The sequence below is a fragment of the Tachypleus tridentatus genome, chromosome 2 (genome assembly GCF_004210375.1).
Source record: "Tachypleus tridentatus isolate NWPU-2018 chromosome 2, ASM421037v1, whole genome shotgun sequence".
Lineage (NCBI taxonomy): Eukaryota > Metazoa > Arthropoda > Merostomata > Xiphosura > Limulidae > Tachypleus > Tachypleus tridentatus.
In genome coordinates, this window is record NC_134826.1 from 58,720,471 (window position 1) to 58,864,649 (window position 144,179).

Sequence of the window (144,179 nt, forward strand, 5' to 3'; positions counted from 1 at the left end):
GCGCAGATAGCTCCAGAGTAGCTTTGCGCGAAATTCAAAACAAACAAACCTTTGTATTCATACTCGAATAAAGGAAATCATATTAACTGAGCAAAAAAACGATGCTTAAAGTGGAGATAGAAGAGTAACTAGAAGGACTAGCGGCCTGAAATATAATTATATTACAAAAGTGTATGATATTGATTCTGGAGAAGATGGAGACGCGGAAGCCTCTAAAGCCATTACTGTTATATACAGATGTATCTTTCTTTCTTACTTAATGGATTTCAAATATGAAAAAAAACATTCTGAATAGTAAAGTCAATTAGATTATTTCTTCCAATCAACGCCTTCTGAGACATGTTTCATAATAGAAGAATCTTTTTTTTTTTTGACCGGGGGTCTTAATAATTGTTCAGACCATTTGCTATGACATAAAAAGGTGTGTAACCTGAGAGGTGTAGTAATAACACCAGAAAAGGAGAATGAAAATAACAAGAAAAAGAAGACATAAATCATTAAACGTTCATTGAAGGGCAATATATCAGCAGACATAGTCCTATACTTTGGAACGGACAAATTAATTCTTAAAAAATAACTAAACGCCTTGTTTACAGACAAAACTCTTGGAAGTTGTACAAAAATGAAAAATATAATTTAATTTCAGTTTTTCCTTTCAAATAATAAATAGGTTTTACATAATGACAAAATATCAAACTGGTAAAATTAAAATATTTACTTATTTTTTAAATTATACTCATGCGTGTATTGGACACTGAAAGAGGCTCTGTGATCTAGACAGAACTAAAACATGTCATAGATTAAAAACTAAAATTTAAAAGCAAAACCAAATACTGAGATATTAATTTGTTCTCATAGTCTAAACAAACTAGTTTCTAGTGTTAACACTGATAATGGTGATAAAGGACAATTAGACGAGTCAATAACTCTTGATTTTGTAGAATTAGGTCGGTTTCTTCTTTGCCTTGATCTTTCCGTCAAGATATATTCCCTGTAATAGCAGACTGTGCTAAATGATGAATACATTTTCATGACTTGTTTGGTCTCCAGTGTGATAGGAAGTCCAGAAAAACCGTGATCTTGGTTTGTTTCTTTTCTACTAATGGTTTAATTTTTATTTTGCTATAGAAATGTTATATACATCTTTATCTGTTTTTCAATATTTGTGTGGCTCTCTTTGAAGTTGCTTTTATGGTTACTCTTCAAACAGAGATTATTGAGTTATTCTTGAATACCACGTTCCTTGGAAAGCAGTTTATAGAATGGTTGGAACAAATTCATCTAACATGTCGAGTATGTATTTATTTTACTCTACGAAACATTTATTTTACAATACAAGTTTTTAATTAATTTTATAACACTACCTTCTGTGGTGTTTACATTGCGTTTATGTCTTTTAACATTCCATAACCAAAATAATAGTGTTGTATTGAGTCTCATTGATCCATTTGTTTATTGAGAAGATATACCCTACATTTATTATCGTCATTGAGTTTAAATGAGTTTTGACTTATTTAAATACATTTCTGTGGAATAAAATACGTTTGTACAGATCAGAATTACATTATTCTTATCCATTACACGATGTTTGAGCTTCACTTAGTTAAGATGATTAAATCTACTGGTTTAACCAGTGTTAAAATTCAAATTTCAATGAATATACTTAGTTTATTTTCGGAACATTTTAAAGTTGGCTTCATTTTTTTTCTCATTATTCACTTTAGTAATATTTTTATAGGAAACTGTTTACAAAGTTGAAATACTTATTACATAAGGAAGTAAGTAACCAAAAGTAACTTCAGTTAGTGGCTAGTTTTCTGGTTAAGTGAACATTACAGGTAAAGATTTCCGTAAAGAAAGGTCTCGTTGAGGCTTGTTTGTTTTCAGCTGTTGTTGTTATGAGGTCTTGCAAACATTTCCAGCACAAGATTATTTGTAATTCTATCAAAAATATCTCTCTACAACAAAAGGTATGGATAACTTTGGTTAGTTTTATTAAAAACTTTTGATTAGGTAGAGTTTACTGTAGGTCAGAATTCAAGAAATTTGAAACAAAATACAAGATAAATGAGAACTTAACGTTGTAATAAACCAATTACGAGTATTAGAATTATTAAATGTTTCAAATCAATAAACTAAATGCCTAAAGCTACACTGGGTTACATTCGCTGTTAAAGATCATCTCAAGAGTTTCTCATACTAAGCCCCCTCCCCAGTGGCATAGCGGTATGTCTGCGAACTTATAACGCTATAAACCGATTTTCTATACTCGTGGTGGACAGAGCACAGTTACCAGTTGAGTAGATTTGTGCTTAATTAAAAAAAACTCATTGTAAGTACTTACACTAGCTAATAATGCTCTAGAAATGTGTAATCAACATATTTAAACATTGACTTTGTCTTTTTTGTTTAAAGTAACTTTACAGCAGCGTAAAACGAATACTTTCAGAATGCAAATATAAATTGTGAATTACTGTTGTTAATAAGAATCAGTTTATAAAGAATAAATTGTTTATACTTTTATATGGAAGATATTTAAATAATAGGAAAAAGCTATATGGAATAATTTCTATATTATGCATTGCATTTAACGAAATACTTGTGTAATAAATAATAAATGTTCTGGTAATGTAAATTTGGCCTTAAAATATTTAATAAGTTTAGTAATCTGGATATGAGAGCTATATTTAGTGGTAAAGTTTAATACCCTAACCTCGTAGCTGATTCAGTTATTTTGAGATTTTCTAAGACCATCTTATAAATCTGTATCCCGCTGAGATAGCAGTAAGTCTTCGGATTTACAATGCTAAAATCAGGGACTTGATTTTCATAGGTGGACACAGAAGCTAGCCTGATGGGCTTTACTATAAGAAAAACACACACGATTCTAAATGCATAAAATTTGATTCAACAAGTCCTTTGGGAGGTTAGGAAGATAAATAGCAAGAAAGATAAACACTACATTTGGTTGTGTTATGTTTCACTGTTTTGGATTTTTGTTTCACATGTTTCAGTGTACAGGGTTTTGGTTTCACATGATTTAATTTTCTTGTATACAAAATGCATAATCTGTTATTTGTTGTCTTCTTGTTTTAACGTTACACTTAATGTAAGTTATGATTTGCAATTATAAATATAGACACGTAAAACAGCTTATAAAAGGGTTGTGGGGCAGTTCCAAAAATATCAGGTCAGGGGTTAGAATTTTAGGTTATACTTGAACAATTTTACTTGAATTTGTATTAACATATAAACTGGCCGTCCAAAACAAAACTTTATTTGAATATTTTGCAAATGTTCATATTTGAGCCCACATATTGAATCAAATGGGTTTCGTTCGTGGGGAGAGGGCTATTTAGGAATGAACCCATGAATTCAAAAACAATTTGGTATTAAAATGTTAGTGATTATTTGAAATAGGTTTATCGATGTTCGTGCTTTCAAAATTTCCATATCGGGCCCACAGTTGAATGAAACAAGAAAGATTTGTAACTGTCAAGATCGGTTCATGTAATACGAACCAAACCTAGCCATTTAAAACAAGTTGTGGAATTTTTTTGCACGGTTTCCATTTCCCGGAAATGTTCATGGGTAGTATAGTGTTTACTCTCTATAATATTGACTGTTATGATATCACATGACATACTTTTGGTGCATACTAATAATATTAGGATACACCTATATGTTTAAAAATTATACCTACACATTTAAACATTCATCACTATGTTAAACACAGTTATACTTGTTTGTTTTTCAAATTACTGAATTATTGATTTCAAGGTTCATATTGTCATTATTCACATCACCTGGTTTTGTTCCTTTTTTAAGTTTTCGACTTGGTTTTCAGAAGATATGATCTATTTTCATCTGTATTATTTTGGTTTTAAAAAATCTTTTAAGCAACAAACTTGTTATCAGTTTAAAACCCAAAAGTCGTTGTTTGTACGCACTTCGAATAATCATGAGTTTGTAAAAGTTAAAAAAATATTTCTTGATATTTAGATATTATTTTCTCGCTTTTTAGATTTTAATGAAGAATTGGTTCAATTACTTCTGGAAAGAGACGACCTCTATTTGGAACAAGATTCGATTATGGTGCATATCGAGAAGCTATAACGGTATATATAAGTTCTAGTTGAACTATGTTTTAGCATATCATTGTAATTCCTGATTATTTGTTTATTAATACTGTCAACCATACATAAACCAATACTTTCGTTATTTAACAAATTACGCTTTAATTTGTATTGTGTTATAGGTGTGTTTTATCAAAGTTACTGTTGATTATACCCTCGGTAGACTCAGCAGATAGCCCGATGTGCCTTTGCTATAAGAAAACACACATACACTATTGATTATAGAGGAAAGTGAACAACAAACATTATATAATGTAACTCGACAAACAGAGATCGCTGTCTAGATAGTGCAAAATTTCGCTGATTGTGTCACATTAGAAACACTACGAGTAAGTTAAAAAGTGTTTTACTTAATTTCCCCAACTGTTTCATTTCAAACAAAAGAATATCTTGATGAACATGATGACAAAGAAACATGCCCCAAAAACATAGCATTAAATAACTGATTAAAAACAATTAAATCAATTTTCTTATTAATACATCACTAACATGTAATTACACTTACTAATGTACAGCCAATACATAATTACCAAAATGTAGCATAGAATTCCATATAGTGTTCGTGCAGAAAGCCAATATGAAGTGTCATATGGTATTATTTTGAGTTTTGCACATTATTGTTAAAACTGATCGTAGTTTATAAAATACCAAATGACTGAATGGATTTGAAAACGAAATATATTTGTGAAATTGATGTTTTACCAGCTATTAATATAAATAGTGTTTCTGTTTTTGTCTTAAATATGTTAGGAATGATTGAAAGTACGTAGGATTTATGTATACACAGTGTAATAAAAGAGGAAACTGGGGGATTATTTGTTTGTTTTTGAATTTCGCACAAAGCTACACGAGGACTATCTGGGCTAGCCGTCCCTAATTTAGCAGTATAAGACTAGAGGGAAGGCAGCTAATCATCACCACCCACCGCCAACTCTTGGGCTACTCTTTTACCAACGAATAGTGCGATTGAACGTCACATTATAACCCCCACGGCTGAAAGGGCAAGCATGTTTGGTGCGACAGGGACGCGAATCCGCGACCCTCAGATTACGGAAACTGGAGGAATCCCATTAGTACTGCTAATTGCCACCCCCGTTAACTGATCAATATTTAGCTACAGTTTATGTATTTTCAAAGCAAAATAGCTTCTTGACATATTCAGAATCATTTCTAGTTAATTAAGGTAAAAAAAAGTAGGAGGAGTGAGAGGAAAACAACCATATAAAATCTTTCTCTCAAATTATAGTTCTGGTTTGTTTTGAATTTTTTGCAAAGCTACTTGAGGGCTATCTGTGCTAGCCGTCCCTAATTTAGCAGTGTAAGACTATAGGGAAGGCAGCTAGTCATTACCACCCAACGCCAACTCTTGAGTTACTGTTTTATCAAAGAATAGTGAGATTCACCGTCATATTATAACGCCCCTACGGCTGAAAGGGCAAAAATGTTTAGTGCGACAGGGATGTGAACTCGGTACCCTCAGATTACGAGTCGAGTGCCTTAACTACCTGGCCATGCTGAGCATCTCAAATTATAACATAATGTTTCACATCATTGTTAAACACTGATGATAATTTGCAAAATAACATATTTGGAATTTATATTGTAAATCAGAAATAAAAAAAACTTGTATTTATAAATCATTAATAAAACTACAACAGCAAAAAATTCTTCAATTTGTGTTTATACGCGTTGAGCTACTCAAGAAACTGGATACATATAATTGAATTCCTTTCTAAAACGCCAGGTTTCATTAAAGCAAATATCATACAAATTGATACGGAAACTCCATGAACTATTTCGATTTACTGAAAATAGTTTGTTTTTTTTCGTAATTTTCCTGTACGCCTTCTCATTTAAATATCTTTTCACACAGACATGGTACTAGTAAATGATGTGATATGTTGTTGTAGCACTAGCAAAAGAAAATGCAATAAAAATAGTGCCCTTTTTGAAAAATTGTTGTTATTTTTGTATGATTCCTATAGGTACTAACACATCAGGTCTTGAACGTATAGCCCACTAGTGGTACAACAGTATATCTGCGGACTTACAACGTTTGAAACCTGATATCCCATTGTGTAGTTTTGTTTTAAACCACAAACAATCAGAAACATAAATACTCATTGGTTTCTAACTCTAAGTAGGAGCCCTTGTAGCAGAGAATCAACAAATATATCACATTTGTTTTAAACAGAATGTTACACAGTGAAATATCATTACTCTATTAATCACGGGTGCCTAACCCCAATTTTAATGTTATAAACCTGAAGACTCACTACTAAGATATCAGAAGATATAGTAGATCTAGATAATCAAGTGTCTATGAAATTAAACAAATAATTACTTTATACTTCAGTAAGTAAGTTATAAGAAAGTTAATATTTACTTATTATATTGTAAGTAAGGGTCAATATAATTAAAGAATCTCAATATATATATATGTGTGTGTGTGGATGTACAGTATTGTGGAAAGGTGTCAGGACAAAGTAATAAATTAGATTTCAGGTTTCTTGTAAAGAACAATGGAAGGTAAGTCATGAAAATTGTAATAATATCCATATTTAGTACAACAGGCACTCAATGGAAGTGCTTGAGTTCAGCAAACAGTGTGTGTCCCTCTTTTGCTTTAATAACTGCAGACGATTTTTCGGTATTGTTACAACACATTTAATCAAAGTGTCTTTTGAGATTTTACTCCAAATGTCTCTAGTACACTTTCATAGGGTTTCTTGAAAGTAACTTTTGATTTGTCAAGTTTTTGATCTATCGGATCCCAGATCTGCTCAATTGGGTTGAGATCAGGGCTCTATGTGGCCATTGCATAATTTGAATGACTCCGGCAGTTTTTTTTCTTAGATTAATAACTTCTGCACTGGTTGGATGAATGTTTGGGGTCATTATATTCTTGGTAGTAGAACCTTTATCAATAATACACAAACCACAGATTATGCCATGACATTATCTGATGGTGCTTGCAATGGTCCATTATTCCACCTATTTTGCAAATATTTGCTGTCGACTCAACAGAAAAACACCCCCAAATCACCACACTGCCTCTCTCATGTTTCACACTAAGTATTATGTAGAGAGGTAAATATCTTTCACGTTTCTTCTTCCGCCGGACGTGCAACCTATGCTTTGAACCAGATATTTCAAATTTCGACTCATCTGTCCAGAACACGCTTTTCCAATCACACGTTTTGTGGTTTTAGCAAATTTCAGTCTCTTGGCCATATCCAGAGATCGATGTTTTTAACTGATACAAAATATCCTATTCTTGACTTTCCTGTATTTGGTACAAGGTCGTTGATCTCAAGCTTGACATCAGTGTCAGTCTTCCTATTGTCCTGAAGACCACGTGCACTAAGATACTTAGCATCAGTATTATTGAGTTAAGGTGTTCTGCCTATTCCTTTCCTGTTTTCAAATCTGCTTGCCTCAGTCTCACAATCTAAAATGTGGTTGACCTTGTTTGGGGAGCATTTCAACTGTGCAGTTGGTTGTCAGAAAACCGAACCATCATTACGTAAAAAGTGTCATGTGAACTATGTCTGCTATACAAAACATTCTCTATGATTTTGGACCGTTGCATGACAACAAAAATTACCACACTATTAAATTAATTTTTTCTAGCACATACCATTATTATATGTTAGCTTCTTTCTATATGGTTAAAACACTACACGGGGTACAATGGCAGTTATATCAAACCCTAAATTTGATCAGTACGTTCATTCAAGCAGAACCGTTGTGGCATATCATTGATACACACGTATATAGGAAGTCTAAAGCATATGTGTAGGTATATTTGTATACATGTTGGAGCATGGTGCTAACTAACACTAACTGTTGTTTTTTTTACTTTTGTTATAATTGTAAAAGTAATACACTTTTTCTAAAAACATTTTATTGAGGTAACTAAGAAAAACGTTAACGTTAGCAACTTAATTATAATTAAAAACATTACAACTACTTTACTTTTCTTGCTTCTACCATACATATATAGAAATTTCAGTAACTTTTTTTTAAACAAACATTTAACTTTTAGTTTCAAACAGACCAGTGAGTGAGGCTTACTTAACACAGGAAACAGCAGAACATTAAAATGTGTTTTAGAATTACTAAAGTTTTTGATGAAGTACTAATATTTTTATAGAACTAGATACAATTAAGGGATTTTTAATTCACACGAACTTTTTGTTTATAATATGTTAACAAAACTTTAAGTTGTATACAACAGTAACAATGATCTTATTGAAAGAAACACATTTTCTTTTAACATTTTCTCATTACATTATTTTAACCGAAAAATTTAGTTGGAATCAGTAGCAATTAGATTTGAAATAATAATTAATGTCAACAGTTTTCAAAATAAAATTACTAATCTATCACCAGCACCAGTGTCCTTGCATTCTCCAGAAGTGACAGATGAAATACTTGAGAGTCAACAAACCACGTGACAGTCGAGCAGGATGAAAATTATAATAAAATGATTGAATTTTCTCATATGGCATCTTCTTCTACCAAAGTATTTCCAAATGGTTCTAAGGGCTTTGTCTTCTAACACTACTATCAGAATTATATAACTTGGTATTTAAAAAGCAATTTATCCACAATAATATTTACGTAGAGTTCACAAGATGAAAAATTTGTTTCTGTATATTCTAAAACTCATTTTATGCTCTATGAAGCCTAGAATATTTGCTCATTATTAAGAAAGTATTTGTGCAAGTTATCAATGTTTCAAAACGACTGTTTTCAGCGGTAAAGAATAACATGAGTACAAGTGAGAATAGGCTATCTGCTATCCTAAGCGAATAAATCAAAATATATCATGACCATTTACAATAGTATATAACAAACTTGGATAAAAGATTTTTTTCAAAAGCGGGCAAGAACTATTTTAGAATTGTACGTTTTGTTTGTTAATACCTCATAATAATTGATCAGTAATGGTTTTATTTGGTATTGAACATCACAATGTTGCTTTTTGGTCAAACTATATTTCTGACACAAACTTCATATTGTTTCACTTCAGGAATGTTAAGAAAAATCGATTAAAAACTTAAGGAGTAGTAGAATGTAAAACCTGTTTTGTAACATAAATAACATAAAACTACCATACGAATGAGAGATTTGTTAATTTAAACTTTCTTAACCCGCATATAATGTATAAAATGTATTCTTTGATAAACTAAGATCATGTATGATTCAAACTCAGTAAACTTATAAAAAGCGAGTCAGCATAATTACATAAAATAAACATTGAAGTATTGCATAAATTTCTTTTAAAAAATGGAAAGCACATTTTTTTAAATTCTTTTATTTCATGTTTAAAAACTTGTTCAACAAAAATCAAATTTCTCTTCAATCAGTGACAAACATATGGTTTACTTTTGTGGATGTAGGCTTACTTAAAATGAACAAGAATGGAGGTACACATAAAAAACAATTCACATTTCACAAAATATAAACATCACCAGGTATATAAGACATATCGTAAAATATAGTACCATGTTTGTTTTCAAACACTCAGTGCTTGTTATATATATATATTTGGCGATAGGTTATTTTCATTTGAGGTATGCAGGATATGTGTATTTTGAAGAAAGACTCTGCCCCATAAACACCTTTAATGTTTCGTGTAGTTTCTGCTGCATTGTTGCCTTCTTTAAATTCATAAAGCACATCCATCTTCATAGACCCCGCATGGCCATGTGGATAAGGCACTCGACTCGTAATCTGAGGATCGCGAGTTCGAGTCCCCGTCACACCAAACATGCTTGCCCTTTCAACCCATGGGGCGTTATAATGTGACGGTCAATCCCACTATTTGTTGGTAGAAGAGTAGCCCAAGAGTTGGCGGTGGGTGGTGATGACTAGCTGTCTTCCCTCTAGTCTTAAACTGCTAAATTAGGGACGGCTAGCGCAGATAGCCCTCGTGAAGCTTTGCGCGAAATTCAAAACAAAGCAAAATCATCTTCATAAGTGTTTATTTGATTAATGATCTGAAAAAGTGGAGTTGGATTAGTGTCTGTTATTTGAACATTGTTATACACGTCCTACTACATATTTTGGTCATTAAAGTATTCTACAAAAAAAGAAACGATGATGCATGTTCTGTATTAAAATGTCGGACATTACTTATGGGATGACCTGATATTTACCTACATCAGATAGCTTATCCAATAAACAATAACAGTTTATTTCAGAATGAATTTTCATTTAATATGTTAGAGTTGCTATTGGAAAAAGAAAAGTACTATCTATAAAGCTTCGATTCATATTCGTATAACTTTTAAGTACTTCACGTGTTTAACATCTTAATTACCAAACAGTTCAATAATATACTACCTTTAACAATCCGATGTATCGTAAAAACTATTACGTTAAGAAATCTAAACAAACTGATTAGTTTTAAAATAAATATTATATAAGTTTAATTATTTGTTGTTGATATTATGTTAACCTTATATACCATATAAAATGTTCTGGATAATCCATTGTTTTGACAAATTCTAGCATTTTTCTCTTTTACATGCAGTAGATTATAATACAATCAAATGAGAAATGTGATTTTTATCTACATTACTTCTCATTTTACCCTTATGATATGAACATCTTATAACTGCAGTTTGGAAACAATCTAATCTCACATTAACTCAACTGGTTTAAGTCTGCACTTCCCTGTTGTTGTTTTTATTTAATGAAAACTAACGTGTTTTCTAAAAAATTATTATTATTTCTATCACCAACGTATTTTAAAATTTATATCACTGACCAATACTATATTTTACAATAAACCCCTTGTAAGAGAGCATTCTAATACTTCAAAATATATTTATTTTAACCATAATGTTTGTAACCATCACCAACTTGTGTTATTAAAACATCTTACAAAAGAAATATAGAATAGAAGAATCAATTTGTTAAAGTAACTTCAACAAGTAGTTATATACAGTTTAAAGTAACTTCAACAAGTGGTTATATACAGTTTAAAGTAATTTCAACAAGTGGTTATACACAGTTTAAAGTAACTTCAACAAGTGGTTATACACAGTTTGAAGTAACTTCAACAAGTGGTTATACACAGTTTAAAGTAACTTCAACAAGTAGTTATACACAGTTTAAAGTAACTTCAACAAGTGGTTATATACAGTTTGAAGTAACTTCAACAAGTGGTTATATACAGTTTGAAGTAATTTCAACAAGTGGTTATATACAGTTTAAAGTAACTTCAACAAGTGGTTATATACAGTTTGAAGTAATTTCAACAAGTGGTTATACACAGTTTAAAGTAACTTCAACAAGTGGTTATACACAGTTTGAAGTAACTTCAACAAGTGGTTATACACAGTTTGAAGTAACTTCAACAAGTGGTTTTATACAGTTTAAAGTAACTTCAACAAGTGGTTATATACAGTTTAAAGTAACTTCAACAAGTGGTTATATACAGTTTGAAGTAATTTCAACAAGTGGTTATATACAGTTTAAAGTAACTTCAACAAGTGGTTATATACAGTTTGAAGTAATTTCAACAAGTGGTTATATACAGTTTAAAGTAACTTCAACAAGTGGTTATATACAGTTTAAAGTAACTTCAACAAGTGGTTATATACAGTTTAAAGTAACTTCAACAAGTGGTTATATACAGTTTGAAGTAATTTCAACAAGTGGTTATATACAGTTTAAAGTAACTTCAACAAGTGGTTATACACAGTTTGAAGTAACTTCAACAAGTGGTTATATACAGTTTAAAGTAACTTCAACAAGTGGTTATATGCAGTTTGAAGTAACTTCAACAAGTGGTTATATACAGTTTGAAGTAATTTCAACAAGTGGTTATATACAGTTTAAAGTAACTTCAACAAGTGGTTATATACAGTTTGAAGTAATTTCAACAAGTGGTTATACACAGTTTAAAGTAACTTCAACAAGTGGTTATACACAGTTTGAAGTAACTTCAACAAGTGGTTATACACACTTTGAAGTAACTTCAACAAGTGGTTTTATACAGTTTAAAGTAACTTCAACAAGTGGTTATATACAGTTTAAAGTAACTTCAACAAGTAGTTATATACAGTTTAAAGTAACTTCAACAAGTGGTTATATACAGTTTAAAGTAACTTCAACAAGTGGTTATATACAGTTTAAAGTAACTTCAACAAGTAGTTATATACAGTTGTTTTTACTCTTTACAAACTGATTAGGTCTTGTTTCATTCGGTTTTGTAATTAAGCTAAAACATTATTTGAAAATAAACATTTGTTTTTAACCTTACGAATCCTTGTTTATTCTGTAGGAATTCATGTTATTTCGTGCTTGTGCTGTTCAACATAAATAAGAATAAAGCTATTTATCTGAGCTATATGTAAAGAATATTAAAACCCTTGTGTCACTTGATGTGTAAGGATCAGAGGGTAAATAATTTCGACTTGTTGTTTAATTGTGTTTTACACAATAGTACTAAAAGTATCTTATGTTTAATTAGTACTTTAAATACTCACTATGAAATTCCTGTGGATTTTTTGTGAAAAAGTATGTTTTTCTCTGTTACTATATTAAACTAAACTCAAACGTGTGTATTAAAAACACTTTTGAGCCCTCCGCTATTACAGAGGTAAGTCTACGGATTTACAACGCTAAAATCATGGGTTCGATTCCCCTCGGTGGGCTCAGCAGATAGCCCAATGTGGCTTTGCTATAAGAAAATACAGACGCACATAAAACACTTTTGCTGAAAATGTAACATATGTAATATGTATAATATTATCTTCTAACTATTATTTTAAATTAAAAAAAACAGTTTAAAATCAGTAATAGTTTTCATATATGTCCGCACATTATCATATCTCTTGAACAATATTTCTTACGAAATTATTTTTAGAATCCATTTGACTATATATATAAGACCATTCGTAATAAGCTGTATGTAATGAACAAGCAAATAACGACAACTTTGGATAGCAAATAAATTTAATACACTACAAGTCATAAGCTTTATACATCAAGTGTTGTCAAAATTATGTTGTTGTACTATTATCACTGTCTTGCTAATAGTATTTCTCTCACATGGCTGGGGGCCCGGCATGGCCTAGCGCGTAAGGCGTGCGACTCGTAATCCGAGGGTCGCGGGTTCGCGCTAAACATGCTCGCCCTCCCAGCCGTGGGGGTGTATAATGTGACGGTCAATCCCACTATTCGTTGGTAAAGAGTTGGCGGTGGGTGGTGATGACTAGCTGCCTTCCCTCTAGTCTTACACTGCTAAATTAGGGACGGTTAGCACAGATAGCCCTCGAGTAGCTTTGTGCGAAATTCCAAAAAACAAACAAACTCACATGGCTGGAAACTAATTATTACTGTACTTACACAGTAAAAAACCGTCCTGGGCCTCCATAACGACTGGAAGATTGAGAGCTAATGTTTCGTATTAAATCTTCTAGCTGGCTGAAAGACGTATCAGATAAATGCTGAGATCCCCTGAAAAATCTCGGTAATGACCCATTCAAAATGTTTTTTATAATATGTAGATAATGACCCATTCAAAATGTTTTTATAATATGTCGGTAATGACCCATTCAAAATGTTTTTATAATATGTAGGTAATGACCCATTCAAAATGCTTTTATAATACGTCGGTAATGGCCCATTCAAAATGTTTTTAAAATATGTCGGTAATGGCTCATTCAAAATGTTTTTATAATACATAGGTAATGACCCAGTCAATATGTTTTTATAATATGTAGGTAATGGCCCATTCAAAATGTTTTTATAATATGTCGGTAATGGCTCATTCAAGATGTTTTTATAATACATAGGTAATGACCCAGTCAATATGTTTTTATAATACGTAATATAAACAAGAGTAGCTGGAATTCTAGACACTACACACATAAGCCACATTCCCGAAGCAGAAATTGCAAGCGACAACACATCTTCCACGTTCGTAGAGAGAATCGTACCAGCAGCCTCGTTGTTCACTTTTAGGTGTTAAGGCTCATTTTAAATCCATTAGTTTTGAAACTAAGTGAAGTAATACCCAACAACTTTTTGAAGGAAGAGGAAGAGAACTGTATGAATTCATATCTTAGCCTTTCAAACTATTCACGTCCAAGGAACGTAAACTGTACAAATACAACGGTTGGTTTACTTTCACAGTAAGTTTAAAATGTTCCGTTTTAATGTAATTCAGAGTCAATTATTGTAGTTTAAACTTAATAAACTAATTTCCTTTAATTACAACTTTTGTCACGTAAAAACTTGAGTTGCAACAGTTTTCTTAATAAATTATATTTGTATTAATTTAAAATATATGAGATATTTACTTAGTGTTAAATTAAGGAATCGTTTCTCGAAGTTGGGTCGTTTGTTTTATCATAAATAATAACATTCCATTCTTGTTATGATGATGGTAACGTAAATAGATTGATAATAACAATAAGTAATCAGCGATTAATGATTTGTGAAAACCAACACAGCATGGTGTACTTTTACTTCTGTCTCCCTCTCATAGTCAATTTTGATAGTTATAACCTGATGTAATATGTATCGATGCACCAGGACTGGTCTTCAGTAAACAGTAAACTTTCTTTACTGATTAATAGATGGAAACACATGGTAGAAAAAAATTAATTTTTTTATACTATTTTCAGAAAACATGAGTTCATTCTAATATTCTGAAAATACAAGAGTTCATGCCACTCCTTTCAAATTTTGAACTGGCAAAGTTAAGTGAAAAAAATAATTATATACAAATATATTAATTATTTTTATACAAACAATTGTTAATATAATGACAATTATGAAAAAAAAACACCATAAAAATTTTACTCGGTGAGTGACACTTGAGCGGTTAGAAATTAGCTGTAGTTTTGTTTTTTATAAACTGTTTTCTTCTCTTCACAATTCGTGGATTTTAAAACTAACATATTAAAATAACGTAGCATAACTTAGGATGAACGGCAATTAGGAGTTCAACTACTTGATGACTGTATTTATTATAAAGGTAGATTAAATTATTATTTTCAGTTACACTTTGCAAGCTGTTAGATTCTGATGTACAGAGGGCCCGGCATGGCCAAGCGTGTTAAGGCGTGCGACTCGTAATCTGAGGGTCGTGGGTTCGCATTCCCGTCGCGCCAAACATGCTCGCCCTTTCAGCCGCGGGGGCGTTATAATGTTTCGGTCAATCCCACTATTCGGTGGTAAAAGAGTAGCCCAAGAGTTGGCGGTGGGTGGTGATGACTAGTTGCCTTCCCTCTAGTCTTACACTACTAAATTAGGGACGCTTAGCACAGATAGCCCACGAGTAGCTTTGTGCGAAATTCAAAAACAAACAAACAAATCTCATGTACAGTTGTTGTTAGTCAATTATAATCGCTGGAAAAAAAAGCCTGACTTTATTCGTTCCCTTGTTTAGCTTTGTGCCTGATAACAAACAACAACACAGGTAACACTGAAACAAACATTGAAACTATCAATACATGTAGGGACATTGAATTTCGTAATAATTAAAAAGTTAAAAACTGATAATTTTCCAGGTGCTTGTTTGATATTAGCTTTTATGATAAAAATATCTATATAAGTATAATAGCACTGTCTGTCGTTTTTTCTATGTCCATATAACTATTTAGCAGGGTGTGGATGAACATTAATCAAATTAGTATGAAGGCTTATTAGGTCCTTATGAAGATACATGCAAACTGTCAGTTTTACGTTTTGTAGTTTTTATGAGCGTTTTTTAAAATTTGTTTTTCAATTACTTCACCACTTATACACTAAATTTGGTGTTGAGCTTTGTTGGGTTCAAAGTAGGTCAATTTGTTTCTTTTGATATAATCGTGAAGTCATTTTAATGTATTTATAGATTAGTAGTTTTGAAGTGATTTTCAGTTTCTTTAAGCAATGTTAGGTACTGTATAAAGTAAAATTGAAAATGTCAAAAAATGTTCATAACTTTGGTCAAGGATTTTCTTTTTTTAAGCTATGTATTTCTTACTAATAAAGCAGAGAACAACGTTTTGACCTTCTTAAGTCATCTTCAGGTTAACAGAAAGGTTAATACTCATACCAGCCGTCCTGAGATACAATTTTGTCTTATTTCTCTTGTATTACTTAGTCCATTGAAGTTTTCCAACCTATAAGAAATACTCCACTTGTTTTTTTTATAGTTTGTCATCAAATTAACCGCTTATAGTTCAACAGAAAAACTGCATCTCCGCTTCCCTCTCCTTAAAAATTTCGATTCAGTCGAAATTTACTTCAAAACTTTACTTCCTAAAAATTGTGTTTGAAAATACGTCATAAACGAAGAAAGAGATGAAATGCAGCGAAAAGAAAAAAAAGATACTAAAAGAAAGATATTTTTGTAATTAAACGTAAAGCTGCACAGGGGCTATCAGTGATTTGCTTATCACAGGTATCGAAACTGTATTAAGTCCAGAAATGTACTATTTTGCAGAAATGAAAGATAATCTAGGTTGGAAAGTAACAGAGAAAGAAATGAAAACGCCAACAGTTATTAAAAGATAACCAAAAATCGTCAAAAGTATAACCAAAGACAATAATAAAACATCGAAAATACTTAATAAATGATTTCCATGCCCTATCAAATTTCGCTCCAAGTCAGAATTTTAAAAACATCCACTTTCAACGATATGATTTATCTTATAGTGCCCACAATATTTCGTGTTAAACAAGAAAAATATGTTTTTTATCATTGTCTTAATTAATATTTTTTCAGTTATCTTGTACATAGCTAAAACTACTTCTAAATCGTTTAAGATGACATCTATTAACACAGCTACATATTTATTACCATACTATGTTTTAATTATTTTTATTTCGGAAATAGATTATTTATCAGTATAAGAGTTTCAATATTGTACTGAAGTGTACCAATACCATTAAATCTATTTAACACTTCCTTTTACTTCTCCCCTGGTGGGAGATCGGTAAGTTTTGGGACTAATAACGCTAAAATCAGTAGTTTGATTCCTCTAGGTGAAAACAGCATCTACCACGAAATGGCTTCATTGTAAACAAAACATCCGTACATTTACTTTAATACTTTTTTAATGATATAAGCATAACTTTCATAAAATTAAATGTATTTTAATTTTTGTGTACGATGAAAATATCAATATATGATTTTCCCGATCTAATGGCATAATCTTAAAGTATTAATACCATATAGTAATATATATCTTTTATCATCATTCTAGCTTAATACTTTCTTATTAAATTTCAACATATTTCAATCTTTTTCACTCCTTATTAGATTAATAGTTTTATATATTTAGCGAATATAATTGGAGTTTTAGCAACACATTTCTTTACACCTTTATACTTCTTACAAATTTTATCATCTTTTAATTTTAAAGCATACATTTTAGATCTAAGCCCTATCCATTTATTCAATTCTTTTCCATTATTTTGTTTTTTTATTTTATTCCAAACGTAAAAAAATTCACAGTTTGGATAGTCTGGAATATCAAGTAAATTAATACTTTCTTTTATATCTTTATACCAGTCATCTGTTTTTATTTCATGAATATAAGAAACACTATCTTGGTATAATAATTTTAACACATCACCATATATTCACAATGTAAATCATACATCCATATTTTTGAAAGATGTAGAATGCTCATAAACAACATAAATTGGTTTGTTAAAATATTATTTTTGTTTTATTCACATTTATAACAGAAAACATTTTATCATTGCTCTTCTCTTGAAGCTTGGTGTAATCATTAATTTTTCATTTTTTTTAAAATTAGAACAGAATTTCGTAAAAGTTGCTCTTTAATAATTTTCGTAATCTTTCTGAATACGGAAATATTTACAAAAAACTTTTTTTCAAAATCATTAGTAAATCCAGTTCTTATTTCTGTATTTAGATCAATATATTTCTTACCAATCAGATTTCTAGAACTCTAATAAGCTATGAATTATCTTTAATTTCATTTCTAATAATGAGTATAGTTTCAGGTTTCCATAGTGAAGCACGTAATTATTCTTATCATATAAAGTTATCATAAATTTTGTTTCTGTAGTCGCTATTCTATTTTCTGATGCTAGGGGTATTTCCGAATGATAGTCACGTAGTTCTTTTGGATATTCTAAATCTACTTCTAAAATATAAGCTATTTCAGAGTCAATATTTGAATTACTGCATTTAAATACTCCATAGGGTAGGTACTGACTTATTGCACATCCATACAAATTATTAGCATCTACATGAGCTAAATAAATATATTATTTTTTATGATCATAATATTTCAACTACCGTATTTTCCGGTTAATAAGCCGAATCGCCGAATAAGCCGAGGCCAATTTTCAGCTCTGAAAATGAGGGTTTTTGCTTATTGCCGCCCAATAAGCCGAAGCCATTTTTAAGAAATGACAAGTTTCTTCAAAATTATTTCTTAGTCTCGTTTCAGCGTCAGCATGCATGTTGTGTGTGATCATTGGCGTTCTGTAGTAAAGCAGAACGTGTCGTATTGAGACAGAGATGGAATCAATATGTCATTCGTTATTGGCTCCACTCACTGTAATTAGGTAACCAATGAAATTCCAGAAACGTTTCACTGTAGTCTTAACGTGCTTTGCTGATGGGACAAAATTACCGCCTATGGTAATTTTCAAAAGAAAAACATTTCCTAAGAAGAAGAAATTTCAGAAAGGAGTGATCGGCCAATAAGCCGACCCCCAAAAATCAGGTCCAAAATTTAGGGCCAGAAATTCGGCTTATTAGGCGGAAAATACGGTATTTGTAATTTGCTCTGCAAAACCTACTACTGCACTACAATATACCTTCACGAATACATTAAGATCATATGATGTTCAGTTACTAAAACTGCATGCAGTAACAAACCAGGTTCTGTTTAATACCAAATGGGGTCTAATTTATACGTTTTTTAAGTAAAAATATCTGAAGTAATCGAGAATATCTGTTAATAAAACAACAGTGTTTGCATAAAGATGAAAATATTCTCCCATCTTTTATATATTAAACTCTCTTCAATAGTTTTGTACATATTTCTAATCTCCACTTGAAATATCACATTTGTCCAATATGCTTTTAAATTTTAATTTTTTGGCATTTGTGTTTCGTTACATTTATCAAACGAATCCACATAAAGGGGGATAAATTTTTATATTGCAAGATTGTGCTTATCTTCTGGAAAATACTGTTTTGCGTTTTTGAGCTACTTACTTTTGATAATAATTTGAAAGTCTCTTTCAACTAATATCCCTGAACTTAAACAAATAGGGGAATCTTAATCTCACTTTGTAATTATTTTTTTACTTTTCTTCTTTGTTTGAAATTATATCAATTTACTCATCATCGAAGCCTAATTATTGGATAAATAGCCACTATATTTTATACAATATGACATGTTAGAACTTTTTCATCACCTGTTGGTTTATTACAAGTATGACAAATATCATTATTTATAAATTCTTCTTCAGTTAAATCATCTATTTTCTTCTTATTGTTATATCTCTTCTTTTTTTGTCTTAAAATTCTTCTTTAAAATCTCCATCAATTTAATTTGTACATTTTCTTCTATAAACTTTCTAATGTCCATGAACATAACTGATGTAATAACAAAAACTCATGAGTGCATATTTTTTATAAACATTTGTAAAATTCTAAGAGGGAATGGGTAACAGGAATAAATCTTTCTATATAATCATTCAAGATTAATATATATAAAAAGGAACACTGAATTAATTATTAATATTTTTATATTCTGTAACTGAATCTTTAAAGGCATTACAATTTTCACATCGTCTTTTGTCTTACAATATTCATTATGTTTCTTTAAACTGTCTTCTGAATGAAATAGTGAAGACATCTATCACACAGATACTTTTGCATGCTTTGTTATATTACTTTTAATAAATCGAGATAGATTTTTCATAATACAGTAATTTGCATTAGTTTTATTTTTCATATATAAAAGGTTAACTTGCCGCCCTCATTTATTTTCAGTTATATTTAATGAATAAATAAATGTTATTCTTCATCACAACTGTAAACATTTACAGATATACTGATATTCTTTTAAAATTTATACATATATATTGGAACACGGCCATTGAGTGTTTCTTTAATGACTTTCAATTGTTCTGATTTATTTCTGGGTTGTGACTTTTTTTCTATCAACTGAATTCAAGTATGGTTATATAGAATACATAAAACATTTTTGATCTTCATTCTTAATACTCAACACAGATTGTTTACTTTGAATTTTTATTAGGATATTCAAGATATTATTAACCGCATAATGCTTTATGTGCATTGATTCTAAACTTCTTCAAACTGTCTACATTTTCTTAGATCCATTGAGATGCTTTCGTTAAAAACTCAGTAATTTCTTCTGAAAGGTTGTTATAGAAAATTCAACAAATATTTTAATTTAGTGTAACAACGTGGCGCCATATATTAATGTGGTTAATGATAATTCGTGCCAACTTCATATCAAGTTTCCTATAACAGTAATATTTGGGACTGAATGATTGGGGTTTTTAACGCTCAATAACATGCCACTAGTTCCAAATTATTATCCTACAAACTTTGGTTGAAATTGACCAAGATAACTAGGAATAGTTAGATAATATATAAACAAATTAAAAAAGACAAACACTTGTTAGTGTTTTATAAATATATATATATAATATCTTCCCTATTTATAATGAGTATTTGTATTAAAACTTAAGGCTTCTTTTGATTACAACCGTTCTCAATGTTGCAAAGAGCATAGGTAGCTGTTGTGTTGCATTTCACTAACAACAACAAACAAAATAAATTAGGAGATGTAAAGTGATATAGGGTTGCAATAAAACTAGGAGAATCTTAAACATAGTAATGAGATGGAAAACTATCGATTCCACGTAAATTTTCCTTTAATATAAATCGAATATCAACAAATGAGAAGCGAATATAATAAGTTGGTACGCAAACAACAATTTACAAGCACAAGAAAAAATATTATTGATGATGAAACATAGTTTACGTATCAACGGAGCATTAGTCTGTCTTCTACATTTTTACTGCACAAAGAGACTGTACGCTTATGAAATAACCTGGTATTATTTGATATCGGTACAAAATGCTTTTATATGGCCGAGTATAAATTTCAAATATTTGGTTCCGATCAATGTTTATACATTCGCCAGAGTCAGTAAAAGATTCATGAAAGATTGTATTGTGTCAATAGACAAGAATACAAGAGGTTTTATGGCTGTTTGGAGTACAATATCTGTCAGTTCTCTAGGCAGTCATTACGACCATCATACTGCATTAGTCCATCATAACGTACCATCTTAGAATAAGCTGACTGGGACGAAATTTCTATTTAAAGACAACAATGAACCGAAAGAAACATTCAACAATTGCCAAACATGTTTGGTGGCAAAGAAAGAAAGCCCAGAAGATCTTCAAAGAATTGAATAGCTACGTTAAAGTCCATATCTTATCCTAATAGAATAAATCTGGTATTTGCTGAAATACACGTTGAAGAGAGATATCAAACACACAAAATAAAGCCTAAGGACCCAGTTTCAAAAAAAAAAAAAGATAAAATTACGATATACAGTTTGAACATATATATGTAAGTAATGCTCAAAGACTAAAAGTGTTGATATCTATAGAATAACAATTGGTGGCATGTTATAACAAAGACGTAACTAATACTGTATGTTCAATTACTACAGCATTTATCGATATTTCGTATTTTGAATACTATCAAATAGAAATGAAATGCGATTTTTTACTCAGATTGGCAAAAGTGCTGTTATATAAACTGAATTCATCGTCTCTGTGTACAATAAACACTTCCCACGTGGTCTAGTTCTCAGAATACCTACATCACACCCAGCAGGAGAAGTTTCCAATTTACTAATAACCGTGTTTATTTGAGTTGTGGCTTATAGAGTGCAAAACTGTGCTCAGTGTTAATGACCTACAAACTTGAAAAGCAAAAAATACCTTAACTTGAGTTTCATTAACTCTTGAAACAGAACACTTTCAGGGGTAATGCGGATGTAATAGTATATTGGTAAATTAAAGACACCTAACTCAATAGGTAGCAAGTCCTAATCTCTTTTAAAAAAACAGTTTTACAGAAGATTACTAACAGTAAAAACAAAATGCCAAACTAGAGACTGATTATTTTTTTATTATTTTTCTCTCTACATGGTAGAAAATATGAACATATCACCGCAAGAAGTCAAAACACATTTCATACAAATGACACTAATTCGATGAACAACCAAAGCTTAAATAATTGTCACTTGAAACAAACGTTCACTCTAATTAGAATGTCACAACTATGACGAAAATAGTTATTATGATCATCTATTTTGTTTTTTGTCATTGTTACTCCTATAGCAAACTTATAAATCATATATGTTTGGTTTTTAGTATCATGCTTCTTTAACTTCTTGATGTATGAAATGCGAGGCTAAGAAGTCAGGCTAAAGTCTTCTCTATTACCAACTGAAAATTTAGTAAAAATAATGAACAGTTGGGAATCCAAAGGTTTATTCATTTATTTAAAACTAAGCACAAAACTACATAATGGACTCTCTCTGCTGTGTCCGCCACGGGTATCGAAATCCGGTTTTTAGCGATGGGAGTCTATAGACATACCTCTGTGCCACTTGGAAACAAAGCCAAAGGAAATGAGTTATTCGTTTACTTACTTTATTTATAAATTTACATCCATTAAAGAAAAATACTCAAATATAAACAGGTTTTATGTAGTGACTAATTCAAATTAAAAAATGTTTAAAATCATAATTAGAAACCTTTAATTTAAACGAACTGAAATTAGGAGTGATTCAAAAATATAGTTTGAATTGATTTAAAATAACGAGAGCCAAATAGTAAAGACACTTAGAACACATAGGTAGAACAGAAACACTTGTGATGAAAATAATAAAAACTTCAGAACATGCTTTTGCAATAGCCAGATGTGTCCAAAAGCACGAAATGTGAGCCCCAAACATTTAATTAATAAGTCATTTAACTACAGTAAATGCTACGATAGATATAACAAGGCACCAGAAGAGGAAAATCTTCCTTCGTGATATAAATCACACTCACAAATTTATCAGAAATCATTACAGTGTGTCCATCCCAAATAAGATCTTTTTTAATAATCACCCCAGAATCTTTAATGAATCAACCTTAGGTGGTGGCATACAATTAAAAATCAAATCTTCATTTATAAGTTCTCGAAATCTAATCACTTATTAAGAATTAATAATATTCATAGCCAGAAAGTTGGCAATAAACCAAGCTCCAATACATATCGACGCTTTGTTCACAATTCTAAAACAATAATCAAGTGTATAAGTCTCAAGAATACGAGTTGTATCTTCAGCATGCGGTTAACAAGTGTCACCTGGGCATACTGAAAGTAAATTGTTCACATAAATAACGATAGGGGGCCAAGGATTGTTTGTTTGTTTTTGAATTTTGCGCAAAGCTACACGAGGACTATCTGCGCTAGCCATCTTTAACTTAGCAGTGTAAGGCTAGAGGGAAGGCAGCTAGTCATCATCCACCGCCAACTCTTGGACTACTCTTTTACCAACGAATAGTGGGATTGACCGTCACATTATAACGCCCCCACGGCTGAAAGGGTGAGAATGTTTGGTGAGACGGGGATTTGAACTCGCGACCCTTAGAATACGAGTCGAATGTCTTAGCCCACCTGGCCATGCCGGGCCTAGGCACAAACATAGAGCTTTAGAAACTACCCAGTACAGTCTTTTAAAACGGATTCCTTTCGTTAATTGAGGCATAGCACTCCCTGTTATTTAAATACGTTTTTCAAATATTATATATATTGCCACGTTAGCCATAATGAGTACATTTATTAAACTATATTGTGTGCCTTACACTGCTAAATCCTATAACAATATCTAGTCCACAAACCAAAAGATATTTCATAGTCTCGTAAGCGTTAATAAGCTTTGTAATGACCGCCAATGGACAGTTTTCAGTGAACTTATGTTGATTCAAATGAGATCCAAGAAAAAATAACTATACAATCTCTACGTCTGGAAGTCATACCAAAAACATCGATATTATAATTTCAAAATTGGGATGGATATTGCACACAACACCATAATTTAATAAATATTAAGATATCAATATCTATATATATTAAGAAATTAAATCACGAAGATTGAGTTAACACTTCATCAGTCTTATACCTAGATCTTCTGTATTTAAATTAAGCTTGATAGTTATTATTAACTTTATTGACTGACTCCTTTTTATTCTGCTACTCAGGTGAAAAACATTTTGATAAAGTCTAATCAAGCTCCACTCAAAAGAACGTCAATCTATTCCTTTCCAAACTAATCTTTTTATATACTTTTTTAATATTTAAGTCGCTTTTTGGTAAAAAAAAACTTTCAATGTAGTGCTCACGATTCTAATAATGGGTATTATCTTTAACAGTAATTGTATTAAGTTTCTCATTGAGTAAATTATTCAATTTAAATAACAGTTTTATCTTTTAATGTAACAGCAGCAACATAAGCCCTTGAACATTGAGCTGTCAAGCAACAGACTTCATAAACATGATTATTTACTGGCACCAAAATGAAACCAATGGAAAAGAACACCTTTACACCTATACCAAATAACAACCTATCACTTAACTGGATCCCCACCCCCTACAGTCCTGTACCAGTTTACACTCTCATACCTGAAACATGTGCCCGGCAACGGTCAGTTGCAAACTCTCTTTATTAACCTGAAAATAACCCAAGAAGGTTCAAAAGTTGTTCTGTGCTTTATTTTAATTAAGGTTTTAATACCAGCTGTCTTCAGAATGCATTTTGGGTTATTATTGTTTGTTTAGAAACACTGAAAAATATCATAATTACATCATTACATATACCTCTCACTCACACTACTGAAAACAGGTTCCTTTGTTTCCTCACATTGATACCAAGTGAATCCTGAATCAAATTTGTTTATCTTTTCTGTTTTTGTATATTAACATAAAAATGTTTATCTATTCAGTGCAAAAAAATGTTTTTAAATAAAACAACTAACAATCGAAACTTACAACCCTTCATTTTATTTTGTACTATCTCGTTTTTCTTCAGTAGAGTTAGTTATTCAGTTGGAAAACTGAGTCATGATTAGTAAATTGACATACGGTCATGTGGAGTGTATTTTATAATCAGAAATTAACATGAAATCGACTATCTAACAAACTTATGCGAACAATTATAAATTTAAAAAAGTACAACAGTGAGGCATGTAGACAAGGAATTGAACAAAGTTTATATATTAATACAATATATATATATACGTGTACAAATATATACACAAGGTAAGAACATTCATGCGTTATCAATAAACACATTCAAACATAACAGCATCTGTACAAAAATTTAGGATAAATAAAAATGTATTTAATGAAAACATCAAACACAGAGGTCTTAGGAAAAACACTACCGGTATCTCAGTCCTTTTTATCAATGAAGACAAAATAACTTTTCTCTGGTTTAAATGAGCCATATAATTCGATTACGTTCACCCAGTAGAAATTGAATCTGGCCACAAATAGGTCGAGAAATGTTTTGTAAAAGTTTTAATTTTCAAATAATAACGAAATAAGCATTAAAACACTATAAAAATGTTACTGAAGCCTGAACACTTTGTAAAACAGGAGCAGTTGTGATAGTTTCAGCACTTTATTTCGACACTATAACGGATTTAATATTATATATTTATTTTAATGTCTACGTTTTTTTTACAGTTTAATACATATTTGTAAATGCAAGAAACTTGTATTGCTAAATGTGTACTGCAAAAGTCCCGCCTGTTCTATAAATAAATATGTAGAGGATTCTCGAGTGTAAGAATCAACAATATAAGTTTTAATTTGTTGCCCACTGAAGTTTCGAGAGCTTCGGGAAAAAAAACTCCCGTCAAATGAACAATTAGTTGCAAACCAGATAGAAGATTCATTATTGTTTGTAAGTTTATACAACTTTTGTATATAAATTATTATTTATAACAACTGTTATTAAAAATCGTATTGTTGTTTATATATTAAAATATGTTTGTGTTAAGAAAGAAACTTGTGTGTATCGATCTTGTCGGCAAATATCATAAATTTGATACATCTCTGTATTCAATTAATTTCTAAACCCAAATTATAGTTTAACTCAGTTCAGTCTGTTTAAAATCGTAATACATAATATAATAAAGTAAAAACTCGTCTGAGATAAATTATAATATAGTAACGCACACTTTATATACATAAGTAGCTAATACTGGTACAGTTCCCTAACTGATTCATCTGAACAACAACGACCATTTTTGGTAACGATAAAATTTAAATTGGCAAGAAAAAATTCAAAACAAACGAAATAATTTTTAAAATGCTGTATTAAAATTGTATAGTGAAAACTAGAGCATTTACAAAGAACGTGTACTAAGATACCCTTCAGTGATTAGATTTGTTAAATACGTGTCTTACATGTTGCTAGCTATATATTAACTCAAAGATTTTTCATTTTTTTCTGCGGTCACGACTTCTCTAAGTTAATCACATGAAAATAGCTAGCGGTTTTTCTTAGATATTCGTACACAAACATCAGGTTGAGCGTTTAAAACCCCATAACATTTGAACACAAATAGCATAGTGTTCTTTTTACCAACAAAAACCTTGATGACAGTTGCATAAACGCAAACCCAATTTATCCTATATGCGACTTGCTCAAGTACTATTCTTACGAGGCATATTTATAAACTATTTAAAGTCGTTTTTTTTGTGTTTTTTTACAGAATAGACGGGCTATATTCTTATTACGAATCATCCTTTCCTGTAAGTTATGTTACTTTTCGAAAAGAGATTAGAATTTTCAACCACAATAAACCTAATGTATATATCGACTAAAATATAAAACAACAAGGAAAATAGCTGTTAATAACTTTGAACTACTAACTGGAAGGAAAACCAAATACCAACATCTGCCCATATAACAGATTTAATGACCAAATAACCTATTAAAAGGATTTATTTTCAAAATTATTATGTGCCTTTAGCTGAAAATGTGAAGCAAGGTCAACCACATCGTTTATGGAATCTTGGAGCCTTTGATCTGTAGCCCAACAAATTAGACACTTAGTCAAGTAGGTCTTGTGAATCAATGACAATATTTAAAAATTACCATTCTTTGCTATCTCAAAATATGTTGAAACTATAAAAAATGCTTGGGTTCCAAATAGGGCTAGGAACATTTACATGTATGCAACATAACAGCAAAATAATCTGAGTACACTATGTATTAAACAAACTTAAATTCAAAACTGCAATAACAGCCATTTTAGGAAAGAAATTTTGTTCTGATTTTAATAATTATTGAAAATCAGGCTTTGTTTGCTGCAAAAGTTTCTATTTATTTTGTAGTTTTCAATTAATTCATTATTTGAGTAAGTTCCTCACTAAACATAAATGCAAATCTAGACAAATACTTACAAAGTTTACAAAATCACATCCAACTACACTAAGAGAAGTAAGAGAACATATTTGAGAAAGTACAGTAGCAGAATATATTTAGTTTGGTACATAGAATGAGCACATGAAAAGTACATAATCATTCAACAGTCAATATTTATTATAAGATAAATTCATCATATTATTAAGCTCATTAATAAAGTGCAATAAAACTAATGAATCTCTCCTGTAATGTATTATTTAAACTTCACAAATAAACTAAAACCATCCTGGGAAAAATATATTCATTCTGTACAATTTTTCTGTTTCCCCAATAAATAATTAAGTAAAGTATGAGAAAAAATGTCATATTGATTTAAATATCTTATTATTCCTTTATTTTACCACTGTTTTTAAAGTCAAATTAAAAGAAAAACTATAATATTATATTCACTAATAATACATGTAAAATTATTTGATGTTTAGATTTCTTACAAGACAATTAATGATAAAATAACTTTCAAAACGTGATCAAAACAAACTGATACACAGGTCAGCTATAATAAATATATAACAATTGTAGCTAATTTGATATCAATCTAACTTGGAGTATATACTGTTACAAAACAAATCAAAAGAAAACAAAACCTAATAATGTTTAAAATAAACACAGATTCATCATTTGAGTACCTACAGTATTATAGATACTTTTGGTCATAATTCCAAGCCAAGGTCAGACTTGAATAATGGTGCAAGTGATATTTTAACTACATAAAGGAAATATTAACATGCTTTGGCTACAGTAGACTAATTGTTGTTTTCTTTAAAACCCAAAACACAGGTAAAGTAATATGTAAAAATATATAAACTGTTTTCCAAGTTAAACCTTTTTAGTTTTATGGCGCATTTTCAGCTTTCTCAAAGGACCCTTCAATGGGTAACAATGTAGTAAAGAGATGTAAAATTTAAGCTTTCTTTTCTCAAACATGTTCACCATAATACATGATTAGTGTTATTTACCACATTATATTCTTAATCACAATATTCTTTGTGAATGCTTCAAGTTCTCTTTGGTTTTACAGCTTAGCTGTACCAGGGCTGTTTGAGATGTTATTTCGTTTATTAAAGTTTGAAAATGCCAAAACTAGTAAAGCATTAGGAATCAATACATCTAACATTTGTAATACATATGCAGTTTACGTGAGGTTTGTTACAAATGTTAGGTATACATGTTGTTCTCATTTTAGATCAATACATTCCTGTTTGGTTAATCATTCTTAAGAATAATGATTTTGTAAAGTTATCAGCTTTAGGCATGAGGTAGAAACAGTTATTTGTGTGCTTAATGCACTATGTGTATCAGGTTATATCACTGATTTAAAGATTTCAAACAAACATTGAGTCAGCTATTATGCTGATAACTACATTAGTACAGTGTAGTATATTATTATATAGTGGAGTTCTCTCCTCTGTACTACTGAGTAAGTGCATGCTTGGAGGCATTCATCATGCTATACCATATGCAGCCAAGGTGTATGGCACATTAAACACAGTCTTGTGAGAGATGCTTTTTTGAATATCCAATACGCATACTTGAGAATATTTGGCAGAAGAGAAACCTGATTAATCAGATGTAGCAGCCCAAAGCAGTGTAGAAGTCCTGAAGATAGCCTAGTAGTTGACCGAAGGTAGGACGCTCTTCTGGCACAGCTGTCCAGCAAAAGGCCATCAACTTGTACCTATGGCAAAAAACAAATAATATAAATATTGCCTATCAAGTTGCTCTAACAGAAGATTTTATAATGAATATTTTTTCAGATTACTGGCAGTATTAAAAAACTAATCTTCTGCGTGAATCTGACAAAATAATTATCTACATTTTTATTCATATTATATATTTATCATCAACAATTGATTAATTCTAAATAACCAGTGTATATAATATGCATGATTTAATTTAATACATAATTATCATGAGAAGTTAGTTTGATCTTACATGCCATTAATGTAATTCATCTAAATATATATATATATATTGTATTCAAACTCAATACTTAAACAGAAATTATTTTATTGTTTTTTACACTGCATTCTAGTAAGTTAATGTGACAAATATTAATAAAGTTACATTAACTCACAGTTTATCTGGACAGTTGACTGGTTGAGACAGTCTGTAGCCATCTCGGAGAGACGCTAACATTTCAAAAGGATCTATTTCAGCATAAGGTTGCTGACCTAGTGTCATTAACTCCCAAAGAGTAACTCCAAATGACCACTGTAAAAACAACAGAGAAACCAATTTAATAATTCAATTTGTGAAATCACAGCTACTGGACATCATTAAATTTGGAACTTGTAAATATAATTACTTATATAAATCCTCCTTTTTTGACAAGGCAACTAATAAAAGTTCACCAGGAAAGTGGAAAGGAAAGGGGAGAAAATGTACAAAGATGAGTATTGGTCAAAAATACATTTTCATGTAGGGAAAATGTAAACTTCTGATATGATTATTCAACTCAGAACACAGAATAGCTAAAATGTGACATTGAGATGGTGGAGATACTAGTAGAAAGTTTATCTAAATAAGCCTCCTTTGAGACTGCCAAAAGGAAGCCCATAGAGTGTGACACCCAATGACAGTAAATCCAAGGGGAACATACATAAGAGACCAAGTCTTATTTTCTTAAGGGTGTACACTTCACCCTGAAAGGTGTCACAAGTATGAGTGGAATAGATGCATGACCATTTCAGAACTTTCACACAAGCTATCAGATGACCAATATGTATAATAAGGTTAGGAAATATTTAAACTGTACCATGAGCTTACCTTCTTGACCATTAGTCTCTACAGACAAGTATCAACTACAATCATGTGAAAAAGTTAGGGCACCCTATGAAAGCCTGTGTATTTTTGTAACATTTTTGGATATATAGCTATTTAATCTCAATTTTAACAATACTGAGATATTATAGGAATATAACTAAAAAATTAAAACTGAAGAAAAGACTTTTCAAGATCTTCTGTAAATGTAATTCTACAAAAATGCATATTCTAACTGAGGAAAAAGTTAGGACACCCCCACATTTATTCCCACTTAAAATGGCTCAACTCACACACAGGTGTATCACACCAGATGCACATGATTAGAAGATCGTTACTCAGCATTTTGAATGAGGCTTGCCCTATTTAAACCTTAGACATTTAGTTTGGTGTGCTCCTGACTGTTGAAGTGAGAGTGAGCACCATGGTGAGAGCAAAAGAGCTGTCTGAGGCCTTCAGAAAGAAAATTATAGCAGCTTATGAGTCTGGTAAGGGATTTAAAAAGATCCCAAAAGATTTTGAAATCAGCTATTTCACTGTCTGGAAAATAGTCAACAAGTGGAGGGCTTTTAAAACAACTCCCAACATGCCCAGGTCTGGTGGTCCAAGCAACTTCACCCCGAAAGCAGACCACAAAAGCTAAAAGAGGTCTCCAAACACCCTAACATGTCGTCATGGGACTTACAGCAGGCTCTGGCTACTGTTGGTGTGAAAGTGCATGCCTCTAAAATCAGAAAGAGACTGCACCAGTTTAACTTGCATGGGAGGTGTGCAAGAAGGAAACCTTTGCTCTCTAAGAGAAACATCAAGGCCAGACTGAAGTTTGCCAGAGAGAATGTAGACAAAGATCAGGACTTCTGGAATAATGTTCTTTGGACAGATGAGTCCAAAATTGAATTATTTGGATACCAGAACAGAGGATATGTTTGGCATAAACCATATACAGCATTCTAGGAAAAGAACCTCATACCAACTGTGAAGCATGGAATTGGAAGTGTCATGGTTTGGGGCTGCTTTGCTGCAGCAGGACCTGGACAGCTCACAATCACAGAATCCACTATGAATTCTACTGTGTATCAGAGAGTGCTTGATGTGAGACCATCTGTGTGAAAATTATAACTGAAGCAGAACTGGACCCTGCAACACGACAATGACCCAAAACATACCAGTAAATCTACCAAGGACTGGCCGAAAACTAAGAAATGGAGAGTCCTGGAATGGCTGAGTCAAAGCCCAGCACTTATTCCCATTGAGATGCTGTGAAGTGACTTGAAACGGGCTGTACATGCAAGAAACCCCTCAAGCATCTCACAGCTGAAAGAATTCTGCATTGAGGAGTGGGGCAAACTTTCTTCAGACCAATGTCAGAGACTGGTAGATGGCTACAAGAAGTGTCTCACTGCAGTTATTTCAGCCAACACTAGCTATTAGGGGATAGGGTGTCCTAACTTTTTTCTCAGTTAGAATACGCATTTTTGTAAAATTACATTTACAGAAGATCTTGAAAAATCTTTTCTTCAGTTTTAATTGTTTAGTTATATTCCTATAATCTCACAGTATTGTTAAAATTGAGATTAAATATCTATATATCCAAAAATGTTACAAAAATACACAGGCTTTCATAGGGTGTCCTAACGTTTTCGCATGACTGTATGAAAGAACGGCATATGCAAAAAATGTCCATCCACAGGCCCTTGATTATCATACACTAAGGGCCTATGCCACTAGTGGGAGGAGAGCATGACAGTGAATGCAAATAAAGATACTTTTGAAACCACCATTCAACCATCAGTTGTAGGAGAAGGGTCAATGGTGATGAAGGTAAATATTATGATATGTGAAATATCACAAGATTGACTAGATTTATGTTTTTGCAAGAATAAGTAATGGAAAAAAAAAAGAGTATGTGAGCTACGTGTCAAAATTCCAATCACAGATTGTGATTATCAAGGCAAGGCTGAGGTGATCTGTTCTTCACTCAGTAAATACCCTTGCTCCATTTCTCAGCATAGAAGATCTCCTTGTTTTAGTGCCAGCTGTAAGGTTCCAATTTGTGAGGATTCCCCATGGTCCATTACCCAGTGATTGGAACTAGTAAGTGACAAGAGTCTTCTGTACATCACTCAAATAAGGTTGAAAATTTGCATAGAGGCAATCTGAAGAATGTTCCTGGAACCCCACCATTCATCAGTCCAGAGAGATCTTTTACTGAAAACCATGCATTGGGTAACTTTGAAACCCTATTTTTAAAAACCTGCACGTGCTAGCCAGAAAAGTGGGCACATGCACATCTCAGGTGCTGCTTTGTTCATGACATTCCACAAAATAAGTAAAATCTGGATTGGACTAAAAAACTGTTTATAAATACCATAAGTATAGCTTCAATGGTCTTGCAATTGGCAGTGATTGGGCTAGGGAGGATAGCTGAACACTTTCCATTATCCTGGCCCAATACCAAATTTTGGATAAACTGAGGGCATTGACAGACATGGCTTGGAAATCAAGAATGGGAAGGCAGAACAGAAGAAGGTTAGCAATGAGAGGTGTGGAAAGGCAACAAAAAGAAGATGAACTATTTGAAAGCTGAACAATAAATGACTACTGAGTGAAAAATCAGTCCATGAGTAAGAAGCAGTTATGTCAAAAAGAAGCCTATGATGATGTTCAGTGCTTACAGAACATTACAGGTTTTGAAACTGACTAGGTCTGGAACTAGGTCTGGAGATTATTTTTCTGGGAATTATTAAGGAGTAAGAAAAGAAGATTAATGTTTATCTACTATAGTACTTTCTATGGAGTAAGTAGCCACATCCAAATAATGAATATATGTGACGTGGTAAAAAAAGTAATTGAAAGATATATGAAGGAGTTATTAACCAGATCTGATCATGACAGTTTATATGAATATATGAATGAAGATAAAACGTTATTCACTACGCGTACACGTGAAGAAGTAATGAACTGTAACAAAATATCACTGTTGTGTGACTTGTCAAGGAATAATGGATGTTGTCTTTCCTGTCTACATGATAAGAAAAAAACAGTTATGACAAACGGTAATCATTGAGGGAATATTGTAAGAAGTAATGAACAAGGTCTGTACATCATTGTGATGGTGCTGCCAGTTAAGGAAAACTAAATTATATCAAAATATTATTTCCTATGCGTATATAATATGGAGTAATGAAATTTATTTGTTTTGTTATAATATACAAAACTACACAAAGGGCTGTCTGTGCTCTGCCCACCACAGGTATCAAAACCAAATTTCTAGCAGTATAAGTCCTAGACATACCACTGTGCCACTGGGGAGCAAGAGTAATGAAACTGAGACAAACACAAACGTCTGCATATATGTGCTAAAGATGGAAGAACTAGACTGAAGTATTATCCATCTGTAAATAATTATTGCTAAACATTACCTTTTAAGTGGTAAAAGAAGTAAAGAACTATAACTAAACAGCATATTCTGTGTGTTATATATGAAAGAGTAATGAAGGAGAACAACACATTAACATTTAAGCATACATGTTAAATAGTAAGTAACTAATTCCTCACATCAAGTGTTAGGTTTATACAGAAAAGAGCAATGAACTATGACCAAACATTATATTCAAAGTGATATGTGATAAGGAGAAATGAATTGTGTCTAATATAATCTCCTATGTTTACACATAAAGTAATAATTATCCTGCATATTATCCCCTATGTGTACATGTAAAGGAGTAACTAATATGAAGAATTTTCAATGTCAATATAGAGGGAGAATTTGTGCAAAGAGTTGTGTTGCACTCAAATCAGTGTAGGATCTTGCTGTATACGTCATCATGAAGTAGAACAATTTCACTTATTTTTCATATGAATTTTAGGTGAGAATTTCACAAAGTTGATAGCATACAAGTTCTCAAGTAGTAAACTGCAACTTCAAAATGAAAATAGCTAACTATGTATCTTATCAGAATTAACCATTTTACTATTTAATTACCTAAGTTTAACTTTTATTCATTGTTTCAGTAATGTATGTATGATATGAAAATGTATTTAGTTGTTGTTTTTTTGCTTTGTTTACAGAAAGCCAACATAAGTTTTAATTACAAAAACCAAAAACTAGTATATTGAACAATATAAATTATGCTTTAACTAATGTAAAAACTAAAAGGAATGAAAACTTTAATAAGTAACCCTGAGTAACAAAATTATTGATTGCATATTATTTTTCACTTTTATATATAATAAGCTCAATTGTATTATTTAATTTAAAAACTAAAACTTCCAGAAACTCTATTACATTTGATTTGATTATTTTTAATGATCATTTTATTAAAATCTTACATCAGTTTCAGCTTTTAATTTATTGGCCCCCATGAAAATTTTCTGGCACCCTTCCTTCCTGATTGTAAAACCTGACTAACTAACAACACCACTACAAAAATGATTGTTTACATTTGCACAATTAACATAAAATTGTGGAAATTAACAAATTTTCTTGTTTATGTTTACATTCAGGCTAACCTTCCTTAAAAGAATGAAGAGTTAATAACTTATAGTACTGAAAAGCAGCCACACAGATTAATTAACAACTAAACCAGCCTGATGAATCACATTGATACACACCAAGTTTTTATGGTTTGCTGTTTTGCAGTGAGATAAGTTATTTTCAAAATGTTCTTAGTAGATGCTATCTGTTTACGTTTTAGAATTCTATTACTACTTTTGCTACTAATCTGATTAGCATAGATCTATCAGGCTTCCATACCTGCTTTAAAGCAGCTTCAAGTGAATTGATATTTTACATCAATCCATTTCTATCTCTTAAATATAATCTTAATATTATATTCCAAAAAGGTTCATTTGAATTTAGTTAAAATGAACTGATCAAAGTAAAAACTGTATGTTGTCTCACATCTTGCAAGCAGTCTGACATTTAGAAGCATTTTCTACACAATTCTATCAATGCAGGTAGAGATAATACAGAATTGTTCATAATAATATCAAGTACTCAGGACTTCTCTAGCACTTCCCAGGACCAAAGTTACAATAAAGTAAAATAGGATAACAGCAAGATATTATTCTCTCACTTTAAGTCACAAAACCAAAGTGTTCCTAAGATGAGCACCACATTCTAAGCAAAGCATTCATAGCAAACAACGAGCAGTCAGATGGATCACACATTGTAAATGGTTTATTTCATTGTTCTTTGGCCTGGTTTCAATCCTTCAGATACCATGACAGTCAAGAGTTTACATTGATGGTTGTGATCAGCAGCATATAGGCTGTACTCATCTATAAAATCAAGCAGTAAAGAAAGCACAGTGCAAAGTAAATCTGCTTTTATGCAGTACTGAATGTTTTTCAATGTTCATATAGACTGAGGCATGAATACATTTGTGGAACTGCACCAATTTTCCACATTAGCACATCTATTGATTTTCCATTTCTCCAGAAATATGCAGTAGATTTGGATAAATATGGGTAGATTGAAACATCACAGCTCATATCCATCAATGCCTCGCTCAAAAATTGTTCCTCAATAATGGTAATGACATCACTTTTCCATGGCAACCTTAATCCATCTGGGTTCTTGTATCAGCTACTAACCTTCCTAAGCTCATCAATATGGTCACCATATCAGATTCACTTGTAAATTTACTCTGGGTAAGACCAGGTCATTACTAGTTGGAAGCAACTTGCTCCAATTACTTTGGTAAAACAAAGACAGTAAATATCAGTCATTAGCTTAGGATCTATCAGATGTGATGTTGAAGCAGGAGTGGACAGTTTTTACATTTGTAGGACTAATGATGAAATTAAATCAAGGATAAAATTAGAATTTTGAGATTGCTAATCTGAAGGTATTCTTAATTCAAATTAATTCACTTTACCTCTATTTCCCCAAATTATACAATTGAATTGAGTTATTTTAGCTACAAGTATCATAAATTATATTGAAAGATGTGCAATTTGAGCAACAAAACTTTCAGTACTTTCTTGTTATTTATTAATGAAGATCAATTTTTGTTTAGTAAATTTGCATGATAAATTATAATACGATGCTAGGCTTTGGTGCACTTGGAGTCCATGGCTTTAACACATTCAAGAGTAAATTTAATAGTATATGCATACTAAAAACAAAAGCAACCATACAAAAAAAGGTAGAGCAGTAGTAGTGCTACAGCAGGAATAAAAACCTTTTGTCAAATGAACTTATGGATCAGTATAGCTAATTATGAGTTTTTGTTTAATGAATTAGTTAAAATGTGAATGAAATTTACAGTTAATAAGTTGCTCTATATCTCAATGGTCACAAACTAAACCATTATTAACCTGACAAGCCAGAGATATAAGCCTTTTATATCACTTTTTAAAAGTCCTAAAGTGGAATAAGTTATTAATGGTCTAAAAGTACTATAATTTCTTCTTTATTCCCCATGTTACTTTGTTATAACACTAATTGATAAATTATCATTGCTATCCTTACATATCAAAATTATTTACACATAACCATTGTATTTTCTATCTTAAGATCAAGTTGGTATAATATTAAGATTCACTTTTATCCTCACACTAAAATAAACCAGACCAAGATAAATAATGGCCATTTTTATGGCTTGTGAAAATAAGTAAAATAAATAAAGAAATCTTCTGAAATAATAATCATTTTTTGATATTAGGAATTTATCTAAAAGTTATGGTGAGTATAATATATGGTAATAAATATAAATTATTGTTTTCACAGTCAATCCCACTGGACATGTTGTGCTCAGATGGTATGCATTATTAACTGTCACTATTTATAAGGATAAAATTTGTGTCCTATTTTCATTTATTTTCAGTATCTTTAAACATGAGTTTGGAAATAGAATGACAAAGAAGCTTAGATGAAATACTGAAATCAAAAATTCTGATTTTGTATTGTTGTTGTTGTCTTGAATTAAGCACAAAGCTACACAATGGGCTATCTGTGCTTTGCCCACCAGGGTATCGAAACCCGGTTTTTAGTGCTGTAAGTCTGCAGTCATACTGCTGAGCCACTGGAGAAGCCTGATTTTGTGTATCCATGACCAGTGATTTTTACTTAAAGCTTGAAAAATTTCTTGAAAATATACAAAGTATATTAAAAGCTATAGTATGGAAAATATGAAGGAAGATTTGGAGTCACATGATCAGTCTAATTGACCTGATCTGTTATGAGTTGAGAAGATTTTAAATTTGATCTTACAAAATCAGAACAGTTCTGTCTTCTTTTGAGCAATGGACTAAGTGTCAGTATGTAAGTGTTAACAGCCAATGCTGCTTTATTGTGTTAGGCTTACAGAACCAAAACTGCTATTTTTATGCAAGTGCAAAAACCTATATATAGCTAGTATTCATTAGTCATAGCCCTCTACAACAACTTTGTACAATGTGATACGTATATTTTTTTTCTGAAACATTTGACTAATGAATACCAGCTATATATAGGTTTTTGAGAATGTTTATTTGAAACATAGCAAGTGCTAAAGCAAATTCACAAATAGAAATTATCTAGGCAGTCTTTTGCATTCCTGTCATCAAAGAATTACTTCAATTGCAGTATTGTAAAATCTCGGGACTTATAATTTATGGTTGTAAGAAAAATAGGACTCTTTGTTCATGAAGATTAGAGAGCATATTATATTTAGAGGTTTTTATATTAGGAAAATTACAGGTATTTTTCTTTTATGTATGTAACAAAATTTTAATTAACTCCACACAATTGAATTAATTGCATAAATAATCTAAAAACAATAATTATTGTTATCCTAACAGTAAAACGTTTTAATATGAATGTGAATAAATGGAAACAAAAAGGATTATTTTATTAAATAAATAAGCTTTAATCTTTCTCATAAGTCAGAGGGTTTATATTCTAAGATGCATTGAGTAGTATTTTTAACCACTCAAATCTGATACAATCAGTTCTACATTTTGACTGTTGTCCTTCACTGCAATTTTAATTCATATGGGTTCAAATAAAAATTAATTACAAAGTCCATACTTTTACACTTATTCCAGGTTTTGCAAAATAGAGTTCTTTATGTGAAAATATAAACTCGCATAAACTCAATTCATAGAATTACACTAGTGCATCACTACGAAAGTTATCAGGGACAAAAAGGTTAACTTATCACATGGCTTGTTACTATTGTATTGATCCTGGTGACAAATAAGTATGGACCATTGTCATTTCTGCTTTATGAGAATTATAAAACTGCAAAAAACACGTTTGCAATTATTGTAGCAATTAATCTGGAATATATCCCAAATGTATATGATTTTAACTATGACAGTTATGATTTCCAAGCAATTGGATTCTCTGTAACTATAGATAAAATATTCTATTAGAATAAATTTTGAACATTAATAAAAATTATGGAATAAACTGAAAAAAATTTAGACTTTTTCAACATTACTGAAGGAAGAGGGTCATATGTGTAATAATAGTTATTTAGTTATACACAAAGCTATTACAGTCTGCTACACACATATATGATAATTGTCATATTATAATTAAAGTCTGTGATATATATATGCATGTGTTTGTGTATATTTAATTATAAAATATTAAATGCTGTTAATAGATTAAGACCTACAGTTTCTAAAAATATACTAAATGAAATCTAAGTGAATGAATGAAATGTATTCACTATATTATAAACACACTTAAACAAAAACTTTTATTGTAAAGAGAAAAAATCCTTCTTTAGACACTTTACCACAGGACTGTATTTAATTTCATCACTTGAAATTCCACAGTAAAGGAAAGAGACATCATAGTATTCCGCTGTTTTCAGTAAAATTAAAAGCCCATTCAGACACAATCTATGATTTATAACCCATAGTTGATTAAAATAATAAAATTTGTTTTATCTTTTGCACAAGCTGCAAACTAGTTCCTTGATGCCCATATAGAAACTAAGAAATATTAATGCAAATGTACAGAAAATACTGAATACTTAAACTTAGTAATGTAATTTTTTTTAGGATTTCTTACCACATCACTGGCTGTGGAAAATTCCTTTCTTAGTAAGCTTTCCATAGCTAGCCATCTAACTGGTCGGTTTTCATTATCACCAAGGCAATGATAGTCATTTGGAAAGAGATCACGAGATAGAGCATTATCTGTCACCTTAACTTGTAACTGGTCATCTACACTGCAAAAGAATAAAATTTACTCAGAATATACACTCCCTCTTTTTTTTAAATATGTTTAGATTTAACTTATTTTAGCAATAGTAATCAACAACAATAAGTTATAGAAAAACATTCAAAGGTGATGTTTCACTTTAGGACTTTATTTATGTGGATAATTTCCAAGTTTTAATGTCAAACTAGCTCGAAAAGTAAGCTTTTTAATGTATTGGAAAAGTTAACATTTCATGCAGTTGATTGGTGACAGTAAGAATTTTCAAAGTGATTAAAATATAACAGAGAAAATACTTGAATTGTTAAATAAAATAATATACAATGATTATCTGAAACATATATATATATATATCTTACATATATTGTAATGGATATTAATAAGCCTGGACTTAGATTAATGATAACGTAAAGTTATAGAGATTCCAACCACTGACTCATTCACTTTAAGTTTTACATACATTTTTGTTTAAAATGACAGTGGATTCTTTGTTTTTCTAAATACAGTTTCTTATTCTAAAAAGAGCTGATGTATTCAATGTACAGAATATTGAGAAATAGTGTTTTGCAAGGAATTGTTGAAATAGTACACACTTTTTGATTTATAATTTGTCAACACTACCTTACTGGTTATGGTTCTTCTCAAGACACATCATCACATATTGTGTCACCATACTGAGTGATGAACTCACAACTCTAATTTTGTGTCTTTGGTTATACAAGTAGATTTAAAATATTAAATGTGAACTTGTTAACTTTTTAAACTGAATTTTCTTCAAATCTAATCAGGTGTATATAAATAAAATCTCTATTTGTTTCTTGGTTCTATTTATAATTTATTTCTGTCTGTCAATGTTTATGTATACCAAACTAAAACTGATTTACCTAGTTCTTTTTGAGTGTCACTGGTATCAGATTATTTAAAATTTTTGAGTTTTTCAAGATTCTCAAAAGAGAGCATCACACATATAAGATATTAGTGATGCAGAGTTCTGATAAAAGAGGATCATAGGCATTAGAGATACATCTTTTATGTTAAATAAGGTATAATGACTCATGAAGTTTAGAGATCTTTCAAGGGCTGAGAAATCCCAGTTAGATTACAATCTACCTCCAGTGCCCAGCCTGAATCCTTGTTGATAAAAGAACCATTGGGACCTCAACAAACCTGCTACAAATCAACACTGATGCTAGCTGTGTATCTACCAATAAAAATGGAAAATGAACAGATATCTTGATACTTGGAGTGTCCCATCAAAGGTTTTGACAACCATTAAGCGTGAGCACCGATATATTTTCTCTTCTCAGAGGATAACTATATTCCAAGTCTCAAGATCACCTTTTAGTAGAGGTAACTTTTAAGAATGACTGAATGTTGAGACAAAAGAAACAAGGCAACCATTGACACTCAAGTGGCTAACATCATAATAACAGGAGGACAGACCAGTAGCCACAAAAACAGGACATCAGTCACACAAGACCAACTACAAGAACTTCCATGACTAGCCCACAAATGTTACTGCCTCATGTACCAGTGCAGAGACAAAGAAAGAAGTCTTATCATTAATTAAAGTTCAGTCACTACCATCCAAGTTGAAATGGGAGACTGAATAACAACACTGCCTTGTGCCAAAAGCAGCCAATTCATGCTATAGCAGGTCCACATCCTCAAGTTGCATCAGCAGGAGATGGACACACACACTGGATTGAGGCATAAGTTCTCCATTAGAGGGAAGTGGAGAGCTCTTTGTTAGTTGCAGCTAAAAGTAGAAGTATGCTGCTTGCAATCCAAGCTGGTAGATACAAAATGGGCCCTGATCAAAGCATGATGTACATCAGAGCACAAATTATACTTAAGCATCAGACAACTGTGACATTGAAGGATCTGACCACAAGATTGAAGTAATGGCAAGGAAGCTAAACTTTGTACTTCCTGTTCACTAAGTTAATGTATGTTATATATACTGCTCAAAAATACCAGACAAACAAGTATGCTTTCTTATATAATTTATCTCAGTGTTCCAAATGTAATATTTTTATTTTTTCAGTAATTGCCTCATTTCAGTTTCATTTGTATCCGTTTCTTTTATGTGTGATGAATGGCAAAAGATGGAGAAACAGAATTTTTAAAAACAGTATCACCAAAACTGATATCCAATATGAAACAATACTTTAAACAGTTCACATGCATTTATTCAAGAAATGTTTGAAACATTCAATATCTAGTGTGATCTCCATAGGCTGTGACACACTCCTGACACTGATTTGACACACTTTGAATCAGTCTATCAATGTTACCTTGGGGTATGGCAGCCCACTCGCCTACCAGGGTTTGTCAGAGTTCCTATACATTCTGACGCCTCAACAACGTATCCCAACAATGTTCAATTGGAGATTTGGTGGGCCACTCAAAAGTCTATTCCTTCCTCGTCAAAGAACTCCACACATAGTCTAGCGACATGGGCTCGTGCGTTAACCTGCATGAGAATGAACCCATCGCTGACAGCACCAGCAAAAGACCTTACAATGGGTTCCAGAATTTTGTCTCTATATTGTCGTGTGACCACCCAAGCATATGCCTGCCCAGATCATTACAGAACCTCCTCCATAAACGCCAACTTGCACAATGTTACAGGCGATAAATCGCTCTCCTCAGTATCTCCACACTCTCGCATGTCCATCATCACAGAACATAGTGAATTACTCTCGTCTGTCCACAGCACAGTAGCCCATTGACAAAGTTCTCAGTCCAGGTGCTGACAAGTAAACTCCAATTTAGCCTCTTGCAGGCTGTCTGGCCCTTAGGCGTCCTTCGCGCAGACGATTGCAAACTCTTTGGGTTGACACATGGGTTCCAATGAAATGCAGAAAGTCCCTGGCTAATCTGTCCCACAAAGCTGTAGTCACGATGTAGAGGTCCTCTCTGGCTGTTATGCAGCGATGACAGCCATGACCCGGTCTCCTGCCATAAATTTGTCTCCTGGTAGCATTGCCAAAGTCAAATGATGACACTTGGTGACATACCGACGCACTGTGCCACCCTCCTTTGGTTCTAGCCATCCTCCAGCATCTGGATCACCCTGGCCACCTTGTTCTCTGTCAGATGGTACCTGACTGCTTGGGTACACAAGATGAAGGTACACACTGACAAAACAAGCCGCATAAGATCCCTTTTGGTGTTTGTTTTGAGAATTAACGAGGAATGCATAGTTTCACGTAACAGCCTTATATAGGGTACCTTGAGTTGTATTCTCCTTGAGTGAGGTGAGTTTCATTTGAATTTCTTCAAACTTCACTCACAAGCTTAAAAAGTACAACTGTAGATGAATGGATATGTTTTTCATGCATAAATTTAGTTATGACAAAATTATACTGAAATATGTTTTTATTCCTTTAATTTTTTTGAGCAGTATACTTTCCATTAAAGGGTGGAAGTGTTCTGTTTCCTTTTTACTTTATTGTGGTTTTTAGCAGTTTTATATCTTTACTTCATAAGTTTAACTGGAAACTTTATTCTATTTTATTTGTACACTATGATAATACTTAGTATATTTATGTACTAAAAGCTTTTAAAGATTTATTACTTTGTACTTTTATGAGTTTCAAGTGCTTTAAACTAATTTTACATTAATGTCTGACAATCTGTAATTTGTATTGTGTGGTAAATATGTTGTGTATTGTACATGGATTTCAGTATGTTTAAAGTATTTGTTAATATTTTGATTTAAAATCAGAAAGTCCATTTTATAAATTTTACTTGTATATTATGTTAACTTGTAGTTGTGGTTCAGGTATTTATTTTGTAACAAATGTTAGCAAGTATTTTATGTCACTGCAATGTCTTATCAATGTTAAAGATTATTTTTGGCATGAAACTGGAATATAAATTTTTTGTTGCATGGTACTTCTGTAATATATCCAGTAAAAAGGATTTTATTGTTAAACAATTTATTATGACTCATATTTGTCTATGTTAAAGGGTTTGCATTTTGATATTGTTGTAAGTTGGAATTTTTTATTTCGTCTCTATTGTGTAAAATTTTGGTTGGAATGCACATTGTTGATGGATGTTATTTTCCCCATAATATCAACATCCACACTCAGAAAAGCAGTGACATTATATTTGATTGAAATTTTGATAAAGTGGAATATGATCATTTCTATGAAGCAAACTGGAAGATGGAAGGCAACCAAGGATTGGTACTGAGTCAAGCAAAAACTAAAAGAAAACAGAACAGAATTCTCATAAATAAAAATATGCTAGATAAATTTTATTGTGAGAAATTAATTAATATACAGAAGAGAACAAAGTACCCCCCAAAAATGTTAGTTTGTTATATTTTTTATTTAATAACAGAAAATGTGTAAAATTATATGTTTTTAGAACACATGCAACAAGATCTGTTCAATGATTTCAAATCTTAGTTTGAGTTTCATTTTTAAATTTGGTTATTGCAGAGAAACTTGTTTGATCATTTTATAGGTTAATTGTAATAAGATCTAACAAATTATAGCAGGTGCACAACAAGTTTTATGAGAAAATGTAACTAAAATCATGAAAATATCAAGTATTTATGAAAGCCAATGTTGAAATTAGGAATTCAGATCATATTTAAACAGATCTTGTTGAGTGCATTCTAAGAACATACAATCTTAGGTATTGTTCTGTTATCTAATAAAAGATATAAAAATTAAACAACATTTTTAAGAGGAACCACTATTTTTGCCCACCCCTTGTATATATATAACTATAATTTTTAAGCCAAAACAAAACACATTAAAATTAAACAAAATATGCTGCATGTTTTAAAAAAAAGATCCTAGAATACAAGCTGCAACATGGGATTATAAAATTATTTTAACTTGGGAGAGCAGTTGCCTTCCCACAAATGTCTTCAGGCAGTGAAGGGTGATATAAATGTGGGATATTGTGGGTTTCAGCACCCACATCTCATCTCACTCTCCTGATTTCTAGTATAATTTTGTCTATTTCTTATGTGAGATTAGCAAATTGGAGGTTAGGACTAAAGGATGGGGTATCCCCACTGCAATGTGAGTCTTACTTCAAAAGTCACTTCCAAAACCTAGAATACATTCTATAATTGTAGCTTGTACCCTAGGATCTTGTTTGAAAAATGCAGTGTATTTTCTCAAAGTGTTTGGCCTCATCATTCTCAGAATAGGTTAAGCAGTGGGAATATTCAAATTATTACAGAAAGTGATAAAAAAACAGTATTTTTACCAGTTTCAAACAGAAAAGATCAAAGTGAAAAAAATATTGCTTTACTACAATACATAATGCTGATGAGTAAACGTGGTGACTGTAACAGCAGGCAACATTTATGTAAGAATGCTTTAAATTTCTGTTCATCTTCTCTAAACAAACAAAAAGTATAATAATGCTAAAAACTAAATAATAGTAATCTATACTGTAATTCAGAAATGCTGCACAAAACATTTAAGTCAATAAACATCTGTTGGACAATATTTAGCATAAAAAACCAGAAAAGACAAGACAGAGTTTTAAGTAAATGTTTTACTTGATGGATTTATACAAATAGAAAGTTTTTGTTTTTTTAAGAGACAGAACTGTAGCTGTCAAGAAGTTTTGAAAATGAGATTTTGTGAGATGTTACTAAATAATTTAATGGAGATAGCAACAGGAAGACTTAAGACTGAAGGAATAATGATTTTTATCCACCAAGAGACACTGATGTAAAATACTTGGAAGTTTGAAACTTTTCTACAGGACAGCAAGTAGATCCATTGCCTGTTAGTCATGCAGATTTACTGATATAAAGTGAGGTAATTGTCACTTACTATGTTACTATATTATCATGCTGATCTATATTAAGAAAATTTTACTATTAAATGAGAAATATAACCCATCAAATATAACTTACACACAATTTCTTCCTGCTATATCTCCATGGATTACTTTTTTCTTGTGAAGATACATAATTCCTTGCACTATCTGTATTGCCATTGCTACAAGATCCTGTGTAACCAAAGTCTATAAAATTAAAAAAAAAAAAACAGGCATGTCAAATACACAAATTGTTCAGTATAAATACTTTAAGATAATAATGTGATCAATACGTGGTGTAACCACTTATGTACTTAACAATAATGGACGAGTGAAAAGATACATATATATATATATACATTTAAGTGTTCATTATAATATAAATATATACTTCAGTTTCTTTATTTAGTGTACTAAAAAGAAAAATCCATTAACTTAGATTAATGTTTTTCAAAGAAGAGTTGCTAGACAATTAATTTTGATCAGTAACTCATTACTTACAGAAGCAGAAAAGTGTACTGTAGAATAAATAAGCAAATAATTCTGTGACATCTATTATCAAAATTCCCTGTAGTTTACAAAAAAAATATTTCACTTATTCACTGATCTTTCACCAAAAAAATAGTGTCTTATATTGCTCAATTACAAGTCTAGTTTACACCATATCTTTAAATGTGCATATTAAATTGATCTTCAAACATATTAAAATCATAAGAATACATAAAAACTACCTCAAAATTATCAAATACTTTCATAGTTACTAATTGTAACCATAAGATACTCAAGAACATGTGGAATTAGCAACATAGAAAAATCACACTCCAAAAAAGGTTATAATAAACAACGTTTGTATTATTTGAAGACTGAAAAAGAAACATTTTATTGAACAAAAATGAGATGTTTATAAAAGTGACTCCAAAATATATTAAACGTAGATCACATCATGAATATAAACATTAAAGTAATAGAATAATATCTAGCTTCAACAAACACTAAATTGACTGAAATACATGTAGCTGTAAAATGTATAATTTTTCTATACTGAAAATGTATTTCCAATAACTACTCACCTCATCTCACACAAATAACTATTCTCATTCAGTGGTGTCCTCTGTATGCAAAATAATAATTTAATATGCCACAAGCTTTTTATCTGCTCTCAACTTTCTACCAATAAAAGTGTGAACTACTTTTATGATGCATGTGAATATTCAATTCTAATGAACTATCATTTCAAGTTTTGACAGAAGATGGAAGCATTGGCTTTCAGTGAGGATGAAGAAAGGAAAGTCTGAGAGACTGTAAAAATCTATCAGAAATGCTTTTTCATTGTAAGAAAATTATAACTTCTAATACAGTACAGTTCCCCCCCCCCCCCATCACATACACAGCTAAAATTCTGCATAGAATAAGTGTAGAAACTTTGACGACGAGAAATCCACTTAAAATCAAAATGTATCTCATAATGGCTGATATGGGTAGTAACACTTTTACTGATAAGGAGAGAACAATGAATGTTTCGACCTTTTCAGGTTAGGGGAATGACTTGGGAAATTCCAAGAGTTGTTCTCTTCTTATCAATAAAATTGTTATTACCCATACCAGCCATTCTGAGATACAAGTGTAGAAACTGCTGTGATGTAAAGAAAAGTATCCTTTGGAAGGTCCAAAGAACACTCCTTAAGAGGAGACAGTCAGAGTCTAAGATCTCATGTGAAAGACCACACCACCTATTAACCAGGTATACTTTTCATCCATCATAAAAATATTTCACACATTTGGGTGTAAAGCAGAATAGAACATCCATGTTGGAGAGTGATATTTATATGATCTTTATGAAACTCAATAAAAGGCCCCCCCATCTCTCCAGTGGTATATCTTACAACATTAGAAACTGAGTTTTGATACCCATAGTGTGCAGAGCACACATGTCCCTTTGTGTAGCTTTGTGCTAAACTACTAACAATCCCAAAAGTTATAAAAGTAGGTGAAAAGATGTACCCAAGGGGTAAAGTAGCAAGGGTGCAATGGGCTGTACATGGCAAGTCAGTAACATCCAAAACCTTCTTCTGTTAGAAACTAACATCCATGTATGGGTAGGATGAGAATCATACTGTCAGTAAGTCAACTACAACTGTGGGGGTAGGAAAAAACATCATGCCAGTGACAAGTCAAATACAATCCAAAATCCAGCTTTTGGGTACCAACATCCATCCATATAGGGGTAGGAAAAAAAGAATCATACTACTGGCAAGTCAACTTGTGAGAGTAGGCAAGAAGATCATACTGTTTTCTTCTCAAGTTCATGAAAACAGAGGGAATCAAAAACCCCAAAATGGGACACACATTAATATAAGAAATTGACAGATTGACCTGGAAACCTGACTTCAAGTATCAAAAGACATATGTATAATGTAAACCATCTCCCAGAATCACCAATAACCACAATGACATCCTTAGAATAATGTGCACCAAGGAGTTGAGGAAGGGGAGGATCTGTAATAATTTGCAAGTACCTCTACCATGACCAACAACATAGATCAAGTAACAAGAGTGTAATTGTGAGAGGAATACTGACACCTTTAATACATGCATGAGAACTTAAGTTGATTGGTCCAACTCTAATTACAAAATCAACATCCTCATCAAGGTATCCCATATAAAGTGGTGAATTGTAATTTTGATGACTCACTCTCATTTATGTATATATCATAACAAAGGATCTCCTGTCATTTATACCAACAGAATACCAACATAATACTCCCAACTAAATGCTTATATAATAATTTCTATATTTTGCTTGTATTTTTATTTCATTAACCCATTCAAGAGGATGCTCCCATGGTCCACCACCACAGTGGAACATAGTATGAACACTCAAATTCCACAAGAAGAAAAGGGGGAAAATGCAGTGAAAAGTCTGGAGGAATGACAACACCTGAAATGGGTGATCACAAGATTATTTTTAAAAGCAGACCATACCAATTTATTCAATACAAGGAATGAGCAGCTACCTTTTCTGTCTTATCCATGAGACAGGTAATTTTTTTTCAAAACTCCATTGCTATGATAAACCCACAAGTGATCTTGTGGAAGACGCTATCTCTGCCATGTGTGATGCGTAAAGATACTATGTACAGTAAGTCAACATGGCCTTGCAGTGCAAATTTGATCTTGTAAAGAATACCTGATCAGGTACCGTTCACCATAGAGTGGGATCCAAAGGGAGCAATAATAAAATGGAAACGAACCCCTGAAAAGGAAAAAAAAAAATAAGAAAAATAGCTTACACAGTCAAAGTCTCTTTGAATTCTGAATAATGGTTAGAGGCAGAAGATGATAATCTGAAGAAAACGAAAATCATGATCCAAAGCGACTAGTGAGAGATGAATACATCATGGGTAGTACACATACCTGATTGAAGAAGTACCTTCAAAGGATGATGAAGATGAAATGCCAGTGGAAAGATAAAGTGTCAACTTTGATGAAAAGACACTTGGAACAAAGTATGGGAGGAAAGTGATGAAGAGAAATAAGTCAATCAAATTAAGAACCCAACTGGCAAAGGTGAAGAAAAAAAGATCATAAACAGTGGACAGATGCCAAGGAAGAGAAAAGCAGGAACGTAAACTGTAGAAAGAAGCTGTGTGAGCAGTATAACTGAAAAGAGCACATACAGGACACAGAAGTCTATCCAGATCAGGCTGAGGATAAAGGTGTAAAGTGGAAGGAATGGAAAATGGCTAAATATAGGAGTTATGTTCATGAGCCACCGAAGAGTTTGATAAGAAAAATTATCTGGAGAAAGGAGAAGGGATGTAGAAAGATAAAAATATGCAAAATATTGATGGCAAATAAATGGACTACCAATGTTCACATACAAATAGAAGGAAGGTAGACACAAAGTAAGGTAAAACAAGGAGCACTGGAAGAGTAGTTCAAATGTAAGCAAAGTGAGGTAGTGCAGGACTAAACACAGAGTGCAAAGGACGATTTCAATCACCTGAAAAAAAAGAATAGGAAGACATACAAGTGTGCTGGTACAGTCACAGCTGAAAACCTCAATACCTAAAGCAAGAAAATGAGGGATCAGGCACCAAAACCAAGGCAATTTGTCAAACAAAAGCATTTAATGTAAAATATATTTGTGAGAAAGAATAAAACTGAGAAATTAAGTTAAATATTTCTTCAACAAATAGAAAACTAAATTAAGAAGAAATTCTACTTCAGAAATTAAACTATTAAAAGCACAAAACGATTCACACAAAGAGTACCAACAGAAAAAAACAACAACAAACGTCTGAACATAAGTAATACCAAGCGAGAAGTTATAGTTCAGTTGAGAATTTATAGTGCAGCAGTAGGCTATCATATTGAATACATTATATGGAATAATCATGAGGGTATTGGTTAAAGATTGAAACATGATGATTTATGTGGGAGACACATTAGAATAAGTCAATTCCGATGGAGTGGAGATAAAAGTCTTGTAGTACGCATAAAAAAAATTTGGATATAGAGGGCGATACTGAACAAGAATAGTTATTTATAGGAGAAGAGGTAATGTATCATATTTGTAAAATAGAACTAGAAGAGAGAATATATTAGAAAACTCCTCATGAGAAACATCTGATAAACTCTAAGCAAATTTAAAATTTGGAAACAGCTTGAATGGGTAATGAAAAAATTTATTACAAGTTTAACAAACATACAATGTTTTTACAAGGTTTTGTTGAATTAAATAATTGATAGTTTAGATATTAGAAGTTTGTGGATTCAACTAATCAACAGCACACCACTCCAAAGTCATTTCTCTAGACCAAAGTAAAACTCATTTTCAAAACAGCTGGCTCAACTAGTTATTTATCTCAATAAAAGACAAATCTATTGTTCTTCTGAAATCTGGTGGTCTTAGGGAAGCTGCAGATGGAGCAATTAAATTTGCTTGAGCTATATTATACCATACCTTTTTATAGATACAGTACACTCAGTTAATCTAACTTTTAGAAAAAGGGCATGTAAGTACAAATTGTAATAAATTGTAACATGGCACATAATCCCTTTGTGTGTCTATAGTGCAGCAGTAGGCTATTTCGTCAAATATCTTCATCAGAACGTAAGTAATACCTGTACTTTTTATTTTCAATATTATATGTTTGTTGGATATTAGTTAGCAAATCCTTTCCATGTATTTATAAAAATATATATATTTGTAGAATTGTACACAGACTTTTCTCTATATTACAACACTCAGTCCCACAATGGCACAGTGATATAACTTCAGACTTACAGTGCTAGAAACTGAATTTCAATACCTGTAGTGGGCATAGCTCAGATAGCTTATTGAGTAGCTTTGTGCTTAACTTCAAACAAACAAACAAAATTAAAATAGTTTTATTTGCAAGTTTCTGGAACTCTTATCAGGCAATGTAAAAAATCATCTAACTGTGAAACATTGCTTCAAAAATAGGTATCTAGGTAACAATCATAACAAAAACTGGCATGTGGTATTTTCGTTATTAAACATATAGAATTATAATGAGAAAAATCAGTTGCTTCTATACAATAAACATGTCAGAACCTTCTGAGCAAATTACAGCACAGTAAAATATTTATTGCATGAATCAGCAGCTGAAATGATGTCAGATAGAGATTAGTTAAAGTGTGTTATGGAATGTTTTACGTGTCTGTTCTTTGTATTGATAATTTAAAATTGATTACATGTTGGTGTCTCAGCGAGACCGATTCTGTTCTTTTCAAACATAGTTTCTTTTCCCATATCCAAAAATATTAGCTTGGCATAAAGAAATATAAGATTCATCCTATTATTGGATTCACCCTGGATAATTGCAAACAAAAGAACTGGACCAAATTTATTGTATTGTTGAATGTAGGTTATTTATATCGAGCAATAGCATTTCTAATGTACACCTTACAAACATGTTGTTTTTGGGTTGTATCCAAATACTTGATATTCAGTTTTGAAGATAAAATGACCTGTGAGACTGGCAAATCAAATCTTTACACTCTGAGTTGGTATTACTTCATTTTTGTGTTAAAATTCATTAGGTTTATAATTTGCATACCTTTTCTTCATTGTTTAGCGAAGCTGTCTTTTCTTTGTTTATGCATACAGCCAGCCACCTTACACCTCATTAGAATTAATGATAACATTATTCTAATAATGAGACAAAATGTCAGACACTAAGTGACACTGAGGTCTTTATCACAGTAACTTATATGTAAGTGTAAGCATGCCACTGTATTTAAATAACATGATCAAATTTTTATCAATAGCTAATAACTGTTTTGTGTTGAAATGTAATTGATAATTGTAATGAAAAACTAATAACCCAACTCAAGAATGTGGTGTTTAAATCAACTATTATTAAAAACTTGATTAGTTATTGAATTATTAAGTAGATTTTGTGATAATTTACAAATGGTTTAGCTTTTTTATTTCTGATTATTTTTCTAATTTCTAATGTCAAAGTTATATTGTACAAGTCAGTCAATATTTTTACATGTTAGATACATTACATTTAATTTGTGAAAGTTCTAATAACTACTCTGTTTTTTTAAGAATTCTGTTCCCAATGTTTTGATCATTCTTAGTGCAGACTTGTTTAATGTTTGACTTTAAATGATACATCTTATGTGTTTTTAGTTTAATCATTTTACAGCATAGATATTCAAAGTTTCAGTACCTCACATGTTTTCAATAACAAGCATTTCTGGCCAGTAATTTGTACATTTATATAAAAGGTACAGTTTATTAAATCCTCACTATGAATAACTGTATGTTCAAATATACTCTTGACTTACTATAAAAGATTTATATATATACATAGCATATATACAGAAACTCAACAATACTAAAGTTATTTCACATAAAATATAAACCCAGTTCTATAGCAAAAATTCTGAAGTTGAATCTGTGATTAAACTTTAAGGCCATATAAACACATCAGTCTGACCAACTGAATCATTAAGAAGATGGTAGGAGGTATATAGAAATTATATAATTATTATTTATCTCCAAATTTCATAAAATATTATTTTTGGTAAAATGTTATTTGTTATTTATCTTTCATAATAATGGTTACAGTTTTCATAACTTAAAAAACACACAGTATTGTAATGTTTTTAAATTTCCTGGATCACATATTGTAATAATTATTTATATATATATATTTTGTCACAATAATAAACTTACATGACAATGCCCCTCAACTGAAAACTGACATTTATGAAGAAAACGTTTCAGATTGCCTTGATTCATGTAAGGATAAATCAGTAGAGGGCGTTGAGGGTTATCCATACATACACCAATTACAGGTAGAATATTGTTATGAATAAAAGAAAACATCTTCATTCCTTCTCCAAGTAGGATTGAAATTTGAACCTGAGAAGCTTGATCTGTAAACCAAAAATGCATTCATACTGATATTTAAAATATCTCTAAAATCTGTAAAGCAGTTTATCACTGAAATGAATAGCTGCAAATTTAAAAGAACACTTTAATAGACTTTACCAAATCGTTGCTAATTTTATTAAACTTCTGAACATAATGGTAAAGAAAAAAAAACATACAAATATTTTGAAATGTCAGTAACCTCTTTTTGAGTTTGAACATTATTTCACACAGTTTTGTTACAAATGTTACTTTTTACAAGAATGGTTGCTTTTAATGTGGCTGTTCACAACAGCTGTATAATCTAGCTAGTAACATAATCTGTTAAAATTTTTTATTCTTGATGATGAGAAACCCACTTGAAACAAAAATTTATCTCAGGACGACTGGTATGGGTATTAACTCTTATACTGATAAAGCAGAGAGCAACATTTTGACTTTCTTAGGTAAAAAAAAAAAAAGGTTAACCTGAAGATGACCTAGGAAGGTCTAAATGTTTTTCTCTATTTTATTAGTAAAAGTGTTAATACCCATACCAGTTTTTCTGCAATACAGCTACTGAAATTATAATTTATTTCAAAAACTAAGGTCTAATTAGCTGAGAAAAGTGCAGAAAATGTAATACTCTATGAATTAAAATGCAAAGTAGAATATGCAAATCACATTTATATGCTATTAATAAAATAATAATAAAAGAGACATAAAAAATGTCACCTTGAAGTTACCAGTGGTGTCAATATGGATGGTTTTTTAAAACACGTTTTTCTGAACTATTTGTTCATTAAATTGTTTGTGTTATAGAAAATCTAAAATGCCATGAGTCACATAAAAATATTAAACAGAAATACCATAAATGTTCCAAGTAATTAAACTGCTGGGGACCTCTTTGTATTTATAGAAAAAAAAATGAGTGATTCCACCCAATTTATTTGGTCAGGATGTTCTTTAGAGTGAGTTGTAATTGTAGTAAGCAAAAATATAGCATTATTAAATACAGTATTTGGATTCAATAGTGAGTTTTATATATAATAAAATGGTTATTTGAGAGTTAATGTTTATCAAAAAGATATTGACAAAAACTGGAAAAGCTTTCATATAGTACAAAATAACACATGAACTGACATTTTAATGACATATATTATTAAGTTATTACTGGGTTTCTCCAGCTGTTGTTAGATCTGTATTTCGAGTATCCTCTTAAGAAGAAGCCACATTATTATTATAATTCATGAAATATATCCAAAATAAGGATGAAGAACTGGTCATAGTAATGGTTAGATCACACATAATCAAGGAAAGTTAAATAAACACTTATTTTAGAAAAATGAAAACTAAAACATTGTGTGGTAATTTCAAAACTAAAGCTACCAGTTATATCTGAAAGCATCAAAACTGCTTTCACAACACACATTCTCTTTATTACTAACCCATCAGCAATGGGTACTACAATTCTGAACTATCTCTGTTTCATGTGACAGTTATAACGTAAAGTACAATGTGATGCAGTAAAATAACATACAAGTTCATTGACTGGAGAGTTTTTAAAAAATTAGTACATCAGGCAACATCTAACACATTACCTCAACCTGATTTCATATGTTCTAAATTAGACCTTATAAAACTTTAAGAATTGTATACATACAATATATAATCTCCATATAAAAGATCAAAATATCCAATGTGTACATGCTACTGTTCCACAGTTCAGTAACACGAAACACATCTTCTCATACAGTTCATTTTGTTTAATATCTAGCAACCTTTTAACTTAAAATCAGATTAATTTCTTATAAGGTATACAAAACTAATTATTTGACAAATGGGACTTGAGACCAGGATAGAAAGAGAAAGTAAATCACTGGAGTAACCCAATGACAATGTTACACCTCTGTGGGCAAAAAAGAGCATTATTTCTTATATTACAGTTTATTATTCAGTTATTCAAGTAAAATACATACAATGGACTCTTCACATAATTCATTTCAAGGACCAGCCATAACACTTCATTATATCCAGAAATCAGTAAATAAAAATGCTTGACTTGAATTTTTTGACATTTTTCTAATGTCATACATATCAAAACATTTTCAGTTAAAATCATTTTTCTCTGCTTCTAATATTCCAAATTTGCTATTAATTTACTTCCATGTACCTAATAATAACTTTTGTATGATGGATGGTTAAATGAATTAATTGAGAGCTTGAGGGAATGAATGGAGCACAGTAAGTTGTAAATCACAAAGATCAACAAAGCAGTACAAAAAATTAAATAGTACATGTGTTTGCAGCTTCAAAGTAAGATGCTCTGGGCATGATTAACTTATGGCCAGAGTGCAATCTTTTTCAATTAAGTGTCAAAATTAAATTTGATCCATTCTATTTTTTATACCCTTAATGCTGTTCCATTTGAAATATTATAATTATCTTCCTATTTTCTAAATTTCCATGTAAGTAATGAACATTAACCTTATTGTAAGCAAAATAAAGGATGATCATAAATTCTCACTAGTCATCAACTATGTTACATAAAGGCTACTCTCGTATGCTCTTAAAGTGATCATACTCATATTAGTTTATATGGAAAAAAATGGATGAATTGAGGATTTTTATCTAATGTGAATGTGATGATTGTTGATGTGTGACTAAGAATTCGAGGATACTGGATTAAAAATTTGACTTCAATGTAGGTAATATACATAATTTTTTATCTCTTTTGGTTCCCATCTTCATCTTATACAAACATGAGAAATTCTGCTCTCCTTCTCCAGAAGCCATAAAGTGCCAGCTAATAAACTGAAACGTACATTATATGAATAAAAATTCTGTTTCAGTTTTACACTTGTTCATTTTTATTTTCTATACTTTCTGCATAATCTTTTTGGAACTTACATGTCATGGGTCTTTTCATAATCCTGCTAGTGTACAAGAAAGTTTCCAGGTAACCATTTGAAAAGCCTGACAACACAAACATTCACTGATGCTTAGTACACTGATTTTACTGGTATGTGTCTTCAAATAGAAATATTGTGAATGTCCATTTCATTCTCCAGTTGTTTGAGGTATGTTACAGCTGAATAAGAGGAGTAACTGTAAACTTTATCTAGATGAACCATATCTTATTGGTATTGTTTTAGAAAGAGATCCTTCTTGATTATACTGCATACTGTTGCCTAGAATATATGAAAAAACCTTTGCATGAACTTTGTGTTTGCAGATATTCTCATATTACAAGATACCACACTCACTTTACTGTGGTTGGAGAATGATTGTTGCAGGTCTCGTTCTTCATGGTCCTTGTGCTCCAAAATGATATGACTTTTTTTGTTTTCTTAGTATCACTTAATATAGGGATAACCCTAATTTTAAAATTATTAATCCCTCATCTGAATACATCTTTATAATCATAGTGTATGTGTATTTTGCATTAGAAATATGCACAATTATCCAATGCATTCTGTTTCCAAAAGCAATCAGTATAAATTGATCTCTCACTGCTTATAAAATGTCAAAATGTAATTCTGATACCTATCATCTCACCATGACTTTATATGAGCTATGTTTGTTACATGAATTGCTTAGTTACAGAATCAAAATAATTTTAGTATAATTTACTTAAACCTGTAACAATTAATAGTTTGTACCTCAAAAATGATTAAAATATTAAAAAAAGGCTTTTAAAAGTACTAAACATTTACCACTGAATTGAATGTATGCTCTTGAAAGTGTTAAAATGCTGATATAATTTTAGTCACTTGCACATAGTGTAAATGTATACCTGACACTGTCTTAATAAAGACATCCTGAATACTGCTGACATCATTGTATACCTGACACTCTCTTAATAAAGACATCCCATATACCACTGACATCATTATATACCTGACACTGTCTTAATAAAGACATCCCGTATACCGCTGACATTATAGCATACTTGACACTGTCTTAATAAAGACATCCAGTATACTGCTGACATCATTGCATACCTGACACTGTCTTAATAAAGACATCCTGTATACTGCTGACATCATTTTCATCCTCTTGGAACATCCCATGATATATTTGACCAAAAGTACCTACAACCAAAACAAAAATAAAGGATTTGTTAATTACATTTATCTAGTTATAAACAACTGTTGATAATTTAAAAATGATAACAGTACCAGTATATTTTTTAAACATAACTGTTATTTTTGATGAAAATAATTTTTTTCTATATTAGGTCATTACATGCAAATGTTCCACTGCAGGCTTTATTTACACCATTGTTTTAGAAACATTAACTCACTTGATGAATAAAATTATTTTTCCCTTTGAACCAGTTATTCTTATTCATTTTAGTTAGATAAATTACATTAAAACAGTAATACTCAAAATGTACATCTGTCAAAAAGTTATGTTTGTGATATCAGATGTGTGTCAATTTAAAATAAAAATGAGCAAAGATTGAACTAACATGAAAATAATTGTTATAAAAATGAAATAGACACAATCCAACAACTATACTTGTTATTATTATTATTGTTTTGAGTCTCTTTTTTTTTTTTGTAACATGCAAGACTTGTTCATTAGCATTCTAGTAAAAAACTCCATAGCCATTAACCAACAGAAACATAAATTAGAAATATGGATCTTTGGTTTCCCACATCATGTCTTCCACTGAGTATACTTTGCACCAACTAATAATATTTCTTTCTAAGTACAAGATTAATTTTTTGAAAAATCAAACTGAAGGGTCTTTTCATGGATTAACTTATCTCTTCTATTTTTTGTAAAATCTAACTGGGGTATATTTTAAATGTGTGGTTAATAACCCTATGTAACGAGAGACACAAAAATCCAACTGGATGAAAAGTTTATGTGAGGATAAGTGTAGGAAAGAAACAAACAATTTTCACAAACACAAATGAGCACATTGATAAATTATCTTGTATATCTTCAAAATCAACATATCTAAATTAAATTAAAATAAAACTAATGAACTGAGTGATAAAACTAAAATAAGCTTTGAATAAACACAAATTAAAACATGACAACACATGACTTCAATATACTATGCAAGACCACATTTTACAGCATGTCTCAGCTCTTTCAATGCAGGAGCTAATCTTCATGAATATTCCAAAATATATTATCTCACAACTTGCATTTTTTCTGTAAATAACCAATCATGAATAGAACTCCAAGAACCTGGAAATACTTTTATAGTAGTCTCACACACACAAAATAAACAGTGGAGAGTTCCCATAATGAGATCCAATAAAGATAGTTATACAAAGGCTAGAATTAATTAGCACATAACCTTGAACAGATTTAGTGTGTTCGAAACTCATACACCACAAAAATCTTTATATCTTGACTTTGGAAATCACACCACCAAATTTACCAAACTAGCCATTTGCCCTTTTATTTATTTTTCAGTTTTGCCCTCACCCTTAAGAATTGTGAATTACCTGTTCATGTCTAAACCACATGAATAAAAACATACTTGTAGGATTCCCATTTATTTGCATATCATAAATATTCATTTTACAAAATATTAAATGATTTCTTCAGATGCATAAATGTAGTAAAATATTTCATATCATGATTTCTTTACAACAAAAAAGTTTAAAGAAAAGTTTTTAAAGACCCTCAACAAAGTTATTTTCAACGTTGGCACCAGAGTGAACACATAGTTTCCTAAAAGGATAATACATAGTTGTGAAGAACATAACACTTATTTTAGATACAGATTAAAGATAAAAAGTACCTTCTTGTAATTTTTCATGTAAAGATATTTTCCTCTTTTCAACAACAATTTCACTGATTTTTTCTGTAAGCTCTGAAGCTCGAAGATCATTGACATGAACAGCAAGAACAACAGGGGTAAGCCGTCTATAACTTCCATAACCTATGAAGGAAAATTTTTAGTAACCTCATCAGAAGAACAATATCAGTTCCAACAATAATATCAAATATTGCGTTTTTTACCATTAGTGTTATCTACATAAAAACATATTTGGAACTAAGTTATACAAAATAAGTTGTACGAAAAGTCAGTGTCAACACATGTTAATACAGTTCAAGTAAAACAATAAAAAAGTGAAAAATGTCCTTTATAGTTATTTAGGATTACTTGATGAAGAACCTTGGCCAGAAATATTTTCATAACTTGATTATACATTTAGAGTGGTTTTCATTTGCAGTTGTTAATTGTTTACAAGTAACATTGTTTTTAAAGTATATTATAGCTTGCTCTTGAAACATGAAAATAAAACAGTTTATAATATGGACTGTGTATACCTGATTTATAATTGCCTGTTGTCTACTTCGTTTTTAAACTGCTGGATGCAATATTACATATATCATACACTAGTGTACAAGATAATTTATTGAAAGCAGTATTATCTTTTCTGATGTGACTGACCCACAGTATTATGTTCATGGCTATATCTACTGCCCCATGATTGTATAGTGGTATGTCTACAGATTTACAACGCTAAAATCAGGCGATTGATTCCCCTCAGTGGGCTCAGCAGATAGCCCGATGTGGCTTTCCTAAATGAAAACACACACACACACACATACATCTATTATTAAGAAACTCTGATCATGTATGAAAGTTTAAAGTACTATTTTCATAAATACATTAATGAACTGTCACACAAATTTATCTTATTCAGCTGCCACCAAACAGAATATTGCTGAATTTTTCTAAGCATAATATTCTCTTTGCTTTGCAATCCTTTACCTCCATCCAGTGACATCGTTTAGTTTCCTAGAAAGTCAAGTTTGTTAGTTATCAATTAAACAACAAGTCATAACAAATAATTAATAGAAAAGCAACACACTTGCAGTATGTAAGTGTGATATTTTTACTTAAATCAATTTAGCTTTGAGTAATTGCATGAGAATCATAGAACAATGAGAAAATCACCAGAAAATTTAGTGTAAAATGATAATTTGAGCTCTCCGACCCAGATTACTTAGACTTAATTAGAAGCAAAGAAAGAAACTGAGCACAATGTAGCACACAGTAAAACACTCTTTATTCAATGATCTTAGACAAAGAAATTAGAGAAATGAAAGTTTTGTGTGGCTTTATCTCAAAGAGAACTCTGATTTATTTCAAAGTTATCAGTAAATTTGTTTAAAATCTCCCTCTAAATTACCATCCTCTTTATACAATGTAAAAAAGAAATCTGATGTAGATTGAGAAAACAAGATATTATATACTAAAAACAACAAAGTCATTACCAATTCACAGGGTGAAAGCACTACCCATGTAATTGTCACTCTCACTGAAATATAAGGAATGTTGTATCCTTAAGACATCACCTGACCTATCAATGGAATACTGTAAATTAATGGTTTATTTGAATGGGTAACTGGAGTGAAAAGAACTTAGTGGTTCCCATAACTAATATTCTATATTAATGCTATAAATATGTGGTTAAACATTAAAGTTTGTAATAAACACAGAGATAGAAAATACATAATGTGCTTCATATCACATTGGCATTCACAATGTTTAGCATTTATTTTTCCTTTCTCTATTTTAAACAGCTGATGAACATTTCTCATTTATTAAGAGTGCTCACAACATTTCATAAATATGCATGTTTTGGTGCACAAAGAACTGGATATGAAACACAAATAAACTGACATTTTAATTACAGGTTGTCCTGGGTTATTATACCTTGGTGTATCACATATATTTGACAGAAATTAAGACTATTATAATGTATACAGAGTATAAATTCACACACTGTGAAAATGTTGGCAGTGATCGTAACCAGCTTGAGGAAATAATCCCTCTGTTGTTTTTTTTAATGTAATGTTGTTAGAGTTTTTGCATTGTTGTTTTACTCTCACAGTCATACTCAGATTGATTTCAGATCTTCCTTTAAATAATCTAGTGATAGCTTGCTCCAGTTATGGCTGCAAATCTGTCATTATAAGTACCCAGTATATCTTCGATTGTTTCTAATTTAGTAAATATTACTCTTCACTCTTTTCAAAGTTTTTTGGTTGCAATCTTCACTTTAGTTTAAATCAGAAATTCAGATTTATTTTCACATAAAATTTTCTGCCATTCCTCCTGTTATTGGAGTTACTATTTTTTGAACACATTTATTATATTTCATGTCAAAAACATATTTCTTATTACTGAATCCAAATTATATCAAATGAAACTCTGACAGATGAGCATATAACACTTCAGTTTGATGGCTACTTAGAGAAGACTACATATTTTGACATCTTTCTACACTTAAACACTTAAGGCAATTGATATCTTGGAGCTTCCCAGAAAAACATATTATACAATTTAATAAGACTATGAAGTTTGCTTATAGGCCTCAAAATTATGTACATTTCAATTTTCAAAATCTACTAAAGAACAGTACAAGAATAAAGGAATGTCATTCTCAGCTAGCTACTTGTACCATACAATATTTGCATGAAAATTATTTTCAAGGCAAGAGTTCTTTGTTGAAACACATAGTTGTTGACCTTACAATGTGAACTTTTACACTAATGGATTGGAAAGTTTTACTATTTTTTTACTTAACAATTACTAAACAGAAAAATTCAGAATTAACAACAAATATTCAAGAAAAGAGAAAACTTTAATAACAAATATCAATGAAGCAAGCTAACACTGGTTCATATGTAACAACTTCTAGTTTTTATTACGTATGAAAAAAACTATAGACTGGAATTTATATTGATAGACTAATTTTAAATATTATTTCACCACATTAACTTTTCAAAATATGAACTTTCTGTTTTGGTTTTTAAGTAAAAGCCTTAATAATATTGATGTAACTTAATCCCAAGTTAGAAATACTAATTTATTGAGTACCCAAACTACTATGTTTAGCACTTATATTATGGTATTTTGGAAAATTAATTGAAGTAAGTAACCATAGACTGAAAAAGATCAGCTATTCAATATTCTATTCTGCTGATGTAAAAAATGCTTCCTACTACATACATTATTTGTTTATTCATGGTTTGCCAAGTATCTAATTAATCAGCAGGTATTTTGAAAAAAAATAATTAAAAAACTTGTACCAGCAGACTAATGTTTTTACCTAAAAGTTATAATATAATGGTGAAACGAATTTCATTTAAACTGTTGTAACAAACAACTACTTCCTCATTAAACTACATAAAGTTTTCTGTTTTTGTTCATATATATTCATCTGTTACAACTAAGACACACTTATTTCCTATTCGTCTTTAACACCAGTTAGCCAAATACAAATTTTTTATCAAGAATTATTACAATACAGGAATAATACTGCTACAACATCCAGAATACTCCAGTCACTAATATTATTTTTTTCAAAAATTACAGTAACCCACACTCGATTATTTAAAGTTAGTAGTCAAGCAATTAAGAGATTTAATGTAGTTTACACTACTATAAAATTATAATCACGTTCTGCAAGTTATTCACACAGCAAATTATAATAACAACTAAATCAAAGATTACTGAGAGATGAAGGTGCCAAATAACTTTTATAAAAAAGAAATCATATAAACACTGATCTTTGTAAATGTTTTAAAAAATATATTAATTTATATGTTCTTACTTCCTGTGATGCTGGCATTATTAGGTGTGTCAACTCGTAGGAAAGTCTGCCCTTGAGACACAAGATCTTCTGATTTATCCCTGTAGCTAGAAATGTAGGAAAGACAGGAGAGAAGACAAAAGTAAATTCTAATATTAAACTGTTAACACTGACATTTAAAAATACATTTACCTATGTTTGAACTGCGCATATTTATTTATCATCATTAGCTATAGTATAAACAACAAGTAATTTGTCATTTTGATATATTTATTCTATGCAGTAATGTTTTAAGAAATATACTATATATAATTGTTCTAACAGGCCCTCGTGAGCCATTGGGGAACATATTTGTTGAAAAAAGAATCTACACAATCCAATTGTTTAAATTTTAATTGAATTTTTTTGGGCTTTTCATTTGCTGAAAAAGGGATTTCCCACACTGTCTTAATGTTGGGGCTGAGGAGAGTGATTTGATGTGGTAAAGTGACAGAAATCTGTCAGTGTATCATGAGCTTAACAGCCAAGCACAAGAAGTATGAAAGTCTCCAACTTATACACAGTGGCATTCAGAAGCTGTTTATAACCACTTTGGTAGACACTGTGAAGCAAACCAAGTTCAATATTATGCTTGTAGTTACTTTTAAAGTGTTTCTTTTTCTGACGCTTTTACCTTCCTAACCAATTCACAGGAGAAGTTGTTTTGTCTCAACTTAAAGTTAAACATAAAAAAGTGATAGCAGAAACATAAAAGGTTAGCAGTTGCTTAATTAATGATGCTGAGAATGTGGCTTTACTGATACACACTGAGTTAACTCTCAGTGGGTAGACCTTAGTACTATCTAACGTGGAGACTTAATGATCTCACAAAAAACTTTATCAATTAACAAACAAAAAGATAGTTTAAAACCATTATTTTTTGGAGTTTCCAGATTGATCTTACTTTTCATATTCAACAAATTGTAGTGTATAAATAACCTTTGGCTCTTGAGGGAGGTGTTAGTAATAACTAAATAATATTATTTTATATATATATATATACACACATAAACTGATATTCAGAAACTCAAAATTCAACCTTGCATTTGTTTTCATCCTAAATTGATGATGAATAATTACTCACTTTATTATCTCATTCTGGCAAGATTTCTGAGCCCTTATGTAACAGGTGGTTGCAGCACTTGTTATAATCAAAATTAGTGCACTAGCACACCCAACAGCAACATAAAACGAACTAGCAGATGCAATCATTGCTGAAGGATCTAACAGAAAAGTAATGAACATTAATCAATTATTTTTACACATTTAGTTAATTTGGTTAGAATGACCTAATTTAACCCACTGACTGTTAATTCACCATGTAGGATACAATATGCATCCTGTAGTTGAATGTGAGTGACTACACAGTGTATGGCTTGCAAAACTTCCATATGCGTTTAGAGTAGCCACAGTCAGTGGGTTAAAAAACATAAATGTTGTAAAAATGAGATGATAGATATTTTAAAGTTTGCATACACTGAATTCTTCAGTGGAAATAGAAAACAAAGCTATTTAAATTTCAATACAGTGTATGTTATTCACACACACACAAGCATATATCTACACTCACACAAAACTTCACTTCATTAAATGTATCAAAATGGTAGCACATCATACAGCACTAGTTTCTTCAAAATATAGCAACAATTACTTGAAAATAGATTTCTCTATAATTTTATATCATTTTATTACCACATAAGTAATTCATGCAAGAGCACATCCCCTGTGTATTTTCATTGAAAAAGAAGAATTTCTTCCTTACATCATAAAATCAATTAGTATATGGGATAATTCTTGCAGAGCATACAATGTAAGTCTTCTATCTCCATAATTTAAGAAAAAAATTACATTTCCCACTTCTCCTTTTTTCATAAGTTTAAATGTTAAATATATTGAATTTCAGTATTACAGTAAACTTGTTATTTGTAAATATGTTTCATATCATCTAATTATGTCTCTTCTTTCCTGCACTATAATTATTTATTAATCTACGTTTTGTTTTGTCTCTTGAACATAAGTTAAAATCTGAGCCTAAAATATTTATGCATTTCATGAACTTATGTTCCAAACTCACTCTTATTGGTCATATCTAAAGATCTGAAACAAAATTAGTTTTCATAAATATCTCTCTAAAAAAATGTTACTTTTTATGTCAACAGTTCAAAATTATATAGATCAGCCATTGTAAAGATAGTAGTTAGGAACAAAACTTTTAAAAATGATTACATACTGAAATGTTTTCACTTGATTTCATGAATACTCTATACTTATTTCACAATTTTTTATCACCTTTAAGCTTTAGCTAAACATGAATAAAGTATTGAAAGTAAAAGCTAGAATATCAAGTTCTTTGAGCCAGAAGATTAGAATACTTCAGTGTATTTATTAAGGTATGTTGATATTAAGTTACAAAGAACAAATTAAGCTAATTGCAATTCAAAAAATGACATGATACCAGAAAGAGCAATATCTTATTATATATTATTTTAAAGAGTCAAATGTGGGAAAAAATATCTCTAAAACCTGAAAGTTACACACAATTTTATAAAATATAACCACCAGGAAATGTTAGCTATTACTTATATCTGCACAAGTTAAATATTGTTTATAATTAGTAATAGAATCAAAAACTGTTAATACTATTTTCAATTTATTATTTGATAAATTACAGACTGTAGTACCTCTGAAATGCATGAAACCCAATAAATCATAAAGTTATATGTAGTACTAACTGTAAACTTACCAATTAACATTGTTGCATTCCAGTTAGTACCTATAATAGCAAAATTATGTAAATTTAGTGTAACAGATTTACTAATATATATTTATTTTAGTTAAATATATATATCTTGAAATACGTGTAACTTATACTGTTGTATATGTATTGTTCGATTCTAACTTATTCTCTAAATTTGTAGAATATTTATGTGTGAAAATCAATAATTTATGACTTACATCGCTGACAACTGAACTTTTAAGAACCTCAACTAAAGTTTAAAGAATTAGTGCAAAATATATCACAAAATTATATTTCAGAAAGATTAAACAAAACCTTTTAACAGTTAAGCAAGTTCAGTGTGTAAAAATCACAAATGGTTATTGCCTGTTCATAACACAATAAATAATTATCACTCATAACACAAATGAATACAGAATTTATTAAACAATGAAGAATATTAAATTATAGTTAAAATTTTTTAAAAGACCATTTTATTATGTTTAATACTCATTTAAATATATTAATTAATCCTATTTATATCCACATATTTTTTTATATCAAGCAATACTTTCAATTACAATGTTTTCTTTGTATAGAGGTGCACTTACCTTTCAAACAGATTTTTTTTCGCTTAAGAATAAGAGATGTCATGTTAACTGTGGATCCAGCTGTTATGTTCATATGAACATTAATATTTACTTCTTCACTCTTTTTACCGGTACATGGAAGAAAAAGACGAAATACTGAAAAGCAAAAACAAAAAGTCTCTTAATTCATTTTTTCCCAATATTTAAATCAATCATATAAAAACTGATATGCACATACATGTGGTAAGATATAGAAATTTTTAAACTTTTACACAAGAACCTGAAAAATTAGTTTAAATAATACAAAAATATTTCCTTTCAAGCATGATATTCTTTCTTTTTGTCTATATCTCTGAATTCTTTTTTAATAAAATATACAAAGCATACTAGTGTACTACATACTCAATACATCTTGATAAGGAACCTCCTCATTCGATATGGCTGAAAACAAATAAGCTAATAAGCTACATGTTATTGTTGAAAGTGTGGTATAAATATATCTACGTTTTGTGGAGATTTTCTTAAGTTTCATGTTCATGAATATTTGATAAAGTACAAGAAAGTTTGAGAAATTAATTCGAAATTTTCACATAATAAAACACACTCCGATACCAGCAACAATGAATTTTCACTATTTTTTATTAAATGCATCCTTAAAAAATTAGAGCTATAAAACATTTAACTTTTGAATAAGACAAATAATAAAAATTAGTACTATTGGATTTGAGCTTCGTTATTTTATAACTTTTGAGGTTTATATACTTTCCATAACTAATTGACTAATATAAGATACATAATGTTTACAAACAACAAGAGGCCTATTGATCCATCTCAGTTGTCTGAACTAAACTTAAATTATAAAATGTGAAATCTTACAGCCATTGCTTATCATTCATGTAATTATCAAAATTTATCTTAAACTCACGTAGATTAATTGCCTCCACAACATCTGAAAGCAACCAGTTTTAAACACCAAACATCCTGTTGGAAAATTAAAACTGTTTTGACTAAAAATAATTACTGCGTTGCCAAAATTCACATTTGTGTTCCCTGCTCTTACTATTCTCTCCGTTAAGCATTATAAAAGGTGATACATGTACATTTCATTCACAATTTTAAACACCTCAGTTTGATTCCCCGTAACCCTACTTTGTCAAGAACAAAATAATTTCAATTAATATTAACTTAAAAATCATCTTATAAATTAACTTCAAATATGATCAACAGATGACACCAATTAATTTATTTAAATTTTTTGAGAAACGTTTTTGTTTTGTTTGTAATTAAGCACAAAACTTGACTATATATATGTATATAAGTAGAAGGGCACTCAGAAGAACACATACCTGCGCTGCGAACCGGTAATCATACTTAGTTCTCAGAAGAAGAAAAAACAAAACAAAAAACGTGTCCGTAAATTCGCCGTTATCAACGGACACGGATCATTTATTGGCAGGAGAATGGAAAATTATATCTTACAAATTTAATCAAAACTCGATAGTTTTTGACTGGGTTAACGCGCAAAAATTGAGTGAAAAGTCGGTCGTCATGTTAATAGGTAGGATTGGTATTTTTCTTTTCGTGACCTTAACACTCCAGAAACGCGTACTAATGTTCCTGAGATATCTTGCTGACAAATACACAAAGAAAAACAAACACGTATGCATAAAGGGGCAAAAACATAACGTCTATCCACCTTCAGTGGGGTGGTAAAAATTCCGAAAGTTTGTTACATAAAAATAATTATTAAATCCTGCACTGTTTTTTCAGCAAGGTTGGTGATACCAACGATATAGTTATAAGTAAATAATTTTGTCTAAGTTAATTTTACGTTCTGGCAGCCTTATAGACAGATATGTCACTAGAAAATGAAATACTAATTTTAAATTGCCTGGACACGCACACAAAAATCGGAAAATATGCAGAAATATATAAATTTAAACCTAATTAAGTTTCCTTCTGGTTATCTTGAAAGATACAGTAAATTAAACTCCACACAAGGCAAACATGTACTTTCTAATGTGGTTGCTGAGGTCCCTATGTAAATTAAACGGCAATGGAATATGAAACTCTTATCTATAGAAGATCATCAGTAAACCTGAACACATAAAAAATAATAATTTCCATTTTATAGAAATTATTATTTTTGACATGTTCAAGTTGTTGTGTCTGCCTCTCTATATATTAGATATATTTGCTTTATAAAACTATTTATACAAAAAAGTCTTGTCTAAAGTATAACCAATACATCGCATTTAAGTAACGTTGTATGTATAGTTCATAATATCACACATATTAAAAAAAATTACGGTTATAAAATCGTAAAAAGAAATCTAAGAAATTAAAAACATCAAAACTTGCTGAAATATTGTACGATATTCAGACAAAGCATACAAAATGTTTCATGACAGATATATCGTGATGCTCGCCCTTTCAGCTGGTAGGTGTTATAATTTGACGGTCAACCCCACTATTCGTTGGTAAAATAGTAGCCCAAAAGTTGGCAGTGGGTGGTGATGACTAGCTGCCTTCCCTCTCGCCTTACACTGCTAAATTAGGGATAGTTAGCGCAGATAGCCCTCGTGTAGCTTTGTACGAAATTGAAAAAAAACAAAAAAACATCACAAATATTATTGATCAGACTCATAACTTAGACTATTGTTTAAAATGTATTTAAAAGTATATATATATATGAATATATATAGACACTATACTTACAATTAATAATTATTTGAGATAAAATCTCCCTGCATGCGATAAATATTATATACATTTTGGTGTCAGTTTAGTATATAAATATACCATGAATTTCTAACTTTTTGTATTAATACAGTATTATTCTAAACTTGTCACTTATTTCTGAGTATGTAAATTTTTCACAAAATACGTTGACAAGAAAGTCATTCAGCTTAGCTACATTTTAACTTCTCATTTTACTGAGATCATATTAGGCATAGTTGTGCTGTACCTTGTGTGAGAATGAAGATATCAATGTCATATGAAGGTAGCTCAGATTGTATTAGGTTACAACCTTTCCTACTCTTCAGAAAGTATGAAGAGTCACGTGCATAGCTCTAGTTTCTTTAGAGAGATTCAATGCTACCCGTGGTGTAATGAACTTCGAACGTAAAGAATCTGATAGACGATTTCAGCCTGAAAGGGATTTATCTAAATATGTTATATAACTTCATGTTATTAAGGAGATCTATCCCAGTTGTCTACGGTTAACTCAGTTTTACCTATATACATCGCATTAATACATATAATGAAATAATTTCTCCTTAATGAAATTAAATTCACAAAATACATCCTTCAGGAGCAACAAATAACACATGATGACAAAAATAGTACATAAGTGCTCATTAATATTTTAATTATTTTATGTTTCTATGTGCTTTTATACATGTTTCTTATATTTAGATTGTAACATAATTCTGTACTTTATTACAGTAGTTGAAGGGGAGTTCTGTATTCAATTATGGAGAAGCTTGAAGAGTTACAAAAGAAGCTCGCCACCCTTTTCAAGTGAAACAAAGGAACAAAAGTAGAACTAATAGTCATTGATAGCAATTATCAAGTCAAAGATAGAAACAGCACAAAAAAGATATTATTAGTAAAATAACGAAAAAACTTTGTCCAGGTACTATAAAATAGAATCTTTTCTTGAGGTAAAGAAATATAAAAAAACATTGTCTGAAGTGTTTCCTATAGGTAAATAAAAAATAAAAAGTCTGACTGAAGTACTATAAGGTAGCATACTTCCTTCAGGTAAAGAAATATAAACATATTGCACCATAATATCTCGTAATCTGTAAAATATTCTAGGCCCCTGTTTGCCTATAAATAAGTGTACAAATTGTAGCTAAAGACAGAACCAGTTAGACATAGATAGACAAAGTTAGTTAGTTAGATCAAGACTGAGTCATTTTGAATATAGTCATAAAGAGCATATAGTATCGTCTTCTAAAGTGATATTATTATAGATATTTGTAATAACGTAGCAGAAAAGAATAGCTCGCCTAGTTAATTGTGTTCTAAGGTAACTGAACCAGAGTGAGTGGACTTTTACGAAAAGAGACGATTATTTAGAGCTCTGGATATAATTGTGACAACTAACTGTGTAACGAACATCTGTATATACGTTTTATTTGTTTTAACACAATATTATAGAGGAAGTCGACTTTGTGCTGTTTGTTTAATGCTGAAATTTACTGCCAATAACTCACAGGTACCTACTGTAAAGAACCTGGCCCATCCATAAATATAAAAGATTCACAGTTTCTAAAAACTATAGGTGATAATTGTTTCAAACATGGCCATTCCCCAAAGTGGGAAAAAGGGATACTTGCTGTATTCATATATACCTTTGAATTAAACTCCTCTGGAGAAATTTGTGTGGATACTCATGGTTTCAAGTCAGTGCTTGTTCATGTTTAGAAGAGCTTAAAACTACTTTTTTCACCAACACTTGTACGACATTATAGTCTAAAATATTTATTGGCATTACTTGAATTCATTCGTTTTTGCACTTATAATACCAAAACTTACTTTGCTCTTCATTGGGAATAATACCTGTTCTTGTTATGTTCAGTTGAGGGGTCCCTAAAGCCTCTGTACTGTTGACTTCTATGGCTATTACATATGATAGCTGTTGAAATACACACACCTCATAAGTCATTAAAAATATTTAAAAAGATGCCACTAGAAGATTTACACTATATCAAAAATATTAAAATTGATTTCAATATAACTTTTGGCCAGATTAAAGCTGACACAAATTACGCACAAAATGTATCTTTCATTAACTTCCTCTCAAAATATGCATTCTCTGAAAAAACAAAGATTTTGTGAGTAGTATAACACTGCCACATTGGAAATAATACTCTTGGATATATATAAATATTTATATATTCTATACTGGTATTAATAGGTTTTAGCGCGTGCAAAATAGTTTATCAAAGTATACAGAACACAGTGTCAAATCTTAAAGCTAACAACAAACGACTTTTTCGGTTTAGATATTTATAAGACAACAATTATTTTAAAGAACATTATGTCTGTGGACGGCTTCTTCGGGGCTAGTATGCAGGAAATTCTGCCAGATCTTAAATTTTCTATTTTCTATTTTGCAACAAACATGATTATAAGCGTGTGTGTGTGTGTGTTTTCGTTTAGCAAAGCCACTTCGGGCTATCTGCTGAGTCCACCGAGGGAAATCGAATCCCTGACTTCATAGTGAATGACAATGGGTGAATAGTGCGACCTCAATGAATGTTCTATGTTAAAACTACATACGATAATATTCATGAAAAATTTGGTAAAGTGTCTGTTAAAGAAGGAGTAAAAAATACATGCCTGAATAATAACCTTCAACTTGTCCTGAATAATAACTTTTACACTCTCGTTTACCTTCAACTTGTCCTGAATAATAACCTTTACACTCTTGTTTACCTTCAATTTGTCCTGAATAATAACCTTTACACTCTCGTTTACCTTCAACTTGTCCTGGCTGCTCCTAAGTTAAAATTTGAGATTAAATTTAAACAGCTTATGTAGCGAAAAAGAAATTCGTTTAAAACTTACTTAGCCCCTGTAAATGACTTATACCGCAGCACAGACCAGTACAAGAAGGAAACCAACATCAACATCAATTCAATGCTGAACATTGTTGCTAACGGCAACAGTTAACACAGACATATTCCTTTCATAATGTATTCTTAGGTACGGAGATTTCCCCTAGTGAAATTTAGGAGGACCTACAAATTAAATGGATGCCTTTTAAGAGAATAGATCTGAACTTTTTAAAAGTTTATGAATTTAGAAAAGAATTAAAGTACACATAACGAAAAACAATCTTTACTTACCTTGCTGAAAAAATATAGTATTACATACACGAACCAACAATGCTATTATTTCTCAAAATGTTTACATTACCCACATAATTGTTGGTTATACCCACCGAAAAATAATAAAGGTTGTATCTCCAAGATTTTATCTGACTTCCCAGTGGGGGAAAAGAATCGTAGTCCACTCTCACATAGGATGTTCAACATTACAGAAATGTTTCTCACTATTATGCACAGTTGGTTAGTATTAGGAGGCACCGACTAAAGACAAGGTTCCCTACTCTAGTTTGGCAAATGTCTGGAGATTCTGTAGAAACATACGGATCAATTTGGAACTCACTAAATCGCAAATCACTGTGATGAAATTCAGTCATACCTCCAAGAATGGATAGGTCAAATGATAAGAAGTGATTTTAAATAAAACAAAACACTTTTCAACTTCACATATGTTTCTTGGTGTGTCCATGTGTTGACACATTTGTAATATTCTGCGCCATTCGATTTCTTCATATTGAGTGTCAAAATTATATTCACATTGTTTAGGATAAATTTAGTATATTGTTCCCCATTCTCAATTCTTTAAACACTTACTGTAATCCATCACTTCTAGTTAACACAGATCTGCTGATTTTGTAACTAGCTTAATCCATCTTTCACAATCTTTCCTGGTTTGGTTTTCCTAATAGCACTGAATTCAGTGTATAAATCTTGAAATATTTAGTTTATCGAGTAGCTGCAAACAAGTTTCAACCATAATAGTACATATATTTTCTGGATAACACAAGCTTAGTACTCATAATTTTTCCACAGTTTTCTGCATATATATGCTGATTTCTTCTCCAAGACATAATAGTTTTGTTTAAGCTGCTGGTCGTGGTTGTAATTCGTTTTTAGTCATTATATCTTAACATAATTTTAATTTATTTTGTTATATTCACAATATTATTCTTCGTTGTTTAAGTTATGCTGTTCTAAAGTGTTTTTTAAATGTTTTATTTAGCTCTTATTCTTGTAATTCACTTTCTATTGTTATATTATTTCCATTACACTATTATTATTTTTGGCATGCTCTTCTACGATTTTGATATATTTTGATAATGGTTTTATTATGGTTATCACTATGTTTCATGTTTTTCTTGATTCATTAGATTTATCAGTGTTGAAATACTACTTGCAATGTGGCTACTTATGTGTGACCCTTTCTTAATGTTCTAGGACGGATTTTCAATAAAAAGTGTGTAATGAAAGTTTGATTTCATGTACTCTATATCTTCGTCGATATCGAAGCTTATCCGAATTGATAAAACACGTTTACAAAATGTTTTAACTAAGACTGTATACGATTTTCATGAACACTTAAACGACCTGGTCAAACCCCACGAATTCAGTTATATCCCTTCTTAATTTGGGGCTCGGCATGGCCAAATGGTTAGAGCGCTCGATTTGTAATCTGAAGGTAGCGGGTTCGAATCTTCATCACACCAAATATGCGTGCCCTTTCACCCATGGGAGTGTTATAATGTGATGGTCAATCCCACTATTCGTTGGTAACATAGTAGCCTTAGAATTGGCGGTGAGTTGTGTTGACTAGCTGCCTTCCCTGTAAGCCTTTTACAGCTAAATAAGGAACGGCTAGCGCAGATAACCCTCGTGCAGCTTTGCACGAAATTCAAAAACAAAGAAATTTTAAGCTACTAATTAACTAAGAGAAAAAAATAAAACTAGCCAGCATCAACCTTCACCATAAGAGCTTCGTCTGTTGTTTTTTTTATCAAATAATAATAATCAAATAAACGTTATCATAACGTGCTCACAGGTGAAACTATGAAGTGTGTTCACTAGCATCACGTCTCGAACTCTAGAATTTCTCTACACACTAACCACTGGACTTTCTTAATCGAAAAGCTGTTCATAACACACTTTTGCGAAACATCAAATCTTTTGTTTTAGAACATATGTTTAATAACTTCTTCAACAAACATACAAAAATATCAGCCATGTATATTACTTAAACTAGCTTCAAACGTTAAATGCAAAACCCGTATGTATATTTGTTTGAAATAAACAATATATGGAATACTATCGTTCTTTATGATTTTGTCGTCTTACCATTGGTTAAGGTAGACAAAAAAAGAGTAACAACATTTCTGATACTCACTCTTTAGATATTTTATTTTCATAACATTTTGTTAACAAGGCAACCGCTAAGGGATAACAGATTAAAAGGCGCCATATTCCGATACAAATATTTTCACTGGTTAAGCATCCAGCTATAATTGACTGATAGCTGTGCACATCCAAGTAGATATACCTGTACACAATATCAAATTCAACAAAATAGTACATTAAAATTGACAAAAAAATCGACTGTTTTTTTTCTTTTAAGTGTACTGGGGAAAAAGGTAAAGTGTTATACAAAGGATAATTCCAAAATGTTTCAGTTTACCTGGTTGCCACCGAAACTCTGCCATGTAAAATGTAACTCGGAGATGTTGGCTTGAACAACGACCTCAAACTTGAGAGCATAATCATTGACTTGTCCTTTCCGTACGTAGTATAGTTCAGAATTTAACCCTAAAATACAAATACAAATAATTAATAAATAATATATTATGCATATATTTAGCATAACTACAACATAATATTACACCTATTTGAATAGCTTGTTATTTTTCAAAGTCTGTTTAACTTATCGTACTCTATAAACTTGTTATATATAAAATGTATTATTAAATCTGAAGTATGTTTATCATCGTATATATATTTCTGATGTCATGAGATAAAATGAAAATAATGCTAAAGTTTACTAATGATTCTAGAGTAAAGGTACATTATGGATTTCTTTTAAGTCAGATACATTATATATATATATATATATAATTTGCATACATACATATGTTCATATAAGATTATATGTTTACAAGTATAATACAGTTAAACACTAGTTTAAACATGTATTCTCAAGACAGCTGGTATGGGTATTAGCACTTTTATTAAAATAAAGTAAAGAACAACGTTTCTACCTTCTTAGGTCATCTTCAGATTAATTAAAGTGCTAATACCCATACCAGCAGTCTTGAGAATACATTTTCACTTCAAGTGGGTTTCTCTTCAACACGAACTGGTTAGACATTCTTTTTTCAATTTAGTATAGGGCTAATTTTGTTTTCTAATTTCATGTAAACTATTTCACTATGAGATAATTATTGGGTAACAATAGAAAAAGCTACGAAAATTAAAATATACTATTATAATTTTCACTTGGTTAAACACAACATACTTTAGCAACAAAAACACCAAAATAATTTCGTACAGTTATTTTTCATTTATTTGAAGTTTAGTTTTGACTTTTTATCAGGTAACGTATAAACACATACTTTCTTCCTTTAATAATTTTAACATGTTTTGTATTTTTATTTGCTCTTTAAAAACAGTATATCTCTTAATTAATGTATTTGTCGTTTTAATTTCGTATTTTATTTCAATTTTATTGTTGCACGTGTATAATAAGCTATTGAAAATATCAAAATGAGCAATACGACATCATGACCTAGGTGTTGAGCCGCCAGTTGTGGTAGACAAGAAGGGAAATTACCCTTTTCCTGGGCCTGGTATGGCCAGGTGGTTAAGACATTCGACTCGCAATCGAATAAGGGTCGCGGGTTCTTATACCGTCATACCAAACATGCTCAGCCTTTCATCCGCGAGGGCGTTATTATGTGACTGTCAATCCCACTATTCGTTGGTAAAAGTAGCTCAAGAGTTGGCGGTGGGTGGTTATGACTAGTTGCCTTCCTTCTAGTCTTACACTTCTAAATTAGAAACGACTAGCACAGATAGCCCTCGAGTAGCTTTGCGCGAAATTCAAAACAAAACAAACCCTTTTCTTTCCAAGATGATTAAAAGAATGTTATATTTAAGTAGGAGTTTTATCAATACCAAGCCGTATACTGAATTTTCACTTTAAAAAAATCAAATATCTTCTTCCCCCTATAAGTTTTGCCCTCCCATAAGCCAGCATAAAAAGCCCATCTATAAAATAGCTTTATAATCAGCTTTTTGAATCGTATAACAGAATTGGTTATCACTTTTATAGCCCACTCAAAATTGAAAGTAGCGACACATCTGGAACTTTGGACAAGCAACGTTAAGAAAGAAATGCTTTTAGCTGTTGTGAAAGGCTTGGTTAAAAACGTTTGCGCCCAAAAATCAACGTATGACAACAAATGCTAATCATACCCTCCAAAATACCAAACTCTATGGCGTACTGAACAGATGAATAAAATCACCTGCGTTGTTATATTTAAAAATATTTTATTTTAATATTATAGTGTTATATGCGAGATGAAGTCGCTTGATGAACTTTCTCACTTAAGGTAAATTAGTCTAAAATTACCACTGCATGACACAAGAAATTATCCAAAAACAGATAAAAAGCGTACTTCTAAGGTATTAGAACCTTTCTTTTCCCAGAATAAAAACAAAACAAAAAAACAATAGCAGAGCCATAGATTTTGTAAAGGAGTTTGTGAAGCTCTAAAGTAAGTAATAACTATTTGACACCGTTAAAGAAAACTGTAACGGAACAACTGGTATTGTTTCTTTGAAAACAATGAAGATATACATTAATTATATTAATTAATCGTATAATTCAGGAATAATATGTATTGTTACAACTAATGCTATATAGTATTAAAATTATATCTTGAACTAAGATATTGTAAGCTATATAACTTCACAAAACCTTAATAATTTTTCACTACAGCCTACTTTTGTAATCTTCTCTTATACAAAAACATTACCCTGTTAACTTAGCTATAAAAGCTTAATAATTTCTCACTACCGTCTACTCTTGTACAAAAACATTACCTTGTTAACCTAGTTATAAAACCTTAATAATTTTTCACTACAGTCTACTATTGTAATTTTCTCTTTGTAACCTAACTGTTCACTTTGCTTCAAGTGAATGTTTAATAAATTCTATGATATATAATCTATTTTCGTGCAAATGCTATTACGGTTTAAAATTTAAATACTAATATAAAATGTATAGGGTATATAGGATATATAGGGTATATTTCTGCGATGGATACACAATATATCCATGATATAAAACTTCTTAGGAATTTTTTGAAACGAGTATTTTTTCTAGAAGAATACAAAAAGTGTAATTAGTTTAAAACAACAGTACAACTTGTTCTAGCTTACTGAACTGACATTCGTCGAAAGTCAAAATAATAATAGCAATATACACATTTGTATTCAACGTGTACTTAAAACTGATAAAGACAAAGATTATTATTCAAGACCATTTTACGTATATTGTAAAGAATAACTGGTCACATAAAGAGGAAATAAAATATAGCCTTTCTTTTCTTTTTTATACATTTTTAAAGAGACAACATGCTCCCTGTAATTCTTTTATTCAAGTGTTAGGAATTGCTTGGAACAAGTTAATTATAACTGACGTTACATGTTCACTCAGATGATTGCGAAGTGAGGTAGATGACAATTATTTAGATTGGAGTTTGAAACAAATATCTATAATTTTCCATTCGTAGAATGTTTGCATTCGAAACTACTAACTGTGTCTCAGACAAGAACAACAACAAAAAGTTTCGAAAACTCATTTATCGACAAAACAAAACAGTTCACTATTTCTTTAGTCACTGCAGATATATCTGTCATATATTACCTCAGTAATATAAAGATTCTAAGTTATGACTTTCACATATACATTGTGGTCTTGTATTGTATTTAGCCAAATATTTCAGTGAAAATAAACTCGACCAATAAACATTAGCTTTGTTAAGTTTCTCTTAATAAGTTAATAGCTTAATTATAAAAGTACAATGTGGGATAAAAATCGAGATGTTAAAGCATATAACTACAACCAAATTAACTAAACATTTGTGGGTTAAAAAATGGAGGTGTTTCAAGCAAATTACAAATTTCGGACATCACAATAGTTGTTCAGTCACTTGTAAGCAAGCTTATGATTGACAGCCTCACGTGGTTGGGGGAAGGGAGAGGTATAGACGGTGGCTTTCATAAAGTTAAACCAGAGGGCGCTGTATTATGTGAAAAAATAGCGTAATAGTTCGACGAAGTGACACCAGAGAGCGAGTTGCTAATGGAGTGATAGAACAACAAGGTCATCTTTATCTGTGATGAACATTCAGGTCGTTTCCGAGAAAACCACCAGAAGATAATGTAGATCAACAGATATGAACGTGTCTAAACATGTGGTTACGTCACTTTTACAAATTTTGCTTCAGTAACAATCAAAGCCTCAGATTAATAAATTACAAAATTTGCTTACTATACCTTTTAGAATTGTACTCATTTATCTTGTATAATCCTGAAAAGGACGGAATGAGCGGACAGTGTTACTAAGTTATTGAAAGTAGATAGTGCTACTATGAGCAGTGTTAGTATAGTTCCAGAAGAGGTCGTAGTGTGGTGTTTCAACTTATGTGTACAGTTCTGAGTTACATATTTTGTTATATTACATATATTTTATAATTATGCGTAAAAGTTGATATCGCTTATTCATTTCAATAACTAAACTACATATACCCTAAAATTACTTTTCAAGTAATACCGTTACTTGAACGAGATCGGTATTATAACAGTGTTACATAAGTTGTGTTTATATCACGCATTGCCAAGAGTGAATACGTTTACTGATCAATATGCGTTTGATCAATAGTATTTTACTTGCATAGTGGGAACGTAATGAAGCAGCAATTCATAGACTACTGAGATATGTTTTACTTTAAACTCATGGGGTATAATGTGTCTTCTCAATATTGGCATTATTCTCTTAAAAATACAAAAAAATCTCATATACACACAGCGTATACTGTTCATGTATTATCACTGGATGTTAGGGTATCTTTAATACTCTTCTTCAAAACGTATGATTGACAATTTTTTAAAAATATATCAAGTGCTCTATTTCTACAATGGTGACACCGATGTTAAATCCAAGTTATCAGCTTAATTATACACCATTCGTTATTGGTAATGTTCACATATTGCATAATATTAAATAATTGTATGTTTAAAGCTGTTAAAACACTCTCAAAAGAAATTCAAGCAAAATCATTCATTTCTAGAAAAATACTATATTGGAAGCTGCAGTTAATCCCATCAATAAATAACTGAAATATTACTCCTGTCTGACAGGATCTCTGTAACCAATAGAATCATCAATCTACAAGTAATTTGGTGTATAGATATTCTAGAATGTTTTCAAAATATCAAAGGGGTATCGACCCCATCGAGAATTCCAGGCTTCAGCTTTCAAGTGAAAGTTCTTGTAAGCACTCAATAGACGATGACATAACTGTTGGTTTTTATTTTAACACGAAGCTGCACATTACCTACAGTGTGTCACTATGGTTATTGAACCACTATTTTAGTGCTGTAAGCGTTGAAATCTATTGCTGAACGATTTTCACAAACAAATGCTCAAACAATATTGCACAAGTACAAAGTTTCGGTTCGTAAATTTTAAGTTAATTGATATAATTTATTGTTACATAAAAATAACGTCAGCATTAAAATACTGAACCAAAAACGCAAAATTAGTATTAAGAAATATATTGAACAATTTAGAAAAAGCATGACTTTGTTAAATGCAAGAATAGATGGATGACTGTATTTCTCTACTGGTTCTACTTGTGGAATCCCAGTTGAATAGTTGAAAATTAAGATATATAACTTTAAGGTTTGTTGTGACAAACTTAAACTAAGTAATTTCCTTTATCCTGTTTTTACGGCTTCATTTTAAGGGCTGTAGACAAGATAGAAGATTATAATTAGTGTCATAATAACAATTAAATAATGTTCCGAAAAGGAAATGATGTTTTATAAGCTTCTTCATAAATGTAACTTCAAGCACCTGTAATGCCGTTGGTTTTCAGATATTAAATATAGGTAAGATTACTTGAAAAATCTCCCCCGACGAGGTGAGTCAGCAGTCAATTAGCATCTTAACGTAGCAAAAATCTGGAGGTTGATTATCAGCGGTGGACAGAGCGCAAACAGCCCAATGTGTGGCTTTGCACTAAATACCAACAAGTTACAATAAAAGATTCTGTGGCCGAGACTTCACCATGATTAAATTGATGTATTTAAAGAAATTAAAATGAATTACATTGTGTGTTTATTGCTCATATGCTAGATATAACAGGTATTTCTACCAACCATAGACACAGTGAAGAATAGCTGAATGTTGCTGATGTTGTACATAAAGAATACAAAATAAGTTATAATGCTAGTACTTTATGATTTTCTTTAGGGAAAGAACCACCTGAGACCAGCGACACGAGTCAAGACATCAATACAGCTAGCACTGAACTAGATAACCAGTGTTATTTGTGAGAGACAAAAATAGTAATATCGTCTGTTTAATCAGAAACAAACAAGGAATCAGAACAGTACTACATTGTTTTAGTTACTACAACACTTGCGAAACATGAAAAGTAATTTGAACCAAAAGATGTTCTTTATTATTCTGTATGTTTATACTTCATCTTTTGAGTTCAAAATTTACTAATGTTAATCCGTCTTCCTTAATCTAAAACTGAAGTTACTTTTAAAACTGTGACATTATTCTGTGTTCTTAGTTTAGACCTGGAATACTGAAAACAACAAGAAACTCTCTTTATTCCCCAAAAATTACCTCTCGCTACAGTCTACACGCCCCCCTCTAGTACAGCGGTAAGTCTACGGGTTTACAAAGCTAAAATCAAGGGTTCGAATCCCCTCGGTGGGCTCAGCATATAGCCTAATGAGGCTTTGCTATAAGAAAACACAAACACAGTTTACACTTGTAATCTTCTCTTATACGAAAACTTTACTTCGTTAACCTACTTATAAAACCTTAATAAATTCTTACTACAATTTGGTTCAGCATGGCTAGGTGGTTAAGGCGCTCGACTCATAATCCGAAGGTCGCGGGTTTGAATCCCCTTCACACCAAATATGCTAGTCTTCTAAGCCGTAGGGGCTATATAATGTGACGGTCAATCCAACTGTTCGTTTATAAAAGAGTAGACCAAGAGTTGGTGGTGATGACTAGCTACCTTCCCTCTAGTCTTACATTTCTAAATTAGGAACGGCTATCGCAAATAGTCCTCAAGTAGCTTTGCGTGAAATTAACAAACAAACACTACTATTGTAATATTCTCTTATACAAAAACATTACTCTATTAACCTAATTATAAAACCATAAAAATTTCTAACTACAGTCTTCTATTTTAATCTTTGCTTATGTGAAAACATTACGTTATTAACCTAATTATAAAACCTTAATAATTTTTCACTACAATTTCGTATATGTAAACATTACCTCGTTAATCTAGTTATAAAACTTTAGCAATTTATCATTACAGTCTTCTGTTGTAAACTTCTCTGATGTGAAAACATTACCTTGTTAGCCTAGTTGTAAAACCTTGATAAGTTCTCACTACAGTTTACTCTTGTAATCTTTTCTTATACGAAAACATTATTTCCTCACAACTAAAATGTGTTATCATCATTTTCGTTTTGTAATAGGATATAATAATAATAATTAATTTTCGATATGAAACAGCTTATTTTCCTACATAATGTTTTATCTCACTAGAAAATATTTATGGAATTCACCCGGATTTCAACATAGTTACTCCAATTTTGTAAGTTTTATTGTGTTAAAACTAGTGTTCATTATCCCACTATACAAATACGATGCAGAACTGTGCTATTAATGAAACTTTTACTTTTAGAATTATAAATAATACAGAAAACAGGATATTTGACCATTTTGAGTTTACTTCAAGTGCTGTTTACCCATGACAGGTAATAAGCATGTTAAGAAGCTTTTATCTTAGTAATAGTGATCTGCTCCCTGATATGGTGCGTTGTACATAAAGCAACATATCAGATTTTCTTAAAACCTGATTGTATGTCTACCAACATGTTAATAGTAGGTAACTATTAAAGAACAAAATATTTGTACCAACGCTCGTGTGCGCCAGTGTAACGTTCAATTTCATTTTTCTCACAGTTGTTATTCATGTTAATATATTTCTATAGCACAACATGCTTTGGTAGATATTTTCTTTTAAAGTTGAACGTAACTTATATACTCGGGTTCGCAGTTAACACTTATTTTGGATAATGCAAAACGACTTATTACGTTAGGTGTGGGCGTGACCCAGGATTTAAGCTGTCGTAATTTGAATCGAAAGGTTCTCCTATGTTTCGTGTTCTGTTACAACAAAGTTGCGCTCTGCACTTTTGGATCATAGGTGTGTTATAAGAATAGCTGTCATGTCCAACTATTAGAGTAGCCCAAGAGTTTGTGATGTGTGTTTTTCACTGTTTGTTTTCCCCCTACTCTAATAGACATAAAAGACAGCTTTGCACAGACAACCTTTTGTGTGGCTTCGCCTTAAAATTCTGAAACAAATAAAGGGTCTTAAAAATACAAATTAAATGCCTCATGTAACAGATTGCGTGAATAAATTGTTAATCCAAGTAAATTAGTGGGCTATTATTTTGTATTTTATCACAGCAGTATCACGTTCAAAAACCAAAATATTTGAATTAATTAACTATGTATCAAAATGGTGTCTTATGCTTAGTCAAGATAGACATTTCTTCAATGATGTTACGTGAGTGACAACAGTTTTAAAGCACATAAATGTGATATAATAAATCTATAAGGTAAACGTAAAGCTATGTAGGGCTATGTTGAAAATCAGTCTAAGCTTGAACAACGCTTGTTATTTACCTAAGGAAATGACAATTTATCTTCCACCCAGTGAGGTCATGGCTTTACTTCATATGCAAATGACTTTTATATTTCGATTGACGAAATTCTTCTCCTAATAATAAAATTCCTAAAGAAAAGGCATTGGCATCCATGATTAATGACCACTGGATCTCCAGTAAGTTGAGTAGGCTAGCATTGATGTTATGGTAAGGCTTTGAATAATATTAGCGAAAGCCCGTCAACATGTTTCTTCCCCACAGAACGTGTGTAATTTCTCAAATATCACGTGGATAGTGTGACATGTGATCTCACACGTCCTTTAACTTTACACACACTATACGGTGTTGGCCACCAATGTTCGTCTTGAAGTCTAGGAGTTTAGGGAAAATAATTTTCTTCACCAAGTATAATTATAAAACTCGATAAAAATGCATCATGACTGCTGTAGAATAAGAGTTAGATTTGTTTACAGTACCTGCCAGGCATGTTTTTAACAGCTCATCCAAGTATCCATGGGTATCTTTCTATGATTTGTGTATATTGCACGCATACATAAAATGTTTATTTGTTTCATATTTTTTCCATAGCTACAAGAATGATTAGCTACACATAGCTGTACCTAACTTTGAAATGATAAACTAGATAGTACGCAGTCCGTTAAAAGTGCTCACCGCCAACTTTTGGACAACTGTTGTATGACAAAATGGTAAAATTTGAACTTCACTGTTATAGCACTTCTAATGTGTGGGGCACGTTTTTATGGATGTATACAGCGAATCACAAATCCTCAAATTCATAGTCCGAGGATGCTAACCAATTGGGCACCCCTCAGCCAAATATCAAAAAGATAATCTGAATTTGTTAAATAATTCCTGTAAAATAACACTAGTCTCTCCTCTAACTTAGGCCATTTTTATTCAAATTAGGTATCTGATAAATGTTCACAAAATCTAAGAGTGCAAATTATTGATATATATAGTGAACTCACCAATCTTCTCTCTCTCACATGTTACTTGTAAGCTCTAAGTTATTCATAAAAAAGACTAGGCTTTAAAAAAACGGAAACTTCTGTATGTTTCACTTCGTTTTTTTCTGTTGTAAACCAGGATATCTCTGGTTGTGTTTTTTAAAGCAATGAGCATCACTGAAATATTTCTAACCACTTATCTTCTTCCTTGATTTATTACTGCCACCACCTTGCAGATTTCTTCCTGTTAGGAAAAGCAATATTGTTATATTTTCAAAGTGATGCCAGTTTAAAATGTTATTATTATAACGTTCGGTATTAATGTTAAGTTTCGAGGCTCACTAGTCTAATTTTTTTTCTTCTTTAAGTTGGCCAGTTTCACATTGTTTAGAAACCATCACAACTCCTATATATTCAGATGGTCACATGTTAATTTTTGTAGATATGCTAAAAATCTTCCAGACACTAATATTTTAGGATGGATTCAGAAACTTTTATGTTCCACGGCACCTTAAAAATCACCAATCTTGTTCTGCGTATGTCCAAATATTCGTAACATACTTGTATCTGCGATTGCACTGTTCCCTTTGTGGCCTGACGTTGCAAGTAACACTTACAAGTTGTACTGATTCTGATAATCCGTCGTTAATCTGTGTGAAAGATAAAGCAACCTCAGTAATATTTCCTAATAAAACTTCCAAGATGTAGTTTCTCCTACTTACATCTTCCACACTTCACAATGCAAGAGTAGATAAAACCTACAATACTTATCTTCATTTCTCCTTCAGTACAGTTTTATCGCCACTTTCAATTTACTTCAACTCTTGCTTAAACTATGGGTTTAATTTAATTGATCCAGGTGGTTAGCGTACCTGGATTGTGAATTATAGCAATATCTCACATCGAACTTTGGGGTCTTGGACATGTTAAAAGAGTGGTAGTCAAATCCAACTGTTTGATCAAAGTCCAAGGTAGTCCAGGAGTCGGTGGTGTGTTCTGTTGACAAGCTACCTTCTGTATTGACTATCAGCTCAAAATTATGGGTTTCTAAGCACGGACGGATCTTGTATAGGTTTGCTGGAATATTTGAATCAAATAAATAAACTATGTTATTAATGTTTTATCTTACGAACAGCTGTAAATCTATGGGAAACAACGCGTGTTCTGAAGAAAAAAACTGATCCCAGTTTAATGGTTATTGATGTTTTCCAACAAAACCTTTCTTTTAAAACAATGTGCTTGATCATTGTCATCTACAAAATGTCTTTTTGAATCAAACTAATGAAAAGTTCAATATCGGTCCTATACGTTAATATTTAACATAAATTTCTAACTTGAATAGCTTTCTTTACGGAAATACCGCATTGTACCTGCTAGAAATGTAACAAAATAACAATATATAAGTTAATTTACTGTCATTAAACATACTTTAAAAGACATTCTATATAAATTATTATTTTTGATAGTTCAAAAAGAAATTTTTGTTGCCAAATATTATGTTCAATATCTTTTTCATGAGATAAGCATTTAGTTTGTTGTTCTTGAAATTTGTACCAGAAAATGTTATAAACTTTGTGAAAACTTTAAGTTACATAAATACATTAATGAAGCATCAGGAGTTGTTACAATTGAAAATAAGAAGTGATTGAAAAGCAGATTATTGAACAAAAACTTAAAAAAACATAATTCTTGTAAATGTTAGTGTGTAAAGTTTATATAACGTTTGTGTGAAGTCTTAGAAATAAATAAGTTATTTATCTAAATTAATAGTCGAAGTAAGCTTTTTGGAATCATAACTGTTTTATGATAAATATGGTGATTTGTTTTTTAATATTTTCAACCAACACATAAATAACAAACAGTAAAAAGCCAGGGCTAAAGCATGATCATTCCCAGTTACAAGCTGCGGAGAGAAACCAGTCAGTATTCCACACTGGATAGAAGGAAGGAAACCAGTCAGTATTCTACACCGAATAGAAGGAAGGAAACCAGTCAGTATTCTACACTGAAGAGAAGGAAGGAAACTAGTGTTCTACATTGGATAGAAGGAAAGAAACCAGTTAGTATTTAATACTGATACAAGACTGAAAGGAAAACGGATATGCCTGAACCACCCGACTGTTTATCCCATTATGTGCATAAGATGTTGTTCAGATGGACAACGCAAAAAATAAAAAAGAGTTGTTCGTACCACGAATAAAAATACATAAAATTGGAGAAGTTGGGAAAATGTAAATCGACGCACTGATGCTTCTATACACTATCCATACACTAGAGGGAGACCGTGAATCATCACTGCTTGGTATTGTTCTGCTTTAATTTTCAAATAGTTCTGTCTTTCTCATCTTTCAGTATCAAAGTACATTGGGCTAAAAATATATTTTCTTTGCCTTATTATCTTTTTCCTTCCTGTGAAATTAAATTAAATTGGCTTTTATATGTTGGAGTTCTATATGTATTTGTATATTGATGAGTTTTAATCTGTTTCTTATAATGCACTATGAAGTATGTCAAGCAAAAGACTCTAATGTGGTTTCTGCAAACGTGCAGATATTTTTATTTCATTATGCAGTTTAGAGCTCCAATAGCAATAAGAATGCCAGCAGCTATCTTCAGAGAAGAGGCTTACGATGAAATCCAATACGATTCAAGAAAAGTTTCTTTGTTATTTTCTTTGAAAACTTAAAATACTGATTTTTTTAGCATTCTATTGAATAATTTTCCCTTTCTAATTTATAATTGCATTAGAAAAATTTTAACGGCAGCCGTACAAAAAATATAAAAAAGTATTTTTTCACTACATATCACACGTTTATGTATATTAAATGAACGTTTGATTACATATAAGTCTTATCGTTCATGCTAGTGACTCTAAATTAGTAAAATAAGATAAATATTTCACAAATCTTTAGTGATTCTTTCGAAGAACATAAAAGTTTCGAGAAAAAACAATAAAAAAATGCCTTCTTTGTTGTTGTTTTTCAAGAGACTATCTCCTATGTCCCCCACTGGAATCGGTCCGCGGATTTTAGGGTTGTAAGTCCATAAACTTGCCATTGTCTTACTGAAGAGTATTAAAAGTTCACTCACTAGAATGGATCGTTTGTTTGTTTTTGAATTTCGCGCAAAGCTACGCGAGGGCTATCAGCGCTAGCCGTCCCTAATTTAGCAGTGAAGGACTAGAGGGAAGGCAGCTGGTCATCATCACCCACCGCCAACTCTTGGACTACTCTTTTACCAACGAATAGTGGGATTGCCCGTCACATTATAACGTCCCCACGGCTGAAATAGCGGTATGTTTGGTACGACAGAAATTCGAACCCGCGACCCTCATATTACGAGTCAAACGTCTTAACCACCTAGCCGTGCCAGGCCCACTAGAATGAAAAATAATTATTTAAGATTTCTAACATTTCGCTAAAGCTTTAAATAAAACTCAATTATTATAGGATTAGTAATAACAGATAAATTTGCTTTAAAATAATTTGTCCTCCGTAGTTTTCATTGTAACAATGGAAAAAACACACACCGACTTTTAGACATTAAATGACGCACTTTCTCACAACGCCTTATAGGTAAAGATATGTGCTAGTGTTTCTTGACATTCATTTAAAAGGAAATTCACGAATCTTCACAATAATGGTAAACAAAATTTCCCCAATGTGCTATTCATCTCTCAGTTCATTCTTCGATACTTTGTCTAATGTGACATTTCTAACCCCCTCTTCCCAAACGAGACATCTGAATATACTATATATAACTCGTTTGATTATATTTGCTGAACAAACCATCTCTTCAGATCTTTTTTTTTTAACATTTAGAAACGACTTTGAGGAAATTGTGCGTGATAGAGAAATACATTTATAGTTGTGCCTTATTTAAGCATCTTTCTTTAACTGTCTACGGAATCTTAGTGTTTTGGGCCTCCCTATGGCACAGCGGCACGTCTGATGGTTTATAAAGCTAAAAGTCTAGTTTTGATGTTTGCAGTAAGCACAACACAGATAGCCGATTGTGTAGATTTGATAGTAAGAAACAAATTTTGCCTTTTAGGAAAAGCTTATCTTTTAGTAGATGAGAGAACTGTTGTTATTAAGGTAAACCAAGATTAAGCTGAGACTTCACCACATAAAAGACAAACAAAATCCCTTCGTCTCCTGAAACCTTAATCGGGTTCTCTTTTTCGTAATGGAATGAAGGAGACTAGTTTTATATACGATAGCACACATTTCCTCTGACATAGTTAGGACTTATGTACTTTATAAAAAGTAAAGTTTCTTACACGTGGTTGTTTCTGCCAACAGTTGTTTATTTACAGTTTTACTGAACGGTTGCACGTCATGAATGTGTTACAAAATTGGTAGAAAACTTATATCAACTGTACAGATACAAATTCATGAAAAATTATGTTCACGTGTTCGTGGGTATACTTCAATAACTCCATGTTTGTGTTTCTAGTCACATTCTTATTGAGACAATGACAAACAAACCGTTTAATTTTATGTACACTTTATTAATCTATCAGTTACAACCTACTGGCACATTGCTTTGTGTTAAATGTGGTTATAAAGCGCTCAGGGCTAAAAGCAGACTAGTGGTTAGTATATCCGACATATGTATCTAAAGATTCTTGATTCACAACCCACATTTAAGAAAGTTTTCTGCACTTAGGAGCCACGGGTTCACTATCACAATGGCGGTGAAGACCCACTATTCCAAGAGAAAAGAGCAAACCAAGATTTATCTGTTCTAAATTAGGAACAGCTATGTAAAAACAACCCTTTGTGTAGTTCCACACGGAACTTCTGAAACAAAAACAAAAAACAATAAAACTTCCACTTGTTGCTAAAGTGTTATCTATTACTCAAAGTATTCATAAAGGTACCTTTTCGAAGTTTCGATGAGCAGCTATATTAAACGTATATACATCACAATAGATCAAATAGTACCAGGAAAACGAAAAGAAAAGGATCGAAGATCTGTAAAGTTACTGATGAAAGTTCGAATTCTCAGAAACTGGTATACATCAGTGACAAGTGGTGAATAGAATGATGTATTAAACTTCACATCTATCTTTATTGTATTAAACGGCCTGTCTGTTGAATAATTCAGAATAATAAATCAGTAGCAGCAATACAGTACTAATCTTCCCAAACGTTGGTTTACTGTGGCGAACAATTTAAAACACATAATTAACGTTTAAAAATACTTTTCCGGAACGAATATAAGTTACTTCAATGTTTGTCCACTTTATAGCGAAAAATGTATTTCAGTAATCTTAAACAATTAAATTTTATTCAAATCATTTTTTTTCGTTCATACAAAGAAGCTGAATTACATATTTGAGTAAAAGTGACTGGTTAGAATAAGTTTCACGTTCTTCATCAGGCCTGACTTGACCTGGTGGTTAGCGCGTGGGTCTGCTCATCAAATATAAGGCTCAAGCCAGGGAACGAAACTGAGCATGCTCTGTAAATATGGATACAGTTATTTTAACATTAATGTTCAATTCCCGTATTCTTTTAAGAAAAGCTGTATAGGCGGATACAGTTACTAGTAATTTTCTTCCCTCTAGTAAGTCACTCTAAATAAAGGATAGCTATGTTTGGACCTTGGCTGCATACAGTACTGACAATGTTAAAAATACTATATACACAAAAATTTTGAAATCTTATCAGAAAATGCATGAGCGATATATGAGACACAGCTTGTCGCTAACTTTGGCCATCCTTTTAAAACAGTTAAATTTTCAAATGATAATTATTTTGCTTGATAATAGTCACGTAATCAACAAGTTAACTGAATTTAAAAATCACTTCGTTTATTGTAAAATCTTCTTAAGTTATATTTGTTGTAGCAGTTCATCATATGTTGCATATCGTTTAGCAAAGTCCCTTGTGAGTATTTTGGTTACAATGTTTCAACGGTCTCGCTACGAGTAACTCAAAGTGTGCATGTCATGTTTAGGTTTAATTAAGCTACTATGTTATGAATGTATACGAATAAACTTGGCTGAAGAACGTGTTTAATAAATCAACTGGTTAGGTTTAGTTTGTTTTCAATTTTGCGCAAAGCTACTCGAGGGCTATCTTCGCAAATAGTCCTTAATTTAGTAGTTAAAGATAAGAAGAAAAGCAACACAGTTTTGGACTACTCTTTTTACCAACGAATAGTAGAGTATACCGTATCATTATAACGCTCCCACTGCAGAAAGGGCATACTATTTCAGTGATGGAGATTCAAACACATGACTAGCAGATTGTAAGTCTAACGCCTCAGCCACCAGGCTATGTGAGACCAAAATAATTTCGCTGACCACCAGCCAATATGTGTGTTTGTTCGTTTTTGAATTTCCCGCAAAGTTATATGAGAGCTATCTGCGCTAACCGTTTTTAATCTAGCAGTGTAAGACTAAACGGAAAGAAGCTAGTCATCACCACCAACCGCCAACTCTTGGGCTACTCTTTTACCAACGAATAATGGGATTCACTGTCACGGTTGAAGAGGGCGAGCATGTTTGGTGTGACAGGGATTCGAACCTTTGGATTACGAGTCAAGTGCCTTACTCACCTGGCCATGTCGGGCCACCCAATATGTAGTGTTTAGTTTTTCGTTGAAGAGTAAAGCAACAGTGGATAATATACTGTGTCCACTGCTGGGAATCGAGCTACGAATTTTAGAACTGTACATCTGTAAACCTACTGCTCTTCCGCTAGGGGACTAATAAATAAAATTGTACTACTAGTAATAGTTAAGGACCTAGGCCTTGTAGCGCAGCTTCTATTGAAAAAGTATTTGTCTTAAGACTGTCACAGCCATAAACTAAAAAGTGTATGAAGACTAATTTTTCCAAGCACTCGTTTCAACAGTATCATTTCACATTGTTAGTCCCTGTATGCTTTCCGTAATACATGTAGTGTAAAATGACAACGCTTTTCCACCGCCTATTTCAACAGTATGATCACACAGAAATCTACAGTAATTTCGTCTGGCGACTTGAACGATAAGTCTTTGTATGAGGATAGCTTGAACCTCCGTTTTATTTTCCAGCTGTTTGAAATATACGACAGTTGAAAAAATTTGTCGTTAAAACAACTCCAGACAGTAGCGATTTTCCCGATGGAGATTTCCTTGATTTATTTTATAGTTTTGCTTGTGACACGTACACAGTTTTATCATTGACTGTTGTATTCGTTTCGTGGATTCTCGCTTGTTCCAAGAAGACGTACTTTACTTACTACGTCTAGGGTAGGACTTGTTGCAGCTTTCATTTTTCGATGGTCTGGAAATCCAAGGTCATCCATATTTCTTTATTTTATAATGACATTGGATACACGTGTTATCTCCGTTTTGGCAATTTTAAATCGCTGAGCTGAAAACATCTTTATTATTTAAATATTTGTATATTTAGATATCCTTTTCCAAAAGTTCTCTATTTTCAGCGAAATTAAAATATTTACGTAGCGCCAAACGAAGACAAAATATAGTATTGATAGAAGTCATTCCATGCCGATTTTATGTAAGTTTGGATGAAACAGCACTTCGTGATCTGTACATTCAAAATTGTTTAAATATGCCCTATTTAACAATCTGTATCTAAAGGGTAGAAAATAAGTAACCATTTTATCATGTAAATTTATAAAACACCAATAAGATGAAGCGATTATTTTTTCTTAAAATTCATTTTTGCTTTTACAGCTTCCCAGCCATTCTTCAATTAATTAATATTTCACACAAAACCTCAAGATGTAAAGATAAAAAAAATATCTTCACTTACCACTATGAAAGTATATGCAAATAAATGCAATTTTTATAAAGTTATGAACACCAGTTTATAACTGGTTTTAAAACGTACCAAAACGAAACATTATTTATTTTGTTCCTGTATATAATTATAAATTGTTAGATTGTTTAAGATATTAATAAAAACCTCGAAATTCATAATTCTTTTCCAGGAAATTAAATATCTCTTCACATAATGTTATTAATCGATTTCTCGTAGGTAGTGAGTATGTACTTTATGTTTTCTACAGGTACAGCATGGACAGGTGGTTGGGGCTTTCGACGCCCAATCTAAGGGCTGCGAGTTCAAATCCCTCTCATGCCAAACATGCTCGCCATTTCAGCCATGAGGGGGGGGGAGTGTTATAATGGAGTGCAAATCCCACTATTCGTTGGTAAAAGAGTAGTTCAAGAGTTTACGGTGAGTGGTAATGACTAGTTGCATTCCTTCTGCTAAATAAGGGATGGCTAGCGCAGATATCCTTCGTGTAGGTTTATGCGAAATTAAAAAATAACAAACAGTTTGCTACGTAATAATAACAATGAAGTTCATTGTTAAACTATTTTCAATTTGTATTATTTAAACATACCTATTCTGACAAGTACTTAAATCGACAGATAATTATTTTATTCCTTGCCTCCTGCAGGCTCAGCGATAAACGATTGTGTGTATACTTTGAAAGCCAACTTTCAACATCACATTTGGAGTTCGATAAATACAGATAGGCTGAGTATTTTCACGTTAAAACAACTAAAGTTTAACTGAGTGATGTGCGTAGTAAAATTAAAATGGACTAGGATTAACTTTTACTGCAAAAATATTATTGAAGCTGGAAGTAACAAAAAATGTTATTGGTTATTCAATTAATATTGGAATTCTAGAGAATTATGATAGTTAGTAGTAAGTTTCCAGTAAAAGGTAATTTAATGCAACCTTTAAAACTTGTTTATTATTCTTCAGTCTAGTTTTGAATGGTGTAAAATCTATTCTTGTGGCACAAAACAAACTTCCCAAACTGGAAGACTGTTATTTTAGAATTTTCATATAAAATGAAATGAAAATAAAAATACATAGCTTTTGTTAAAACTCGCAAACCTTTATTACTGTAAAATACAAAACACTTTAGTAATTATTTTCATAAAATATGTAATCATGCAAGCCTCCAAAGTTGTTAATATGTTTATTTGTACATCGCTACGAGGTTCATACAATAAAGTTAGTTGATCTGATCTCACCGCCACAAGCCAAAAACCGATTATCAAAAAGCTCCAATTTTTGGTAGATGAGCTAATGAGACGATTGTAAATGCGTTTTCAGTGTCAAAAATAATTTGTTATCGAATGGCTCTGATTATCATACTTTTACAAAATACACTAAATTACACTAATCTAAATACAAGAAAATGAGAAGAGCCTATTTACTTCCTACATAGCTACTTGGAGTAAAGAAGGTTACAGACAAATATACATAATCACAAATTTTACATTTAATAAAGTCTTATCTTTCTATATAGGAAACAACTATGAGGCAAACCCATTGACTAGCAGAATAGAAAACATAGCTACTCAACTAGCGAAAATTTTGGTTTTTCTTACACGTTTCTGTATTGGTAGGGCCACATAGTTGGTATAAGACATGTAGATCATCCTGATGGAATACGTTACTTGTTCGATCCAAAAAGCATGTTCCAATAATGCGTTGTCGAGTGGTCCACACCATTTCTATTGACGACGGTTTCATTCAAAGCGGTTTTTCTGAAACGTAAGAACATCTACATGTTTCAATGTGGCTCTGTGCGTCTGCCTTTACAGTGAGAAGTCCACTATTTGGATTCTTCAACTAACTGAAGTCCAATGAAGAAGTTATACGCGAAACAACCCATATCGTCACCTTTTCATCGTCTGATGGCAGTTACACAAAGACACGTGAATTTTCCTATCCACAGATACCATAGTTGCTATTTGTGACCTGGCCACATATAAAAGCCTCATTGGTCCATAAAATGGTGTCTTGCCAAGCGTCATCAATAGAACCAAGAATCGGTATGAAAAATCTAGCTATGTGCGTGTTTTCAGAACGAGAAACACAGATCCAATGTATTTGGAGAGATCTTCCAGATTGTGAATTGATGTGGTGTATTAATTGCCTTTATTGCTATTACACATTGGAAAAATTTCCTTCTTCAAAAGCAACAGTCGTTTTTCTGGCTCTCAACAGTTGGTGTATAATCACTATACAACATATACCACAAAATTATAATAATTGTTTATTTTTATCTTCTCATAAATCTCCTCGCTACATGACCATCCTTATTTGTCGTTTGATGACTATAGGTTTTTACAATACACCTGTTTCATTATAACTGTTTTTGTGATATTTTACAAGTGCATTATAATATTCAGAGATAACCTGTAATGTATCCGGCAAAATAAATCATGGCTTGATTGACGCTAATTTTAAACAGACTTCGGGAAACAAGTTATACGACCAGTATCTCTGAATGATAGGCCGGCATGGCCAGGTGGTTAAGACACTTGATTCGTAATCCAAGAGTCGCAGGTTCGAATCCCCGTCGCACCAAACATGCTTGCTCTTTCAGCCGTGGGGGCGTTATATGTGATGGTCAATCCAACTATTTGTTGGTAAAAGAGTAGCCCAAGAGATAGCGGTGGGTGGTGATGACTAGCTGTCATCCCTCTAGTCTTACACTGCTAAATTAGGGACGACTAGTGCAAATAGACCTCGTGTAGCTTTGTGCGAAATTCACAAACATCCTCCGTATGACATCTTTCCAATCGTCTCATCTACCATATAAGTCTCTGATCAGCTGTCTGATTATTAGCTCATCTATGACGCACTGTAGCTATCTGGCCATTAGTTCATTTGCCAAACATTGTAGCTATCAAATAAACTCACTGAGAAAACATAGCATCGAAATAGAAACAAATATGTTTTATCTAAAAATGTTTCCTGTAGTTACTCTTTCATAGCCTTAATTTAGAAATATTATACCTTTCTTATGGTATGTTTTTGAATTAAATCATATGAAATAACTTTATAATATCACTATGGTTCTATTAAGCTGTTCTATGTGGTTAATGTTTACACTGCAGTGCTAGTGAAACAGTCTCTTCATATGTAGTCCTAACTTGTATTGTGTTTTTCTTACTCTGTAATTTTACCAGATGTTTGGTTTTTTTAAGAGTTTTAGTTTATATTTTGACACATATACTTAATCTCCAAAACTTATATATATGAGGGCTGTTCAAAAAATACGCGGACTGACGTCATAAAACAAAATGTACTTTATTTAGAAGTTACAGGTCTGGGACCCCTTCAAGTTACTCTCCTCCCCAACGCACACACTTATCCCAACGGTGTTTCCACTTGTTGAAACAGTCCTGGTACGCTTCTTTTGTAATGTCCTCCAGCTCCTTCGTCGCATTTGTCTTAATCTCGGGAATCGTCTCAAATCTTCTTCCTTTCAAGGGTCTTTTGAGTTTGGGGAACAAGAAAACATCACAAGGAGCAAGGTCAGGTGAGTAGGGGGGGTGGGGAAGAACAGTGATTGAGTGTTTGGCCAAAAATGCACGAGTTCTGAGGCACAAATTTCGCAGCAACGTGGTGCATCTTCAATTTTTCGGTCAAAATCTCGTAACAAGATCCAACTGATATCCCAAACTCTTCAGCAAGCTCCCTAACAGTCAGACGTCGATTTGCCCGCACCAGGGTGTTGATTTTGTCGACGTGTGGGTCGTCAGTTGACGTGGAAGGACGTCCAGGACGCTCATCATCTTCAATGGACTGTCGACCATCCTTAAAATGTTCATGCCACTTGAAACATGCCATACGCTTCATAGCAACATCACCGTAAGCCGTGTTAAGCATAGCAAAAGTTTCAGTCGCAGATTTTCCAAGTTTAACACAAAATTTTACAGCAAGTCGTTGCTCCTTCAGGTCATTCATTCTAAAATCCGCCAAACGAAAAAATCGCACTTCACTTAAAACCGCGTAGCTAATACACAAATGAAGATATCTGCAATCGGGAAATGGCGTCGTAATCAGCTGATCTGTACAAACCTAGCAACACCAAGCGGATTCCACTGGAACCAACTGGAGCCGCGCAATTCAAACAGTCCGCGTATTTTTTGAACAGACCTCGTATATACATGAATTCGTTCTTAGGATGCAGTAATTAATTTACTAGAAAGGGCTTTTGACTGGTGAAGCCATTATTTGTATGTCAAATATGTATATTACCTAACTTTTATATACATATATCCAACCTTATATAAGTAGCACAAGATGACGTTTAAGTATTTGTGCCCATAGTTTCACCTCTTTTTCATATATATAAATATATACACTACATGGCCAAAAGTATGTGGACACCTGGCCATGATACCCATATGTGCTTGTTGAACAACTCATTCCAAAACCATGAACCATATGGAATTTTACTCTCTTTGCTGCTATAACAATCTCCTCTTCTGGGAAAGCTTTTCACTAGATGTTGGAACATGGCTGCGGGGATTCGCTCCTAATCAGCCACAAGAGCATTAATGAGGTCGAGTACTGATGTCGGGCGAGAAGGCTTGACTTGCATTCGGCATTTCAATTCATCTAAAAGATGTTCGATGGGGTTAAGATCAGAGCTCTGTGCAGACCAGTCAAGTTCTTCCACACCAGCCTCCGCAAACCATGTCTTTATGGACCTAGCTTTGTGCTCGGGGGCACTGTCATGCTGAAACAAAAGAGGGCCTTTCTCAAACTATTGCCACAAAGTTGGAAGCACACAATTCTTGAGAATGTCATTGTATGTTGTAACATTAAGATTTCCCTTCACTGGAACTAAAGAACCTAGCCCAAACCATTAAAAACAGACTCAGACCATTATTTCTCCTCCACAAAACTTAACAATTTGCACTATGCTTTCAGACAGAGTACAATGGTGGTGTGCCTTACTCTTTTCCAGCCGACACTTCGCATTGCACGTGGTAACCTTAGGCTTGTGTGCGGCTGCTCGGCCATGGAAACCCTGTTCATGAAGCTCCCGACGAACAGTTCTTGTGCTGACGTTGCTTCCAGAGACAGTTTGGAACTCAGTAGTGAGTGTTGCAACCGTGAACAGACGATTTTTACTCGCTAGGCACTTCAGCACACGGTGGTCCCGTTCTGTAAGCTTGTGTGGCCTACCGCTTCGTAGCTGAGCTGTTGTTTCTCCTAGACGTTTCCACTTCGCAACTGCAGCGCTTATAGTTGACAAGGGTAGCTCTAGTAAGGCAGAAATTTGACAAACAGTCTTGTTGTAAAGGTATATCCTATGACAGTACCACGTTGAAAATCATTGAGCTCTTCAGTACGACCCATTCTACTGCTAATGTTTATCTATGGAGATTGTATGGCTGTATGCTTGATTTTATGCATCTGTTATGTTAGTAATGTGTGTGGTTGAATCACCTAATTAGAAGAGGTGTCCACATACTTCTGGCTATGTAGTGCAAGTCACAGCATCATCATGAATTTTTATTTAAAATAAAAATGTCGTTACGTTTTAAATTTGCAGTTTTTTTTTAGTATCAAATGTTATTACGTTATCGAATTATCAAACATACATAGATATATAACACTATGGGAATTTTTCACTCCAGATTTCCTTGATTTAATATCAACGTTTCGATATGTTCCACAACTGAAACAGTTTTTGAATGTAAAAGACACTTTGAAGACAGTCCGCCGAAGACTTGACTGAATTAAGAAGTTCTTTATGATTTCTTACATGCTGTGCCATTTTTAAAAATCTGCAATGATATGTAAACGTTGCACATCTGAAGAAGCACTAAGATAATGAACAATTTCTCGATTTTAGACTTTAAAGAAACTTAATGTTTATATTAATTTACTTATTACTTTGATCTAATATAATGCTAATCAAAAATAACAGTTAGTTTGATCTAAGATTACCAAAATTTGAGCTTTATGCGAACTGAGTTGAAATCCGTTGCATATTTCTTTGCCTCTTTTGCATCATGTAATTTATCATCATGAAATACACAGTGAGAGAGAGCGTAAAGGCAGTAAATTTCACTATGGAAATATGTGTAATATTACTAAAATATAATATTAGCCATACGCTTGTGTAAAATGAATGTGGCGTGTTTCAATATATTTAAAACGTATTGATAATACAATATTTCGTCTAGACAAATAAGTTTCAAGACATATTTATTTCAATAGTAAATAGATAAATTTCAAGGTTGTAAGTATTTCGTTTAGTTTATAAATGGAAAAAAAATGAAAGATAAATATAAAAATTTCCAGCGAGAGCCAATTTTAATGTCAGGTTTATATTTTTATTTTCAATATGAGCGGCATCTTAAACGAACAAAATTATCAGATCAGTGTCCTCAAGCTTTAAATTACCAGTTCATAATCCCCAAGGTTTATATTACCAGGTCAAAATCTTCAAGGTTTAAATTAACAGGTCAGAGTCCGAAAGGTTATCAGAATCAGTACCTTGCATGGGACTACTGACCGAGTAAACAAACTTACTGTCACTTTGACATATTATCTTAAAATAGTCTCTTCAACTGTATCAACAATAAATATGTTATATTCACCACTCTGCTACAGATTTTGTTTCTGTTACAAGCATATTTTATTGATATAATGTAAAATAATAACATGTAATAACTGCCTATGGCTATAAATAATCTACCTGTTCTTTTGACTACAGTGGTCTAAACCGTTTATCATAAGTTGAATTAAACTTCTTATTTTGACTATTAACGATTTTGTTTTTCGTACGGATGATAACACTATGTAACACAAATTTTGTTCCTGGATAGTATGTGTTATTTCTTAATTGCTTATGTTTTAAAAGTACAGAAAATGGCCATTATTCCCTTCAAACTTTGCTTTTGTGACTTGGATAACGAAATTTAGAAGTGAACCTATTTTCTATGTAAAAACGGGCAAACTTGCACATTTTCATTTACATAAAGTTGGATAAAACAACATATGAATCAAAATTTACGTGTAATCAAACTAAAGTTAAACAAAAATAAAAAAAATGTTTAGAAGTAAGTGGTTTCTCGAGATTTGCGACTGTAATGTAAATCACTTTCACGTATCAGTTCCCAAATATATTCTCCCATCATATTTTCGTTATATGCTCCCAGGTCACAAAAATAAAGTTTGAAGAGAAAAATAGGTCTTTTGCATTTACTTTAGGCATAAGCAATTGGGAAACAACACTTTCTGCCCAGGAACAAGAAAAAAAGTAAAACTTTTGTTACGTAGTGTTATAAACCTAATTACGAAGTGTCATATAATTCGCATATTACTTAGATTGCGTTGTCTTTGATAGTTTGTTTTTATATGAAACGTAATAATAGAATATTTTAAATTTTCGGATTCACAAAGTTATATCACTAATATGAATGGTGAAACAAAAAATTAATGATGTTTCTTTTCTTCTTTTAACAGTTTTAAAAGTTTAACAAATGTTTGCTTATGGCTGTCTTTAAAAACATATAGATGAATCCGTTTCTTTCTTCATACTGCAGTTTATAATGGTCTTAATAGATGATGCGCTCAGATCAGTTTTCTTAAAATCATTCTTAGGACCTGAGAAAAATCAGACTATAACCGTGAAACATAAATCTCTCGAGGAAGACCTAAAGCGTTGAAGATTTATAAGATTCTCTATTTTCTATACACTGTAATTCCGTCAGTGTTTCAAGGCAATTTACTCAATGATTTATGAACCTTCTGGTTGTGGACAAAAACTTTTTGAAGGTCCTTAATAACATGTAAGTTACGCAAAAACAAACAAAGCATGTGACTAAAATAAGTTCAATACCTTTAGTAATCCAAATACTTACTGTTGGGAATCCGTATTTACTCGTGCAGAAAACCAGTGCTTTCACGAACGAGTTTTGTCCGTTTTGTACAGCGACCGTAATGTGACTCAGTTTGTTGCAATATGTTAATCTCAGCCGTAGTGAACAGTATATAACCATTTCAGTTCTTTTGAGGATAAAGTTATATTGTTTTCGGTGTTAATAAATTCATGACAAACATTGTTGGGTTTGTTATGACATTTACCATTTACGACAACTTATTCTACGGCAAGTGAACCTCATATTTCGTTTGTTTTAATTTTCATATTTATAAAAATTTAATTAATTTTCCTTCTTCATTGAACACTAAGTTTGTGACATTATACTTTTATCCGAGTTACTATTGGCTTATATTCAGTTACAGAGTTCTTCTCCCCTTTCCTGTGTTATTAACTTGGTGAATAATAGAAAATGATGCTTTGGGGACACCATATCTTAATAGAATTTGAATTAAAATGTATTGAAAAAAATTACTTTTTAAGATGATTCTTATTCAAGAAAAATAAATCATGAAATCGACTTTGCTGCGTCATTCACTTAATATGCCCCCCAGTATGCCTGCAGACTAATACCGCTAAAAACTGGGTTTCGATACCCGTGATGGGTATGGCTCAAATAGCCTATTGTGTAGAGTTGTGCTTAATTCTAAGTAAACAAAACACTATAATATATATATACATGGTCTATAAAACAGTTTTTAGCTCATTAGATAACATTAAATAAAATGAGATTGGTTTGAATTATTGCTAGAGGTTTCTAAAAAATAAGTTTTCAACAAAATAATGATTTTTATTCTGATATAAACGTATAACTCTGTATTTCTCTGCATTACCGTCGGCCATTCATGAAAAATACGTGATTTCTAAAAACTTACCAATAAAAGCAAAAAAAAAGGAATAAATACATAGTTCATGATATTAAAAAACACATAGGTTGAAAATTCAAATACAAAAATACGAAAGCACATGACCTGAACGCTTACGTAAGGCGGGTTTTTGTTCATCACGAACCAGCTTTCTTTAATTGTGGAGACTGTATAACTATTAATAAGCTAACATTACTACATCTGCCATATTAAATGCCGAAGATGTTTTTTGCTCAATACCAAAAGTAATCAGGCCGGTTGAGATAAGACATGTGGTTGTGGTTCTAGGGTATATTTATATCACCAGTTTCATGAAATATTACGACCCAGATTAAGGATATGAACTGTAATTATTATTAATTTTATTTAAGGTATTTATTAGAATAAGAGAAAGGATGAATAAACAATATCATTTTTTAGTTATTTACCTTTAACACCGATTATTTATTATTATTGTTTTATTTGCTTGAACTTTGCTACATAGACAGTTATTTAGACAGATAGATCTTTCGAGGGTAACAAATGAAATAACCTCACAGATACTTTAGAGATTTCAAACTGGTCAGATATATTGAAAACACCGACACGAATCAAAAACCTAGAAAACTCTTAAAACGGCATTTCCCTACATGAAAATCTATTTAAAAATATGCGCATACAGAAATTTTATTTTAAACATGAATATCTATATAAAATTTACATATGTTTATATAGAAGTCTCATTTTAAAATACATTTGGTATTTTCAACAAAAAAGAAATATGACACAAGTCTAAACGGTTAGGTCAAAGACACTTAAGTTTTACCATAACTGTTTTTTATCAATTTAAAACTACTAAGCATTTTGTTTGTTGAATTTCGCGCAAAGATATACAAGAGCTATATATGTTAGCCGTACCTAATTTAAAATGTATGGACTAATAGGAAGGTAGTTAGTCAACAACACCCACATTATAACACCCCCGCAGTGAAAGGACGAGCATGTTTGATGATGGTATTCGAACCCGTGATCAAAAGGTTGCAAGTCGAGTTCCCTAACCACCAGACTATACCAGGTCTTTGTGGGCTACAGGAAGAGCAACCAGTTATCTGCCTCTTACACAGCTATTATCACAAAATGTCGGGATTGATTGATCTTTTGCAACCCTCCTACAGCTGAAAAGATCGAGTATTTTCAGTGGCACATAGTGACTAGAACCTTGGACCAATCGATCCACAGTACGTGATATTGGCCAAGTGGTTCCGCCCAATTTTCTTAAAATAAAAACTCCTTAGGAAAAATATATTGAAGGACTGGGTATATAAAAAATATTTCTCGAAATATCAAAGTTGTATAGATATATACTAATCTAACTTCTAATTTATGTAAATATTTTACTACATATGAAGGTTTTAACCATATGATTTACGAAACTTCCCTCAGAGTTACAAGTTAAACATGAAATCGATTTAGTTTGAACTTCTTACATTTTAACATCTTAAACGCAGCTGTTCGGTTAATTAGTTAATATAAGCGTTAAGATGGGGATCCTATGAATAATGTATATGTTCTGGTTGTTTGACATTTTTCTTTATTTATTTATACAGTAAATCATAATATCTGGTTTGTTTGTTCGTTTTTTGAGTTTTCCACAAAGCTATATGAGGGCTATGCCCACTAGCCGTCCCTAATTTAGCAGTGTAAAACTGAAGGGAAGGTACCTCGTCATCACCACGCACCGCTAACTCTTGGGCTACTCTTTTACCAACGAATAGTGGGATTGATCGTCACTTTGTAACGTCCTCACGGCTGAAATGACGAGCATGTTTGGTGTGACTGGGATTCGAACTGGTGATCCTCAGATTACGAGTCGAACGCCTTAACCACCTGGCCATGCCGGGCCGATGTATGTCTTTATGGAGAAACTGTTTAACAGTCTTATGTCCTCATGAATTTTAAGATTGTGAGAAACTTATACTTTAAAAAGAAAAATATAAAACTTTTCATAGTTTGTTGAACCACAGAAGTTGGGGAGATGTGTATATGGATTTGATCTGAACCAACGGCACATAAACATTTTTTTGAAAGATAATCCTTCTCGCGTGTCAGATAAACAAAGTGATAAGGAAATACTGATGACACAGAGTCCTGGTGTTTTGGAAAGCTATCCTGTAAATATGTTCATCATAACTGTAAACAAACTAAGACGGCTAAGCACGAGAACTATGTAAACCCCATATGAATTTATTTCTTCTAAGAAACAAAGCTTCGGAGTTCTATAAAGTTAGCCGGTAAATATGTTCATCATAACTGTAAAGAAGCCAGGACGGCTAATCATGAGAATTATGTAAGTCCCAGTTTAATTTGTTTCTCAGAAGACACAAACCCCAAGAGTTCTTGAAAACTATCAGGTAAATATTCTGGTTATAACTGTAAACGAACCACGACGATTAGGCGTCAAAACTGTATAAAATTTATTTCTCGGAAGATAATCAATATCAGAAAACCAGGAAAATATTCAGTTTTGTCACAACTAGAAATCCTCTTGACAAAGATTGTACGATAAGAAACACATTTTTCGTTATTATAACAATACATTAGTCGTATAGATGTGGTAGTAGTGTTAAATGTTTCTGCGTGTTCATCACACACATTAATAAACTCATTCATGCTTGCTGTGAGTTGGTTCTTTTTAAAGAAATTCGTCGTATTGCAACCGTATGCACATCCGCAAATAGTAAAGGGTGTATAGTCAGCCATGCTTTTTACACTAATTGTAAGGATTTAAACAAAGCTAAACTGCTGTTTAAATAATGATATTTTAATGAATAACCACTGTTTCTATGTCCACGTTCCTAGGTTTAGACATAGGATAAAGGCCAACGATTCTCTTTTTTTATCTTTAGAAATGATTAGGTAAATGTCGCTTATCCTTTAAATTCTAAATTCTTAAGTTTAAACAAAGTTAATACAGAAATAATCATACATTTTAATTCTAAATTTGTAAGATTACGATTGATTTGTTTTTGTAAAATACTTCGTTACAATAATTATTTAAATTAGAAATATAAATTGTAAAAATAATTAAAACGGTAACCCACACATTTCAATTACTATAGCACAGGCTAAGTGTTGCCTAGAGGTTAACGTGTTGTATGTAGCTCATATACATATGAACAGCGACACGTGTTGTTGCCTGGTTGTTGGCGTGCTCATATATGTAGTAGGGGCTACATGTTAACTGGTGGTTAGCGTGCACAGACTATGAATGACAAGATTCATGGGCCTCGTCTCGTTGGTACAAAACGCCCTCTGCATTTAGGAGCGGTGGATGCATTATAAAATGAAAGTCAAATATCGCTCTTTTGTCGAATAACAGAAATTCAAGAGTTAGCGATGGACGATGTTAAACGAGTGTCTTTTCTCTATTGTATCAGTTCATGTCACTTTGAAAACCAAAAACACATACCGAGTAAGACCAAAAATGATTCGTAACATGAACGTCAATAAACAGGAAGACGCTTTTCTTAACGCTTACGTAACAAGTCGCTAAATAAAAATTCAATAATTTACATTTTCATTCAAATTTCAAACAACACAACTGTAGGCGCAGATAGCCTAGTTGCTTTGCGCCATAAAACACCAAACACACCCACCCATCCACAACTGTAATACTAAAACGGACCACTCCCATGTAAAAGTAAAACGTCGACTTCTCATTTTTTATTTGAAATTACATAAGATTTTGATGTAAATTTTATTTTCTTATGAATACTAAAATCAAGTCTTCCAGGGCGATTATTTTACTGCAGTATAATATTTCTCAGTTTCTCCAAGGTTTACTTCCTTATTTTAAAGTTTTGAACACTGAGCATCTTACTAAATATCAGACAAAATATAATGGGAAAGAATATAGTTTAACATTAACTTGTTCTAAAAGACATTATGTTTTAATTTTGCAACAACTGTACAATACAGAATATTATCATTATTACTACAATTCACTAAGCTAACATACTGTGAAGTATAAATGTAAATTAGTTTTACATTTTTAACACCATATAATAATCATATGCAAAAGAATGTTTTACAATAAAAAACTGACGAGTTTATAACACACATGTCTTTAGATTAATTTGGAAATATGATTTTTGAGATCAAATAATAAAATATTGTATCTGTAACGGGAAGAAGTAAATTCTCGTTGTTCTCGTAACAAAGTAAAAATACAGAAAATATGAACACTTACAAAACTTTAAACTGTGATTTTAAGATAAAAAATTTACAAAATCAAAGCGTTTGAAATCCCAAGTGAAACACGACGAATATTGTTAAGTATATACACAAAATGAAACGTAGTAATAAACTGCTTATAAAATCATAAATCTGTACAATGTTTTGTTAACAAAAAATTGTTGTATATGAAATACCTAATTAATTGAGAGATCATAAAATCACATAAATAGTATAACATTATATCCAATTTATTATATTATATATATAAATATATATATATATATGTTAGTCTTAAATATATATTTTTTGAAATCTACAAAATTCTTTAGCAATTTTATTTATAAAAAGGATTTATTACAGTTTTTTTAGGGTGGGAGGTATATAATACCATGACGTAAAACAGCGTGGAAATGTTATTGCAAGTTTAGTTACAAATATTCTTGTAAAATTCCAAAGTTAATAGCATTGATACCTACTAAATAAGTTTGTTAATTTAGCAAGAACATCATATATATATATATATATATTAAACCAGTTGTCTTTGAGGAAACCTTCGTTAGCCTAAACTATCAATTATATAACCAGTAGAAAACTCTTATATACAAGTACATCAGCAAAAAACGTAAGTTTGGCGTTTCTTTAATGCCAGTTTGTCATGACGTTTTGTTTTGTTTTGTGTAAATATAAATTAATTATCTACCTTGGAAACAAGTAAAATATTACTTGTCTGACACATCTTCAAACAATGAGCATGATGGCACAATTCCTTTAACTTTCATACTACAGAACTAACTAAAAAATCAAAGAAATTCAACAAACGTCTTTTACTATTATAATTGTCTAGTTGCCCTCTTCACAACAGATACTGAGACATTTGTACTTCTAAGCTTTACAAATAGCTCCCTTTAATTATACATAAACAAATGCTCTAGATCTCGTACGTCGGCTAAGTGTACAATTAATCTAAAAATTCTGCGTAGACGTTGGTTCATCAATTACAATTGGCCAAGTGTAAATTGTATTTAGTCTTTTCTACCTCTGAATAGCGTTTCCTAAAAGCTACTCTCAACATATCCAAATGTATGCTACTTCAAAAATAATAGAGATTTTCTCGGCTAAAAATTATTCAACCAATTGGACAAAAGACATGGAATTAGCGTATATTTCACGAGCACTATTTAGTAAATGAATACAGTCAAAGAGCAGCTTTCATTGTAGCAGCCCAGAAAAAAAAATCCTCGAATTAAGAACGTGAAAAATGAGGGTTTGACTGAATCTGAATTATCTTGCACGAGAGCCTCATGTTTGTTCAAAATGAGATAACAAATACACCCATCCCATTCGAGCAATACCATAATCTCTGCATCTGATTAGTCAGTAGTTGTTATAAGGCATTCTTTTACATTCCCAGTCAGTGCATCGCCAAGACCTCGCGTGGCAAATCATTGCGTGACCTATTCAGCGTCAAAGTAGGTTCCACAATTTTTCTATTAGATTTAGAAGATATTTCATAAATTACATCCTGTTTAAGTGATATATCATTTTATATTTATTTCTGTCTTTAAGGTTGATTTCACCAATAGTATTGGTTGTAATGTTTAAAATTTGTAGATGTGTATTACACTCGTGAAAGCAATTTTGCATTGTTAGCTTTGTGAAATATTACTGGAGTTACTGTTAAAATATTAATAATAGCCAGAGTATCCAACTGTCAATTCAATGCTTTTGAAACGCTTTCTTTTCCTTGGGACTTGTCTTATGACGTCATATTCCTGATTAGACTGTTATGGTATTAGTTAAACTATGTAATAGTTTTATCTATACATTTAGCTTGCTTTTATTATAATATTGTAAAAAATAGGTCAGAAACTTTTAGCAATAGGACAACGTTCTTATTCACCATCTATAAGAGAGTCCGTTGTTACTGGAACGCAATATGGTATATGATTAACTCCAACACAACGTAATACGTTATCAAGCAAACAATCTGCCCTTCGTAAGTATAGTAAACCCTACATATTCATTTATTTTGCCGTATTCCTTTTCCATAAATATATCATAATTGAATTCGCCATATTAACAATGTTGCTCCGAACACAGCGAAACAAATTCATCATTTTCACAGAACTGTGAAGAGTACACGTGCATCGTTACTTGCTACCTCATTCGCTGATTTCAACAAAAGTTCCAATGGGTTTGCATGGTTAGAATTATCTCATGATGTTTATCCATTACTATTTATTTACTTATAACCTCTCGAGTCAGGTGTTGTTTTAAAGGCAATATTGATCCCATGAACTGTGGACACGCTAATCTGAATGTCTATTATACGAAACTAATAGTAATTAAGATATGTAATTTACTTTCTACTATTCTGAATTTCGCGCAAAGCTACATGAGGGCTGTCTGCGCTAGCAGTCCCTAACTAAGCATCACACCCACCGCTAACTCTTGGGCTACTCTTTTTACCAATGAATAATGGGAATGACCGTCACGTAATAATACTTCTACGGCTGAAAGGGCGAGCATATTTGATGTGACAGGGATTTAAACCCGCGACCCTCAGATTACAAGATGAGTGCCTTAACCACCTGATCATGCCGGGCCATGTTATAGATACAAAGAATATGAGAGCAGGGGTGAATTTACACGAATTCCTCGTTTGATCTACAAGAAAAGCCTATCATATGCTGTAAATTATTTTAATAAATCTATTGTATACAAATATAAAATATTGAAATAATGTATTTTCATATGTTCTCCTTTTGTTTTAATGACGACAGTATAAGTTAGAAGCAAAAGAAATAATTGTGTAAGCTTACTTTTAATTGTGCTACAAATTGCTGCTAGGAATATCAGAAATGACAACAGAGCGAATGAGGAGTATTTTTATTACACATATCATGGAAATACGTGTTTTTGTACAGTAACAGGAGAAAATATAATGGGGAAAGCTCCCTAGTGATTCTGAAGGCTTATAATTCTAAAACCCGGGTTTCGAAACTTTTTATGAGCATAGCGCAAATAGCCCATTATCTAGCTTTATGGTTAACAGAGAAAAAGATAAATTTTAATGTATTATATTTACATCAGGATTGTATTCATATGTGTATATTTACTTGATTTATATTTGTTTTGTTTTGTTTTGGAATTTCGCACAAAGCTACTCGAGGGCTATCTGTGCTAGCCGTCCCTAATTTAGCAGTGTAAGACTAGAGGGAAGGCAGCTAGTCATCACCACCCACCGCCAACTCTTGGGCTACTCTTTTACCAACGAATAGTGGGATTGACCGTCACATTATACATTGATTTATATTACTTATTTATAGTTGAAAACTGTATCTCAAAGGGTTTGTAAGTTTTCTTGAAAATTAAGTTCTAAGGGGTAACCTATGAAGTCACGAAACCAGTAAAATATTAATGAAATCATGTGACGAGAAGTCAGGTAATAATAAAAAGATAAAAAAAACACAGTAGAAACCAAATATTGGTGTGTTTAATATACTAACTTATAATGTTTTCAAACTCATTCTTGGATTTTAATCTTTCAAAAGTAGTCTAATCACCTACAGTCGTGACAATTGCTGGTAAAGAAGGTAATGAAAAATAACTGTTTTTCTACAATGTACTGAGAAGGTCAGGAATTAATAACAAGAAACATTAGCCAGGTGCTGCTTTAATATTGTAATGAGATACCTTCGACAGACTTTGAATAATCTGGAATCTCAGATTTGGTAAGTACACGGTAGGAGTTCTCTAAGACTCGATATTGATAGCCCTGATGATAAAAATAATGCCTCTTCGGAAACAAAATTAAGTCAAAATTTCTCTAATGCGCGTGTGAATACCAAATCCTCTTGTTGGAAATATTTTTTATACTTGATTACAAAATTGTATTCATCGCAACTACAAAACGATTGTTTTAAAAACTAGACAACATAATATGTAAATCAAAACACAAAAAATCCATTTATCCTGTTTCCTTTATTAAAATATATATATACGTTACTCAGTGTAAAAATCTTATCATTTAACAGTATAATATATAAACCGAATTATTGTTTAAATCTACTGATACTATTTACTTTATTTAAACATATATTGTTTGGTTGGGTATGGATTTACATATATTCAGATTCATATGTTAATGATGTGGCTGTAACAGGATTGTCCTGTTCAGGAATAACAAACACGTTTTTTATGATAATTCATTGCACAAACCAAATTTATTTACTATTTAAAACAAAACCCAGAGAGTTGTATGAAACTAAGAAATAGCACGTGCACATTAAAATAAACTACCAAAGTTCACGGAAAGAACTTTCCTAGTTAGTAGGTCTGAATGCGATTCTAAAAAGGAATATTAATTAATACGTTCTTTTTGTTCTTCATAATACATTGAGAGATCCTGACTCACCAAATAGTTTGTGGACTTCATCGGACTTCAGAAACAGGCTGAATTCTTTAGTTGTGAGTTCAACGCAAACAACCCAGAGAAGTACAAGCAATACTCCCAACCACTTTTCAACGCGGACAGCAACCCCGGCTGCCATTACAGCATACGAGCAATACGGAGACTGAATCTTCCTGCTACCGCTGACAGAAAAGATAAGAGACGTCTGAACTTGAGAGCTCGACTGAGATTCTGTCTCAACTCCAATATTACGGTTGTGTAATGTCTACCATAAACCACGTGAACTTTATGTTCATTAGGGTTGCTAATAGACAGTTTGTCTTGTCCTTCAATCATGCATTAGGTGGTGACAGTGCTTTTAATATACGTTTATAAAAACAGATATGAAACAACCTTTAGTTTTTATCCAGATAATTCCTTGAAACATTTCCTATATATATAAAAAAGATGTTCAGTATTTAGGGGGTAATAAACAACTAAATTAGGCGTAAAGAGGAATGTTGTTGGATTTTTTTTCACGATCATGCAAAATAAAACAGAGAGCGCGAGAGAAATTTTAACTCCTTAACACAGAGCTGGGAACTAACACGCGCTCTCATGTTACGCACAATACCGCCTCACAACCTTCACAAAACACAACTGACGTTCTACGTTTGCGAACGTCAGGTTTGTGCCCTCCGGGAGTTACGTTCTAACTGGATTTGGTACGCGTGACGTTGATTGGTTACTATTTATCTGAGAGCTCTAGATTGAATTATGTTGTTTTTTTTTCTTATAATAAAGTCACCACGGGCTATCTGCTGTGTCCACCGAGGGGAATCGAACCCCTGGTTTTAACGTTGTAAATCCGTGGACGGATCGAATTAATAGGATATCTAAGTTTAAAGAACACGAACGATAGCGCTGTCCATTCTCATCGTCTAACAACTACTGGTATCTTAAGATATTAGTAACTACCTTTACCATAATTTTTATCAACAAAAATAATGAGTGAAATGCAGCAAATGATATAGAAAAACAACAACTAAAATATTATTTAGCAAAATACACAGCTCCTCAGCGCATTAAAACTCAAAATCACAGGCTAATAGTTCATACCATATTAAATTCTTTCCAAATTAAAACTAAGCCAGAATTTCAAGCAAAATGTAACGTATATGTTCTGGCCATATGTTTTACTTCACGTAACGCAATAAATTACCATTACGTTACAACTAAAACTGGTTAATATATTGCTAATGCAACTTCACTTTTTTTTCCTCTTGCAATGAAATGTTCTACAAGATACTGCCTGAGAATATCCTAACTTTTCAATTTTACCAAAAGAAAAACAAAACATAGAAAGCGTGGAAAGCAACTAAAGACAGGATTGATGAACCAAGTGGTCGGTATTGAACTTACTGTCTACTTTCTTCAGTAATAAAGTTTATTTTTTATCACACTGAACTTTGTGAGAACGAACAGATATATAACAGGAGATTCTGACTATAATTTTCTAAAGAACATCTTTGATTCGTTTCTAGTGTAGGATAATATATATATGGATCTTTGAGATGACAGAAAATTGTCTTAGGGTTAGCTTCTCTAGCTTTCCAAATATATAAACAAAAAAGAAATTAAAATAATAACAGCAGAAAAGAAGACGGAGTCAAACAACAAATATTAGTCCGGTAATAGTCACTTTCTCCACAATTAAATTAAAAAAATACTAGTGAATTAATACTTATTAATATATATGATAAAATACAAATACATAAACTGTTACGTATTGTGCTTTTATTTCAGACGAGTCTTCAATTTATAGCGTTATGTGCGTTACATATTACTATCTGAAATAGCGGGAAATTTGAATTTGAGCGTAGTAATTAATTAAATGTTAATACGTATCAAATATATGTTCTTTGTCAACAAGATCAATACACATAATATTCTATTTTAACACAAATATATTTTAATATATAAACATGAAAACAATACAATTTGTAATAACAGACATTACTATTAGTTATTACAAATGATGGTTAATATATATAAGCGTTTTACATACTTACAAACTATACTATATCCAGTCTAGAACTGAATATTTTATCAACGATCCAAGTCCACGCCGAGCAAATTAATTCGGAGTTAATATTGTTGCACCTCGTTTAAGCTAACAACGCCATTCATGGCTAGTCTCACGCCGTTTAGAAGTTCACTTCTTATCGATGAAGATATTTAATGTCCTTATAGAAATAATAACGTCCGAAGTAATTCACTGAGGTTCAATGGATAATAATGTTCGAAATCTACAACGTTCGTGATTAAGTTTTATAGTTTTCTGATTCATGGACGATAATCACAATTATATCTCCCTGGGCCCATAGCACACTGATTGTAGCTGTCTAATAATATTCTCGTTTTATAGGAATCACGCAATTTTTCGACGCTTCAACAATATTTTAGCGCGTGTCCGTAAACAAATATTGTTGAGTCCCACTTTCAAAAACTTTCTACAAATTTGAAGAACAGACGGGACTTGTGCAATACACGGTCAACAATATATGTCACATGCAAAAAAGAAAACTACAAAGAAAGAAGTATAGGCACCAAAGTACACTACATGGCCAAAAGTATGTGAACACCTGATCATCACACACATATGTGCTTGTTTAACATCTCATTTCAAAGCCATGGGCATTAATATGAAGTTGTTCCCTCTTTGCTGCTATAACAGCCTCTCCTCTTCTCGAAAGACCTTTCACTAGAGTTTGGAACATGGCTGTCCCTATCTACTATCTAGCGAAACCACAGCCAAGGGAACGGGCTTGGAGAAATCAGCGGTAGAAACGTGAACCCTGATTACATTCGAGCGTAGCCGAATCGTTGTATGGGGCCAGTGTGAGAGGGAGAATAGGTAGCATCCTATTCAGCCAGAAGAGCATTAGTGATGATGGGCGAGGAGGCCTGGCTCGCAGTCGGCGTTCCAATTCATCCCAAAAGTGTTCAATGGGGTTAAAATTAGGGCTATGTGCAGGCCAGTCAAGTTCTTCCACATCAGCCTCGGCAAAACATGTCTTTATGGACCTCGCTTTGTGCACAGGGGCTTTGTCACACTGAAACAAAAAAGGGTCTTCCTCAAACTGTTACTACAAATTTGGAAGCACACAATTTTCTAGAATTTCATTGTATGCTGTAGCATTAAGATTTCCCTTCACTGGAACTAAAGAGCCCAGCACAAACCAACAGCCCCAGACCATTATTCCTCCTCCACAAAACTTTACAGTTGGCAATATGCATTCAGGCAGGTAGCATTTTCCTGGCATCAGCCAAACACAGATTCGTCCGTCAGACTGCCAGAGAGTAACGTGTAATTCATCAATCCAGAGAATGTGTTTCCACTGCTCCAGAGTCTAATGGCAGTGTCCTTTACACTACTCCAGACGACGCTTAGTATTCCGCACGGTGAGCTTAGGCTTGTGTGCGGCGTCTCAGCCATGAAAACCCCTTTCATGAAGCTCTCAACGAACAGTTCTTGTGGTGACATTGCTTCCAGAGGCAGGTCGGAACTTAGTAGTGAGTGTTGCAACTGTGAAAAGATGATTTTTACGTGCTAGGCTCTTCAACACTTGGCGATCCTGTTCTGTGAGTGTGTGGTCTTCCGCTTCGTGACTGAGCTGTTGTTGCTCCTAGACGTTTCCACTTCACTATAACAGCTCTTACAATTGACCAGGGTTGTTCTAGAAGGGCAAAAAGTTGACGAACTAACTTGTTTGAAAGGTAGCATCCTATGACAGTGCCACGTTGAAAGTCAATGAGCTCTTCAGTACGACTCATTCCACTGCCAATGTTTGTCTATGCAGATTGCATGGCTGTACGCTTGATTTTATGCAGCTGTCAGCAATGGGTGTGGCTGAAATAGCCGAATCCACTAATGAGAAGAGGTGCCCACATACTTTGAGCCATTAGTGTAAATGTACAACGGCAAGTCTGATACAAAACAAACGCATGCTTTCTATGTTTTGGAGAAAAAGAATAGAATATAATTATATGATATATCAGGTCATGTCCGATTATAGGCTCAGAAAAAGATAAGGGATTCAAACGCTTTTAATATTATTTCATCAATAATGTATGTTTCATTATTATTAATTACTCCCTGACAACGATTCACAAGCTTCTGAATGCCACTTCTATAAATGTCTTGTGGTTTGAAGGAAAAGAGTGTAGAAAGGGTAGTTTTGACATCTTCATGTGTTCCAAGTTCTTTTCCATCAAAATAGTTCTGCAAACTTCGGAACAGATGATAATCAGATGAGGCAAGGTCTGGAGAATAAGGAGAATGTGGAAGCTTTTTACAGTCTAGCTCTTCAGTCTTTGCAGGTGTGATCCTTGTTGTATGGGGCCTTGCATTATCCTGGTTTAACACAACACCTTTACGATTGATCAAAGCAAGCCTCTTTTTTTACAGTGCAACATTCAAGCGCTCTAACTGTTGATAATAGAAGTCTGATTTAATCGTTACATTGAGTGGCAGCAACTAAAAGTGGATCACACCAACAATATCCCACCAAACGCTTAACAAGACTTCCTGAGAGTTGAGGTCCATTTTGGGGTTGCTTTTGCTAGTTTGCTTGCACTGAGCAAGAGTCTGCAGCGCTTAACATTTTTATAATATATTCATTTTTCATCTCCATTCATTAACCTGTCCAAAAAAAAAGTGAATTGCGTGAACAAGAATGCAGAGAAGTACAAAGGTTCACTCTTGCTCTGAGGTTAGCTTCTGTAAAATCATGAGAGACCCATTTCCAAGTTTTGACACCTTTTCAAGCAGATGACGGTGAACTGTTGAATGGGTTTAATTAAACTTCTGTAACAGTTCTTCAACTGTTGGAGCACAATCTTTATCAAGTGCAGCCAGCAGCAAGTCATCATTAAACTCAACAGGATGACCTGAACATGGCGAATCACTTAAGCTGTAGTCACCTGATCTGAAGTTTTGAAACCACCTCCGACATTTTCTTTCATTGAGAGACTCCGCACCATAAACACCTTGAATGTTTCGTGTAGTTTCTGCTGCACTAATCCCTTTTTTAAACTCATAAAGCATTGTATGCCTAATGAGCTCCTCAGACACATCCATCTTCATAAGGGTTTATTTGATTAATGATCTGAAAAAGTGGAGTTGGGTTAGTTTCTTTTATTTCTCTGAACATTTTTATACACTTCCTACTACATATTTTAGTCATTAAAGCTTTCTACAAAGACAGAAATGATGATTCACTTTCTTTATTGAATTTTCGGACATCACTTATGGGATAATCTGATATTTGCAATATAATTAAAATAATTTATTCGGTATTGGTAGCGCATTTTCAACATATTTATTAAGAGAAAAAGTGATAATAGACATGTCTTCCGATGGAATAATAAGTCTGCTAATTTAGAGAACAAAAATTCGAAGTTCGATTCCCCGTGGTGGATACAGAAGTCATTTAAAGTAGATTTATGATGAATAAAATAAACAAACAATAATAAGCATATAGTTTCTCATAACAATGCCGATTACATATTGAAATTACATCATTCTAGTACCAAAAATTAATTAGTGAAAAAGAACAGTTTTATAAGAAATCGAATGCTCCCTTAGCTTGGTTTCATAAAACATGTAGTCTATGTAATGATCTTTTATTTATTATTCTTCCTTTTTTATTTCTTTTTGAAATCGTATAAAAATTGTTGGTTAGGTTTTACTTAAAAATCCACACAGTAAAAAATTATTATAGCCTATATAAAAATAAAAATCACTTAACAAAACATTTTGTGAAAACACTTGATCTCAATAGATAAATCACGACAATGAATTAATTATAATATAAAAATTGTATTAAAAGTTACAGCTTTCAGAGTAAAAACTAATATTTTGATAAACGGGTACAACGTTTCGATCGCTGATGCGATCTTCTCAAGTACACAAATAAAACCGGAGAAACCAAATTAGGCACTTGACTGCTTGCGTTGATTCGACAGTGATGTGTTAGCGAGCGGGAAAAGAGTGATGGCAAGGAAGTTTGATTGTTTTTTAAAGGGCGAATAATACCTATATTGCACTTGACCGCTGTTACCAAGTTGTATACTCAACATTAATGTACTTTCACTCTAGTAATAGAAGTGACTTATTATTCAACGTGCTAAGGACGAATAAATGCATTCTGCTCTTTGGCGCTGTTGAGGTGCTATAAAGAAAGTAACAATCAAATACCACCACCTGATCAAACCATAGTAGTCAAAAAGTCCATGATTAATGGTGTCGACTAGCTCTTGTCTGTAGGTCAAAATTATGGACAACCATAAGTAGATGGCCCTTTCTTTTTCGCAACGTGTAAACATTCCAAAAAAAGCAAACCACTGATGTGAAGGAACTCTTCCAGAATGATAATAAGGCTTCAATCTACTTTAGTTGTTTTCAATAAGCGGTTTGATGAGAAAAAATCAGTCGGATTCTCTGACCAGTGTAGTTGTCGTATCTCTGACTAATCATATTTGTGATGAACATGTACGTCACATCCGCTACTGTAAGCCTCAACGGGAATTTAGGAACCAGATGTGCATCCTCCTCCTGGAACAACAAGCAATCGAAAAAGGAATGTTCCGGTATCTTATGGATTATATGTTGGAAATATAGTTGAACTTGATTTTAGGTGAGGATCTTATAAAAAGATTAGTTCCTATTCTATGGATCACTGCATAGGTATCTTCAGGTAGAATAATTTACAAACATATGTAAGGCGATTATTCATTAGTAGTAAATTTAAAAAATCGCTAGACACAGTTATATTAGGTATTTTACCGAAATTCATATCGGTATTTACATATAATGCCATTTCAGATACAGTTATCTATTTTAATGTGCGTTAACTTCTAAAAAAAGTTTAAAAAAATATTAAACGGAGAGATGGGTTTGGTATAATATTTGAAAAAGTAATTTAAAAGTAATGATATATAGGAACTCGAATTTCATAGCTTCTATTAGTTTTATGAGTTAGCTCTGAGAAGAGATGTTACGATATTTCTTTCTTTCTAAAGAAAAGATTACATATGTAAGTTAGCGTATTTCTCTGCGTCGAAGACGCTATTTTTTTCCCTAAGATAAGTCAAAAATTTACCCTGCGTCTTCAAAGTCGAAAGTTATGTTGCTCATAGGCCTAAAACTGAGCCAGAGGAAGCGTTTCGATTCTAGATATTCAAGCTCCTCAGTATGACCAAGAATGAAATGTATATGTTATTTAGTATTAAATAACACGTAAATAAACAAGATAATCATAAATGATCACAAAATTCACTAGCGCTTCTGCAGTAGGCTAGGACAGCCATTTGCAAAATATCTTAAGTTTGTTTTGGTTCCGTTCAGACCGTTCTATTCAGTTAATATGTAACGATTTCAAACACAGACCTGTTTTCGGTAGGATTTCTCTGTAACAATTCAGCTGAACCATTTTTTTTTTTTTACATAGACCATATTATGGATTCTACAAAAAAAATGCACGCTTAGAATAAGCTCATAATAACGTTGTTACTGGTAATAATACAGATATTCCATTGATGATATAAGGTATACGCTTTCAAAGGTAGATATGATAAGCATATAGCTCACAAAAAACGAGAAGTGTGAAAGAAGATTTATATACCGTAAGTCATTAAACCGTCCACGAAACATCTTGATAAGATTAGTGAAAGTGCTGCAACCTTATTCTTATGTGTTTTTTTTTCAAAATGTATCTATTCAAAATGGGGGGGGACATCCTCGACGCCGAGAAATACGGTAATTATTTGATGTACATCTTAGATACGGTCTAATACTCGAAGAATAGCTCTTCGTTTTTCAGTAACAAATTTTAGCTCGTAGCTTCATCATCTCTTGAACGATTTGGGATATAGTTATAGTTTTGTAATTAGGAAGTGAAACCCTTTCTAATGATGTATTTAATCACGACCAAAGTCTAATAGATTAATTTATTCTAATCCTGCCTGAAAGAAGTTCCATAGAGTAGAGATCCTGATAAGTATCAAAATCGAATCGGGTACCTTCACCCCCGCTTGGTATTGATGGCACATAGAAATATATTTAATTAAACGGGAAACAGGTCTCATAGATTAATTTACTCTAATCCTACCTAAAAAAAATTCAAGTGTCGGGCCTATTTGGGATTTCCTATCGTTTGAAAATGTTAACCTCAGCTGCTGTTGATATAACATCAATAAAAGCGTTAAATATCTTAAAACGTAATTACATAAAAGTATTACAATTTATGATTTATCTTACTGATATCAAAATTCTGTAATTTGAATTAAATAATTCCCAGATATAATAGCAATGTATTTGTCTAATTTTATCATTAATATTTTAGTAGCTAAAACATTTCACTACCAACTTTTCAACTCTAATTACACACGCTTACAAACCTTAGAAATTAACTTTCTGTATTTTTTCTGAAAATATTTGTGGAAAGTCAACAAGCGATATAAGCGATAAAATGTACAACTTTCACTGTAAACTGATGTACGTATTATTTATACAATCCTTGAGTATACTTTCTTCGACAATATACATTTATTTTCTCTTAACTTTGTTGCTGGAAATGTGTACATAAATCTTTTTTTTTCCCATTTTGAATACAAACTAATATTTTTTCACTTTTTTATTGTTAAACAATAAAATACGTGTAACATTCTTTTATTTCTGAAAATCATATAGAGAGGAATACGTTTGTTTTAAATTTCGCGCAAAGCTACACGAAGGCTATCTGCTCTAGCTGTCCCTAATTTAAGAGTGAAATACTAGAGGGAAGGAAGCCAGTTATCACCACTCACCGCCAACTCTTAGGCTACTCTTTTACCAACGAATAATGGGATTGATTATCACGTGGCTGAATGGGCGAGCATGTTTTGGTGTGACGAAATTCAAAACCACGGCCCTCAGATTGCAAGTCGATCTGAAGCTAAATGGTTTGCAGTGTTTGAAAGTAATAAACGTTCCCGATTACTAAACGTTAATCACGATTATAGTTTTGGAGATTTATAGTATACCAACAATATCAAACCAATAATATAAACTATCTCTTGGCGCGTCGCGATGATAACATTTTCAGATGTGAGGACAAGTTATAGAACTTTCAGTTTGCACAAAAATATAGACGATGAACTAGTGTTTACGTACAACACACATACTGTTGATTCTTACACTTGAGAAACTTCTATAATTTTAGTGAAGTGGAAAGATTTTTGCAGTACAGATTTAATGTTTTCGTAAAAATATTACATAACTTCATCGCTGAAAAACTTGACCTTTAATCGGCGCGTAACCAGCGAAAAACCATAGATCTAGTTAACTCCATGTTAATTGAATTATGTCTATAACAATTAGAAACTAATTCGTTCATTAGGAGCACTCGATAAGGAAGCTCCAGACCAAGTAGAAGACTCAATATTTTTTGTAAGTTTCAAAAAACTTTTGTACATAAATCATTATTTGTAATAATCATGATTGTAAATTGTATTATTGCTTGTATATTAAAATATATTTATATTAAAAAAGAAACTGTGTGTATCAATCTTGTTGCCAAGTGTCATCAACTGGTTACATATCGATAATGATTTAACTTCTAAATCTATATTACAATTTAACTGAGTTTCATGCTAGTTAAGATTTTAATACATAATGTAGTAAATGATAAAACAGTAAAGGGTAGAACAAAGGTTAGCAAGAGATTAACCACTTTCATCAGTAATGTTTAATGTTTTTAGTTCTCTAATTCAATCCCAAAAGCCAGTGGCACAGTGGTATGTCTGTATAACGCTAGAATCCGGGTTTCGATAAACTTGGTGGGCAGAGCATAGATGACCCACTGTGTTGCTTTGTGTTCAACTTGAAACAAACAAACTGTTCTTACATCGCTAACACTCTGGTGGCAACTACCAAAGCCTGACTCGTCATTGAGAAAACGGAGAGACTGACATCAACTACAAAGACAACAAGTCCCCAGGATGATATAAAATTAATATGAAATGTACGTAAAAATTACAAACATTAGAAGAATAATTGTACTCTAATCACGGAAATACTAATTTATGATATAAACATATAACAGTGGTACCAATGGAATATTCATGTTACATGCGAAATACTCAAAATGTCAATGTTTTTAATCAGATGTAAAATTTAAGAATATTAATCTGATTGAGTTTAAAAATTTAGAATAACTGCATTGTCTTAAAGTATCAACTAAATATATTACTTTTAACTTGATTGTTTTTACATAAATTAAATACAGATTTCAATTTAAAATCTTAAAACAGATTAAGTAAAGATACTTAATGGTTAAATATTGCATTCTTTTTTGTCAAGCAAAAGCTACGCAAGTGTTTTTTTTTGCTCTGCCCACAATGGGTATCAAAACCTGATTTTTAGCATTATAAGTGCTCAGATTTCGGTCTGAGCCACTGAGGAAGTAGCTAAATACTTCAGAACAGTTATATCAGGATTTGTTTATCACAAGTAGTAACGCTTCAAACATTCTTTTTCTCTATCGTCTCGATATTAACCTTGTAATAATTAATCTGGAATAAAATGTTATTTACTATGATAATTAAAGTTTATAGTTTGATTAATTCAAGGTGTACTCACAAAAAATAATACCGCATTTTATTAACAAAAACATTTATATGCGAATATTATGTCCACAGTGGCACAGCGGGTTGTCTGCGGACTCATACTGTTAGAAAGCTGGTTTCGATACCCGTGGTGAGCAGAGAATAGATATCCCATTGTGTGGCTTTGTTCTTAACTCCTAACAAACAAGCGAATATGATAATTGGATAATATGCATTATAAATGTTGTTCGTCTGTAGTTAAGAGCAAAGTTACAAAACGTGTTAGCTGTTTTCTCTCCACCACGATATCGAAACTTATCGCTGATCAACTTGGAGCTAATAAATTCATATTGAGGTGATATTCTTTAAAGATCCTCTACTTGGTTCGTTTTAATCTGTATTAGTTATATTTATATGAATTATAAATTGTCAACATTAAACTATTAACACTTTTGTTTTACAAATACAATGATGCAAAGGTTAAAATTGAGTAATTTGGATGTATTAGTCTTAGTATATTGAAATGGCTTTATGCAATAAATTTCGCTGTTACATAAAAATGTTTATTTTAGGATTATTAACATGAATGAAATTATGTACTGTACTACCCAATTCTGTACGTGTTGTTAAATTCAGATTGTAATTTTTAACATCAACAGCACTTTTATGTTCATATGGGCTAAACATCCAGGCGAGAAAACTCTAATATTCAGGCATATCTGTTTCAAATTTGGAAGTACTATCCAGAGAAAAGGCCTTACATCAGCACACGCTATCGCCAAGGCTTTGTCCGAATCACTGAACTGAGTAACTGGATTTCTTGGAACTTTCGTAAAGCTCTCACATCTGAAAGTGCGGAGTGTGTTCAGAAGCATCTTGTGTCGAATCTTGGACCCTTCTACCAACAGCCTCACAGTTTAACTATTAAATCTTGTTCAACTCTTAACGTATTGTGGAACTCATAAGTGCTTTAAACTTTTATAAATCTATAATATATCACATCACGCGTATTTTTTTACTTTGTACTATTGTCAATTATATGGTAGAAATTACTATGTGTGTATGGTATTATAGTGGTTTATATGGTAAAACTTAGCGATTGTAAGTACATGATCTTTAGCTATTTTCGTGTGAGCATAAATTGGAAAGAAATGGTTCTAACAATGTGTTTGTTTGTGTATTTTTTTTTCGTATAGCAAAGTCACAACGGGCTATCTCCTATGTCCTCTGAGGGGAATCGAACAACTGATTTTAGCGTTATTAATGTGCAGAGTTACCGCTGTCCCAGAAGGGGACCGATTCTCACCAAGCTTCATTTTTAACAGATATTATAGGACACTTTTGTAATTTAATGACTTATAATTTTATTTTGACAAAAAACTACAAAGGATCTTGGTCGTTACTTTGTGTCAAAATAATGAAGATTGATTACTTAACATCCATAAGATGTTTGTGTTAATGAGAGTTTCGGTTAGTGCTATGTCTTCTTATAAAATTTTCTTTATTGGTGTTAACTCATTGAAATACATTATTTTTAAATTAAAAAAACATTTTTCGAAAGTATCCTCTCATAAACCCATACCTTTTAGAATGAAGAAACAAAAAATGGCATTTCAGTAACATGATGAAAAATCTTACGAATAAGTGTATCACATGTACTTTTGGTTTTAGCATTTGATGTAAATAATCACGAAAAGAGGGCCTGCTTTGTTTATTTTATATTATTTTTTGCAGTTTGTTTGCGTACATATTATGTGTGTTTTGTAATAGATTAAAGCTATTATTTAATAAAATAGAGCATATCCTTACCAAGTGACAATAATAAAATAGCATATATCAAAATACTAGAGTGAAAGCAGCTAGTCACCGCCAACTCTTAGGCTAATCTTTCACCAACGAATAATGAGATTGACCATCACATTAGAACATCCCACGGCTGAAAGGGCAAGCATGTTTGGGGGAGGGGAGTGGATTCGAACCCGAGACTTTCGTATTACGAATCGAGTGCCTTAACCACCTGATGTCATTGCCAGGCCGATGATTAAGAGAATTAAGAAAATAACTAGATTTGTTTGTTAAGACAGGATGGTCATCATAGACATTTTGACAATAGATGTAACATGTCTTATTATAATATTGAATTTTATAATTATTTAAACACTAACATGAGCTATAATACATAATTTCTAAATTATGTAACAGTGCTGGATTACACAAACACTATAGTCCATTATTTTCCATTGCCGTCACATCCATTAATTTCAGATCTAATCAAAAACACCTTAGGTATGAAAAAAGGGTGGAGCCAAAAAACGACAAAGATTGAGTGTGCGACCTAAAGAACTGAAATCAAAATTTCTGAACAAACTGATAGTTACGCTTATAGCATTGACAAGAATATCACAGCAAATACTCACTTATTATTTAACCAGATCGCGTGTTTTGTTCAAATTGTAGCATGATAATGAGTAAAACAAAATACGCTGCCTAATTAACTGATAAATGAATACTTGGCCGCCAATTTTGACTTCATTCCCTTAAGCCACACGTTTAATACTTGTCTTTACTGCAATTTTTTTCACACCTAAGATACTTTTGATTAGACATCAAGACTTTTTGCTAGTACAAACCAATAAACCACAGTGAGGAAGATACTTAGTTACATTCGATAGTAACCAATGTTAGCTTTAGGAAACCAGTCTTATTGTTCAGAACAAACCTATAATTTACAGATCAAATCAGATTCTTTAAAATATATAATAGTAGTGTTCCTGTCTAAAACAGTGTTAATAACTTCCGTTATATTAAAGTCACAGAATTTAGATTAATAGGTTCTTGTCATCATCCACATGCACTTCGTACATCAGAATGAAGTATTATTATTTATGTTAACTGCTTAAGCTAATATCAGGTAGCAGTAAACACTCTTTAATTATTAGAATTTCATAAATTTAGCAAATCTATATTAAAAAGTTGGCAATGAATAATAACCGTCCACCGATATGATTCTTTTAAAAACTTGAGCAAGAAACTGTTAATTTAATTTACTTGGCCTAACCAATATTTGCGTGTTTACAGACGCCTTTAATCCGAATTACAAAAAGCTAAAAACGCTTAAACTCTACTCGTAGGTGAATTGTGGTACAACTTTCAAAATGCAAGCACTTTTGCGTAGAAGTGCGCCAAAAATTTAATAAAAATCGAGAAGCTTTTGTTAAATAATTTTGCACCTGAGGTTTATCTTCAGACCACATTTGAAACTGTTACGTATTATAATTTATTTCAGATGAGTGTCCAATTTATTATGTTACGTACGCTACGTATCACTAGTTCAAAAAAGAAATTTTAATTTTAGAAGCTATTTAAGCGTTAATATGTATCAAATTTATGATATTCACCAACATGATTGATATGCACAATTTTCTTTCTTAACAGAAATATTTTTAATATACAAACATAAACAAAAAACAATTTATAATAATGGTCATTACTAATAGTTTTTATAAATGATAAGTTTATATACAAAAGTTTTACAAACTTGCAGACTATACTGAGTCCTCTATCTGGTCTATAACTGAATATTTTATTAACAGTCCAGGTTCATGACGAGCAAATTAATTCTAAGTTGATATTGTTACACTTCACTTAAACTAGCTAGTTCAGCTGGTTTCACGCCGCTTATAAGCTGACTTTTTACCTGCAAAGATATTTAATGTTCTCATAAAAATACTAACGTCCAAAGGTAATTCACTAAAGTTAAATTTATAATTTAATTTATAACGTTATAACGTTCCTTGTGAAATATTATAATTTTCTGATTAATAAGCGTTTATCACAATTATAACTTCTGAGGCTTACAGCATATTGACTGTAATAACCAAACAATATTCTATTACTGTCTCTTGGCGTTTTGAGATGACTTGCTTTTATACACTCATTACACGAGATTTCTGAAAGTTCAATAATGTTAGAAGACACGTTAATGTTTTCCTAAAAACATTTATTGTTGATTCTTACTTTTGAAAAGAAGCGGAACTTGCTCAATACCCATTCCACAACATAAGTCACAGGAATCAAACTGAAACAATCGCAGATATTAAAATAAATGTATAACAGTAAATCCGTTATAATACTTAACGGTAGGTTATAGAGAGCTATCAGTTTACCTGGTTTGAAAAAAAAATCTATGAAAGTTAAGTATGTTTCTCTCTCAAATAAAATTTCTACACTTTCGGTGCGAAGAAAAAAATAGGAAGAGATTCAATCGAAATTAAAGAATTTATATCTAGAACATTTCTTAATGGATTACTTTAATGTCTGGTATTTGAAGTTAGCATCTAATAGAGCAAAATCACTAAAAACATTTGATAGTTTAGAGTACAATAGTCCGAACTACAGAAAGTGTAAAACTGTTAGAATACTACTGTGGTTAATAACGCCCAGTGTATCCTGCAGACTAATTTGGACGCTTTGAATTGTAGTTCCATTGCAGAAAGATCAGTCGTAAGGCAGTAAAGAGCACATGCGTCCCTGCATACTTTCCACAATATACTTAGTATGCACGAGGACAAAGGTTATCCAGTGCTCATTTCAAACGGTCTGGTCATACAAAAATCATTAAATGCTTTCTCTGGCGATTCGGTCGAAGTACTTTCGTAAGGAATAGCAACAGTATCCGTTTCACTCTCTAGCTGTTTGAAGTATTCGATGGTTAACTAGATAAGTCGTGAATACAACTTTTTTACACAATCTTTTCTCTCTCTAATGATATATAAACCTGTATTGCTTAGTACGGATCATATACGAACGAGACATCTTCTGTTGAAACATGTAGTTTGTTCCACCATCAATAAAACTTTTCTTTATGCTTATAAATCGCTGTTTGTCTTTCTATCGTTATATTAGCACTATGTATCAAGTATCACTACTCAAGATTTTTAACTAAATCTTGAACAATACACAAACGCAAATAATGTGTAGATAATACAGAGAATACTGCTTTTAATATTTACAGATTAATGATCAGTAAGTGTTTTATTGAATGACCATTAAATATTTATGAAAGAATGAGCTGTAAGAACATCCTAACGAAAAATTACAAAATAATAGGTTTATATGCAACAACTGAATGTGTTATCAAGCATCCAGTTTTTGATTACATAAATCAAATGATAGGTTGAAATTCAAATTTATTTTTAGCAATTTTTATAATTGTAATTTTTTCTCGTGTTTTACGTTAGGATGACTCAAGAGAGACAATTGAGACACAAGTTCTACAGAAAAGACCAAAGTATACATCGCCAACAGTTCATAAGTTGTTCAGCACAAACACCAGTTCTCTCTGTACGACATTCGATCCGAGGCTCAAGGGTTGGGAAAAATATTTATCATTTTATCGGCCAGGCATGGCCAGGTGGGTTAAGGCGTTCGACTCGTAATCTGAGGGTCGCAGGTTTGAATCCCCGTCGCACCAAACATGCTCGCCCTTTCAGCCATGGGTGTTATCATGTGACGGTCAATCCCACTATTCGTTGGTAAAAGAGTAGCCCAAGAGTTGGCAGTGGGTGGTGATGACTAGCTGCCTTCCCTCTAGTCTTACACTGCTAAATTAGGGACGGCCAGTGCAGATAGTCCTCGTATAGCCTTGCGCGAGGGCCCGGCATGGCCAAGCGCGTTAAGGCGTGCGCTTCGTAATCTGAGGGTCGCGGGTTCGCGCCCGAGTCGGGACAAACATGCTTGCCCTTTCAGCCGTAGGGGCGTTATAATGTGACGGTTAATCCCACTATTCGTTGGTAAAAAAGTAGCCCAAGAGCAGGCGGTTGGTGGTGATGACTAGCTGCCTTCCCTCTAGTTTTACACTGCTAAATTAGCGACGGCTAGCACAGATAGCCCTCGAGTAGCTTTGTGCGAAATTCAAAAACAGAAAACAAGCTTTGCGCGAAATAAAAAAAAAAATAATTTTATCACTGCTTTATGACTGGTAGATTTTATGCCTCTCAATTCGGTCCTGTATCTCAGAAGTTTATGGAACTCCGTTTTTAACCATCAGAGACCACTGAACTCACCGTTGAGCTATCAAAATAAGTCTTTAAGAGACGTGCATATGACACGGCTACAGTTTTTCAAGATGTACAGCTATAACATATTGTTATGGTATAAACACGTCTACAAGTAGCGTCTGTTTCTTGATAAGCACAAAACTACGCAATCGGCTGTGCTTTGCACACCGCAAATATCTAAACCATATTTTGGCGTGGTGCGTTCTCAGACTTATTGCTAGGCCAACTAAATCATTAACAAACTATCGCTATACGATATTCGAGAAAAAAAATGTATATTATAGATTTTGTACAAAGACCTTTAATAATTAGGCCTAAATAATCGGTATTTATAAAACTATTGGAAGTTCAGATTAAAAAGTAGAATCTCATGTCATTTGAAAAATAAAAACTAAAATTCAAAAACGAAATCATTAACTTGTTATTATAAACATAAAATTAACACTTTTTTATTCCTCAGGATGAAATTTTACTACAGTAACACTGTCAAAATTATTGATTTCTTTAGCAGCAAAGACAGTACGATTGATAATTAAATAAATACAAGTTACGGATACTTTTCCAGAAGAAAGTTTTGTCTCGAAAATTATCTCTCATTACTTAGTTTTAGTTCATGTTAATAACAAAGCGATTGTATTAGAAATATTGAACCAGTTTCTCTTCGATAGAGAAATTAAATAAAATGTTTGTTTGTTTTCTAATCTCCAGTCAAATAATCGTGAAGTTGGTTATTAAAGAGTTTGCAGTAAATGTAAAGGGTGACATTCAAGATCGAAATTTCATTTAATTTCGAATATTTGAACACTAGTTATCCAGTGTTGTTGTAATTTGTAATTTAATTATGTTTAAATTTTTGATTTCAAAATATGCTACTGATACTGTTAGAAGTTCAGCGATACCGGTGATTCTGCGTAAAGTCATGGGGTTTATAACGCTCAAAGTTATGGTTCGATACCATTGGTGAGCAGCTTACAGGTAGTCCATTGTATAGGTTTGTGCAAAACAACAAGCAACACAAGAAACTTAACGTTATATAAATCATTAATTAATTTGTGATTAAGTTAAAAGTTAAAAATGATTCGAATTCAGTCTCATTTGGAAAATTCAGGTTTTAATTATTTAGTTCAAGTTTTAGTAGATCAGAAATTGATTAAAGTTTTAATGGTTTCATTACAGAATTATTAACTAGTGGCAAATGTAAAGAGGATTTTGGCAACTAATGTAGTTCAGGATTAAAGGTTCTTGCTCGAAAAAGCTAATTAAAAATTTAATTAAAGCTGCTGTATTTGAATATTTTTAAAGAAGAGAGTTGATTTAATCCCATTGTTTTTACTAGTACATCTACATTTCATCGATTGTACATTTGTAAGAGAAAGAAAGTTGGCAGTGTAAAAAAGAATGAATTTGAACAAAAGTGCAGTTCTTTTTGTTTACACTATAAAAATAAATGGTATTAAACTTAATAATATGAAATTATAATAGAATTCTATCTTCAAAAAACAGTTCAATTGCTGATACGTCAATTTAACTTGACAATGATAAAGAATTTCAAGTAGGTAGCTACAGTTTCTAATGTAAGTCATTGTATTTGTTCGCTGTTGTTTAAAATAACTTAGTTTTGATGATAATTAAGTTTAAGGTTTATCCTACTGTTTATTTTGTTCTTAAGCACAAAACTACAGACTCTACACAATAGGCTGTTCGTGTTTCTCCCACTGTGAGTGTGTTCTTATAGCAAAGCCACATCAGGCTATCTGCTGAATCCACCGAGGGGAATCAAACTTCTGATTTTAGTGTTGTAAATCCGTAGACTTAACAGTGTATCGAAAACAATTTTTTGCGTTATATGTCATTAGACTTACCGTTAAGCCACCAGAAGACTGAATTGTAAGGTAGTGTTGATTCTGCAGTACAATAAAAATTACAGACGCCACATCTGGCAGTTTCATTCTTTTAAACAATGATAAATACAACTGATGTTATAGCTGAACATTATAATCGTTAAAAGAGAATTTAAAAAAAAAATCTTCAACTTCTTAGGTACTCGTAATATCTGTTATAAAAACTACAATAAAATTACTTACATAAACACACACACATATATATATATATATATATATATATAAATAAGAAATATTTTGGTACTAATTCAAAACTTTTCAGTTGTTCTTGAGAATTTTAATTTATCAGTTGTAGTAGATATCACATATCTCCAACATTATTATATAACTTTTCATTATATCAATAGTCTGTCAACTCAGAATTCCACCAGTATTAAAGGGTTTCATAATGGCTTTATTTAGAAATTCCTGTACTACATAACAAATATTTTTAGTTTATGGTAAGAGAAGTGACTTCAATTCCTGAATACTATCTTTCTTCCAACGTATAGACGAACTAGATAACGTATATTAATTTTAAGTTTTTTAGTTAAATCATATTTACAGAAATACTGAATTATTTTTGTTTAATTGGAAATTATTTTACTCTAAATTTGTTACAGATAATTTACGAAACGTCTTTTATGAAAGTGTCAATAACTTTATCAATCATTGTTATCCAACCAGATATCTCTAATCGATCAGCATGTAAGACTGCAGACTATCAATGCTAAAATTTAGTGTACGATTTCCTGCTCTAGACAAAACAAAGACAGTCCGTTTTGTAGCTTTGTGTTAAGGATACAATATTAACAATTCAGATTCTTTTTTTGTTGTTGTTGTTAAATATGTAAACTCTATTTAGTAGTAGTTTTTTCTTCTGGATGGAAGTTATGTAAGTCCATGATTATATTAGGACATGAAAATGTGCTTCCCTTACGTGTAATTATAAAAAATGCAAAAACGCCAAAAATATTGCAAAGCGCAAAATGTAAAACCTCAAGATTGCATATATCCATGTCTGGACTCAATTAACCTCCGTACTAAATCTGATGAAGGTCCATACACAGGAAGTGAGAAAGTGGTTAAAAAAACATAAAATGGAAATCTTGAAATATGTATTCACCCTCACACGTACTTATTGATGAATCTTCATACTAATTTTGGTAAGTTTACTCTAAAACTTACTATGGATTTCTCTTTCTCATTTTGGCTCTAAAACCTACAGTAACTTTCTAATGCTTAGCCTAAGATTCACTCTGAATTTGTGTTGCTGTGATAAGCTTAAAATTTATCATGCATTTCTCACACTCGTTATTACTGATTCCCAAGATTCCCCACGGATTCATTTGGCTCTTTATTCTCGACCCTAATCCTTTTTTTTGTTCATTGTTGTTGATCTAATTTTCTGTTTCTGTTGTTCCTATAAGGCTAATTAGTTAAAGTATTACAGATCGTGCACAAAATATAGTCAGTTTTACCAAAGCGAAACCTAAAATACTATTTTTCACAAAATGTTTTTTTTACGAGTAAAATATTAGATACTAGCGTTTCCTTAATCGATTTGGGCATTCGTACTTTTGTGTTGTTGGATATTAATTTAATAGTAATTAAAACAGAGAGAGAATTATGTTACTTGTAACATTTTAAATTATTTAAAATATTCTGTCATTTTTATTTTACTGTAGAGGTTTTCCTAATAATGTTGTTTTATTTTTCTATACTTAAAACTCCCCATACGTTGTATTAGAAAGAAAGAAACTAATCTTAATGTGTGTAAAATGTAACACATTAACCAAATTTACTCTCGTTATTTGATTAAAAAATAACATACTATTAAAATAATGTAGCTATTATTTATTTTTTCTGAAGGTGTAGCAACGCGTCGTTTGCAGCACCTTTTTTGTGGCTTTTGAAGAAAGCATTGTTTTTTGTGAATCTTTTCTTTCAGCTGCAACTTGCCTTTTCCCTCTAAACTGGAATGCTTTTTCTTTGTTCTCTATTTATCACCCCACCCCTTCTTTACCATATGTTATATGGGCTACTTCTGAACGTTGTCTGAATCTATCTTACCTTTTAGGCTCTATGAAGTTATTTCAATTTCTTCTATTGTTTTTTTTCTACATTCCTCTTTTTATATTCATTTTTCATTTCCTTTTCATTTTTTATTTACCTTTTCTATCTTCTACTTTCTTAAAAGTAACAAGTAAATAGAAAGATACAGAATTTATCAATACTCCATCAAAAATATATAAAATAAACTGATATGGTACATCAACATTTTGTTAAATTATTTATCAGCTGCCCATTTTCTTCAAATGATTTTCTCCTGAAATGTAAGATCTTCCAATGTTGTATAGCTGAGCACACTTCCAATTAGTTTTTTTTTATTTTAGTGAAGTTCTTATAAAGTAACTGGTAAACAACTCTTTTGAGGACCAATAGATAAAACTCTCCATACCGAAGCTTGGCCTTTCTATAAAATGCCATACCATCGAGCTTCAATAGGAATTTCTCAACTGTGCACAGTTAGCATTACACTCATATATAAATAATAAAACAAGACTGTTAATAGATTTTGTTATTTCTTCAGAGAGAGAAAAAATGCCAGGTGACATTTCACTTTCGACAATCTACTGAATGTATGGCAAGAGTAAAGACTTGAATTAGCTGAATATTCATTTGTACACAGTATCACCTTTATCATAACGAAGTGATTAGCTTATTGTCACTTTTGAAATATACAGCTCTATCAGTCAAGTTTGCTTCTACTATAAAATAAACATAATACTGAAATAAAATAAAATTTCATTTTCATACTAAGCCTGACAAAGAGCAGTTGATTAAAACTATTTTAATTGTATGTTTCCATTGTGACTTCATTTATTGTATTAATTTTCCAAAGGTGTGCGTATTCTAATTATTCTAAATATAGTATTTTCTTCCTTTAGGTAAACAATATGGAAGACCATTCTTAATAAAAAGGTTTACGAGTGTAGCCAGCTGTAGGGTGGTTTCAAGTTGTGACAAACCCTTCAATGTTTTCGAATGACTTTTCTAGCTTGAAATACGACCTCTTTCTAATCGAGGTCCCTCAGCAAAAATAAATGTTCTTTCTGAAAATAACATATTTTTTCTACAATTGCATTTGACATGTTTCGACCCGATGCCCATAGGAAAAGAAAAACTAGCGTCGCTGTACTAAACTAAAGTCATGAAGACCAATAACAGCTAATTTCTTAAATTATGACATATTGGCTGTGTTTTGCTTATCATCGCTTTCATATATTCAGTTGTTATTTACAATTACAATTAATTATACAGGCAACCAACCAGTAAAAAAAAAGTAGGAAAATATTTATAAAATAAAGAATAATTAATTAGTACAGCTTATTTGCCCTCGTATTTATCAATGTTATTTATTTCAAATTTCTACCGTTTAATATTATCCATTTAAGGTTATTTATGCTTTGGATTTTATTTATTTATTATTATTGAAATTCAACTGAGTATTCCGACTTCAAACATGAAACTTAAAACTCTGTTAATGCTGTCCTCCCCAGTGCTCAGCAGATAGCCAATTGTGGCTTTGCTATAAGAAAACAAACAAACACCCTCCCCAGTGTCACCGCGGCATATCCGCGGACTTACATTGCTTGAAACCAGTTTTTGATACCTGTGATGGATAAAGTACATACAGCCCATAATGCAGATCTATGCTTAATTCAAAACAAACAAAACTAGTTAATGCTGTATAGGCTTAAACTTAGAAACTCTATTATTGTCATGTATCTCAGAATGGCTGGTATGAGTATTAACACTTTTATCGATAAGGAGAGAACAACGTTTCGACCTTCAAGTTAAGAAAGAGAGAGTTTGTATGTGACCGTTGATGGACACGTTTTAGAGAAGAGAGGAAAACGGGTACGGGATTGTAGGGGGCGATGCAGCTGGATTTTAGGTTATTAATTAGTATGGGTATAAAGGTAATTCTCGTCATCAAGGAGTACATTACTGTCAATATAGACTTATTATTATTCGGAGTTTAATTTTGGAATAATCCCGGCAAGGTTGTTGTGTTATGTTTGACTCTGGTGGATGATTATTAAAATGTTAACTTGCAGGAATTAAGTTGATATTATTGGTTTTTAGTTTAAATATAACGGACTGGCGTCACGCTACGTGAACTGCAAATTTCCAAAGTGCTGCAAAGGAACTCCGTTATTAACGTGAAAATATTCTGTGCTTTGGGTGGTGTTTAACTCCACTGGTGTGCAAATTATTAATAATTTTATATAAAGATTTATAATGGTCACCAAGTTGTTGTGAATAATTTTCTTTTGTTTCTTTAAATCCATTAAGAAGTATTAGTTTACCATTTAGATGTCCTAATTACATATATCAACTACTAAGATATATATATATATATTGGTGCGATGTGTCGTGTGCTTAATTTATATGTGTTGCAGATTCAACCTTTTATATAGGTTTAGTTTCAACTATAGGATTAGTTCTTTTATTTAACAGTACAGTATAACCAGGTATTTATCATAGCTCTAAGTGTTCAGTTTTAATTACATTGCAGTTACTGTGAAGTAAATATAAATACAAGTATTTACTTCTCACTAGCTGTGTTTAATATTAGTGCGGACGAATCCAATACGATATCAACCGTCAACACAAGTAATATTTGCAAGCTGTACCAGATGTTGCCACAAGTTCTAGACAAGTCACGAAGCAGAGAGGGTACTTCACCATACTATGTTACTAATATAAGGAAATGACATAAAGATGCCAAACTATCGATGTTGTGTGGGTATATTTTTTACTATATTGACCAGTATACATCCATCTCAAGAATGTTATCTCAATACTAATTGGCTGATGGCTAGTCAGTCTTCACCTATCTGCAACGTCAGGGCGGAGAGAGCTAAGTACAGGAGTTCTGACTTGACTTCAGAAACAACAGGGATCGTTCACTCAACAGGAAACGTCCAATGACTAGAAGGAGAAAAAGGAAAGAGACATACATATTGAAATGGTAAACTCTGCATGCATAAAAGGTACAACAGGTTTCAACCGTTTCACATTGTGATAGGTTACTGTAATCTCAGGGGGATTAGATATACTGCATTCGAAAATATATCTGATTCGTATGACTACATACTTTTCCAAGAGACTAAATTTTCAGACTCTGAGGCTTTAGCTTTATATCGAATGTTGACTTGGCGGCAATGATAGCCATGATGGTTGGACAAAATTGGATCATCAACTATAAACATCGGAACAATTCTCAGAGAAATACTCACAGCTGCAAGCTACAATCTATAAGAATAACTCACTCAAAATTTCAAACATAAATTCCAATCACCATTGTGTCCATGATGGGTAACACAGCACAACATGTCGGAGACTGAACTTTCTTGCCTAACCGATGTGTCTAGCGGTAAGGGATATCAATGTCAGACACTTCACCTGGAATGCAGATGAAAGCAGCTGTTTATATTCTTTATACTGCTAAAACTGGTGGAATAACATGAATCAATGACCTTCTATTTATTGTAACCCCTTCAATTTTACCTCTTCCTGATGCAAAGGACATAATGTCTGTTGTCATAACCTCACGTGTGAGGTGCACGTGAAGACTGGCAGCAAAGGAGTTTAAATCCCTAGAGATTGTATACAATAAGGTCAAAGTTTATGGTATTTCCTATGTCCTAAAACATTTTCCACGAGTTATCATGCAGCATGTACTGAACACAGCCTCAGCTTTCAAGCAACCTGAGTCAGCATTGTAAAATTTGTCATTATAGCTGAAATTAATTTTAGGGTATGAGGCTCATGGAAACAAAGATTACACCTTATAAAGTGCATGCAAATTACCTAAACTTCCATTTTCCAAGTTGGTGGTATATCTGCGGACTTACAACGCTGGAAACTGAGCTTGATACTTGTGGTGGGCAGAACACAATGCTCCAATTGTACTTAATTACAAAAAAAAAGATGGTGGACTTTCCACTATCAAATTTCTATATTTAGAAAGTTATGTCAAATAGAATGGTATTTTTGATGTCAAACGTTTCGTTTTTACGGTTAGAAAGTCCAACACATATGTAATAATAAGTTTGTCCAGAAATAAATGTCGAAATTCTCACGATAACATTTAGAAGCTAAATATTGAGTAACTTATCGTTGGTTGGTTTAATCCAATGTTTGTCACTCACAAAGTGTCTTAATTGCCTGCTGTTCCAACTCTACGCAGAGAAAGTTTGGCATCTCCCAAGGCAGCATGGACAAGAAGGACCTTCGGTTGATTTTCCTTTGCGACTTCAAACGTGGACGAAAAGCTACCGAAACTACACGAAACTTCAACCAGGCATTTGGCCATGGATATGTTAATGAACGTATAGTTCAATGTTGGTTCCAAAAGTTTGGACATGAAAATGAAAGTTTTGAATACCACGAAGGCTGTGGAAGAAAGCCATCCTTAGATGAAAACTGTTTAAGGGAAGCAGTTGAGACAGACCATCGCACAACAGCACGTGAGCTTGCAGTAAAGCTCAGTGCGATTGGAAAAACAAAATGTTTCGCATGAGCTAATTAAAGATCAACAAACTCGGCGTTATGATACCTGTCAAGGATGATGCTCCAAATATTGAACGAATTGGGAATTGATTTTCTGCCTTATCCACCTTATTCTCCAGACCTTTTCCCTGCAGCTTTTCAATTTTTTAAAGCACTTTCACAGCTTTTTGAACAATAAAAGCTTTTAAAACCAAGCAGCTGCAGAAGAAGCTTACAGGGAGCTAATTGACCATAGAAACTCTGATTTCTACAACAAGAACATAAACAGTATCATTACACCTTGACAAAAGTGTGCTGAAACAAATGGTGCTTACTTTGATTAAAGCATGTTTTACAACACTGGTTTATATTATTTCAAACTTTGCCATTCAAAAATGACATTTATTTCTGGACATCCTAATAAAATAATCAACTAAAAGGAAAAAGAAGGCAAACATTCTTTTACATGCAGTACAAAATGGAAATGCAGAATTCCACAATGAATGACAAGCAAGCACTGCGTATCGGTGGCGGCAAGGATATGCAGATCACAAAAGAATGGAAGTGGAAGCCTGTAAATGAGATCAAGAGGAGGTTAATAACCTGGTTGTGCCTCATGCTATAGCTTTTGCTGTATGAATAGAATAATAAACATTGTTTTAAGCAGCCCTTATGCAGATGCTTTTGTATCTCTTTTACATATGTGATCTACTGTGAGTGCAAGAGAAATATGTCTCCTAACGGAAATAAAATGAGTGCATGCTAGTCTTGTTTGTAAAGTATCCTTTTGTTAGTTTACTCTTTAACTGTTTCCAATACTATGACATCATTCCAGAGGCACGAAAAGTAATCATTATAACATTTGATGATAGAGACATCAAAAGTGACAGATTCTAGCTCCTCTTCAACTGGAAGAATACCTGACGTCATAGAGAGCAGAACATATCTCAGCCACAAGTAAGTAGGGGTTCTGTGACATAAAGTATTGAACCTCTAAATGCATCAAGGAGTGAAAGAACAAACAAGATAAGCATATCTCCCAAGAAGCTACTTCCAAAGGAAAACAGTTTTATACTACACCTATAACAGTGCATCTATCACTGTTAATTTAACAAAAACCTGTCGTAGCCATACATGAGTTCTCTGACACATCTGAGTTACTAAAGCTGATGAATCACCCTTGTGGTGTATCTGTAGTTTCTAGTTAAATTATATTGCTTCACAGTGCTATATTAACAATAAACAAATTCTTTGACACATGCTTTATTTTGTGAAAGTAAAGCTAACAACAAATCTGAAGATGGTTACTTTTAGAAGCAATGAAATATCTGTTATTTATAGGTTTAAAATAATTTTCAGATGATTGTAATTAATGTTGTAAAATATCTCTTAATAAATCATTTTTATTAGGTTGTCCATAAATACAGTTACGACAGAAAGTGTTCGTACACCTGCGTCCCGAGTGGTTTTTTGCTCATAACTTAAAAGGTGTCACGATTAGGCTAATAGAAGTATAATATGTAACAAATATTATACTAACACATATTTACATAAATTTTATGTAAATTAAACGACAACTAAACTGTTTATAAACACATAACCAAAGATAGGAGGAGCAGAAAGTGTTCGTACAGTTGAGAACGTGTGAATAAAACGGATATTCCCGTAAAAATTTTGTTTACTTTGGTGAATAACCTACATTATACCATTCCAGAACTAGACACCTGAGTTTATAATTATTGGAATTTAGCCAGCAAAAAATGTACTTCCGTCAATTTAGCGCCGTCTCAGTCATTATCTGTTAAGTCATCATGGCGAACAGGAAACAACTGTCCAGTGATTTAAAAAAAACAAATTATTGTAAAATACAAGTCTTGTGTGTCTCTTTCCGGTATTGCTACACAAGTTAATGTGCCGAAATATACTGTTCATAGCATAATTGCCAAGTATATGCTTACAGGATCAATTGCTAACCTTCCTCGTTCCGGACGCCCCACCAAAATTCCAGGGAAAACCAAGAGGAAGATTCTATGAGAAGTTAGTAGGAACCATCGTTTAACACGTAATGACATACAGAAACTGGTAAGGAAAACTGGGGTTGAAGTAAGCACCTCTACAGTTACGAACATATTACGCTCTTCTGGGTTCAAAGCATGCCGTTCTCGTAGAACTCCCTTTTAAAGCCTGTTGATTTAGAAGCATGATTGAGGTACAAAAGAAAGCATGTAGAACAACCCTTTACCCACTGGAAGAGTATTCTTTGGTCAGACGAGACTAAAATCGAGCTTTTCGGCCACAATGATGTTCGCAATATTTTCCATAAGAAGGAGAACGAAATCTTCCAAATAACACCATTCCTACAGTTAAACACGGAGGTGGCTCGAATATGCTATGGGGTACCTTCAGTTCTTCTGGTGTAGGCAACCTTCACCGTGCCAATGGAATCATGAAAAACGAAGAGTACGTTGATATATTAGGCATTTATATCAAGAATGATGCTCGGAACTTGCGGCTTGGGCGCCGTTGAATCTTCCAGCACGACAATTACCCTAAGCACACATCGAAATATGTGCAATTCTGGTTGCAGAGGAACTATATAAGCGTTCTGAAGTGGCCATCACAGTCACCCGATCTCAACCCAATTGAAAACATTTGGCATGAGTTGAAGACCAGGGTTCATCAGCGCCATCCGAAAAACTTGCAAGAGTTAGAGACCTTCTGTAAAGAAGAATGGAAGAAAATACCAGTCGAGTACTGTCAAACGATCATGGAGAGCTATGAGGAGAGATTGCGCGGAGTAATTTACCTGAAAGGCTTCACAACTGACCATTAAAGTAGACGCACGAACACTTTCTGCCACTCCTATGTTTGGTTATTTGTTTATAAACAGTTTATTTGTCATTCAATTTACATAAAAATGCATGTAGATGTGTGTTTGTATAATATTTATAATGTACCTTACTTTCATTATCCCAATAGTAATATTTTTTTAAGTTATGAGGAAAAAAACTACTCACGACGCAGGGGTACGAACACTTTCTGTCGTAACTGTAAATGTTTATGCGTCTGCTGCAGAAATCTATGGTTTCTATGGTCAATGAACTTCCTGAAAGCTTCTTCTGCAGCTGCTTGGTTTTGAAAGTGTTTATTGTTTAAAATGTTGTAAAAGTGCTTGAAAAAATTAAAACCTGTAGGGAAAAGATCTGGGAAATAAGATGGATGAGGCAGAACCTCGATTTACAATTCGTTCAATTTTTGGAGCGTCACCCTTGACAGGTCTCATAACGTCAGTTTTGTTGATCTTCATTCAGCTTATGCTGAACTCTCTTACCCAACATTTTTGTCTTTCCAATCACACTCAGATAGCTGGCAATGCTTGATTTGCTTGTGCCTAGCTTTTCTGCAAGTTCACGTAATGTTGTGCAGTCAACTGCGTCCCTTCATGTGTTTTCATTTAAGGATGGTTTCCTTCCACGACCTTCGTGATCTTCAAGACTTTCATCTACATGCCGAAACCTATAGGTTCAGCAACAGATCCATGGCTGAATGCCTTGTTAATATTCCGTATAGTTTTGGTAGCTTTCCGTCCAAGTCGTAGAGGAAAATCAGACGAAAGTCCTTCTTATATATGCTGACTTGGAAGTTACGAAACTTACTCTGAGTAGAGTTGGAACATCAGACAATTAAGACACCTTATAAGTGACAAATGCTGGATTAAACCAACTGAGTATTCAACTTCTAAATGTTATCGTGAGAGTTCCGACATTTATTTCTGGACAACCTAATATCTCAACCACATTCGGTAGATTTATTTAAATGTAACCCTGTCTTTTATTGTCTCCATCCTTTAAAAGCTCACAAACAACTGAAGCAATAGTAGCACTACAGTATGTATAATAGAAGAAAAATAAGGCATGACCAAACCAAGACAGAGAAAATAAGAATTGCTTATATTGAGCGTGTGGTCTCCACAGGTTGTCGTATGTGCAAAACTGTCTAGTGTATGAATTATTATTTATTTCATTTATTGATCTAATATTTAACTATTGTTTAGTTTTCCTAACAAGAATGTTGAAAGTTAGTTATTTTAGAAAAGAGTGTCATGACAAATTTGTTATGTAACTAAGTAACAGTCCTGTATATTGTGTGTGTTATTCATTTGTCGTGAAATAACGTCACATTTTTCTCTTGATTTAAATGTGTTACATCATATTGACTCGTAGTTTACATAAAGTTTCAGACCTCAGTTAGACAATATAAGTCAGAAAAGTTAGTGAAAGTGAAGTTGCACTGTGTGATTGTTAGTTTAGCCATAACAGACAATAATTAGAATATATTTTGCAGTGCTGTTGTAATAAGAGATATAAAAGGAAATAATTTGTCGTGTCAAAGAGCGTTATGAAATAATTGAACCTCCTTGTCTGAACTTTGATGGAAAGGGGACAATTGTTTGAAGTTCTGAATACAATTGTGCTAACCCATAGGGTAATGTAAGTGAATCTATCACGGACTGTGCAGTAAGAAACAGAATAGAGAAAAATAATTCGTATTGGTAATTGAGTTCTAACGTAAGTGAACAAGTCTGTGTGAACTTTTGACAAGAAAAGAGAACTATCTAATATTTAGATATAACTGAGATAATCAATAAAGAAGTTCCTAGAAACGTTTGACTTATTTTGTAAAAGAAAGTTTTATTTTTTAATTTTTTCGCGAGTAAGTCAAAAGCACTATCTGTAAATAATGCTGACCTCTATATTCATAACCTAACATTGGACAAACTAGCCTAGATTATGTAGTGATATACGTCAGGAAAAGAAGGCGTGAATGACAGAGGAAGTAGGCCTGTATACAACTGTAGTGGGGGCGAAAATAGTGTACATGTTACAGCCACTCCATATAATCATGTCAAAGATTCGGTACATGGTTTGAAAGAGGTGAATGTCTTGGGATAAAAGATAGTAATGTACGAGAACTTGTTAAACACCAACAACAATAAGAAGAAATAGACCAAAAATGCAGAAAGAAATAATGAAATAAGAGAAGGAGAGTCAGAAAGTAGAGAGAGAACAAAAACACAAATTGAGATGAAAAGTAAGAGAGAGAGAAAAGACTAGAAATAGAAAGAATAAGAGCAAAATTTGAGATTGCAAAGCTCATTGAACAGAAAGATGAACTCAAGAATGGCTATGAGGTCAGGAACAGCCGACTTAAGCTTCCCAATGTGGTTAACAAAAATATATCATTGTTCCAGTATATAGGTAAATTATGCAATACAGATCTGAGGCAACACAGGGTTAAGACGGAGGTAAAAATTCATGATATCTTGACTTGTTTTGAATACATTATTTTAAACAAGTAAACCGTGTGCTTCTTTTTATTGTTCGAATCTTTTGCCTACTGCAAAGAATTCCGGCTTTTATAAAAACTGACAAAAGTGACCTTGTTACATAGGTCATTGTCATTAACATTATATGTCAGTCACAATAACAATGGTACCATACTTTATACTGAGGATGATAAAGGCAAGAAATTCGTGTTATATGCACTGATGGCTTTTATCATGTGCTTGTCCGGACCTATTAAGGACTATTCCTGCCTTGCATTCTTGAAAGGAACTAGAAGATTTACTTGTCAGACTGAACTAATAGTGATATCATTATTAGGTGGTTGTCTCTAGGTCAGCATTGCAGAATTCACATATAATATATGTGAAAACTGTGAAATTCGTCAGAACACCTTGGCACTACTTTTATATAATGCGTAAATTTAGTCCAGCTGGTGTTCTTGCTGACAAAATACATGAAATAAACATCAGTGAAACCTGTGTAAGATGAATTGTCACTATACGAGTTGTATTGGGTTATAAACAGTTTTTGTGTATAGTCGTGCAGACAAATATAGTAATAATCATTACAGTTTTAATATGTAAAAATGTTATTAATTATTATTAACTGTGGAAAAATATCCTGAACAAACTAGTCTGTCCGTTTGACAAACCAGTGAATCCAAATGTCTTTCAAACAGATAATGAAAAGTATGGAGGAAATGTTGAGCAATATTTGTATGAACTTCATGTCACAATATTTTGTATTTAATACAACCAATTTTAGATTAATAGGAGAATTGTACATATATGATATATACATCTCTAAGACATTTCATTGAACGAAAGAGACAGTATAATATATTGTTTTCTAAATTAAAGTAATTATGTAACAAAAGAGCTTTACAATCGTTTTCAAAAATCCATAAAGGCTTTCCGGGATATATTCTATTGTTTCATTAGCTTATCTGTCTGCATTGGTCTCTCTACGTAAAAAGTTATTCATTATTCCATTAAAGTTTAAATATTTCAGTAATAATTCTGTCAATTTTGACAAAATCACTTTTTTATGTAAGTGTTATTATTACAGGTAGTTAAGTGTATAGGTAGGTGGAAGCAAATCTTAAACCTTTGCTTTACCATGCTTTCATATCAGTATAGAACCACTGTAGTTAGGCTTAGTAATATAGTTCTAGTCAATTCAGACTTTTCAACAATCGTTGCGTTGATGCAAACATTTCTAAACTAGGAGGTGTAACATGTCGGGTCATTACAGAACATTTCTAAACTAAGAAGTGTAACAGGTGGGGTCATTAGAGAACATTTCCTTTGGCACCTGTTGTGAATTTACCTTAATAAAACAAGAAATCTCGCTCTCATTGACAATATAGTCGGTGGCACTTGGAGTGTTCAATCTGAACAACACTTTATGGAGACTCTGAATAAGAGGAAAATTCATCGACTCTAGAATTCAGGTATAGCTGTCTCTAATTTTAAACTACTGACCTGGTAGGAGGGATGGCATCAGGTCAAGCCAGAGTGTTTTACCGATGTTAGAACTGAAACAAAAGTGTCTGTAACATATTCACAGTTAAAAATGCGAATCATGTTCAGCAGTACCATGACTCTAGTCTTGGTTATTTCAATCTGCACATTTACCATAAGGTCACGTCAGGCCTAGTTTGTAAGGTAAAGTATAATTACTTGCAAAATATATATTAAACAGTCGTTTGTTATTATTTCCTCCAGTAGATAATAGAAGTTATCTATCATTAATCAAAGTCTACCAGTAAAGAGTGTGTGTGTGTGTGTTTTTATAGCAAAACCACATCGGGCTATCTGCTGACCCCACCGAGGGGAATCGAACCCCTGAATTTGCGTTGTAAATCCGAAGACATACCGCTGTACTAGCGTGGAGCGCCAGTAACGAGACATAAACATTGAAGTGTGTGTTAGTATAAGACTAATAATATTAAAAAGTAAAACAAAACTATGTCGATGGTTTGTATCGAAGTTTCTCGCTTTTTGTTGTCATTACAAAAATTTTGAACCTACAATAAGATGTTGAAACTACAGAAATATTTGAGGTTCCTTAATATTTCAGTTGTTTGTTATTATAAATATTCAGTTAACCAGATATAGTGTCTTATGTCATAAACGTTCTACAATTGGAGCATCATATTTGAAATTTTCGTTATAAAAATCGTTTTATTCCTTCAATTGTAAAATAACATATATGATTACTATATACTCCATAACTGGTCTTCATTCATCTTCAAAATTGATGATGTCAGCTATAATGTGTGGCAATATATACCTAGAGAAATATATATACTGAGACATCCAAAGTAATGCAATACGCGATAATTTTCGACATATCACAACAACGACACATAATAAATTCTAGCTGCCACATCCCTTTACAGTAAACATATTAAAGGAGATTGCCCCAGACGCATGGAAATAGCTTGAGATCCCACACAAGATATTAAACTTTTTTGCAGTACAAAATATTGTGTATCTAAAAATCTTGGGAATGTTATTTTTAGAGAAGTATCACATATCAGCACAGCTTTCGCTTGTTAGTTTCTAATCTCGCAGTAGCTTTTCTTTCACACTTTGGCATTCTCAAACAATATGAAACATTTTCATGCACCTAATGCATTTTAAAGTGTATTCATACCTAACCAGATACGTAGTTGTGACCATCTTTTTACTTCTGATTTACTTTACAAAAAATCCATGACGTCTGGCGCCCGGCATGGCCAGGTGGATAAGATCTGAGGATCGCGGGCTTTAATCCCCGTCATACCAAACATGCTTGCCCTTTCAGCCATGGGAACATTATAATGTTACTGTCAATCCCACTATTCGCTGGTAAAACAGTAGCCCAAGAGTTGGCGGTGAGCGGTGATGACTAGCTGCCTTCTCTCTTGTCTTATACTACAAAATTAGGGACGGCTAGCGCAGATAGTCCTCGTGTAGCTTTGCGCGAAATTCAAAAACAAAAACAAAAAACAAAATAAACCATTACGTCTGACAGCGAACTTTTTCATACCCTGAAGGAAATAATTCAGTCTTACTGACTCAACATGCTGAGATATTCATATATCAAGTCAATAAGTTATTTAAAATAACTGTTGAGATTTCATGTTAGTAAGTAAATATATTTAACCCACATTTCAAGTGCTATATATCTTATCCATTTGTTTATAAAATCATGACACAATTCCTTAAACATAGAGTAATAGTTGTTTTTATTCTCAACATGATTTTTATTCATCGTGTTTAAACGTTTTTAACGTGTATTAAATAAGTGAATTTAATTTATAGTGTTTTATATGGTGCTATGCTGGTGTAAAAATGCTACAGAAATAGTTCGTTGTCAATAATGTTGCCTTAAATAATAACTGATAGGTTTGAGGACTTACAAAATGATAATCGACCACTCAGGCAATGTTCTTGAAGAAACAAGGCAAGGGAGTTTTACACAAAAGTCTAAGCAGACAACGGACACTTTGGCATAAATATGATACTTTAAAAATTGTTGAAATCTAATTCGTGAGACTTATTTCTTCAGTTATATATATTTGAGAAATATTTACTATTCCTGTTGTACACATACAGAAAACTTATGTTTCTAGTTTATTATTATAACACAGTAATAAATGTCACTGTCGTTTGACCTAGCAGAGACTGTTGGTTAGGGCTCATAATCTTAGGGTCGCGGGTTCAAATCCCGTCACTAAACATGATCGTACTTTCAGCCGTGGGAGAGCTATAATGTCTGGTCAGTTTCATTAGTTGTTGGTAAAACAGTAGCCACAGAGTTGGCAGTTGGTGATATTGACTAGCTGCCTTTCCTCTAATCTATCACTTCTTAATCATGGAGTTGCAGACAAACTTCGTGTAATTTTACACAAAATTCACAACAAGCCAAATGAACCTGGATCTTTTGAACTATTGGTTCAAATTATACGCTGTATATCTGAGAGCACGACAACTATGTTAACAACCATCTCTCCTAACTTTCATGAGGCATCTTGAAAGATGTTAGTGTCATTATGTGTGTAGAGACGACATCATCAGAACTAAAGGATGAGTCGCTCAGATTAAAAGGTGTTATAACCTTGTAGTGGAACAAGCTTACCAAAACTAAAGAGCCTGTAATATTACAGTCAGTGTTAGACATTCATTAAGTGAATATTTAAAAATAATTACACTGTTAAAACATTAAAATATGATCAGTTGAGACTGAATACACTGTACAAACTTTCTGATTGGCATGAACCTGGAGGTCTGTCTATTTGTATGTTTTAATACACCTTTTACTTTAGCCTAAATCTTCTTGAAGGTCACTTGACAACGAAACGTTGACCACTCAATTTTCTTTGCTCAGCGGTATGTCTGCGGACTTCTAACGCTAAGAACCGGGTTTCGATACCCGTAGTGGGCTTTTTGTAGCTTTGTGCTTAATTCAAAACAACAACTACAATTTTTTTCTGTTGCAAAATATTGTAACCACTAGATTTGTTTGTTATACATTGTTTATTTAGGAATTTATTTTATATCTTTATATTGAATGACATCTTATACGACACACGGATTAAACGGCTAAATCAGAGACACATGGATTCAGGCATATTCATTTTTAATCTAGAATTACTGACCATATGGAGATAAGTAGCAGCAGCGTCTACCACCTATAAGTCTATTCTTCATTTACTGGATAAACTGTCTCTCATAATTTTAACGTACAGACAGTTAAAAGGAGGCTGCTCAGAGGCACATCACGATTTAAACCTTGGACCTTTCGATCCTCAACCCAGCATGCTAACCATAGATCCATTCCCAGCTACTTCATGAAAACCTTTAACTTGATAGTAGTAACTGCTTAAGAGATGTTTACGTTTTACTGTGACAATATGAAACAATCTAGTTTTTACTTTATTTCTTTACCTGTAACATTACGAAACAATAGTGTTTTTAGCTGTCCTCTTTTGCTGTAACAATATGAGAAAATATAGATTTTTCTGATTTAATCTCTCTGACAATATGAAACAGTATAGTTTTTATCTGACTTATTTTACGATTGTGGATGTACTTGTTCAGTATAATAAATATTGTATTTATTTTTATTTACGTTTACTTTTTCAGAAATTACAATAGGTCGGATTAAAAACAAATTATAAATTGTCTCTGTGTAATATAACTGCTTCTTAGTTC

The 144,179-nt window shown here is 32.2% G+C and overlaps 1 protein-coding gene across 2 annotated transcripts; it reads right to left on the reverse strand.

Annotated features, from left to right (window-relative positions):
- Nucleotides 1-23,884: 23,884 nt before the first annotated feature.
- On the reverse strand, nt 23,885-109,123 carry LOC143243921 (tyrosine-protein kinase RYK-like). 2 transcript variants are annotated; one of them, XM_076487717.1, is made up of 14 exons: nt 108,502-109,123; nt 74,029-74,156; nt 70,285-70,384; nt 65,758-65,892; nt 65,174-65,203; nt 63,515-63,653; nt 62,413-62,498; nt 58,581-58,721; nt 56,815-56,904; nt 52,634-52,836; nt 45,515-45,624; nt 39,463-39,622; nt 29,764-29,900; nt 23,885-29,364 (listed from the first exon to the last, which is right to left on the reverse strand). In XM_076487717.1, exons 1-14 carry the CDS (start codon nt 108,635-108,637, stop codon nt 29,253-29,255), a joined length of 1,707 nt encoding a protein of 568 aa, XP_076343832.1. In that variant the 5' UTR covers nt 108,638-109,123; the 3' UTR covers nt 23,885-29,252. The 2 variants fall into 2 exon arrangements, with proteins under 2 accessions (XP_076343832.1, XP_076343833.1); XM_076487718.1 differs by lacking the exons at nt 23,885-29,364; nt 29,764-29,900; nt 39,463-39,622 and adding an exon at nt 43,560-43,830.
- Between the last annotated feature and the right edge of the window lie 35,056 nt (nt 109,124-144,179).

Bases quoted from the DNA above. Each gene is read 5' to 3' on its own strand.
- LOC143243921 (XM_076487717.1), bottom strand. From the start codon at position 108,637: ATGGCAGCCGGGGTTGCTGTCCGCGTTGAAAAGTGGTTGGGAGTATTG. The intron at 56,905-58,580 runs GTACTTTTTATC...TTTTGGTTGTAG, and splicing joins ACATGAAAAATTACAAGAAG to GTACTTTTGGTCAAATATAT. The intron at 29,365-29,763 runs GTGAGTTAATGT...TTTTTGCCATAG, and splicing joins GTCAACTGTCCAGATAAACT to GTACAAGTTGATGGCCTTTT.